We start from the raw sequence: 138,591 nt of genomic DNA, 5'->3' as shown, positions 1-138,591 counted from the left end.
AGCTGGCTGGGTATTGCTAATTCACCCCTCCCCCATCCCTGTGCCAACCCAGCCTCAGAACATCTGTGGTATGGAATAGGTGTTCTGGGCCACTCACCTGACCTGGGGTCTAGCAACTAGTTAAGTATAGGGGCTGGTTGACAACTTCCTTGACAGCAAGCAGAAGTATCTGTTCTACAGCCTGAGCCCCAGACCAGCATCTCCCATGTGAAGGCCTGGTTGGAGAGAACCCAGATGATATCCACCAAATGGAGACAGGTAAGCAGAGAGGCTCTCTCAAGCTAAAGCGGCTGGAGCTAATTCCATAAGCTTGTCAATCCTAGCTTGACAGTTGCTGCAGACATGGTCTTAAGTTACTAGGCCTCTCTAGGCCTCTGCTTCCACAACTATAAGCTGCATGATTTGTGCTGGCCTCTGTAGAGAATCCACAAAAAACACCCATAGCAGCACATGTTCGGTCACCTATATCATACAGAGATGAGAAAATCCTGGGGCTTGTGGGATGGCGAGAAGGACCGATGACCTGTCTGCCTCTGTGCCAAAAGGTTCACATGCATTTATGTGCACTGACCCATTCCATTCCCACAGCAGTGCCATGAGACAGACATTACCACAGCCCGTGTTTCACAGCTGATAATGCTGAGGCATGGCAGTTTCTAACTTCCTCCAAAGCCATGCTGCTGCTGCTGACTGAATGTTCTGCAAGGACACAGCCCTGTGCCTAGCTCCTCCATCATGCATTTGATGGTGGATACTTCTGGCCCTTCATTCCTGCATCTACACTTCTCTTGCAGGGACTTCCACTGAGAACCGGTAGCAGAACGCTCTCCCCTTGAATGCTGAGGAAGAAACAATGCCTCATCACTGCCAGCATTCCATGGTCTTTGCAGGCATGGCCTCACATCTAGGGATCCTTACCTTCCCACACCCTGGATGTCCAAGCAAAGATGCCTCAGTTCAGGCTTGCATTCAGGTGACTAGTGGGCAAGTTACTTTGTCCTTGTCTCTTTCCCTTCATTCTTCCCACCTGACCACCCTGAGCGTCCCTGGAGAGTCACAAAATCTCCAGAGTCAGCATCCACTCAGGCTCACGGACAGGCGTTTGTGCCCGGATCACCTTGATATTTCCTGCCTTCTCTGAGATGCAGGAGCGAGGAAATGGGTTTAGAGGCAAATCAAGAGTAGAAGACACTGAGAGTGGGCAGGGTGCAGAGTTAGCAGATAGCCCTGCCCTGCCCTGCCCCTGAACCTCCCGTGTGACACCTTCCCCTCTTGCCTTACTGCTATTTTTGGTGCCCTTAGATCACACCCTTGGCTGTGTTAAGGCAGAGTGTGCCCCAATGTTACCTACTCACAAAAACACAAGGGCCACAAAGGCCGGCCTCCCTCAATGGAGATGGCACAGCCATTTCTCTTCTGATCTTCCCCAAGAGCACCCCCCCCCCCCCAATTCAGGAAAGCCAGAGACTGTCCCAGGAATCCACTGTGGGCCCCGAGCTCCCAGTCACCAGAAAACTTCAGGGTTTGGGGGCATAGGGACCAGAAAGGTGTCTCAGAGTCCTTAAGCTCTTTGTTCAGGGTTGTTTTTTTGTTTGTTTGTTTTTGTTTTTTTTTAAATTTTAAAATTTTTATTCTGTTTGTTTTGTTTTGAGAAAAGTGGGGCTGGGTGTGGAGGCACACTCCTTTAGTCCCAGCACAAAGGAGGCAAAGGCAGGCAGATCTCGGCAAGTTCAAGGCCAGCCAGAGCGACATACTGACCCTGTTTCAAAAGGGAGGGTGGAGAGATGCCTCAGAAGCTGGGAGCACTTGCTGTCCTTCCAGAGGATCTGAGTTCAATACCCAGCATGCACACAGACAGCTCACAATCACCTGTAACTCCAGCTCTGAGAAATCCTGCTAAGTGTGGTATACACTCACATCTATATATACATTAAATAAAAATAAAAAAAAACCTTTTAACACGCACAGAGTAATAATATATATATATATATATAATATATATATATATATTATATATATATATATCCATCTCCATCCCAGCTTCAACAATTATCAACTCCTGCCCAATCTCTTCCTCTTTATCCTTTCCAGGTTCCATCTTCCATTTAATTTTATCTGTCAGTATCTCAGTGCATCTCTTTTAAAGATAATGACTCTTTATCTTTAAACAGAATCGCAAGGGATTATCATTATCAAGTTTCCAGTGTTTGAATTTCCAGTCTCTTGTAAATTTAGTTTTTCTTCATTCTGTGAGACACTGGGCCTTATCCCACCCACATTAACCTCAAACTCTTGGGTTTAAGGGAGTCTTCTGCCTCAGTTTCCCAAATACCTGGGACTGTGGGCTCGTGCCTTGGTCCTTGCCAAATTTCAGCGTTTTGCTTTTGCTTTCTTTTTTCTCTTTGAGACAGGGTCTAACTACGTAGCTCAGGCTGGTCTGATATTCAGGACCCTTCTACCTCGGTCTCCTTAGTAATGGGATTACTACAGGTGGTGTATCACAACACCCCACACATATTTCACAGGTTTGTTTTGGAGTGTGTGTGTGTTTGTTTTTGGTTTTGTTTTGTTTTTTAACAATGTATTTGTTTGAATCAGGATCCAAATAGTGGAGACACTGTAACTGGTTAGTTGACATAAAGATTTACATTGTTTTAGATTTTCTGCCTCTTTTACACCCTGGCATCCCTCCATTCTCTCCTCCCTCCCTTCCTTTCTCTTCCCCTCTCTCCTGTGAAGAAGCCAGATCAGTTCTGCGATTGTCCACACTCTGGATTTGCTGACAGCCTCTCTCCAGTGTTCTACGATGTCCTTGTCACCTTCGCATCCTCCTAGAATGGAATTCTCTGGACACTGTTATCTCTGTAGAGTACAGTTGGATCTAGAGGTCGGGTCGTATTTAGGTTCTTTCTTCTGCAAGCCCACTTTATAGATGGGGCTAGGCTCTTTCTCTGGAGGCGCAGTGTGTACAATCAGTCTTTACAGCTTCTGCCTTGCAAAATGGTGATACTCAAATCCTGCCACTCTCTCTCTCAGCAGTTGGAATACAGCCAGACAGAAAAATTGCCCTCATAATTTGCTTTCCAGGTGGCACAGTTCATATAGGAAAAGGGTGTAAATGCTCAATTCTTTTTATATCTAAATATACTGGTTTCAAAATAATGGGTTGGTTTCTCAGCATCCTCTAAACTGTACCAATTAGCATCTTTGTTTTTGGTAGTAATATAATCATTACGGTTTAAACATATCTGATTGCTTCGATCCATCTCAAATAGCATCCCTCCTGGTGTTCAGGGTGTCCCATTTTTAATTCTTTATTTATTTAGTCCTCATCAGTCAGAGCATGTGGTCGGGGATAGGTCGGGTCTCTGTGTCTCTCAGCTTTATCCTAGTAAGCTCAGTTGGAGCTCCCCCTCCGCTCCCCTCCCCCTGACCCCCCTCCCCCCGCCCCCTGCCGCCACTCTTTGCTAGCAGGGTCTTTTTCCTCATCGCCCCGCTCATCAGCGACCAGCTTCCTATCCCATCTGTGCACCCCAGAGAATGTTTGTTGAATGAATGAATGAATGCATCATGCATGAATGAAAACATCATCTCTACAGTCTCATTCTATTCTAGTCTCCCTTTTGATCTCTAAGGAGCATATTTCTTCATCTACATCCGAAACGCAAAGGGACAAAGGAACGGCATTCTCATCATTGTGATCTGATTCTGGCTTCTGCCTCCCAAACTCCACCCACATCTTTCTCCCTCCTCTTCCCCACCCCCAGAGCAACAACAAAGACTGCAACGGGGTCAGTCCACCACGAGAGGGCGCCTTCACAGGCTTCTGCCGTCCCTGCGCTTGCGCAACCTTGGGGCTAATGGCGAGTGAAGAGCTGGGAGGAGCGAGGCCTGCGCAGCGACCACATCCAGGCTGAGAAAGTACGACCAAGGGGCATGCGTGCTAGACCTCTCTGTTAGCCGAGCGGCACAGGAGGACACTCAAGAGCCACAAGCCTATCGCGCATGTCATACATTTCCCTAACCAGAAAATGTACTTTTTTCTTTTCTTTTTTTTTTAAACAGGGAGAAGGACTCCCTGTAGGGGGTAGGTGGTTGGAAATAATAATTACTTTCTTCACCCACCTGTCATCTGTCAGCACTCTGGTATCCAAGGGCATCTCCTGTTCTCCCAATCAACCTCACAGATATTTTGAGGACACCAGCCTGGAGACCTAGTACGTCTTCCTGAACCCCTTGTTCAGTTTTTGTTCTGTCTTATTTTTGAAAAGAGGTGTCATAGAGCCCAGGCTGGCTATATAGTTAAGGCTGACCTTGAAGTCCTGCTCCTCCTGCCTGCGGTGGTGGGGCAGTGCGCTGTGATTCCAGGCCTGCACCTCACACTCAGGACTTCGGGCACACTAGGCAAGCACTCCACTGGCTGAGTTGCATCTCCTTTCCATAGGTTGAGCTTCAGGTCCTCTAAGGGCTGACCACCCAAGAACATCAAAACCAGAGTGCCAGAGTGTTCTTGGCCAAACTTCTAGTCATGAAGAAGCAGAGAAGGGAAGGGGACTGTTCTGGGTGCCCCAGCCATTGCCACTGAGATATTCCCTCTCTAAAGTGGAGGCAAGAAAGACCAATGAGCTAAGAATGGTGGGCAAAGTACTTCGTAAGCTGTAAAGTTCAGGAGAGTGTATGGCATCTTTTACTTCTTTATAACCGACAGTGCATAGCAATATGCAGGGCCAGTGCAGCCCACCAGCAAGATCTGAGACCCACAGGAAGGTCAGCCTTAAAAGCTACCACTGAATGATAAAACAGGGGAAAGGCTGGGACAAGGCCACCAACTCCAGCAAGATGTCCGTTGACCTCCAAGTGTGCACACACACACACACTCACACACTCACAATAAATAAACTCAAAATAGTATTTTAGCTAGTTATGATGGCACATCTTGAATCCTAGCATGCGTGAGTCAGAGGCAAGAGGATCCATGTAAGTTCGAGGTCGGCCTGGTCTACGTAGCAAGTTGCAGGTCAGGCTGGAGAGATGGCTCAGTGGTTAAGAGCCAGTTGCAGGTCAGCCAGGGGTGCATAGTGTGAGACTGTCACAACATATCCCTCCACCCCTGCACACACATATATGCATATAAGTTTTTTTTTTAAATAAGATAGTTTTAAAAGGTTAAGGATAATAAAAGAGACAGCGCAAGTGTGCTTGCTTCCGCATACTCCTGTGGAGGATAAAGGTGTAGTTTAGGAACCTTCTACTTAGCCGGGCAATGGTGGCGCACACCTTTAATCCCAACACTTGGGAGGTAGAGGCAGGTGGATTTCTGAGTTCGTAGGCCAGCCTGGTCTACAGAGCGAGTTCCAGGACAGCCAGGACTACACAGAGAAACCCTGTCTCAAAAAGCCAAAAAAAAAAAAAAAAAAGGAATCTTCCACTTTTATCACCACCTTGTGCTTTGAAACAGGATCTCTTGCTAAAGAGAGAGCTTTGCTGCTGCAATTACAGGGCCAGCCAGCAAAGCCTCTGAAAGCTGCCGGTCACCGCCTAGGATCATGCTGCTGCACCCAGCTTGCACTGGGGATCCAGTCTCAGACAAGTCCTTATGTTCTCACCGCTCGGATGTTACCCACTAAGCCACCTGTCCAGCCTCCAAATTCCTGGAATTATTTATTATAAGAGACACTGGCTAGGTAACTGGATAAAGATCAGCATCCAAATACAAATGAAATAGAAAATTTTCACTGTTTCTACACATTAACAATCACTCATTACAAATGTTTGCTCTTTTAACCTGGTTGTGGCACTCAGGACGCAGAAGCAGGTGGATCTCTGTGAGTTCAAGGCCAGCCCGTCGTCTACAAAACGAGTTCCAGGACAGCCAGGACTACACAGAGAAACCCAGTCTCAAAATAAATAAATAAATAAATAAATAGATAAATAAATAAATAAATAAATAAATCACCCACTTAAGCATAACCACTCAGGAAGCTAAGGCAAAAGAATCACAAATTCAAGGGCAGCCTGAGCTACATTGAGAGGTGAAGGCCAGCCTGTTCTACATATCAAGACCCTGTCTGAGCCGGGGCAGTGGTGGCACACGCCTTTAATTCCAGCACTTGGGAGGCAGAGGCAGGCGGATTTCTGAGTTCAAAGCCAGCCTGGTCTACAGAGTGAGTTCCAGGACAGCCTGGTCTACAGAGTGAGTTCCAGGACAGCCAGGGCTATACAGAGAAACCCTGTCTCGAAAAACCACAAAAAAAAAAAAACAAAACAAAAAAACCCGTCTTAAAATAAAATGAAATTTTAAGAAGCACATACACAGAGGTGTTGGGGGAGCAAGAAAGGACAGACAGACAGACTGACTGACTAAGGGATGGCCCAGAGGCTAAGAGCACTCACTACTGTTATAAAGGATCTGGGTTTGGTTACCAGCATCCATATGGCCGGTCACAATCATCTGCAGCTCTAGTCCCAAGGGATCTGATGTTCTCTTCTGGCCTCTGAGGGCACCCACAGACAAAACAGTCATACACAAAAAATTCTTTTTTTAAAAATCAAGACAAAAGATATGTAAATGTTACAATCTTTAAGATTTCATTAAAAATGTTACATTTTTCTTACTGTTGTTGCTGCAGCTGCTGTTGTTGTCTTGAGGCAAGATCTCTCTGCATAGCCCTGGATGTCCCAGAACTCACTACCTAGACCAGGCTAACCAGAGATCAGTCTAACTTTCAACCTCCTGAGTGCTGGGACTAAAAGCGTGCCCAGCTTACAAGATAGTTCTGAATAAAGCACTATACCATATTCTAAAAGGACTAACTAGAGAGATGTAGACATGGGACCAGTTAAGCTTGAAAATTCTCCCCCTCATTCTCAATGACAATTCCCCCCACATTTTTATCAATTGATTCCATGCATACCCAGTAAAGATCTCAATGAAAGCTTCAGAGTGAGACTGGTTCTAAGCCTCATACAGAACAGCATAAGGCCAAGAAAGCAGTAGACCATTCTGGAGAAGAAAGTAAGCCTGCCCCAAAGAGATACCAAGACTTTCTTTGAAAGTGATAATAATTAAAACAATGTGGTCTTGGTGCCGGGCTGGACAAAGAGATCAATAGAACAGAGTGGCCAGAAACGGAGCCAAGTGTATGTGGGGATTTGATTTATGATGAGGGGGGTGCCAAGGCACTCAGCGAGAGAGAACTGTCTATTCAATTAAAACTGTTGGGACAATCGGCTTTTCACATGCAGCCTCTATACGCCATCCGTAAATATTAATTCCAGATGGATTAGAGATCTAAAAGTGAAAAACAGAACTTTAAAATAATTAGGAAGCAACGCAGGCAAGCTGAGGGTAGGCAAACAGTTCTGACGTAAGGAACGCAATTCAGAAAAGATCGATTTTTATTATATTACTGACCCCCCCCCAAGCCCTCTATTATAAAAATGGCATTCTGAATGAAGTGAAGAAACAAGTGACAGCCTGGGTGGCACTTTTGGAGACACATAAAACAGATAAAGGTTAGTATTCAGAATATGGACGGACCTCCCAGAAGTCAGCCCTCTGGATGCTGAAGCAGGATCAGGAATTCTAAGACAACCTTGGCTACACAGTGAGGCCCCATCTCAAAACGGATGTGTGTAGCTCAGTGTTAGAATACTTGCCTAGCATGTGCCAGGTCATCCTCAGCACTAAAAGTCATTTTAAAAGAACAGACCCGCCGGGCGGTGGTGACGCACGCCTTTAATCCCAGCACTTGGGAGGCAGAGGCAGGCGGATTTCTGAGTTCAAGGCCAGCCTGGTCTACAGAGTTAGTTCCAGGACAGCCAGGGCTACACAGAGAAACCCTGTCTCGAAAAACCAAAAAAAATAAAAAAATAAAAAAAAAATAAAAGAACAGACCCAGGGTTAGGCACACCTTTAATCTCAGAGCTCAGAAGGCAGCAATAGCTGATCTCTGAGTTTGAGGCCAGCCTGGTCTACATAGTGAGTTTGAGGCCAGCTAGAGATAAACACACAGGAAAGTCCTATCTTTAAAATAAAATAAAATAAAAAAGGCAGACATGAGTGCATTCTAAATGGCATCATTTCTCTGTCTCCATCATAGAACACTGGACTGGGTCAGACTGTCAGGCTTTGGGGAAAGATGACCCTTCCCTAGCTCCGTCCATGAGCTATGATTGGTTGAAACATACCAATGATTTTGTTCCTCTGTCCCATGATTGGTTTAGGCATGAACATGTATAGAATTTTGTCACCAAGCAAGAAAGGAAGATTATCTGATTGGGAGAGGGAGGGACTCCCGTGGGAGGCAGTGGGTCTGGGGGTGGGGGGACTCAAGGATGAAAAGCATCTACTAGTTTCTTCTGTTTCTTCTCTGGGTAGCTCTACATTGGTGCCTGTGTGAAACACCTGGAGTTGAGGCAGCAATCTTGGAACTGTGTGTGTGGGGGGTGGGGGGGTGTCAACAAATGAGTGACACTTACCCTCTGGAAAGGAACATGGGAAAAAAGATGGCGGAACCTGATTCCCAGTGCCCAGCTGAGTCTCTGAATTAACCAACTCTAGAGTTTCTTCCTTCCCTTCTTCCTGCCTCTTTCTTTCTGTTTTGTTTTTTGTTTGTTTGTTTGTTTGTTTATTTTATTTGGTTGTTGGGGTTTTTTTTGGGGGGGGGACAGGGTCTCACTATGTAGCTCTATGTGTAGACCAGGCTGGCCTCAAACTCAGAGATCCGCCTAACTCTGTCTCCTGAGTGTTAGGAATAAAGGCTGCAACACCACTGCTAGGTTTCTTTCTTTCTTTCTTTTTTTTTTTTTTTTGGTTTTTCAAGACAGGGTTTCTCTGTGTAGTCCTGGCTGTCCTGGAACTCACTCTGTAGACCAGGCTGGCCTCAAACTCAGAAATCCACCTGCCTCTGCCTCCCAAGTGCTGGGATTAAAGGCGTGCGCCACCACCGCCCAGCCACTGCTAGGTTTCAACTCCAGGATTTTTTGATATGAAAGATAAGCCCTTTTGCTCAAATCACTTTCTGTCCTCTCTCCTTCCTTCCCTCTCTCTGTTCCTCCTTCCGAGAGAGAGAGAGAGAGAGAGAGAGAGAGAGAGAGAGAGAGAGAGAGAATGTGTGTGTGTGTGTGTGTGTGTGTGTTGTGTATACCTCTATCAGAGGTCAACCTTGGGTTTTTGTTCCTCAAGAGTCGTTTTTTCTCACTTTCTTAGAATTATTTACTTAATTTCATGTGGATAAATGTTGTACTTGCAAGTATATGCACTATGTGTGTGCCTCATGCCCTCAGAGGTCAGAATAGGGCTTTGAAACCGGAGTTATGGATGGTTGTGAGCCACCATGTGGGTGCTGGGAATTGAACCCAGGTCCTCTGGAAGAGCAGCAAGTACTCTTAACCACTGAACCATCTATCTCCTTTCTTGAGACAGCGTCTCTCTCACTGCCACCTGGGCTTTATTGATTAGGCCAGGCTGGCTGGCAAGTCCCTGAGGGTCTGCCTGTCTCTACCTCTGCAGCACCAGGGTTAAAAGCATGTGGTGTCACTCCAGCTTTTGACACAGGTGCCCTTACATGGCCTTTTTATAGCATTCATCAAAAGCAACCATAGGATAGCTAAGGATGCCAATCAAAGCGATTTATCAAGAGGAAACCCAAGTGGACAATGAGCCCAGTAAACATGCTTTACTTCAGTCAGGGCATCCCATTAAAGTACATACTGCTTCACACAGCAAAAATAAGAAATCCCAGGTAGGGATAGCGCTCTGTGGTAAAGCACCTACCTACCATTCATAAGATCCTGGGTTTGATGTCCAACATTGAAAAAGACAAGAAAAAAGCCCCCAACAGGAGAGACTGGTTCAGTCAATAAAGTGCTTCCCTTGCAAGTATGAAGACCTGAGTTCAATCCCCAGAACTCACACTTAAAGGGGGTGGTGGTGGTGGCTCATGCTTGTAATCCAAACTGGGGAAGTGGAGACTTCCTGGGGGTTCAGTGACCAGTTAGTCTAGCCCAACCAATGAGCTTCAGGCCAATGAGAGGTACTATCGCAAAAAAAGCAGACAGCCTTGGTGGGGATAACACTGAGCTGGCCTCTAGACTCTACATGAGTACACGAACCCATGAAGCACACACACATACACACAAATAAAAGGAAGGATAGGAGCTGGACATAGTGATCCACCCTTTAATCCTAGCCTAAGAGGAAAGTATAGGCAAAGCTCTGAGTTTTGGGCCAACCTAGTCTAGATAGTGAGTTCCAGGTGAGCCAGGGCTACTGAGTGAGACCTTGCCTCAAAAAAAGAGGGGGGGGGGGTGGGTGGGATAGCAAATGTTGGCCAGATGTGGCCTTGTACAGTGACTGCTGGTAACTGTAGGAAGGACGGAGACTCAGCAGCTTTAGAGAACATCTTGGCAGTTACAGCCAAGTTCAAAAGTTCAGTCATTCAATACCTGAATTTCTGCTTCTGGGTAGACATCCTGAATGCGTTCAGATAAAAACCCAGGGTATTCTCTGCACCCCTGCCTAGAACAGCAAAAACCAAACCAACCAACCAAACAAACAAAAAAAAACAGGTGCAACCCAAACACTGCCAGTAGGTGAACTGGCAACAACTACATTGCGGTTTATTCAGATGATAAATAGAAAATAAAATGAGCAAACCACAAAGGGACTGTGATGGTTCATATATTCTCAGCCCAGGGACTGGCAGGATTAGAAGGTGTGGCCCTGTTGGAGTAGGTGTGTCACTGTGGGTGTGGGCTATAAGACCCTTATTCTAGCTGCCTGAAAGTCAGTCTTCTGCTAGCAGCCTTCAGATGAAGATGTAGAGCTCTCAGCTCCCTCTGTACCATGCCTGCCTGGATGCTGCCATGTTCCTGCCTTGTTGATAATGGATAGAACCTCTGAACCTATAAGCCAGCCCCAATTAAATATTGTCCTTATAGCGTTGCCTTGGTCGTGGTGTCTGTTCACAGCTGTAAAACCTTGACTAAGACAGGGACACACTGTCAAAATCTTGAGTGGGGAAGGTACAAATGGTGTATATAGTATTGCTATTGCTACCATAGGCTGTAAAGACTCAGAAAACACTAGTGTTCCGTGGACATGTAAATGCATGGGAAAGAGATAAAATTATGGGCTGATACTTGCCACAGTTTATGTAAACCCAAGCGAAGCAAGCCAGCCACAAAAGGACAAATTCTGTATGATGCTTACATAAGGTACCTAGAGGAGTCAAGTTCACACAGATACAAGTGGTTGCCAGGGGCAGCAATGGGAGGGGCCAGGAGAGTGCTGTGCTGGGAGATAGTTTTCACTGGAGAAGATAGGAAACATCTTTGCAGTTTGATTTGGGCTCTCTCTCTCTCTCTCTCTCTCTCTCTCTCTCTCTCTCTCTCTGGCCTGGAGTTAGGCAAGTAGGCAAAGCCAGCTGGCCTCTAAGCCCCAAGCCCTGCCTCCTCAGCCCTGGGATCACAAGTATGAGCCACCACTCTTGGAATGATTTTCTCTTGGATTCTGGGGATGGGACTCAGGCTCTCACACTAGTACAGCAAGTACTTTATTGACCAAGTCATTTCTCCAGCCTCCCATATTAATATCATTTATATGGACAAACCTGAAGGAAACAAAATGGCCTAATGCTGGCATCTGTAAATTCTGCTGTGATGCAATTCTCTGAACTTTCCTTATTTTCTATGAAATTTTTCAAAGTAAAAGTAAAAGAAAAGAAAAGAAAAGAAAGATTTAAAAAATAAGGGTTCAGGCAAGGAGAATCGCCCCAAAATAACAAGATTGATTATGTTCCCACTCTCTGCCCCGCCCCCCTTCCCGAGGCTACCTGAAGAGCAAGGGGCTAAGACAGAAGAGCAGAAGCAGCATTCTGGAGACTGAACCAGTGCCAGGTCCTGGAGGACCAGGAGAGCCTGCTGGAGCCAGTCAGGCGGGAGATGGCGGGCAAAGGCCTATGGGAGAAAGTGATTCTGAAAGTTGTCTCTTCCTTGCACACAGTCCAGAAAGCAGATGAAAAAAAAAAAAAAAAAAAAAAAAGTTGGCCACCAGAAAACACAGAAATGTGAGTTCTTAGGAGTTGGAGCTCCTTGGATTTGCTGATGACAAAACACATTGCCTAATCTTTCCTGTTCCTTCTTTCTTCTCCTTTGACCTTTCTGCCTGTCTGTAGAGCTCCCATGGCTACAACTGCGACGTGGCAGAATACATATTTGCAGGCTAAGCCAGCTAAATATAGGCTTTCCTTTAAAGCACCTGAGGATTTGGAGATATCTTTGCTATGTCCCACCCCATCCCCACAACACACACACACACACACACACACACACACACACACACACAACACACACACACACACACACACACACACAGAGAGAGAGAGAGAGAGAGAGAGAGAGAGAGAGAGAGAGAGATGCCTCCCTAGTCTCCAAGAAGCATGTGGTCTTTACACGGTTACACAGGGTGCTAGAGTACAGTGTGAGACTGATAGAAAGCCAGTAGCCAGAAAAGTAAAACAAAACAAAGCAAAACAAAACAAAACAGGCAGTAGCTATCTCCCAGCTGGGGGAAGAAGGGACCCACAGTTCCTCTCTCTGCAGGTGCACTGATAGACTTTAGGAATAAAAGACCCTTTGGGAAGTTTAGAAGAAAGGTCACCTTCAAAAATTATCTCAGGGCAGGGGTGTAGTTAAGAGAGGTAACTTTCCTAGCATGCTTGAGGCCCTGGGTTCGGTCTCTACCAGGGCAACAGGAAATGGTTCAGGATTTGAAGGAGCCATGAGCAGGAATGCTTACATAGCAGAATTTCATAAACTGGACCTTGAAAAGAAGCAGAGGCCCAGTGTCTCATGAAAATAGACTCAAGAGCTGTAGACACCGGAGCTCATTCTCAGCCACGTACCTGCGCACACTCTTGTATGCACACCCCCTGATACATGCTCCAATACACGTGCCTTCAGTGGCAGTGGCAGTGGCAGCCCACACTCTGAGCGCCAGCCCCGGTGCTTTCTGCATTCAGGATCTCTTTAGTGCCCTCCGCAACTCGTTGAGGTTGGGATATTGTCTCCGGCTTACAAATGAAGAGATCTGGCAAAGTCCTTGAGCCTGGAAGTGGCAGCTTGGTGGGGGGTGCAGTCTAACAAAAATGGCCTGATTTCAAAGCCCTGTTCCAGCCTGTGCCTCCCAGGAAGTAGGAGACACCCAGGGTCATCCATGGTCAGAAGATTTCAGACATTCAGGTTGAGCGTGTTAGGAACTGAGGAATCCAAAATAACTAGCCCAAGGTCACTGAACAAATGGGAGGGGCTAGTACTCAACTTAGACCTGCAGAACCCTAGCTGGGACTCTTACCTGTGTGAATCATCACTCACTCTTTCCTGTTCCCAGGAACCCCCTAGGACTCTAACTCCTCACCACCATCCCATGCAGGCACTGCCACGCTGGGTGAGCTCTCTTATTTGGAAATGTAGGTACACAAGCATTATCTTCCTTGGATCCCAGAACTAGCTCAAGGCTCTGGCCCAACAAAGGAGAGGAAACTGGGGTGAACATTATTGAACGGATAGAACATACAAAGGGCAGGGTCTAGATCAGCTTCTTCAATGATGACAGTGGCCAGGAAACAAACAAACAAACAAACAAACAAACAAACAAAAACTGCTTTCAGAAGTTGTCTCAAAGGCCCTGGGCTGGCAAGAGCAGCCAGCCTTGGCACCCAGCCCATGCCTGAGCTCAGGGAGCCTGAAGGCTGGGACTTATCGCACATCAGACTTTTCCCCACCCTTCTTCTTCACCTTCTTTGCTATTACACCTGTCATTTAAAGCCAGCAAGCCTCCAGGCATATCATCAAAGAGCACCTTCCGAGAGGGGAGAGGGCCCTTGTGAGAACCAAGGGCGTTGGGGCCAGGAGAGAGGGAGGATTATCATTGCCTGTTGCAGTTTCTATCATTTAGCCATTGCTGGGGAGGCTTCTCCTTCCCCTACACAGGGTCATAAGTTTCTGAGCTGCTGGCACCTCCTCCCAGGCCTCAGTTCATCCCCTGGGAGCACAGAGGAGATAGGTGACTTCTGCAAGGTCACCCAGACAATAAGGGGTATAGCCAAGACCTAAATCCAGGATCCTGGCTGGAGTTTGGGAACTACTCCATTCTCCTCTCTATACAGGAAAAACTGAACGAAAGAAACAACCATCCCAAGACAACCAGGTACTCTGACGATGGCGTCAACAGTTTCTTCTACATGGGCCCCGGGGAGACCAAAAGTTTCAAATTATCCTCGGATGCTAAACCGGCGAGATCTGTGAACATTACAGCCGGAGGAATGAAAGTTTACCTCAGACAGGTAGGGACAGGATGGAGGTGACACCCCATGCCACACCCATCTCTTAGGCAGTTTGTGTCGTGCCTGATTCCAAGGAAACAGTGATGGTAAAGCAGTTACTACTCACTACCTTAAAGCTGCTTCAGAAATTCCATCTAGGAGCCTATGAGATAGTCACCTCTATTCACTAGTGCCAGTCACCCAAGCTCCATGCTCGCTGTACCTTCTCACGTCCCAAAGCCCTTAAAGGAGTTTGACTTTGAGAAATCACCAGACAAGGGAGACCCGTGGCTATCCATAAATCCAGTTCATCCAAAATTTCTGCCAAGGGTGTTGTAACCAGCTGGTTCTTAACCCTTCCTCCCACCTGGCCAGGAGTGTGGGTACAGACCCCTTGGGCTGGGGCCAGTTAAAAATGACTCACCACAAAGGGTGTGGGAGATTCTGGGCAGAACACCCAGGGCCCTGGGCCCTCCCTCCCCCAGTCCACGAACTCTAAGAACACTGCTCAGATTCCCAATTGGCAATGGGGTGAGTAGAAGGGCATTGCCCAACCTCCACAGTGGGAGCTGGGATGCAACACAGTTGCTAAAATGCTTTGCCTAGCAGGTAGGAAGTCCTGGGTTAGAGTAACTGGGCAAGCCTGTAATTCCAGCACTCAGGAGGTGGCGGCAGTTGGATCAGAAAAGTTCAAGGTCATCCTTGGTTGAATGTTTAGTTCGAAGCCAGCACAGGATACTACAGATCCTTTCTCAAACAAGCAACCAACTGCCATAGTTGGGTAGGTTAGGGTGGAGGGCTCAAGCCCCTTGAATTTGAGAACAAGTCCTAACACTTGTTCAGGAAAGAGGGCTTCTAAGATGGGTCAGGAGGGGAGAAAGAACCCGGATGGCTTCTTTACCCTACACAGATCCCCAAATGCAGAACTGGGGAGGGAATAGTCTCCTGTCCACCGTGCAAAAAATGTCGAGGGCATCCGAAAGCCTGAGTGAGATCTGGGTTCATCTCCGGCTCCAGATGAGAGCCAAAAATCTTCCCTCTCCTGGCACACTACTCTAGGGAGCCAGTCCAGTGGTTCTTGGCTCCTCCCCATCCCAATCTTCAGGGTTCCCAGGCGGTTTCCCCACGTCCCATCCCCCACGCACGGAGCTCTTTCGCACGTGCCAAGGGTTAGTGTCCCACAAAACACACACACTGAGAACGGAAAGGGGGGGTGGGTCCCTCCATGAGCTCGGCCAGGCCAACCGGAGAGAGTGAGAAAACGGGAAGAGGAGGAAGAGGATGGAGGGGAAGAGGGCGGGGGAGGAGGCAGAGGCCGCAGGAAGGCCTGAGATGCAGGAAGCAGCTGGGGAGAGGGGGGAGGCTTTGTGCCTGAGTTGTTTTCTGGGTCCTAGTGTCCACCCTGTTCAGTTCCTGGGAATCAACCGAGACTGGGGCTACATATCTAGACCTGAATATGAATGGATCCTCACTGCTAGGTTTCAGACTATTGGGGAAGAATAAAGGGTATAACAAGGCCCCTTGCTGTGTATGTGAGGAATGAAGGAGCTCTAAAGAAGCTGAGTTTTCAAGATGGGATTTGTAGGACACACACACACACACACACACACACACACGCACACAAAAACACACTTGCATACAAGTGACCAGAATCCTTTAAGTCTGAGACCCAGCGTAGAACTCTCATAGGGAAACTTTAGCCCTAAGCCTCTAGAATCATTCCTTCAAACCTCCCACAACACCTTCCAAACCTTCCTGTCTCAGAGGTAGTTCTCTTCTGGCAGGTTATGAAGGCCAGGGTTCTATACCTCTCCCCAAGTGGGTAGGCTTCACCAACTTTGGGAAAGAGCTAGAAATATGTGCTTTGATCTAGCATCCAAAAGTTTTGATGCTGGCATTAAGAATGGCATCTTAAGACTTTCAAAGGCAAAAGGCAGCTTTGGGAATCTCCTGCCATATGGGTAATGTACCCCCCACCCCCCAACCCCGTCCCCTTCTTCATTTCTCCTCTCCACAGAGCACCACAAAGATTGCCGGGCCCAAATTTTACATCCTGAAAGATGGGGGAAAAAATCCCTATGGGGAGTTGTTAAAATGAAGAATCCCAGGTCCCGCCCCTGAGATTGCCCTTCACCAACTTTGGGAAAGAGCTAGAAATACGTGCTTTGATCTAGCACCCAAAAGTTTTGATGCTGGTAGCCCGGAACACTCTAAGGATCTTTAGGGAAATGATTAAGGGCCCTCCCCACAGAACTCCTTCACTTTGTGGGAGGAGAAGGCCAGCTTGGAGACTGCTGTGGCTAGATGGCTCCCCGCCCCCAGGGTTAAATAAGGGGACGCCTATGTGGCTTGTGAAAAGTCTCCGAGTTTGGGAAGGGAGGGTTGAAGAAGAATAGCCAAGGTCCGAGAAGCTGCGGAAGGCTGTCCGCCAACTATGAGTAGGAGAGACCAGGCGACAGGGTGGAAGGGAAGGGGAGGGCTCACAGGCTCCGGCCCCGGAAATCCGATCCCTTTAGGACCCAGTGGTACCAGTCCCCCAGCGGCGGCGGCGAGAAGGGCAGCCGCTCGGTCTCCGGCAGCCGCGGTTCGGGCAGAGCTAGAGAAAGACCGAGGCTCGGGGCGCGGGGGGGAGGGAGGGAGGGAGGGAGGCGCGGCGGAGCGGCCCGGGTCAGCGGAGCAGCCACGGGCGCGGGGATGCCGGGCACCCCGAGAGCCAAGGCCCCCGGCCGGAGTAGGGGGCGCCTGCGCCGCCAGCGCCGCTGACACCGCCTCGGAGGATGTGAGCCGGTGCCGCGGCCGCTGCTTCGCGGGCTGGGCTCGCGGTCCCAGCGGCTCCAGCCAGCCTCCGCTTCTTCAATTTGGGTGGGGGCGACCGCACCAGGCCGCTAGAGCTTTCGAAGGGGGCTGGCTGTCTTTGGCAGCTTGGTTGGGGGAGGCGACCCACACAGGGCGCTCGGAGATTTTTTTTTTTTTTTTTTTTTTTTAAAGCAGGGTTAACTGTTTTTTGGCAGCTTGGTTTCTGGGGGACTCTATAGAAGGCCTTTCGGGATTTCTTTCTTTGGGGGGAGGGGACGGTGGTCCCGACTTGGCCAGCCGCCTGCTGGAGGGGGTCAGCGGGGAGCGGGGGGATGCGAACCCGGCTCCCCCAACCATGATGAAGACGGAGCCTCGGGGGCCCGGGGGTCCCCTCCGGAGCGCCTCCCCGCACCGCAGCGCCTACGAAGCGGGCATTCAGGCACTAAAGCCTCCCGATGCGCCCGGGCCCGATGAGACACCCAAGGCGGCCCACCATAAGAAATATGGCTCCAACGTCCACCGCATCAAAAGTATGTTCCTGCAGATGGGCACCACCGCGGGGCCGGCGGGTGAGGCAGGCGGCGGCGCAGGCATGGCCGAGGCCCCACGGGCGTCGGATCGCGGCGTGCGCCTGTCCCTGCCGCGGGCCAGCAGCCTGAACGAGAACGTGGACCACAGTGCCCTGCTCAAGCTGGGCACCAGTGTGTCGGAGCGCGTGAGCCGCTTCGACTCCAAGCCCGCGCCCTCGGCGCAGCCCACTCCGCCGCCGCACCCGCCGTCCCGGCTGCAGGAGACGCGGAAGCTGTTCGAACGGAGCGTCCCCGCGGCCTCGGGTGGCGACAAGGAGGCCGTGGCGCGGCGGCTGCTGAGGCAGGAGCGCGCCGGCCTGCAGGACCGGAAGCTGGACGTCGTGGTGCGCTTTAACGGCAGCACCGAGGCGCTGGACAAGCTGGATGCTGATGCCGTGTCGCCGACGGTCAGCCAGCTCAGTGCGGTCTTCGAGAAAGCCGACTCGAGGACCGGCCTTCACCGTGCACCCGGCCCCCCTCGGGCCGCGGGGGCGCCCCAGGTCAACTCGAAGCTGGTCACTAAGCGGTCCCGGGTATTCCAGCCGCCGCCGCCGCCTCCCGCCCCGTCGGGGGATGCCGCGACCGAGAAGGAGCGTGGCCCGGGAGGGCAGCAGCCTCCACAGCACCGGGTGGCCCCTGCCCGACCTCCGCCTAAGCCGCGGGAGGTGCGCAAGATCAAGCCGGTGGAGGTTGAGGAAAGTGGGGAGTCTGAAGCTGAGTCGGCACCCGGGGAAGTGATCCAGGCCGAGGTGACCGTCCATGCAGCCTTGGAGAATGGCAGCACCACGGCCACCACAGCCAGCCCTGCACCCGAGGAACCCAAGGCCGAAGCGGTCCCCGAGGAGGAGGCGGTGTCGGCGTCAGTATCGACGCTAGAGAGGGGGGTGGACAATGGCCGGGCCCCGGACATGGCACCTGAGGAGGTGGATGAATCCAAGAAGGAGGACTTCTCGGAAGCGGACTTGGTAGACGTGAGCGCCTACAGTGGACTCGGGGAGGACTCTGGGGGCAGTGCCCTGGAGGAGGACGATGAAGAAGACGAGGAGGACGGGGAGCCCCCCTACGAGCCGGAGTCAGGGTGTGTGGAGATTCCCGGGCTCTCAGAGGAGGAGGACCCGGCCCCGAGCCGGAAGATCCATTTCAGCACTGCACCGATCCAAGTGAGTGATCCCCCTTGGGCCCCCAGAGCTGCCCCTGCCACGTGCATGTGGTCTCTCCCGCCCAGACATCCGTGTTTGGCAGGCTGAGTCAGCCCCTGCCACCCAGCCGGGTTCCCAGAAGTTTCCACAATGAGGGAGGCGTGGGGAAACTTCCAGCTGTTTGTCAGAGTGGGAAGGTTTTCAGGTCTGTGATTGTGAAGGTGGCCTGCTGCGACCTGCCCTCAGGTTCTTAACCCCGCCCAGCATCCCTCCCTGCTCCACGCCTACTCTGGGACACCTGCTCTCCCTTCCTCCCCCAGACATTCTTTCTTGCAGAAGCTGCCAGAGGCTGGGACTTGGCTGGCTTGAAGGGGTGTGGGACACGTCCTGGGGATACTGTTCCTACACATGCCCCGCTGTCAGGAAGAGAAAGGTGGGGAGCTTAGGGACACTTCCTGCTTCTGGATGTGTGAGGTTGTCTCTATAAGGGGTGAGAGAGAGGGGAGCTAGGAACTTCCCCAAACAAAGATACAGAGGAAGGCTGCTCTTCTTCCCCGCCAGTACCCCAACTCCAGCTTTGCAGAAGTGAAAGAAGGAAGTAGACTTCATGGATGAGCTGGTCCATGGATGGCCATGTGCCTGGGGCTGGGGGAGAGACCCTACACCTTAGGGTCTGTGCTGGGCCAGCTTCCCATATCCAGGGTTGCACAGGAAAGGGGCATCTTATGTGGTCCTTGAAGGAGCAGGCCCTACAGGAAGAGGGTGGTGAGTCTGGAAGTTCCCCTAAGGTGCCTGGCAGACTTTCCTAGCCTTGGGAATCCTTCCTCTTTCCATATTCTCTGTGTACTTTAAAAAAGGCTGGGGGCTTGCTTGGGGGGGGGGTAGTAGAGCCCCCTTTCTCTAAGACCACTATTGGTGATTGGTTTGTGAACTGTGCCAGTCAGTGCTTTGAGATCCTTTGAGTAGTGGTGGTAGAGAGAAGGTGTCCCCTGGGGAGAATTAAGAACAGGAGACCACTCCCATTCCCCCCTCCCCTGTGAGCTCAGCTGGCACATCCAGCTTTGATGGTCTGTTCTTCCCTACCCAAGTTCTGAGCCTAGCACCTGGCCTGCCCCAGTGGGAGTATATAGCACCAAGGACTTTTCCTTGGCCTAGACCCTGTTCCTCCTTGCCCTCTGAAGCCAAAACCCCTGTGTTTGCTTGCAGTTTCCATAGCTACTCCTGGACACCAAAGCTGCCCAAGTTTCTCTCACTCTCCGCCTCCTCCTTTCCCCCAGGCCAGCAGAGGTCCAGAAGGTTAAGGGTGGCCAGCCTCTCGCCCCTCCCTGCCCAGGGGTTTGGAAGACTTCCCTGTGAAGGCGGTGGGATCCAGGAAGGAGTGGAAGCTGTTGGGAGGATGTGAGAAGCAGTTGTCGCATGCCCATGGGGTTTTTGAGCCGCCCCATGCCCTCATAGAGAGGGAATGTGGTCTGGGCCTCTGTCTATATCTGACGCCTTACCCTGATTTTTTGGTAAAAAATAGCACATGATTTGGAGCAGTGCTCCGGACTCCCTGGTGACTCTGAAGCAAGCTGGCCACTAGCGTGAGAGCCAAGGCGGTGCAGAGGCTCCACGTGTCTGACTTTTGGCCTCATGGGGGCTTTTGTCCTCCCCAGCCTGGCCAGGGCTCCAGGCTTTTCTCCTCTGCCACCACCACCACACAGTTTCTGAAACCAGGGTTCTTGGCCCCTCCCTGACCCAGTTGTCACCATTATGGAGGTTGGGGTATCTGCTAGGACAGAGGATATGATTCCAAACTGTCAGCCAAGGAGATAGCTGAACCCAGGGCCTTGTGATAGGAAGAGTGACTGGGGCCTCTGAGCCTGAGGCCTGCCTGGGATTCCCACAGTGGGGAGAATGCAAAAGGTCAACAGGTTGTGGATGAGGCCTAGGTCAGGCCTCCAGAGCGTTTTGGGAGTCAGAGTGGAGTGTGTGTTGGGAAGTGGAGATGGGTTGGTTGACTAGGAGAGGGCTGGGGGACACTGTCTCTGGGCACAGGGTAAAGGCCAAAGGCCTTAGGTGAAGAGATGGGACAAGGACAGTTTGCTGACTCAGGCTTATGCATTCTTTGTCCTAAAGCTTGGAACACCTTTGCAATAGGGAACTAAGTCACTAGTGACCCACCTACCACAGCCCATCTAGAATCCGGTGCTGCCCTGCTACTGGATAAGCAAGCCTTGTGACCTTGGGTAATAGATTACATGTGAATTGGGAGTCTGTTGCTTCAAGGCTGGGACTGCTGGCCAGATGTTGGGGAACAGTCCGTTGGCCACTGCACAGTAGCTGGACGAGCATGAAAGTGCCCGATACAGTAGAGTCAAGGGCATTAGCCAGGTAAGCATGGAAACCCCAGCTGTGCTGCTGGCTGGTCCTCTCTACCTGCCACCATGGCAGCGTACCTCTGTGATGAGACTGGAGGTTTGGATTCAGTCAGCCCCAACAAAGGAGTAACCTGCCTACAGGTTGCCCATGAGCTGCTCCTAGAGCGGAGGAGGCACTGGCACAGATTTTGCTGGAGACAGTGTCTTCCTCTAATCCTTCTGGCCCATCCAGCTGATAAGAGCTGCCTCTACCTCTCCTGCCTCCAACTTGACTTCAAACGATGCCAACCTAGCTAGCAGTAAAGCCACAAAAAAACAAAAAACAAAACAAAAAAAACCCCACCACCATGGTTCCTCCAAATGAGCATGAGGTACCCACAAAGCCCTGACTCCCTGACTCCTTTTTGCTGATCCTATAAAGAGGTCAGAGTTAGACACCTAGAAGGAGAAAAGCAGAGGGGCACAGGGAGCACTGCAAGGCCAGACATACTGCCACTGAACATGATCCTTGGTCCCTTTAGGGCCCCAGTCTTGGGGCCTGTGCCTCACTCTTCCATTACCTGTGGACAGGGGTACTGTTCTTCCGGGACATAGTTCTGGCGTGTGGGAGGGCCATAGGGGCTCCACTTTCTCCCCAACGCTTGCTCTCTGAGGCCTACCTGGGATTTAACGGCCTTCCCTTCTCCATGGAAGTAGAAGGCGCCTCTCTGCTTCCCCCCTCCCCAACCTCTCTCTGGCCATTCACTTCAGCATCTGAGCAGGGAAGGGTCCTGGTGCCTTTGCCTCTTTTCCTTCTTCCCTCTTGCACCCCTCCCCCTCCCCATCTGGCATCCTCCAGTGTCTTCTCCATCCTTCCTCCCCTCCTCCTCTTCCTGTCTTCTGTTCAGCCTGTTCCTCCGATGTCTTTATGTCCACCCTCAGCTGTCTGGCTCTTAGGTCTTGTCTCTTCCTTTCTCCCTGCCCTGGTATTGGAGATTCCCAGCCAGACCTTGCAGTCTCCCCGGAGTGTCCTTGTGGTCCTCCCCAGACTGTACCATGTGGAAAGGATCTTTTGCGCTCTTGCTCCTGGGGCTCTAGAACTAGGAAGCCCTTTTGCTGGGAGCTGGATTCCTTGTGAGATCAGTGTAAGAGAAGGGCCTCTGGACGGACATGGGGATTCAGGTGACTCAGCTGGCCCAAGGGCCTTCTCCTGCCAGTGTGCTCTTGCACTCCTGTGGAACTCTAAGGGCTGCTCCTCCCCAGGTATTTAGCACCTACTCCAACGAGGACTATGACCGACGCAATGAGGATGTGGATCCCATGGCGGCCTCTGCGGAATACGAACTAGAGAAGCGAGTGGAGAGGTTGGAGCTGTTCCCTGTGGAGCTGGAGAAGGGTGAGAGACCAGGCCAATCTGAGGCACACACTGGGGTCTTCCTTGGTGCTAGCCTCTGCCCTGATACCTCTGTGGGTAACCATATGCTAGACTTCTTGACTCCAGCACCTAGACTTGCCTTTCTTGGCATTCCTTGTCCGCACCAATAGCCACTGGTGTCCCCAGTGTACTGCCAAGGGATGATACTTGGTGGGCATATCTCCTAAGTACTGTATCCTAAGATCCTGGGCTCTGTTGGAGGCACAGAGACAGGTAAAAGCAGGCTCCCAGGGAGATGGCTCCTCTAACTTTAGCCGTGTGTGCCGTCATATGTGCTGGGAAGAAAGGGAGGCTGTGTTGATAGAGCCTCGCCAAGGGAGTCCGCTCTAAAGTGAGCTCTTCAGAGCTGAGCTCTAAAGAGGAGCCATTTGGAAAGTGGGGTTGAACAGAGAGGTACACTCAGCATAGGATGCGTGCATGTGCGGGTGGCGTGGAGCGTGGCGAGATCATGGTCACTTCTGAGACAGATTGGGAGCTATTGTAGGGTCGGGGAAAGCTATTCTACAAAGTTCCACAGTGTCTGGGCAGTGGTGGCTCATGCCTTTGGGAGGCAGAGGCAGGCAGATCTCTTGAGTTCTAGGTCAGACTGGTCTACAGAGTGAGTTCCAGGACAGCCAAGGCTACAGAGAAGCCTTATCTTGGGCGTGGGGAAAGAAAAAGAAAAGAAGGAAGAAAAAAAAAAGATAGATCACTGTGGCATAGGTACAGGGGTCACCGTGGACGATGGACTTCCATAGTGGGGTCAGCAATCGTTAGTGGAAATGGATGCACTCACTGGACAGGAACAATGAATAGTGCCTGGTGGGCACTTGACTTAACAGAGCCCGGAACTGGAAGAGAGGAGTCTGGCTGCTTCCCAGGCCTGGCATCTCATGGATAGAGGTGCCTGTCCTCAGGGAGTGTTTGTGGGGAAGGTCATATAATTGAATGCTGGAGGTCCGTGGGTCAGGCAGTGCAGGTGTAGCTAGGCAATGGGTATCCATGTTTGCTCAGTAAAACTCTGGGCTTAGAAGAGAATAATTGGAGACCAAAGGCTAAGGGCTAAGTCCTGGCTCAGTCCCTATCCCAGCCACACAGCCTTATCTGTATTCACAATAGTCTGCCGCACCCCAGCCACCCCTCACACGCCCTGCTGCCTGTCAGCTCGTTGGATAGGCCAAAGGGCAGGAAGTAACCCATAGGACTTAGCCTGGCAAAAGGGAGGTGGGTGGAACCATAGTTCTTTCCCATCATGAGGTGACTCCTAAGCTTGGGGAGTACTTATGAAAAGCAGTGGGTATATGGTAGAGGATCCCTGCCAGCCATGGTTTTCCCCCTTCTGCCTTACAGACTCTGAGGGCCTGGGCATCAGCATCATTGGCATGGGTGCGGGAGCCGACATGGGCCTGGAGAAGCTGGGCATCTTCGTCAAGACTGTGACTGAGGGTGGTGCAGCCCATCGGGATGGCAGGTACCACCCTCCTTCCACTCTCTTCCCCCCTCCTTCATCATCTGGGGTGGGGGGCAACAGCCTCTGGGAGGCCTGTGTGTGTTGTGTGTGTCTTTGGATGTTCACAGAGCACCGCTGTGCAGGTGCTGTGCCAGGCTTTGGGGTGACAGCCATGAACAGATGGAAGCCCTCCCCAGGGCCCCACACATTCTGTGGGGGAGGGGTGCGAAGCTCGGCTGTACCTAGTACGGTGTGTACTGGCTTAGGGGGTGTGTTGGCCCTAGTAGGGAGAACACAGGCTGCGTGTCTGGAATAAGGCTTCGAATTTCTTTCCCTTAACAAATACTGAGGGCCTAACTCGCACTGGGTTGGTACCAGGCCCTGGCAGTCAGTGTAGAGGGCCTTACCCTCAGAAAACAAGCAGTGTAGTAAAGTAGACAGATAACAGACAGAACAAACAAACCGGATGAATGGGGAGGAATATATGAAGGCCCAAAGTAGGAGGGCCTAGCCGGGAGTGGTGGCGCATGCCTTTAATGCCAGCACTTGGGAAGCAGAGGCAGGCAGATTTCTGTGAGTTCGAGGCCAGCCTAGTCTACAAAGAGAGTTCTAAGACAGCCAGGGCTGTTACGCAGAGAAACCCTGTCTCAAAAAAACAAAACAAACAAACTAGTAGGAGGGCCTGGTCACTCTGAAGAGGGGCCCTTCTTGGGGGAAGTGATACTGAAAAGACCTGAAGGCCAGGCAGGAACTAACAAGGCCAGGTGAGTATGTAAAAGGTTCCTTGTAGGTGTAGTGTAATCCCAGCACTGCGGAGGGAGAGGCTGGCGGATCTCTGAGTTTTGGGCAGTTTGGTCCAGATAGCCAGGACTGCATAGTGAGATCCTGTCTTGGGGGAAAAAAAAACAAAAAAACAACCAAAAATAAATAGATAAATAGAGATAAAAGGTTCCTTGTGAACACAGGGCCTCATACATGTATCACTAGCATTCGGCCAACTGAGCGGTATGTCCCCAGCCTGAGTGGAAGGGGCTCCAAGGGGAAACCAATGGGGCAGGAGTGTAGAGAGCCAGGCATCCAGGAATGGACAGGATTGGGCTAGTTGTGGCCGTGTTCTGGAGCCAAGGTTGCTCGTTATATGTGCACAGGTGTGGCGTGCCTGTGCGGAACATCTATGACCAGAGGCCTGGGCTTCTGTAAGTCAGAAGGCTCCTCTCTGCCAGATTTTCTCTTGCGTGTGTAGCCGGGGAGGAAGGTGGGACCAGCTATAAGGCTTTCCCTCAGGAAAGCTGTGAAGGGTTGATACCCACACCCCCTCCTCGTGACAGGGACGAGTGGTAAGGGCTGGGTTACTGTAGGGTCATGTTGTTAGAGGCATGGGTGTCCAATTCAGAGGGCTTTTGCTTGCTGTGGCGTAGGTGGCACGAAATCAGCAGGGACAGAAAGGATGGCATCCTTCCTGGCACTTCCCTGCCCTTCCAGAGCTTGGCCACTGCCGTCTGTTTGCTAGCAAAGCAGGTACGTGAGCGTCACGGGCGAGTGCCCACGTGAGAACGTGGCCTGTAAGGGAGAAAACAGCTTGTCTCAGGCATTCTCTCCATTTCCACTTGAAGCCCCGAGAGGCTCGAAACCTCCCAGGAAGTGCCAAGTCAAGGAAGAAGGCATCCAAATCTTCCCCATCTTCTGCATCCCCTCACAGGCTAGGCTGCCACTCCATCTTCTGCTCCTGGGGGGCAGGACACCCCCACAGCTAGATTGTGTTGGGGGTGTGCAACTTTGCGGATGTGGATTGGTGTGTGAGTAGGAGAGGAGCATGCTTGGGTCCAAGGCATCTGGGTGGACATTGGGGTGGTGACATATGTCATGTATAAAAATGAGCTCCGAGCAGGCCACAATCACCTGGTTGAATATGACTGGAGTCAAGAGTGTGGTTGTCGCAGGAAGTGTACCTGCCACCTTTCCTGGTCCTGGATAACTGTATCTGTGTTGCCTGGCTCTCTATTCTCACATGCCTTTTCCGGGAACCTTGTGGGGACTGAGCCTTGAGTTTCCAGTGGGAAGAGTCCACCTTTAACCCAGCTCCTGTTCCTTTCATGGCCCTATAGCAAATGTCTCTTTCCCTAGGATCCAGGTGAACGATCTGCTGGTGGAGGTGGATGGAACGAGCCTCGTGGGAGTGACCCAGAGCTTTGCAGCCTCTGTGCTTAGGAACACCAAAGGCCGAGTGCGGTGAGTCAAAGGAACAGTCAGAAAGTAGTCTTCTCAGCACCAGGTCCCTGCCCGGGGAATTGTGCCTGTAGCCCCTGCCAGGCCTGCCTTCCCATCCCTGGTTCCCTGGCTGCTGTTCACCACAGGGACTCCTGTTCCTCCATGTTCTCTTGGCTTTTCTCCTTCCCTGCTTCTGCCTCTGGCTCACCTATTGAAAACCAAACTTGCTTCTCCCACCTAGAGCTTCATCGCAGGCCCACCCCATATCCTGTTGGTTAGGCTGTTCCACTAAATGAAGCAGAAGTCTGTGTACACCTCCAGCAGGACACCTGGGGACCGCTGCCTGCCCCACTTCTAGAGGAGTGCTGCCCCCCAGGAAAGGGTGTTGGAGAGAAACAGGATGTGGGTGGCTGGGGGAGGAGGAGCTGGTGCCTGGAAGTCCCACTGTTTCCTCCCCATACTAATCTGCAGTTGCCATCACCCTGCCCCTTCCTGACCAGGGGCTTGGAGCGCACCCAAGACACACCTCTACGGTCTATTCCCCATCCCCTAGGATGGGCCATTTTGTCTCCCCCTGTGCTTTTGGTTTGATTTGGTTTTGTGGTTGTTGTTTTCTCGTTGGTGGAAACAGCTTCTGTGCTGGGAGCCCCTGAGCCCATGTTCCCTGTAGCCCAGCCCAAAGTGTGGTTGGCAATCCCCTTCCCACAGCAAAGAAGCAAGGAAGGCTAGCAGGTCTGCCTGCTTCTCCTGGTAGGCAGCCCTGGGAGAGCCCCAGCTCCCCTATTCATTATTAATTCTGCAGCTTCTGGACTCAGGCTCTCAGTTCACCTCCCCTGGGAAGGCCTAGGTTTGGAGGGAGGGCCCCACACAAGGAGGGTAGTGGCATTCCCAGCTGTAGACAGGCTGGGATGACGCCAGAATGACAGATGACTCTGGTGCCCCTGCAGGTTCATGATTGGCCGGGAGCGGCCTGGAGAACAGAGTGAAGTGGCCCAGCTAATTCAGCAGACCTTGGAGCAGGAGAGATGGCAGCGGGAGATGATGGAGCAGAGATACGCCCAGTATGGAGAGGATGATGAGGAGGTAGGGCCATGACTGCCCTCTGGTGGTTAGATGAAACAGCACAGTCATTTGCCTCTACTTTTTCCAGGCTTGATAAAACAAAAAGCAAAAACAAAACAACAACAACAAACCACCCCCTCCAAGCCCCAGGGAAGCTTATGGTCTGAGAGAGAAGTAGACTCTCCCTTCAGAGAATTTCTGGTCAAATGGAAGAATCCTACTCTTCTGTCTCTCTGTAACTAGAAGGAAATCTAGTAGAAGGATATCTATTCTGAGTCCTTACTCTGAGGGCAGGGTAGACCCCCAAATCTAGGGAACCTGATTAGGAGAAGGATGGATCCCCAAGGAAGCCAAGTTATGGAGAAAACAGTATGGAAAGGTCCTGCAGGTTGCCAGTGTCTAGCCATGGAGACTCACTGATTGGTTCCTGTCCGACATGAGCGTCCTGCTGCCGGCCTCTGGCCTGGCAGCCGGGTTGCTGAGGGAAGTGGATTAGATGGACCTACATTGCCTGCATCCCTCCACAGACAGGAGAGTAGGATTAGATGGACCTACATTGCCTGCATCCCTCCACAGACAGGAGAGTATGCCACTGACGAAGATGAAGAACTGAGCCCAACGTTCCCAGGGGGCGAAATGGCCATCGAGGTGTTTGAACTAGCAGAGAATGAGGATGCGCTGTCCCCCGTGGAGATGGAGCCCGAAAAGCTGGTGCACAAGTTCAAGGAGGTTGGAAGAGGGGCCCTGGGCAGTGGGTGAAGGCAGGTGGGTAGCTGGCCCTCGGAGCTGAGTGCCACCCTCTGTCTGCAGCTCCAGATCAAGCATGCTGTCACAGAAGCGGAAATCCAGCAGCTGAAACGGAAGGTGAGGGTGTGTGTGTGTGTGTGTGTGTGTGTGTGTGTGTGTGCGCGCGCGCATGCTGAAGAGCTGGGCTAAGGGCTGGAGGAAGGAGCTCTGGCACCCCCTTACATATGACAGTTCACCATGGGCTACTGTGAGACCCGGGATATCAGGATTAAGAGCCCAAGAGCTCTGGCCCATCTGCTACCCTATTCATTCACTGGGTCTCTTTCTCCTCATGCATAAGGTGTGGTATAACAGCATAGAGCTGTGTAGATTAGAAGCCACTGTGCCAATACATGGAAATCTGCAGCAGATACAGGAAATCTGCATCCTGCTTCAGGGTCGGTGCTCAGTCAGAAGTTAGTATCAACAAATCCATGTTGATGAACCAAGTCTTAGTCTTGATGTCTGTGTTACTCAGCACACGTCCACTCTGCCCAGGCCCTGAGATAAGATCGAAGTTTTTTGACTCCCTCGAGTACACAGCGGTGCACATAGTGACACATGCCAGCCTGAATCCTCAGCCCCATTCACTCAGACACCTACACACTCCATCTGCACAGATAGGATTTCCAGATACCCGTGGTTGATTCTATCAGAGGTGCTGGCCTGAGAAGGTAGACCCACTCTGCCCTTGAGGTCACAGAAGCATACAAACATGACCACCATTCAGGCCACCTGGCTTAGGAATAGTGTCCAAGGACATGCACATTTTTACCTGGGCCAGCATCACACATTGCTGGTTCTAACAGCACCAGCTGGTAACACGCATGGCTACTGTACATGCATACCAGATGCTTACAAGCACATTGGGTACCCACACGCTCCCAGGCATTGTAGACACACAGATTTTCTATATATTGAAGGAGTCCCAACTCCCACGGGGTTTCCGGGATAGTAGGAGAAACCAATCTCCAGGGGCCATGAAGATGCAGTGCAACAGGAATACGTGTCTTCTCCATAGGTGGAGGAGGGCATCCAGGCAGAGCAGGAGTGTCTGGGTGGGAGCTTGCAGGCTGACTTTGGGAGGAGGCCTGGCAGGGGATGGTAGCTGTTCCTGCTGGGAGAGGTGAAGAGGCAGCTGGCTGGTGGGAAAGCTAGGAAATGACATCGTGTAGACGTTGCCCTTCAAGAACTGTAGCCTCGGCTCTATAGGCACGGAGCTGTGGACCCTAGAATATTTTTGGAAGTTCACCACCTAGGAAATGGAGGCAGGTGTGGGAAGGGTAAGAAAGACTTGAATAGACAAACTAGTTAGAGGCCCTGGCAGAGCCTGTCAGGATGAGTCAGAGTACAGGCCAGGGACGGGAAGGAAGGGCAAGTGAGACTGCATTTTGGGGGTCTTCTCAGGGCATGAAGCAGATGGTGGGTCACAGGTGGTTTCAGGCTCAGAAAGCAGAGAGGCATTCAATTGACAGACATCTAAGGTAACTTCTAGACAGCTAATACCATGTCAGGCACAGTAATAAGCAAAGGCAGAATTGATCCTTGTCCTTGTGTGTCTTACGAGTCTGTATATTGTTAACGGTTGTAACTACCTGAAGAGTCACTGAGCCTGTAGATCAGGAAGAACCCCATCCGCTTGCAGCGCAGGGGATGCTGCCCTACTGAAGTCCCAGCGTCTCTGGGAAACTGATAACACCACAGGTGTACAAGGAAGGGTAGATGGGCCATTCCTAGCAGAAGGAACAGTCCTTGCAAAGGCCCTGTGGCAAGTGTGGGGGTCTGCAGGAAGGCCTGAGGTGTCTAGGCTTAGAAAGCGCAAGGTGTTTGCAGCAAGTAAGACAGAAGGACAACCAGGACCTGGAGACTGAGTGTTGGGACTGCAATGGGACAGCAGCACCTTCCACCAGGCAAGTGAAGAGAGGAGATTCCAGACCAGGGAAGAGTGCGGTTTGGGACATGGTGCCTCTGAAAGGCTTCGAGGTAGGGCTAGATTAGGTGCAGGGTGTGGCAGGAGTTCAGAATTTGGAGCTCTGCATGGAGGTCCTGTGGGAGGTGGTGCTGTGTCTTGAGACAGAAGAATGCAGACTGAGCTATGAGGAATACAGTCTCCTGGGAGCTGGAAAAAAGCTGGATTGGTGAAGAATCTTCAGGGATAAGGACTGGTCAGCACACCAGGGCTGCAGAGGGCGCAGAGCTGGTGGTGACCGTCTTCAATATCTACCATCTCACTAGCCCTGAGGCACTCCTGTCCTCTCAGTTGCTAATTGGTGGTGACTCGTGGCCTGCTGCTGCCTCTAGCAGAACTCTAAGGTCAGCCTCAGAGAACTAGTAGTTGGGGGCCAGTTGGCTCCACACCCAGGTGGAGGACTCCTTAGAGGTTGTGGTCTCCGAGGGGCTTACTCTGGTCCCCTCCAACCCAGGGCTGCTCTTTTCTAACAGTTGCAGAGTCTGGAGCAGGAGAAAGGGCGCTGGCGGGTAGAGAAGGCCCAGCTGGAGCAGAGCGTGGAGGAGAATAAGGAACGGATGGAGAAGCTGGAGGGCTACTGGGGTGAGGCCCAGAGCCTGTGCCAGGCTGTGGACGAGCACCTGCGGGAGACTCAGGCCCAGTATCAGGCCCTGGAGCGCAAGTACAGCAAGGCCAAACGGCTCATCAAGGACTACCAGCAAAAGTATGTGTCAAGAGCTTTGGGTCTGGGCCCAGGCAGGTGGAGAGGCCTTTAGTGGTAGTCCCCATCCCAGCCTTCCTCCAACTGAGGAGGGAGACAGTGAACACAGAGTTAGAGGGCACAGTGATGGGGTACCAGACACTGGCTCTGAGGCCTTGAAAAACCTCCTTCATCCTGGACCAAAGCCACACCATACACCCTAACCCACCATCTGTTCCTTGCCTGTCTTCAGGGAGATCGAGTTTTTGAAAAAAGAGACCGCCCAGCGTCGGGTACTGGAAGAGTCGGAGCTAGCCAGGAAGGAGGAAATGGACAAACTTCTGGACAAGGTAGAGCCCTGGGCAGCCTACAGAGGAAGTGGCACGGAAACTGGAATCCAGTACTCACTCAGTCGATGATGTTTGGGAGGGATTGTGGTGCTGGCTAGGAGCTCAGGTCATAGCCTGGGGTGGGGGTGAAGGTGTAGGATCTCTGCTCAGTGGTCAGGCCTGATGCCTCCTCTCTTTGTTCTTTAGATCTCAGAACTGGAAGGAAACCTGCAAACACTGAGGAATTCCAATTCTACTTAACAGGAATAACTCCTTGACCGGACAATAATAATCCCCTCCCACTATCCTCAACCCCTGTCCTCAATCCCTGCCCCACCCCTACCAGCCTGGGGACAGGTGCCCCGACTTCCCCTACACCTCCACCCCACCTCCCCCAGCTTCAGGGACCAGAGGGCCCATATTACAGGCCCCTTTAGGGTGGCCAGGGCAGACAATGCTGGCTGGAAGAGTGGCCTTGCCCTGTGTGGGGTTGAGGCACAGAGGCCGAGAGAAGCTAAGAGCTGGCCTGGGTGGTGGATGGACACAAGGACCTGCAGACCAAACTGCCAGACTTTATAACCTCCAGCCTGTGTCTCTGGACCAGAGTGGAACTGGGGCTCTCCCAGCATCTCACCACTTGGAGGCTGCTCCCTGCCCACAGGGTCCGTATGGCTCCTGGGCCTCTTGACTTGAGATTTCTCCGTTCTTGGCCCTTTCCTCTTCCCCATCCTTGTGCTGTCTGTTGCATTCTGGCCTCCTGCTTGGAGGGGTTGCCTCAAAATCTCTCACCCCTGCTCCCTGTCCCAGAAGGGATAGAGCCCACCCTTGAGCTGGAGGCTGGGCCTGGGCCTGCACTGATATCTCTTGTATCCTTCAGGGGGAGGTGAGTGGGATTAGGGGAAAAGGGTAAGTCCAGAACACCTGGAACCCAGCTCCCCTTTCCTAAGAAGGGCAACAACCCTCAACTTCTCCTTGTGCCTCCCCTCTCCCAGGTGCCAAACAGCCATAGGCCTCCTCCTGGAACTGCCCTGAGGCCACTCCAGGGGCAGGGGGGATTTCCTTGGTCAAGCCTAGGAATGTCAGGAGGGAAGGAGGTCAGCTTAGGTGTTGTGCCTGCAGAGGTCTCCCTGGGGAGCTAGGCCCTGCTTTGGGCCACACCTGGAAGCCTTGTATTAACATCAACGGGACTCAGCTTCCCCTCCTCCACACCCCCACTGTTTTCCAATGTTTTCACTGAAGGGGAAAATTTTACTACTCATATTTTTGGAGAACAGGGCTGCTTGCTGTCAGCCAGCTTTCTAAGTGAAATTGACTCAGTTTCCCCACTTTAACCCCAAATTGGGGCTTGGACCAAGGGAGGTGAGACCCCCTCAGGTACCCTCCCCTTTCAGAATCCATCTCTTGCCACTTCCACATACCACCCCTGCCCAAAGCCTAAGTTTCTGTTGCCTTTTTTTTTTTCTTCTTTTTAACAATTCAGTTCTATCCTTTTCGGTTTCTCCTAGTCCCCTGTAAATAGACCATACCATCAATCAGTATTTCTTGCCCCTCTCTTCCGCCCCTAGACGTGCCCCGACTCCCTGGAAAGAGCTGGCTGTTATAGTGCCCGGCCCCTGCACTTCACCTAGGCAGATGGAGGGGGCGGAGCCGGGTGGGCGGGCCCTCGATGTACTTCCGGCTTTGACCGGCAGCGCTCCTGCCCCGCCCTTGGAGGACCCCCGTCTCTGTATATAATATATATATGTATGTATTGTTCCTGGTTTTGTACGGACCATGCCCTCTGTCAGGTCGTCCCCATAAAAGCAGCCCCCAGAGCCTCGCCTCCTGGTTTCTTGATGCGCTGTTGTGGGAACGGGAAGGGATGCCAGAAGGTCCTCTCCTATTCCTAATTTTGCAAAAATTAGGATCTAGAGAGGATCTTAATGCTAGTTCAGTTCTCTAACCCCTGCAAACTGCCATCATTCCCCAGTTTTCTTGAGCTCTCTAGATGGTGTCTCTAGTTTTTTTTTTTTTTTTTTTTTTTTTTTTTTTTTTTTTCACGAGGTCTTTAGAGTAAACCAGAGGATGGGCTGGATACAACAAAAGCAACTCCCCCTCCCTGAGAACCAAGCAATCTGCAAGACCCCAGAGGCCTCCTATGAAGTATATGGAGGACCAAAGATTTCCTAGAAGATAACTTGTCAAGAGCATTGTCCTTAAGGTCAAAGAGAATGTTCTTTGGCCCTCCTGAGCTGGCCTGAGAGGTCCCATATAGTCCTAGCTGTCCCCTTAGCTAGCTTTCCGTTCCAGGGACAAGTTTTGGTGAAGTGAAGTGTAATGAGACTTCTGCAGTACACAGCACAGCCTTTTCTTGTATGGATCCTGGGAGGCAAATACTATGTTCAGTAGCTTGGGGTGAGGTTGGGGGATGATTCTCATCTTGCTTCTCCTCTGATAAGAAAAGTCCCAGTCTCCAGGCTCTTTGGTCTGGTTAGCCCCTGACACCATCAGAGATGAGTGGTCTCTATAAGAATGACACTAGCAGCCCCCGGGGGAGCCATTCCCTAGTTCCATTGCAGAACTTCCATTCCTGCCAGGCCAAATAATGGCTTCCTGTTAACTACCCTCAAAACTGGTTCTGCACCTCAGGGCCATGGAGCACCTGTCCAGCTCTGACACCTACTTTAGAGTCATCAGAAAACTAACAATGGTGGTAGTCTCTCAGTGCGTTTCTTCTCATCAGATCATCCTTTGAACATTGGGAGTCTAGGGAATATAGGTAGATCCAGGTGTTGCTGAATCCCATAACAGCTTTGGAAAACATGAAGACTCAGGTCAGCATGCCTAGATGAGAAGTCCTTGCTCAGGAATCCTTGCCAAGAAATGAAGCGGCTGGCCCTTCCCTGGTGGGGAGACAAATGTGGGGTTCCTGGTACCTGTACCTATCTCAACTAAGGAACCTTCGTAGATATTCCAAGGAATGGTTGGATGGTGGTCCTGTTTAAATATTGATTATGTTGTATGGCTGGGCACCTTGTGCATGTCTTTTCTGGGAGTTTCTCCAGCCTGAGCTGTGGCTTACCCATGAAATATGTCCATTCGGGGGTCTGTCAAGTGGTTTGGAGAGATTGTGGTCATATCAATTCCATCAACCAAAGTAGATAATCCATTACCATCATCTACTGAGCCCTGGGAGCTTGGTTAGATCTGCCATAACCCAGGCATTTGCTGCAGGGGAGAAGATGAGGTAGGTTTTCCCCCATGTTTCAGCACCTTAGGTCTAACTAGGAAAAGGGTTCCATTCTCACATTGGAAGGCACATGCACACACGAACACGCACACACGCCTCCTATAATGCCCCTAGAGCTGCAGTTCTCAACTGTGGATCATGACTCCCTTCCCAGGGATCACTAAGACCATCCAAAAACTCAGATGTTTACATTATGATTCATAACAGTAGCAAAACTATAATTATGAAGTAGCAACAAAAGTAATTTCATGGTTGGTGCCACCACATCATGAGGAACTGTATTAAAAGGTTGCAGCATCAGGAAGAGTGAGAACCACTGCCCTAGAGAGTGGTCGCCAGAGACATCATCTCCTCCATGTGAACCTACAGTCTACCCAGACTTTCAGTAGGTTCTCTATCTATCCAGAGGTCCCCCAGCTCTGGGATGCTCTGAGCCTCATTGATGCTGTTCCCACTCACAGTTCTTGGGAACTCTTGGCTCCACATGCTGCTTCCCACGGGCCTTTGGCAGTGGCCCGTTCCCACAAGCCATCAGGAGTACTCTAACTCTCCAGACTCTACTACACTAAGTCCTGGACTTTCTCCAAGGTCACTACCTACTCCTAAACAAGTCATTTTCTTACTGTGAGTGTGTGGCCTGTGCACCTTAGAGGACAAGAGAAACACCTAACTTGGAGGTTTATTGGGAAGGTGACGTTAAAGAATCTGAGAGGTACCTGACACACCACAAGCCTTGCTGCATGGTAGCTAGCTGATGATCACATCCACCACCGCTGACCTGCCATCATCTCTGACTGGCCAGGTCCAAGTCTGAGCTAATCCACTCCACGTCCCAACCTTAGCATCAGAACTGCCAGGCCCCCATCCAAGACCCACAGCCAACCTAAACTCCTCCTTCTCTCTCAATTCTTTGTCCAGCCGGCTCCAAATCCTGTTTGTGTCTTCAATTCTATAGCCAGAATAGCTCTCAGCCTGATCTTTAATCTTCATGCCCACTGCTGTCATCGTTCAACAATCCCTTGAGGCCAGCGCCCAGATTTCCGGCTGCCCTCTGCAGTCCGTTCTCCACTGGGGTGCCCAACGAGTCTTCCTAAAATCGTGATGGAACACCTCCCTCCTCGGTTAACGGTTAACCTTTTTTTTTTTTTTTTTTTTTTTTTTTTTTTTTTTTAATGGAGGGGCCAGGAAGTAATAGAACAAAGTGTCAACCTTCCAACCTCAATTTTCCCTGCTGGTCCATCCACCCTGCAATGCCCAGGAGTAAGTCTCCAATAGCTTGGCCAGCAGGAGTAGCCACACTTCTCTAGGAATCCTCCAGTGACCTACTCCAGTGCCTGGGTGCACGCCCCCTCCAGAATTTAAAATGTCTTTCCCGCTCCTGGACCCACAGCTCTCAGGCTTGAGAAGTCCCACTTGGCTGAATCCTGACTGTACTGGACCACGTCTGTTCTGTTAACCGCGGTCCCCTTCTGCTTCAGCGCCCCAGGCTGGCCGCTCCGCAGATGCTTGTTGAATAAAAGAGAATCAGAAGCCCTCACAGACCCTGCAGAGGAGGCGGAAAGCCCCGTGCGTCCTAAGGCAGGACCGCCTCCCTGATTGCTTCCCTGCCACTCGCGCGCAGACTCCCTAGCGTCGCGACTCCCGCGGTCCGAGAAGTAGCGGCAATTGGGATCCCGGGCCCGGCCGCGGGCACCCGCCGCCTCCTCCCCTCGGTCCTTGCTGCCTCCGCCCCGCCCGCCCTCCTCTTCCCTCCTTTCCTACCGCTCTTTGTCTCCGGGGCGCCTGGCCTCCCCACAAGCGCCCCCCCCACCCCCCATCGCCTTATCCCGGGCGACCTCCCACAGACCTAGCCACTGCGACGCTGCACAAATCGGCCGGTGGCGCGAGGGTCCGCGACCCCCGGGGCTTGGCGGGGGCGGGGCGGGAGGAGGTTCTCAGGCTCTCTCTCTCTCTCTCTCTCTCTCTCTCTCTCTCTCTCTCTCTCTCTCTCTCTCTCTCTCTCACACACACACACACACACACACACACACACACACGTACACTCACGCACACACGGAGCATCCTCCCGTCAGGTTTCCCGGTCCAGCCCCGCCCGCGCCTCCTGCTTCCCGCAGACCTTCTCCCTGCATCCCTACACACCTCGCCTCTCCATTCTTTCCGGCTCCGGGACTCTCCCAGCCGATCCCCCACAACACCCTGGGATGGAGCGACTCCAGCCAGCCCGGAGCCCCCCGCGACCGGGGTGAAAGTCCTTCACCCCTCTCCTGCCCGGCACTCGCCCCGCACAACCATGGGCCTGAGGGGTTCCTGGGGCGCCGGACGCTGAAAATGACGGATGCTAGAGGTGAGGGGCCGGATCCCCTAGGGTGGAAGGGGAAGCGTGGCCAGAGACTATAGGACTCAAGGTGGGACCCTCAGTAGGGCTAAATGAATCTAAGCCACAAGGGCCCCTTTTCCTCTGTCCCTGGGGAGACCTCACTGGACTGGGAAGCTGGGCTGTCGGGTGGGGACAGAAATAGGGTTTGTGTCCCTAATCTCCTTTCTCCAGCCTGAGGAAATTAATTTGAATTAATTTGAGAGAGAGAGAGAGAGAGAGAGAGAGAGAATATGAAGAAAAAAGAAAGAAGAAAAACTGGTGTGGGGGCAGGGGGAGAGGCCTTAACTCCTTCCTATCCGGCAGTTAGACTTGTGGGTTAAAGAAACTGTTCTACCTCTGAGATTAGAGAGGTGACTCTATGATAGGAGTAGGTGCCCTGTCCACCAACCCCATCTTCTAGGATGCTTGAACCAGCTGTCAAACTCCTGCGGACCGCTCCAAGCCTGGGGCTGGCTGAAGACTGAGGGCATGGGAGGGGCTCTGCTCCTTAGCTCAACAACTGCCCCCCCCACTAGCCTGTATGTCAACCACTTCTGGGACTTCAGCTCTCTCTCTCTCTCTCTCTCTCTCTCTCTCTCTCTCTCTCTCTCTCTCTCTCTCCTACTTCCCTCTCTCCTACTTGGGCCCCTTTCTCCCCTCTTGCTTGTGGGGCAGGCGCAGGTGTTCTGTTCTGCTCTCTCACCCCATGGTGGGGCATCAGGGCTCCCCAGCTGCTTTCCCTGAGCCTCCCGAGTCTATTCTGTCTTGATCTTTCTTCTCAGCTCCCTGTGGACACACTACTAATCTCTACCTCTGAATCTGCTAGTTCCTCCTTCTGTTCCATCCCTAGGTTGTATACCGTTTGTTTTGCTTTCTCCTTCCCTTGGGCTCCAAGTAGCTTGGAACTCACCTGCCTTTCCTTTTCCCAGAGAAAGGTCAGAGGTCATTAATGGTCCTCCAGGAATTGGTAGCTGTTAGGGGAAGGGAGAAGTCTGGTGACAAGGGAGCCCAAAGGTTGTCCAAGGAAACAGGTTCATTTGTATCCTCATGTAGTTGAACACCCAAGAGTAAAAGATTGTGAGCAGAGGTGGGAAGAAGGGTGAAGTTGGATATCTAATTTTTCTAGGCTGTGTTTTAGGGAGGAGAGAGTTGGGTGACAGGGGCAGGTGACCTGAATATTATGCATCCATGGAGTTTTACATGGGATAGTGCGGGAACATACCACCACCACCACCACAGTTACGGGAGCAGGCTGTTAAAGACAGGGATGAAGAAAACAGTTTGTGCTGAATCAGGACAGGCTGAGAGTCTGAGCTGGAGGCCCCAGTCTACCCAAGGGGGCTAAAATAGACCTTAGTGCATAACAGGCCCTCACCCCTGGACTGACATCAGGAAAGAACATGGGCTGGCCTGCTCTGTTTAAGAGAGAAGGTGTCACCACTGTCTGCAGAGAGCAGCCATTCTGATGGGAGGAGCAGCTACTATCCCGAGTCTCCAGTTGAAGGGAGAGCACATGGCTCATCTATCAAGGAGAGATAAGACCCACATAGGAAACCAGGAAAGTATGAAAAGCTCTCCATTTCTCAGGGATCAGAGACTTAGCTTTAGACAAATAGGGGTGGCATCCTAGGACAGAGATCTGGAGAAGGGACGGCTGGATCCTAATCAGAGAAAGCTTTGCAATCCAATGAGATACAGCTGTCCAGGACCAACCTACCTTAATGTGGCCTCTCAGGCCTGGAGAGAATATTCTAGACATTCAGGGGGCTGTTAGTCCCCAGATTTCAAAAACAGCAAAGGGGTCCCTTGCTGAGACATCCTTGACCTCTCCCATATGGCATTGTTTGGCTCAGCTCCAAGCACCCCTCTAGCCTGGTGGAGGTGGTTTTAATGCTTGCCTTAATCCTAGCCAGTGCAGACCGGCTCCCTCTCCCTTTACCCCAGCCCTCCCCTGAGAGTACAGGATACAGCCGAGAAACAGGAGACAGGGGTCAACATCTACCTGTAAGCCCTTGCATATTAATGTTCATATCTGTAAAGTGGGGCTATCGAGATGCCAAGCCTAGCAGCTCACGGAGAAATCTCTGTGCGATGACAGGAGAACTAGAGAGGGCATGTGGTCTGGTCCAATGCCCTACCCTTCTCCCAGGGACCAGAGTATTAGAAGTAACTGGAGATTATGTCTCAGCTGTTCAGTGACTCCCTACCCTGAGCCATCCCTCTGTTCTTATCCCATGTCTTCTATACCTGTTAGGAAGCCTGTCCACGGTGTTTCTGATGCATGCGTTTCCCCTGCTTCCCTTCCTTACCTGCCTTCTCTTCTTGCTTCTGACCACAAACCAAACCAAATACCAAAACCTAAACAGTTCAACTCTGTTCATCCACACTCCTTCCCAGAATGTTCTGAACACTTTAGAGATGTTCTTCTGTGAAAACTTAATGTCTCGATCCCATCTGCAAGTCAACAACTATGGGGAGTGTGGGTCTGTCTGAAACAGTGAGTGGCCCTGCTGGTGGCACCGGCTTCCTGAATAGTTCAAAACGGCAGGTGGTGAGGGCCTTGGTGACTGGTGACAGAGGAAGAACTGATAGATTCGAAGATGGGTAGAGGCGTGGACAGAATAGATGCTTGGATGCATAGGGTACACAGTGGATGGGAAGGAGGGAGCAGGGAGAGCAAGCAGACAGATAAAAGGGTAGGTAGGTAAATGGATGGAAGAACCTGGGGTTTAGGTCTGGAGTTGCCATTAATTGCCACGAGATCTTGGGCCGGCCACCCCCGCTTCTGTTTCTCTGTAAAACGATTTAATCATTTGTATGACTTCTAGATTTGATGTTGGACACTTGATGATGATGGAGCCTTTTAGGGGATGCTGGGGACGCAATGCAGGGACTGATTTACCTGGTCCCAGCTCACAGAAGCTGCCTATGCCTAGATTGGCTTTGCTGTGGCTTTCCTGGTGCTGTCTCCTGCCTCTCCACAGGCTTCTCTTCCAAGGGCCAGAGGAAGAACGCTAAGGAAAGGAAGTGGGTGGGCAGGACGCTAAAAGCTAGTGACTCTTTACTGTCACAGCCATCTGGAGCCATTTATCCACAACAATCAATTTCTCTCTCTCTCTCTCTCTCTCTCTCTCTCTCTCTCTCTCTCTCTCTCTCTCTCGTCCCTCCCAGCTCTCTTGAGTCATGGCTTCCTCAAAGCTCCGAGAACCTGTGGATGAAGTTTTTGGTAAGTTCTGTGTGGCTCGGTGTCTAGCAATAGACTTAGCCATGGATCCCTTCCTTCAAGTCTAGGAGGCCGTGAGTGGGAGAAGGGCAGACGGGGCGCTTAGGGTTCTTCAGTACATGGAGAATGAGTGATCTCACTTGCAGTATATCATTTAATTCTCAAAATAATGTTAGGTGCACAGACAAGGGGTGTAAGGTGCAGATGCTGACGGGACATGCTTTGAAGATCACGGGGAGAGAAGTGAAGTGGCGCAGCCGTTAGAGGCATTAGCTGTGCGCCCTGAGTTCCACTCACATAAAGGTGGAAGGAGAGACAGCTCCACAAAGTTATCCTCTGACCTCCACGTGTGTGCTCTGACGTGCACACCCATATTCACACTTCATGCTCACACTCGAACATGCGCACGCATGCGCTAATTATAATAATACTTTTTAGGAAATAGCATGAAAGCCTGAAGACTTGAGTTCAATCCCAAACACCCACGTGAAAACTGGGCACAAGGCGGGCGTGGTGGCACACGCCTTTAATTTCCGTACTTGAGAAGCAGAAGCAGGCAGATGTCTGTGAATTTGAAGCCAGCCTGATCTACATAGAGAGTTCCCAGACAGCCAGGGCTACATAGGAAAATCCTGTGCACCCCTTACCCCCAAAAAAGGCTGAGCAGTGCACACCTCTAACCCTAGTGCTGGAGAGAGAGAGAAAGAAAGGATTCCCTTTATGGCCAGCCAGTTTAGCCAAATCAGTTAGCTCTAGGTTCAGTGAGAGGCCCCGTCTCAAAAACTCAGGTGGAGAGGGATTGAGGACACCAACCTCTGGCTTCTATGCACACATGCATATCTATGCATAAGTAAATATGAATGAATAAATAAAGCACATGGCAAATTAGTGTCAGAGTCGGGAACCTTAGAGAGCCTGGCTCCTAGCCCTTCATCACTGCGCTAAACTTCTGTATACTCCAGTTCAGACGCCACACGTTTTCTCCAAGTCACATATATAAAGTGCCTGAGATCTCATCCTACACACACACACACACACACACACACACACACACACACACACGCCTTGATGCCTTCAGCATCCTCTGGTGTGTGTACACACTGCCATTTTGAGAGATCACCCCACCGGGGCAGAGCTGTCTGCAGGCTGTGTGTCTGTATTGTGGAAAAGCTGTCCCCCAGCTTGATTTGAGTGGGTGATTCCTGGGGATAACTCCAAAGGGCTCCTACTCACGGGATCCCACAGGGCTCCGGCTTCTTCTGCCTTCTCCCATTTCTGCCTTTCCCTCTTCTCTTCCCTCCTGTTGTCACCACAAGTCCTGGTCCCTGCCAGTATTGTTACCTCAGTCCCTTTGGGAACATCCCCACAACAGCCTCTTACCCCCCCCCCCCCGCTCCCCAACACACACACACTACCTTATCTCTGAGGCTGGCTCTACATGGGTCCAGCCTAACCTTGGCAGGTCCATAGAGGTGAACTTCCCTTGGTGGGGGAGGGATTTTCTTTCTCCTCTGTCCCCACCTACCCCAGGCTCCTCACCAATCCTTGCTTGTTTTCCTCCTGTCTGCTGAGGTAGCTGGGCGCTGCCTGGAGTGCTTCCTCATATGAAGACAATTAAATATTCATCTCTCCCACTGCCCAGAACCCAGAGCTGGAGGCAGGGAAGGGAAGAGATGGAAAAAGGGTTTAAGGGGCCCTGGTGAGACTGGCCCCACCTTGCCTTGTACCCCCAAGCCCTCAGGAGACCCTTTGCTCTCCACACTGTGGGTGATACCCATTTGGCCATGTGAAGCAAAGACCCATCACCCTGGTGCACACGGCTGAATACTAGCTGGGTGCCAGGAGCGGAGAGGCGTTCAGAGCACTGGCCCAGGGGCCAGGAGTCCTGGATACTACCTTGACTGTCTCCACACAGCTGACCAAACCTCTCTTGTCTGAGTTCAGTTTCTCCACCCAGTAAATGACGGCTTAGATTCAATGTTGCCTCCTTCTCTGTTCAGAAAGGTCACAGCTGATCTGTCTGCTGCCTCCAAACAAGTCAGACTGCCTGTCTTTGACACTACCTAGCTCTTGCCAGCTCTATGCTCTTGGGCAAATTAAGGCTGCCCTGGGGATCCTAAGTCCTGTCTTCCAAGATTGTAGGAGGTTTCAATGACCGGTAATTGTAAGGCACTTAGAGCGGTGTGAGCTATTACTGGCTCCTGGCTGCTTCCAGGGGCACTAGGAAGTTCTTCATCAGAACTGAATTCAGAAAGTCGCCTGTAGATCCAAAGGAGACATCTTGACAGTAGCTGTGTCTTCCCAGTCCCTCACCACACCCTTGGACAGTTGCCATGGCCTCTGAGCCTACTTCCATCTTCAATCAGGCTGTTCCTTAACACCTCAGGCCCAGCACTGTACCTTTCCTCTCCTTGGAAAATCTCCTTCTGGCTCTGTTTACAACCAAAGCTTTGTATGGCGGGCCATCCAGACCTCAGCCTGGCTAACCAGATCGGAGGCAGTAGGCCTGGTCGATATCCTTTCCTTGTCCATTCAGGATAGTTCATTATGTACTCTTCCTTTTTCTCTTTCATTCTGTTTGTCTGGTTTCGATGTTTTTGTTGTTGGGTTTTGTTTCTTTGTGTTTTTGAGACAGGGTTTTTCTCTGTAGCCTGGCTTTCCTGGAACTCATTCCATAGACCAGGCTGGCTTCAAACTTAGGGATCCTCTGCCTGCCTGTCTTTGCCTCCTGAGTGCTGGGATTAAAGGTGTGCGCCACCATCACCAGCCCTCCCCTTCTTCTTTTAGAAGAGTATTGATTCACTAGGCACCTGTTACGCACCAGTCATAAACAGAAAGCCCGACAGCTTAACGAATGGAAAGAAGCAAAAAGCATAAATGACAAAGTCATTCAGGATGCCAGAGAGTGACACATGATATAGGAAACAACAGGAATCGTCCTTTGGAGTATATTGGGGGTGTCATATGGGCAAAGGCTTTGAGGTGCAGGCTGGGTCCCTGTGAGGAAGTCTGGGAAGAGGGGACGGAGGCAGATGCACAGAGATGTAAGTGGGGCACAGACTGAACCTAGAAGGCCACTGGGGGAACCCTGGCTCTGATTCTGCATGAGATGGTTCTGAGCAGGGGACTGACAGAGCTGACACATCAAATCAGGATCACTCTGGCTGCTGTGTTGAAAATCCGCTAAGTGGGAAAGGAGAGAGGAGGCAGGAGATGACAGAGACCTAGACCTCGCTCCTCCCCTCCCCCTCCTATGTATGTGTGCACAGGTACTCATGTGTATACTCACTCATAAACAATATTTCGCTGACAAAGCCTAAGAGCTTGGGCTGTAGGGCGGGCACTTTACAGCAGGTGATGTACAGGACCTCTTGTACAGGACCCAAATTCAGTTCCTAGTATCCACCATCAGGCAACTCAAAACAGCCTGTAACTCCACCTCCAGGGGATCCGACACCCTCTTCTGAACTGTGAGGCTATGTGCATCCTAATGTATACATGTCATCCCCTCCCCCATGTGTACACATAGCTAAATAATAGTAAAAATGAAACCCTCAGACATCCTCAGAAATAGAGAGAAAAGCACAATGCACCTTATGACCTGCTCAGTAATCAGGATTTAGGAAGGCTGAGGAGAGAAGTGTAGCTCAGAGCTGTCTAACCTGGGTGACTTGGGCAGATAGATCTAGGTGTCTAGGGGGCAGGATGCCTGATTAAAGCATGCCAATGAGGGAAGGAGGGGTCAAGGGAGGGAGGAAGAGAAAGAGAGAGAGAGACAGAGAGAGAGAGAGAGACAGAGAGAGAGAGAGAGAGAGAGACAGAGAGAGAGAGACAGAGAGAGAGAGAAAGAGAGAGAGAGAGAGAGAGAGAGAGAGAGAGAGAGAGAGAGAGAGAATGAATATATCCTGGCTGTCCTAGAACTTGCTCTGTAGAGCAGGCTGAATTTGAACTCAGAGATCTACCTGCTTCTGTCTTACTGGGATTAAAGGCATGCACTAGCATGTAGGGCTCTGATGGGTGGTGTTTGGCTGAGGCACTAGGGGGCTCTGTTTTGCGGGTTTCCTGGCGGGTGCTTCTGTGCTTAGACTTGTCATTTAGTGGAGGAGTCTGGGCTGGGAATAGACAACGTGACCATTGAGTAGGGGTCTGTTTGGGATGTCTCCAGACAAGAGAGGAGCAGGCAGGACAGAGGGTGTGAAGGATGGAGTGGGGTCCCAGAGGTATTGAGAGAGGAAGGAACAGGAACATCTTGACCCACCCTGAAGCCTGGGGAGACCCCAGCACCGATGTCAGGGCCAGACCAAGAATAATGCTGCCCAGTAAAGAAGGACGTGCTTTCCTCCCGCCCAGCAGGGTGCCTACTCTTCCTCTCAGTCCTAGCAGGGCTGCAGAGCCCAGGACCCAAGAAACAAGCTTTAGGGGAACTTTGCTCCTGAGTCTGACACTGGTGTATGGTCATGAATAACACCGCTGTCCTTAAATACAGCCTTGACAGTGTCACCAGGAAGGACTGTTCCTAGAGCCAAACTCCAGACAGTGTCACCAGGAGGGACCATCCCTAGAGCCATACTCCAGATGCCACCATGCTACTAGGCAATGGCTCCAGTCCTGACTTGCCTTCTTTGATCCCACTTGGCTCAGTTGTAAACGGGGCCCAGATGTTGTAACCCTCTCTTCCAGGTGCTGTAACTGCCCCCTCCAGATGCTATGACCCTCACCCCCAACCCAGGTAGCTCTAAGGAGGAGAGTGAGGTGAATAGCATTGGGTACATGGCAGATGCCTCTTCATCCCCCTGGTCTCCACTGACTTTCCCCCAGTACTTATTCCCGCAGAGCTACTTCCTGCCACCCAGAGGTTCCATCTCTTCTTCCTGCTTTTCACCCATACCAATGCTTGCCAACTCTTACTCAAACTTTAGGATTCAGGTGGGTGTGCCTCCTCTCACCCCTGTCTGTGAGTGTCTGCACATAGGCCAGCCATGCCCACAGGAGGACCGGGCATGCTGTGCTATGTGCTGGTGCTAGCAGGTGGGGTTAGGAGCCCAGCCCAAATGTGGTAGAGCCGAATTTCAACCTACGGGCACAGTGGGAGGTACTCCCAAGCACCAATTAAATGTCTGGGATGCTGAGTCAGGGTGGCCCATCTGAGGTGGCTCTGGTCTCCGTTTGCAGACCTGGACTTGGCTGTACCAGAGACCACCAGACTGGACAGCAGCTTACACAAAGCCAGGGCTCAGCTGCTGGCCAAGGGCCGGAGACACCGGCCTTCCCGCTCCAGGCTACGCGACAGTGCCAGCTCTGCTGAGGACGGTGAAGGCTCTGATGGGCCCGGAGGCAAGGTTGGGGTAACATACACACACCCACATCATAGCCCTGGATCATACTCCCTCCCTCACGCTTCCAGGGAAGTGTGCCCTTGGAGATCTGACAGTCATGCTCCCCCAAAGGTCAGTTAGCAATTCACTTCTGGCTCCTGTACCTCTCTGTGCAGGAAAAGGTGTTAGCCCATTTGACAGATGAAGCTGAAACCAGAAGGGTTCGGGAAGTCCCATTAACTGTGGGATGTGCAAATGAAGCAGGATGTCTTCACTTCATGTGATCATCTATTTCTCCAACCCCGGGTCCGAGGAAACTCGCTCTCCTGACCCCAAGAAACAGAGCTTCCTTAGTGCTCCCCATACAGCCGACGGGGAAACTGGCCCCCATCCTCTGGGAAGTAAGTGGGGGTGGGGGGGAGGACGCTGAACAGCTGCCCCTCTTCCAGGTGACCGACGGCTGCGGTAGCCCACTGCACCGGCTGCGCTCGCCTCTACACTCGGGTCCAGGCTCCCCAGCCGGTGGCTCTTTCTGCCTGGAGCCCCCGGGCTTGAGGCGCAGTCTGGATGAGGACGAGCCGCCGCCCTCGCCACTCGCTCGATACCGGCCCCTGCACAACGCCGCCTCGCATGAGGGCCTGGCTGCCACCTCCAGCTCGCCACCGCGCTCTGCACCCTCCTCCGACAGCTCCCCCAGCTTCGTGCGTCGCTACCCTCGAGCAGAGCCGCACAGCGAAGGTGAGCCCGGTAGGCGCGGCGTCCCCTGCCGACGAGCATTGGAACCGCAATCAGGCCAGCGGTTGGGTGGTTGCAGGGGAGATGGAAGGCTGGCTATCATGTTTCTTTCTTCATTTACAGAAGCTTACTATATGTCAGACATCGCTGGACCCAAACAGAGCATAGAGACAGCCCTTGCCTCTGGGAACATGTAGCTTAGGAAAGAAACAATCAAACCACCCCGTAATTACTGTATAGGTACAAGCTGTAATAAAAGCTATGCAGGAAATATGCACAGTTGCTAAGTGTCCTCATCTGACTGGAAACGCTTCCCTGAGGAGGTAACATTTGAGCCAAGAGTGAAAGGCTGGTTAGAAAACGGCCAAGATAAAGTCAGTAGTATGACAGGAAGCATGACAGAATACCAGATACGGTCATGTACCCTGGTTTTCCAGTACTCAGGAGGTGAAGACGGGAGAATCAGAAGCCACGGCCACATAGGGAGCTCCAGGACACCCTGGGTTTCATTGAGACCCTGTCTCAAAAAAAGAACTAATTGCCGGGCAGTGGTGGCGCACTCCTCTAATCCCAGCACTTGGGAGGCAGAGGCAGGCAGATTTCTGAGTTCGAGGCCAGCCTGGTCTACCGAGTGAGTTCCAGGACAGCCAAGGCTATACAGAGAAACCCTGTCTCAAAAAACAAAAACAAAATTAATATTAATAGCTCCACCTCTGACTAGGTGGTGGTGGTACACATCTTTTGTTTTGTTTTGTTTTGGTTTTGGTTTTTCGAGACAGGGTTTCTCTGTGTAGCCCTGGCTGTCCTGGAACTCACTCTGTAGACCAGGCTGACCTCAGAAATCCGCCTGCCTCTGCCTCCCAAGTGCTGGGACTAAAGGTGTGCGTCACCACCGCCCAGCTGGTGGTGCACATCTTTAATCCCTGTACTTAGGAGGCAAGACGCGGGTGAATCTCTGAGTTTGAAGACAGTCTGGTCTACAGAGTGAGCTCCAGGGCAACTAAAGTAACACAGAGAAAACCCCATCTCAAAACAACAACAACAATGAAATCAAACAAAAAGTCCTACCTTCTCAGATGTAAAGTGCTGTTAAGAGTTTATGAAAGGCATAAGCCTGAGCTCCCATTAGGTACTGTAAAAATTAGGCGCATGTCTGCTTGAACTAAGACACACAGACAGTGTCTTATCCTGGGTCACACAGCTAACGAAGAACCCTAGAGCCAAATGGCCTAATTCTAAGTCAAGAAATGTCTACCACCCCACACAGGCAGCAGCAGGAGGCCATTGAGTTACCTGTTTTCCTCCCCTTCTCTTTCTAAAGATGACAGCCGGGATGCCAGCCCCCCTGAGCCTGCCAGCCCCACCATTGGCTTAGATAAGAAGACTCGCAGGAAATTCCTGGACCTGGGGTGAGTATTGCAAGTGTCCTTGAAACTGATGGGGTCAGAGCATCATGGTGGGCAGGCATGCCCTACTTACTCCCCCTGCCTCCTTACAGGGTCACTCTCCGCCGAGCATCCACTGGCAAGAGCCGGAAGGAGAAGGGTAGCAACCGCTTGTCCATGGGCAGCAGGTGAGAGGTACCCATGGCACCCACCCACAGCTCCCTTCCCCTCTTGGATACCCACACCATGCTGGATGCTTTCTCCACAGGGAGTCTGTAGAAGGCTCTGGGAGGACAGGGAGCTCCCCATTCCTGCCCTTTTCCTGGTTCACAGACAGCGGCAAGGGCTCTGCTTCCTCGGGGAGCACCACCTCCCCAACCTGTTCCCCCAAACACGAGGGCTTCAGCCCCAAGAAGTCAGCTTCCCAGGTAAGCCCAGGTCTTTATTCCCTCTTTTTCTCCTTCCTTCTTCTCATCCATCTCTTTTTCCCTTTTCCTTGCTGAGGCAGTCTTACTCTGTAGCCCAGGCTAGCCTGGAGCTATACATCCTCTTGCCGTAGCCTTCTTAGTGCTGGGACTACAAGAGTATGCCATCCCTCCCAGTGTAACTCCAGGACGACCTTGCCTACACTGGCTTCTAGGCTCATGACAAGGACATATCATGGCTTGGACTGGGACCTGGGTTTTTCTGGGACCCATAGTGTCCCTCCACAGAGCTGCCCAGTGACCCATGACTTACATCTACTCTCTGGCTTCATTCATTCATGGCTCATGCATTCATACCCGTTCGTATTTCATGCATTTATACTGCTTCCTACACTTCCTGTGGGAACACTGAGCCCCTCACTGCTCACTCAGTCTGAGGGACCCTTGCTTCTTAGTGTTCTGCCTGAGGCAGGTCTGGATTGCACCATCAAGAGCAGGCCATCTGCATGGTGGGAAGTCTTGGAGATAAGCAGGACCTCTACCTTGAAAGCTCCAGACCCTAGGAAATAAGAACCATCAACACAACCAATACCAAAGTCTCCTTATGTTCGCAGAGACCACTGTGCATTATAAAGCCTAGGAAATAAGAACCATCAACACAACCAATACCAAAGTCTCCTTATGTTCGCAGAGACCACTGTGCATTACAAAGCCCACTACAGATGGCTTTAACTGTGATATAGGCAAGGCAGTCATTATTATTAACATTGTACAGATGAGCAAATGAGGTTCGGGGAAAAGGGACTCGCCCACAGATGTGAACAGCTGTGTATGGTGCTAGGGATAAGGAGAATCAGAAACCGTGGGGTTCAGGGGAGAGGCCCTTCTGATGTGCAGCTTTATTCTCTAACCGCTTGATATTCTTCAGTCCCTTTGTGCTGGTCCCAGGGGACATCGTGCTGAGCGAGACACAGCCCAAGTCTTCACAGGGATCCAAAGCCACTGGGTGTACCCACTAGCCAGATGCAAGAGGCCTAGGAGAAGAATTTTTTTTTTTTAAGATTTATTTATTTATTATGTATACAGTGTTCTGCCTGCATGTATGCCTGCAGGCCAGAAGAGGGCACCAGATCCCATTACAGAGGATTGTGAGCCACCATGTGGTGGCTGGGAATTGAACTCAGGACCTCTGGAAAATCAGCCTGTGAGAGGTTAAGAGGAGAAGGATTTTATATAGCAGGGACATATGACCCAGCCTGGGGGAGGGATCCTGGTAGGTTGCCTACAGGCAGCACCTAGCCCCCCCCCCCCTCCCCATTCCTAATAATTCATCTGTCTAACTTAATGCTAGGACCATGTTCTCTGGGTAGCCAGCTTCCTCCTAGAGAGCTCAGGTTCTGATATGTCACTTCAGTCATCACAGTCTGTGTCTTCTCTAGTTCTGAGTCCCTGGTCCTGGAGCATTGAACAGCTGCTGGTACCTAGTGTAGTATTTCAGCCCCATCTGGTCAGGGGATGGGCTTGGAGGTGGGAGGTGACCTTACTCCTTGGCACACATCCCTTTCTGTGTAGGAATCTACCCTGAGCGATGACTCCACACCTCCCAGCAGTAGCCCCAAGATCCCCGGTGGTCCTCGACAGGAGACCAAGTGCTCCTATCCCTACCACACGCTGTCCCAATCTTCAGATGAGGTGAGTGGGGCTAGCCTTTGTACCTGCTGGGGGGATCCAGCCACAGGCTGGGCTCCCTTTACTCTCTCCATCTCTACCACAGTTCCTGGATGAGTCCCTCCCTGCCGTACAACACTGGACCAGCCAACAGGTCGGCCAGTGGCTGCACAGCCTCAACCTGGAACAGTATGCTGCTGAGTTTGCTGCCCGCCAGGTGGATGGGCCGCAGCTCCTGCAGCTGGACGGAAGCAAACTGAAGGTGGGTCAGAGTGCAGAGGTGACAATCAGCCAGACTGAGATAGCCTTCAAGGATAGGGACCACCCTTGGCCTTGACTTTTGACCCTGACTTACCTCCTGGACTGACCTGGGATTTCTTCTCCCTGTCTAGCCTCTGACCTGGTGTCTGACCTCTATGCAAGTCTCTCCTTTTGCGGTGTTGTACAACACCTCAGTCTGACTTGAAACTCAAGCCCACCACTTCCATCTGACCTAGCTCCAGCCCAGGCTGACCTTGACCTTTGGGCTACCATCCAATGTTGGGAGGCCAGGCCTCTTTCTTGGCCAGCTCCATCCCATATTCATACTCAGATCCTGGTTACCACCTGGTGTGCTAAGTGGACAGTGTAGAGAGGTGGCCACCAACATCTGCAGGTTCCTGGACTGAAGGAGAGCCCCATAGGAAATCTTGAAGTGGGGAAGGACCTCACTGATTAGCCGAGTGACCTTGAGCAAGTCACTCTCCACTCTGAGGACCTCAGAAGTTATGCAGGGTCATGCTAAGGCTGCAATCCTAGGTTGAGGATCTGGAGCCAAGGACGGGGTCGCAAATAACCCAGTGTCAGGAGTTGTCATCTCTGGCCACTTGCATGCCGTTCCTTCTACCTTGGGGCCCTAGGCAAAGGCCCTAGGCAAAGGCCCTAGGCAAAGGCCATACTTCAGAGCAGACTCCAGCAGGTCTGCAGGGCAGTGTTCTGGGCCTCTTTCCTTCATTTTGGATTTCTTCCCAGAGCCTGGGGCTTAGCAATTCACATGACCGGGCCCTGGTGAAGCGGAAGTTGAAGGAGCTGGCAGCGGCTGCCGAGAAGGAACGGAAGGCGCAGGAGAAGACTGCACGGCAGCGGGAGAAGCTTCGGCGCCGCGAGCACGAGGCCAAGAAGAGCTAGGGATGGCTGGATGGCTGGATGGCGGGGCTGGCACCCCGGGGCACTTGAAGCCACCTGCATGGGCCTCACCAGGGAGGCAGGGTCTAAGCACCAGGCTCTTGGAGCACAATGGCCCCCTCTCACCCAGTTTGGACTGAGACCTCTGGAGGGAGACCCCAGGGGGAGGGCCCAGTAATAAACCCAATTTCCAGGACTTGTTTGGCGCAGACTTCCAGGGGGAAGCAGGTGGCAGACGAAGAGGGCAGAGGCCAGGAATGCAGCTAACGTGTAGCCCAGAGGAGCCTGGTTCAGGATGAACCTCCGCCCTCTGACTAGAGTGGTACTGAGCAGGAAGTGATCTAGCAGGAGAGGCCCTACCATAGCCAGGATTCCTATGCTTAGAGAGTAGCCTGGGCAACCCGACTGGAGACAGGAGACAGCTGTGTCTCCTCAGCTCTTGAAGGTGGCTGTGTGGTGGGAGAACAGTTCTCCCCGGAGTGGCCAGTGGGCACTGCCAGTAGCACTCAGGGTGGATTCCCAGACACCTCAGAGGAGAGAAGAGTGAGCAGGGCAGAGTAAGCTGGCCTCTGTAAGGACAGAGGGGGAGAAGGAAGCTCTCTTTCTCTCTTTCCTTCCCCTTCCCTACCCTGCAGGCTCCAGCTCACAGGTCCACTCCTCTCCCATTGGGTCAGGTCTCTGGCCCTTTTGCAGAGCTAGAATCTACTTCTTCAGAGGGTACTTGAGCCTTCTTTGAGGACAGGTAACATTGAGAGCTGTTGGGGACACAGGACATCCCCCCACTAGTGCCTAGATGGTGAAGAGGCACGATCTAAGGTGGCCTGCATGTTGCTGGATTGAAAGGGTCTGTCAGCTTCCCAGGTGCTTGGGTGTGTCAATGCCTCAGTGAGCCCAGAGTGGACAAACACTGCTGGCTTAGGTTTGCTAGGCTACAGAGGGGGACTGGGCCAGCCCCTGGTGGGACTGGCACATGTCCTTTGTAGGACATTTTTCAGAGATAGAGGGTCCAGGTGACACGCTGACCCAGCTTCTTGGGTGCTGGTCAGTTACTACTGGGCCCGGGTTTCTGATGAGAAACCCCCACCCCTCTCAGTTTCCTGGAGGGGTGAACAGGACCTGCATGCTAACTCCCTCTCTCCTGCCTGGGAAAGTGGCTGAAGGCCAGCGCCCTGTGTTTGGGCTCAGTCATCTTCACTGGGAGTGGGGACCTCAGAGGGAAACTAAGGTATAGGGGCACTGGCACTTCCTAGACTGGGTGGGGAGGGTGGAGGCTCTACTGTCCCTGAAGCCCTGAGGAGCCAAGTGTGCCCACCTGCATGTGAAGGAGGAGGATGGTTATCTACTTCTTTCAATAAATACTTACCACACACCAGTGATCTTTCTGTCTGGGACAAGGGACTAAGCTATGCCTTGAGTACCACTGGGCAGTGAGGTGCCAGGTCTTGTGAGTGAAGTAGATGGCCCTGCCTGGTGGCATGCTCAGTTTGCCAGCTAGGTCAGGTCCTGAGTAGTTATCCCTAGAGGACCAATCTTCACAGGTGCTGCTTGTATGGACTCACCCTCCCCCAGCAAGGAAGCCAGGCACCAGTCACTTTTCATCTATTTACTGTGGATGTCACTGTCACCATCCCAGCCACTGGGAGGGGGCACACGGCTTTAACCCCTGTGTGCGGAGGGGAAGGGCGAGGCTTCTGAGATTACAAAACTGGCTATGTACATAGGATGGGATGAGTCACCTGTGCACACATAGTGGGCACAGGGGCCGGTTGGGGTCTGAAGCTCAGGCAGGGTAGGGTGGGCATAGACTGGGTGGGGGAGGTATGCATGTGAGGACATGCTGGGCAAGGATTTAAGAAGCAGCTAAACATAAACAATTGCTAAGATCACCTTGGGGCAAGTTACTCCTAGGCCTTCTTGGTGGACCCTGGGAAAGGACCGCTACCCACTCTCAAGTTCCCAGTTGCAATTTTAGTGTCCAGAGTAGAGACAGAGAAAGGCTGCAGAATCAGAGTCAAGGGTGGACCCCATCTCCCCCAGTCTCTCTCCAGACTTGAGGGCACTCTATCCTTCTTAATATTGACAAAGAACCCAGCTCAATGTGCCTGTACAGGGAAGCGGGCAGCCACTTGGAAGGCCGGGACTATGCAGGCTGTGAGGGGGACCCAGGGTTTCTGGTAGAAAATGAACAGTTCTGGTCTTGGGAGAAGTGTCTCTGGGTACCCGATCAGGTAGAGCCATCCCCAACCCTTAAGCATCACCATGGAGACCAGGCTCCAGGGAACCCCCCAGGATTCTCCATAGAGACATATTGGCACTTAGGGACCACCACAGTTGGGCCACTGAGATTTCTACAAAGACAGATCTGGCCATCAGGGAGACCCAGTTTCACCCCTGTACCCTAGGGGATAGATAGGGAAGATCCCTGTGGTGGCTGGATTCAGAGGTGGCAGCATCCTCCCAGGTGCCAGGGAGAGAAGGCCCCTAGCTGACCCGATATGTCGATGTGTTCTTGGGCTCTGTGCTGGGCACACACCAGTCACCGGCCTCCTGGATGGTCTGGTAGTGACGCCAGGCAGACTTGTTGTAGACAGGCAGGCGTTCCACTGAGTCCGTGGACAGGGCCTAGGGAGTATTGCCATCAGCCTCCTGCTTGCCCATGCCCCAGCTTACTGCCCTTTCCTACCCAGTCTCCATCCCTGGAGTCCTAACCCAGGTCTAAGTCAGCCCCATAACCAGACATTAGCTGAAACACTACCCCAGGCCTGGTAAAGACCCTAAAAGGTTCTGAGCCTCCTGTGTCTTGCCCTGGCCCATTCCATGAAGCTGTCCCCTCAAAGGTCAGGAGGGGGAAAGGATGAAGAGGGAGGAGGCTGGGCTGTGTGATCCCTGTTAACCCCCAAGGTACATTCCTATCAACTGAAGTTCAAGACCTGTAAGGTCCCCTTCCTTCCAACCTAAGGTTCCTCAGAAGAGGGGCCTTACTTACAGACCTTGGACCCCCTAAAGTTGCCTATCACGTTAGTTTAAAGTTACAGCACTTGAGCCAAGGCTCAGCTCTGAGTCTGGAGCCAGGAAGGACGAGGGATGGGTAGAAACCTGCTAGCAGCAAGCTTGCCCCAGGCGGGGCCTCACCTTCAGATAGATGACAGCATCTGTTCCAAAGCCCTCCATAGAGAAGAGCTGCAAGTCCCCCTGGAAGTACTTGGCGTAGAGGCGGGAAATGGGGAGTCCATACCCAAAGCCAGCCTACAGAGGAGCCACAGGTCATAAAAGTGAGTCAGAGATGCTGGACTAGGGACAGGCAGGAGTGCTGGAGCAGGGGTAGAGAAGGGGCATTTCTGAAGCAGATGGGAGTGGGTGGTAGGCAGGGGAACTGCAGGAGAAGCAAAGAGAGATGCTGGACAGGAGAGTTCTACCAAGAGGCCTGGGTGGTTAAAAGCTCCTTAGAATCTATTCCCTCAGCCCAAGACTGCCTGTTCCACAGGAGCAGGGACAGAGGTGACAGCAATTAGCAATTCTGTAGAGAAAGAAAAGAGAGAAGACTGAAGAGAAGTGACAGCTAAGCAGATGGGTGGATGACCAGCAGGCAGGGGACGAGATGGGAGGCCCTGGAGTCACAACAGGAGTCTGTCGTCACACAGCCATGGGGGGGAGGGAGGAGAGGTGGAGTGTGGCTGGGAGTTTAAGAAGCAGGAGCCAGGGGACTGGTACCCCTCTCACCAGCGGGGTACCCCCAGTGCCAGGCTGGGGTGTGGGGGCTGTAGAGTACATGTAGCTGAAGAGCCTCTCGATCTTCCTCAAGGGGACACCCCCACCTCGGTCACTCATCTGGGAGACAAGGGGCACGTGAGACACCCTCCAAGGTTATCTGCTCCACCCCTCGCTCTACCCACCCACCCCACCCCACCCCACTCCATAACCTCCCATGGCCCAGTCAAGGGTCACATACTTTGATGGACAGATCTTCTTCACCCAGGGCCACCATAATCTTGATGGGGGGGAGAGTGAGGCTGGACTCGTGGCTTTCTACTGTGGCCCGCATGGCATTCTGGGAAGGGAAGGAAGGATGTCCCAAAGGTGCTGCTGAAGCTGAGGGCCAAGGGCAGCCCCCGCCCAGCCTCCCCTGAGAAGGGTGGCCTTCTTACCTTGAAGAGTTCAAAGAGCATGTGGTAGAGGTGGGAGGGGACGTAGACCATGTGAATAGGCTGGGTGGCATTGGCGGCTGTGGGAATCCAGACCAGGGGCAGGAGTCACATGGCAAGGCCACCTTCCACAATCTCATCTACAGTGCGACCCCATGGCTCTTATTCCTTCAAAGCAGACCTGCTTCCCTGTCTCCACAGCTGCACCTAGCCTAGGCGACTGAATGGCTGTGCCCTTTCCAAGCTGCCAGAGGCCCTTGAAAGGCCCAAGTTCAACCCTGCTTCTTCCCTCCAGCTGCATGGGAGGCCTGGGAGTGGGTGCCGGCTCTGACCACCCAGAAGCATCTCTGGATGACGCTGCTGGCTCTTGGGTTGGGGAGGTAATCCCACCACACATCACTCTCCACAATCCCGGCCCTGTCACCCCACATCCTGTCCCTCCTGTCACTCATCAAGTTTTCAAATTACCTGGTGTATCTGCATGTTCAGTGGTCACCTATCACAGGTCCCAACCCAACCTCCCTAGCACAAGAACGTATGCTCTGCGAGGACAGGGCCCTTGCCTGTCTTCTCCACGTGATGCATGTGCCAACAAATTTATAACACAGAGAGCTCCTCTCTAGGGGAGTCTGACCCCCAGCTCCCCTACTCTGGCCGGCATGCAGGCACACATGCACGCACATGCATGCACACACACACTCATTTGCTTACCATTGACTTCCTGGATCTCCAGGTCAGGGGAAGCCATGTAATACTTGTCACACAGGAGCTTAGCCATGTCATAGGCATCTGAGAGGAGACAGGACCACTCAGGTTATGGGTGGCTGACCGACCCAGCAGCAGTCCCTTTGGCAATGACATTGGGTATCACCAACATGAAACCCATGGGGACACGGCCCCCCACCCACTGGGAATGGATCACCCTCTGACCTGGTTATCTAGGAGGGGTCCCTGGAGCTCCTTTATGGGCCGGGCCTATGGTGGGGGGGCTCACCTTTCACCACATCAGACACGCTGCAGTTGGGATCGATGCTGCCGATGTGCTTGGGGTGGGCTGGGTTGGTGCTGCCATCAAAGATGAGGGCTGTGGGCAGAGGGCAGGGCGCTGCTGGCTGCTTCACAGGAGCTAGTCCTCACTCTTCCTAAACATCCCACCCTTCACCTCATCCGTAGGCCTCTGTATGTTCCATGCCAACCATGCCCCCCAAGTCTTGTTTCCCCCTAGTTCAGGCCTTCAGAGCCTCTGCACCCGACAGCAGTCCTTCCACAGGCCTCTGCACATCACACCCTGTTAAGCGTATGTATATGCATGTATATATGTATGTGTGTATGTATGTGTGTATGCATGTATACATGTGTGTATGCATGTATACATACATGTGTTTATGAATATATGTGTGTATATATGTATATATGTGTATGTACTTATGTGTGTATGTATGTATATGTGTATATGTATATATGTATGTATAAATGTATGTGTATATGTGTGTATGTATATATATGCATGTATGTATACATGTGTATGTATATGTATGTGCATGCATGTATATGTGTATACATGTGTGTATGTATATATGTATGTATCTATGCATATGTATGTGTGTATATATGTATTTATATATGCATATGTATGTGTGTATGTGTGTATGTATGTATATATGTATGTATATATGCGTATGTATATGTGTGTGTGTGTGTGTATGTATGTATTTTCATGATGGGGTTTCTCTGTATATCAGTCCTGGCTGTGCTGGAACTCTGTGGACTAGGCTGGCCTTGAACTTACAGAGATCCAATTTCTTCTCCCTCCCAAGTACTGGGATGTAAGGCGTGGATTACCAAGCCCAGCTTTAAACGTATGCTTTGCTTTCATATCTTCACACAATACTGTAAGATAGCTTCCACCAGCTTGCTTTTCTTTGAACATAAAGAACTCACTTAATTTATGATGGCTCTGCTTTGTCAACCAGCATAGGAAGCTGAACAGGAAAGGGTAAACCATAAACTGTTTCTTAATACAATGGAGTTTTTAATGTATTGGGTGTGGGTGGGTGGGTGGGTGGGGGATAGCATTTATAAATGGCTGACAAGATGGCTCAATGGGTAAAGGTGCTTGCAGCCAAGCCTGACAACCTGAGTTTAATTCCTGATGATGGAAGGAGAGAGTGAAATACAGGATGTTCTCTGACTACCACATGTACATAAATAAATAAATAAATACATACATACATACATACATACAATAATAAAGCTGTTTTCAGAACACATAGCATGTTTTACACTTACAAATATTTACAACAATATATTTCAATTCAGTGTTGCACTTTTACTTTACTTTGAGAGCCAATTACTTTTTAAAATTTTTATTTACTTATTTTTTTGAGGTTGGCCTCAAATATATGATCCTCCTGCCTCAGCTTCCCAAGTGCAAGGATTCTAGGTACATGCTACCACATCTGACTTAAGCCACATTCTTCAGGTCCCGACTGCCACTCGGGCCTCTGGGCACAGTGGCTGAAGTGGGGACCCCTGCTTTCTTGTCAGGAGGCGGTGCCCTTCTTGGCACGCCCTGCCCAGCCCCTTGCCCTCTCTGAAGCAGCCAGAACTCACTGTGCTGGTTGATGAGCATACGGATGGAGATGCGGCTGAGGTAGAAGCGGTCCAGGAAGTACTGGATGTTCTGGTTGGAGACGGGGTCATCGCCATAGGTGTCCTTGTACTCCAGCACTCCCTGTGCCATGGTGGGCACCACGTCGTTGTGCCGGTTCCGGATGGTGACCAGGGCATCTGTGAACCTTCAGAGAAGGCAGACATTTGCCTCTAGCCAGTCTCAGGCTCGGGGACACCCCGGCTCTCAATGGCCTATCCGTTCCTTCATTTTCCCTTCCCAGCCCTACAGACACATGGTGCTCACCCACCTGAAGCCCACCCTACTCTCCCAGCTGTCCATCCATCTTCCTGTTTACAGCTAAAGCTCTCAGGTCCTTTGATGGTTTGTTCCTGAGGGCAGGGTTCCCCTACATCCTCTTGGCATACTGATAATTAGCGTCTTTATCTCTCCCAGCAGACCTGGATTCCCAGAAGTAGCCTGTCCCCCACTTTCTTGGCATACCCCTGAAGGCAGGGCTTTTCCCTGCACCCAGCTGGCATTCTGTCCTTGGGGCCCGAACCAAGATGTCCTTGCCTGCACTTGCTTTCTTGTCCCTAAAGAGGGTGCTCACTCACTGGCTTAGGGTCCGGTGGTCCTCAGGATCCTTGTCCAGGAATTCCATGATGTCCAGCAGACTCTGGACATACCTGTGTGAAATCGGAGAGGTTTGTGAGCTCAGCTGAGACTACGCGATGCTCCCTCTCAGCCCCTCAGATGCTATAGTAGGTAGCACACAGAGCTGAACTGGCTGACAATCAACGCCCCATTTCATCTGCTCTGGGTCTCCCTGATAACCTAGTAAGTTATACAAGGAAACCTTGAATTTGCTAGTTCCCTTAACAGTACATGTCTTTGCTTCAGAACCCTATTAACAGCAACTTTAGGAGGGACCAGAAATCACCCCCTCCTACAGGCTGGAGAGAACAGGGATCTGAGGCCCAACTGTCCTAAAGGCCACAGTAACTAACAGAGGGCTCAGACATCTACCTGCTTTTCTGAGCCCCTTTACTGACAAAGATCCTGATATCTCCCATAGGGGGGCTTCTAGTGGATAATGGGTGGCACCAGCAGGCTAGCTGCTGGCACAGGACCTCTCCCAGAGTGATCTGGAACCTGCCTAGGGAACCCCAGTTCCCTAGATGTGGCTAGCTCTGTCCTCAGGTAGGACCAGGAAGGCTCATTCTGCCCTGCAAAGCTAATGAGCAGGGTGGGTATGGGTGAGCCCTGCTGTCTAGTCCACCTCTAGGCCTGGTGGGAGGGGCAGGTCTCCTCTCCAATTAGGAAAGGTTAATGAATAAAGAACATGGGGCTTGTGCATTGAGCTTCTGCATGTGAGGTAGGTCTGCCTGAGGCAGTAGACGGTGCCAATCTGGTGTCATTGTCTCCTTGCCTGACTGAGCCAAGACCTTAGCTTTCCCTACAGACATGCCCAGCCTGTATCTTGTTCTGGGATTATTAAAGTACCAGCCTCCCTCTGTTCCCTAGGGCAGAAACACTTCTGGCCTGAGGACTGTAAGGGCTAACTGGAGTCCTGTCATGGAGAGCTCCTGAGGCCCAGCGATGTCTCTAGCAGAGATACTAGGTTAGGACCTATTCCAAGGAGCCTTCTTTCTGGGTGGGAGTACAGCAAAGCCCTGTGGATCTCCAGAACTCCTGCCACCGACAGGGCTGTCACTGCTCTGGATCTCACCACAGCCTCCCCTTCCGTGTAGAAAGCCTTTCTCTTTGCACTTCACAACTGCTCTTTGCTGGTTCTGCTGGGTTCCAGTGTGGCCCTGGGTTAGCTATAGGAGCTTCTCAGGGCTTGTTTTCTCACTAGGAAAGGTGGGAGTTGTTATCCTGACCTCTCACTGCACAGTGAACACTCTGAGCCTGGTCACTCAAAACCTGTCTCCAGCTGAGCACACCCACTTAGCTCCACTACTGCCTTGCTTTACGCCAGTCCACACCGGGAGCAGGAACAGGCTTGGTCTGGGGCTCCGTCCTGTTCTTCCCAGCCAGAACCTAACACAATATCTACAGTTGTTGCTCTTCTTGCTGAGTAGCTGTGGGTAGGATTAATGAAGAGACTAGCTTCCTGACAGACTGCCTTCATCCCTGCCCAGATATCTGCATCAGGACATCTCTTAGTCTCCTTAGAGAGGCAAGACAGCTGACATTCACTGAGCTCCTTCTAAGGCCTGATCACTGCTGCCTACCTGGGCTCAGAGGCCCACACAGGGCCTTAAATCACTAATAGGCCAGGGGGCTTTGAGGGAGAGGGGACTTGGGAGAGAAGCTACAAGTGTGAATGTCAGGGGAGGCACAGGGGAAAGGAGGGTGGGCCACGTGACCCCTCTCAAGATTCATGGCGGTAGTGGGGGGGGGCAGATGGGTCAGAAGCAGGAGGCTCTATACTTGCCCAGAGGTGGTGGGTATGGGTGAGCCTCTGGGCCTGGTGGGAGAGGCAGGTCTCCTCTTCAACTAGGAAAGGTTCTCAGAATTAGGAGGCTCCATGCATGCCCAGAGGAAGCAGGGTTCCAGGTTCTAAGCCCCGGCAGGGCTGTACAGTGAACTTTCAGGAGAAATAGATGGTTACATGGCCACTGACATGGAACAAGGGACACCCGTATACACTGACAAAAGTAGTACTGTCAGGGTTGCTGTGGGGACACTGGAGACTTACATCCCTGCCTGCCCCTCAAGGGGCCATTTTCCATAGGGAAGTCATGCTGGGTGTGTTCCTGGTTCTCCAGGGAAGAACATAGAAGGTTCTTGCTCAGGAGCTCTAGCCCTGCGGTGCCCATGGGCCTGGCCTTCCATGTCACCCTGAGATACAGCTGGATCCTCCAGAGAGAGACACTGGAGTGGTGTTATGTTGGCTCTTAGATAGCCCCTCTCCAGAGCCAGGGAAAGGGTCAGGCTAAGGGCACGGTATGTGTCCAGGTTGAGAGGGGGAGGCCTAGGATCTAACCTACTCCCCTCCTCCTTGGTAAAATCTAGTGTTTCCAACGCCCCAAGATTACAGAGACACACACCCACTGCCTAGCCAATACCCTCCAGGAAGTGGAGTGCAGGCCTGAGGGGAGAGGCAGGCAGAACTAGGAGAGGGAGGAGGGCACTCACCACCTGCAAGCATTGTGTGGGAGTGGAGAGACGGCTGAGCCCCGAGAGTAAGTGTGTAAATGTAGAGTGTGCGCCTGTGGGTGTGTACCAGCACCAACAGCTGCTGCGGACAATGGTGTGAACCAGACGGCAGTCACAGAAGGAGGGTGGCTACTCGCATGATGGGAGAGGGCAGACATATCTCACATCTGGAGTCACTCTGTGAATGGGCAGCGGGCTTGGGTTTGGACACTGGCTGTTCACTGAAGGTCACTGGGATTGCGCCAGCCTAACTGCCAAACGAGGCTCACAGCCAGAAGCTCAGGGTTGGGTAGGGCTTAGCTTTAAAATCGCCTTGGGGACCACTCCCTGTGAGACTACCGGGCCAGGTGTGCTGGTGGACAGAGGGACAGGCTAGTTTAACGCACCCCTTGTCTGTGGACCTTCTGCCTCACATTCTGCTCAAGACAAGGGCTAGCTGGCTTTTGTGGGGTGGGAGTGGGACTCTTCATAGGCAGGTCTTGGGGTCCACATATCTTGTGGACAAGCCCGGGAGAAGGATGTCCACCGTTGCACACATACATACATACCCACTAAATCATCTGCTCCCACACACCCCTTACAACTCTACAAAACCCAGTGACAGCAGTGGCTCACTGGCTGTGTTTTAGGGAGACACCCCCCCCCCACCTGCCCATGCCTCTTCAGGTGGTCTACCTCCTGACTTCCTCCTGAGAGGGTCCACTGGATAACCCTGTGCACCCTGGCAGGAGTAGGAGACATTCCATTCTGTAAGCGTGCCTACTTACCCACAGGCTTGCGTGGGAACGTGGAAATCATTGCCCTGCAGTATGACTCATACAAAACCTTCCTCCTGTCCCTCAAATGCAGCCTCCAGAACCCGTGGCCTGGACCTGAATCTCAGATCCACCAGGACCCTCTAACCAACCTTAGCCAAGACACCCCACTTCCTGAGCCTCCGTCTCTCCTCTGGAGATAAGGAGGAGACTCACTTGGAAGGAAGTCATTACAGATTACAGGACCATCTGAGTTAGCAAACAGAGCGGCCCCTGACACTCCACAAGCCCTCGGGTGTGTTAGTCTTTGGTGGTGGTGGGGTGTTTACCCTGTTTTCTCATTGCTGTATTGCCTCTGAAACCTCTGACGTAATTGTGTCACCTTTGACCTGCAAGTATGGCTGCCCAAAAGCATGGGACTATGGCTGGAACCGCTCTTGACATGTGTACTGGCTAGTTTTGTCAGCTTGACACAAATGAGGGTCATCAAAGAGGAGGGAGCCTCAAGTGAGAAAATGCCCCCGGAGCACAGGGCTGTAGGGAAGTGTGTGGAACATTTTCTTAACTAGTGGTTGATGCAGGAGAGCTTAGCCCATTTGGGTGGAGCCAGCTTGGGCTAGTGGTCCTGGGTCCTATAAGAAAGCAAGCTGAGCATGCCACAGGAAGCAATCCATTACTGACTTCCTTCAGTGACAGACTATGATGTGGAAGTATACACTGAACAAACCCTTTCCTCTTCGTGCTTTTGGTCATGGCCGCAGCAACCGTTACCCTAACAGAGACAATGTGTTTCACACTCAGTAATACAGGACCCTGAGAAACAAATGAGTGACACTCTACAGGCCAGGAAGCTGAGCCCAGGAAAGGCCTATTGCTGTGTGGGGGTTCCTATCAAGACCCTATGTCACATATGTCACACATGCCAAGTCTAGGGGCAGCCCCACCTTCCAGTAACCTCCCAAATATGGCCCCATTACTCCATGTCTGAGCACCTAAGAGTTGATCCAGTTTATTTTGAACTGGGAAGTCATCATTTCTAACGCCAGCCCAGGTCTTTAATGCTCCATTAACTATGACTGTGTATTAACTACTGTGGGCCAACAACTCCCTCCCTCTGCATACCCCTCACCCACACCCCCAAGGGGAGGTTCTGCTCTCTACTCATCAGACTCAGGCTAGTGGCCCTCTTCCCAGGCTCCCTGTGGAGTCAAGCGGTCCTCTCATGAAGGCCCTAACCACTTCTACTGCCCCGCCATCCCAAACGCCTTGACTTTATCCTAGAAGACAACTGTACTCTCTCATATAGAGCAAGTCTTTCCTGCTCGGCCATTTTCGCTTCTCTTGCTGTGGCTGAGGCCCACTGGCTCTGCAGACCCCCTCAGCGGTTCTCTTTAGTGTATCAGGATGACTGACCACCCCCTTGGCATGCTCTCCCGCACACTGAATCATGCGTTGGAGAACTGTTTGCTCTGACTCCACCCCTCCCTGCTGTGCCCTGGCATTCCTTCCAAGCTTTGAGGGGAGAACAAGTCAAGCTATGCCTCCCTGCACAGAAGGGGAGTCCAGCAACCCCCCCCTCCTCTGGCCCTCCATTTGTCGACCTTCCTGGCTGCCTCAGAACAGTTTCTTGGGAGGGGTCTGAGAAATCTTGTCATGAAGTCAGGGACCAGCTGGTGAGTCAGCCAAACCAGTCAGCCGGACAGACTGGAGGAGGGCTGCGAGAACAGATGGTACCTTCTGTTTCCTCCCCACAGCCCTGCCACCCTGTGGGAAGACACGCAGGGTGGCTCAGAGGTCTTGGACGTCCTAGTGCAGGGCTCAGTGACAGGTAACTTAGTTGGGCCACCTGAAATGCAAACCCTGCCCTCCACCCACCCCTCACCTTCTGGGGTCTACTCACAGCCCCTCCTTTCTAGCTTTGAGTAGCCAAGCCCTTCCCTGTATTCTTTTCCATTTTTCCATGTGTTTTGTCTTCAAACACAATTCACTATGTTGCCTAGGCTGGTCTTGAACCCCTGCTTATTACCCTCCGGCTTCAACCTCCTAACCACTAAGAAGACAGGAACGGCCTCCACCCTGCTCAGTTTTCTTCATGATGTCAGTCAGCATGCATGACATACCCCACGAGGTCCCTGGCCTGGTGTACAACCCTATCCCTTACTGGAGCCTGTCTCTCTAGAATCGACCAGGGAGAGACATATCCATGCACAGACACAATGCTAGAAGGACATGCAAAAACCACAGGATACCCTAGCAGGGGCTGGTATGAAGGAGAGAAACAGTAGACATGTTCTATCTACACTTTTGTAGTTTTCAAGTGTCAAAATGAACACGTTTCGCTTCTGTAAGTGGGAGACATCATAATCAACGTCATTTCATTAAAAAAAAAAAAAAATCAAACCTTCCCTGATCATGACTCCTCCACGTGTTTGCATTGCTTTTTTTTTTTTTTTTTTTTTTGCCTGTCTTGGCAGTTTCCCAGGAATGCCTTGGGCTTCTGTAGGAAGCTACTGTGGTCTTTGTGTGTGTTTGTGTGTGTGATATTGAGACTTAAACACAGAGCTTCATCTATACCAGGCAACTGCTTCACCACTGAGCTACAGTCAACCCTTTGTTTATTTTGAGACAGGGTCTAAGTTCCCCCAGGCTGGCCTTACAAGCATGATTGTCCAACCTCAGCCTCTAAGCCTGCACCACCAGTATGGCCTGATCTATTGTTTCAGCTGCTGAGGGACAGCCCAGGGCAAAGACAGCTTTTATCATTGAGCTGCACTGTCAGCTACTGCCACCTGCTTAGACACAGGACAGTGTCTAAGCCCACAGGTATGACACAAGCTCCCAAGCCTCAGGAAATCCTCAGTCATTCCACGTTGCAAATCCTGATGATTAGATTGCTGCCCAGTTGTTACAAAAGTCTACCTGATGATCAGCCAGGGACAGGCCCAGTGACAGACACGCCTTTGTTTATGTTTCTTGTGAGGCTATCTATCAGCTAGTGGCCTCCAGTTATCCAGCTCTGTGCCTACGGGCTACCTGTAATAGACTTTTGATCCTTGCCCTCTGAACTCTTTGGAAAGGGACTGTACTGTCTGTGTTTAACTGAGTGTTTCGTCAACATCCAAGACAGTTAGATTTGCCACTTGGATAACTGACACTTCACCTTTTTTTTTTTTTTTTTTCTTGTTTTCCCAAGTTACTTTGGCACACAGGAGCTTGGGCTCCAGGAGCAGGCCATGGATTCCTGCTGATGTTAGCATGACTTCTGCTCTTGACTATGAAAGCTGCGCTTTCTTGGATGGACCCTAAGTTTCTAGAGAAAGTAGGATGGTGAGACACAGACTGAACTTGACCTTTGTCCCTGCTCAGGCTGAGGATTTCCATGTGATCCTAGCTAACTCTCCAGCTATTTGGATCCCCTGTGCCTTGCCTCTGTCCTCACTTCTGACACAAGAACTGAGGAACACGGTGAGGATGGAGGGGTGGCAGGATGTCAGGGGCCTCACCAGCTCTGCACCAGCTGCACAGAGGGGGTGCTCAGCACTCGGTCGGGAAGCAGGTTGATCTCTTTCATGATGTTGGCCAGGCGCACGGGCAGCTCCTGCCTGAGGAAAGTGAATGAAGTTTTCTCGCAGGCATTGCTGGATCCTGAGGGTGACAGAGGGGTCGATCAATAGCTGCAGACCACGGAAACAGTCACGCGTTTAGAGACTGGGCAGGCTGAAATGACCACGTGACCCATCTGTGGCACACAGCAAGCTAACCCTCCGAGCCTTACAGTGCTTGAGCCTTCCCCAGACATCCTACCACCCGGATGACACTTCAGGAACAGAATGTATCACCCACTGACCCTCAGTTAAAATTCTGTTTGTTCTTAACCAGGGAAACAAGACATTCCTGGGGCTCACTCAGAACTGTTCTGGCCTAACTCACCTTACTTTCCATCCCTCTAGGTAGGCACTCATCCCAGGGGACTAGCCCAGGGCGCAGAGGTACCTAAGAAATCCTTCCCTCCTTGGGGTGCTAGGACTAGATTCTCAGGACTGTAGGAACTCGGCATTATCCTTGAGGCAGGCTGAGGAAACAGATGAATGCCAATGTAGAATTGGCCATGTTAATGACCATCTGTGAGGCAAATGGGAACCTTGGTCCAGGGTCAAGATTATTAGGCAGTAGAAGAATGAGCAGTGTCAGCCTAGAGACAGGGAGATGTAGGATCAAAACCAGGCATTGCTTCTGTAACCTAGTATATCATCATCAGTTTTCCCCATATAGGTGGACCAGACTACTGCAAGTCCCTTCTAGCTGTGGCACTTTGCTGGGACTTGGTTGGAGTGGGCCCTGGAGGATTTCCTGTACCAGCAAAGCTCACAACTCCAACTGAACAGGGAGTAACAAAGGCACATCCTGGAAAACAGGTGCCCAAGTCTTGTCTGCCATCTCCCTGTCCCCATGCCTGTGACACAGCCAACTCTTGAAAGACCTGGGCCAACTCCTGATCACCAGCTGGCACCACGGGAATGCCATGTAAACAGACAGGGCCACACAATGTCCCCATCCACCACTTGGCACAGCTTTCTCCTGCCCCCAAAGCCACCTCAACCCTCAGAACACTGAGTGGGTGATCATCAGAAACCCAGGGATAGCCATGGGAGGGTGCAAGCCACCTGACTACCTCATGGTAAGTTGGGCTCTGCTCAGCTAGGAAATGCTGCCAGGCCAGAACCAATTTGATCTTCAAGTGTCCTTGCCCAGTGGGCAGCTGCAGTGAGTGGAAGCTCACCAGTCAGGGGAGCTCCTCTTGTTAGCACCTCCTACTCAAGGGGCCCCCTTCCCACCTGCCCCAGGATTTCTCCCTTGCTCTGTTTAGAAGTACCCCCACCCTTCGTGCACAGCACAGGTCTTCCAGATGGCTGAATCTCCTTAGCACCCCCAGCAGCATGGTCCCTGTTTACTCCTGGCCGCCCACTCTCAGCGTCCGGGATCCCCCACTAACCCTATCAGGTCTGGATGGGGTCCTATACCCTCACTGCCTCTTCCTCTCCACAGTCCCTCGCAACGCTTCCTCCGCGCCCCCATTCTGAGTTAACTGTGAAGAGGGAACTCTTAACTCTTTGTGGGCAGCCAGGCTGGCCTCGCCGTTTACCCATTCCTGTCCACACTCTTCCAAGCCAACTCTCCTGTCACCGAGGACCTCTTCCTCGGACGTTAACCTCTCATTGCCAGGGTCTCCTTCCCCGCGCCCACCGCCCCCGGTGCCCACCTACGCCGACTCCGTACCGAAGTCTAGAAACTGCTTCATGGACAGCGGGGACGGGGAGAACTTGCTGAAGTGCTCGATGTACTTGGGCGCCCCTGCCAGGGACGCATTCTTCAACAGCGCCCGGACCCAGCGCATGGCGACGGCGCCTGCGGCTCGGGCTTAGCTCCCGCTGCTGTCCCGGGGCTGGAGGTGCTGGCACCAGCCCTCCGCTCGGCCCAGCTCAGCCCAGAGACCAGCTCCGGCCGCCTCCTCCCTACCCTTGCCCTGGCGGTGCCTCCAACGCCCTAGCCAATCGGCTTGTCCCGGCGCCCCGACGTCGCCAATGGTCGCGCACAAACAACTCTAGAAGAACCAATAGCCTTGCGCTTCGACACGTGGCTCTCCTCGGGGCCCACCCCCTTAACCGTGAAGGTGCTGGAGACGGCCTGTTGTTTTCCTGGGCTGTGCTCAAGTCCCGCCTCCGGTCGCCAACTACCTTAGACTTCTTAGGGGCGAGCCCTAGGTTAACCCCTTGTTTTCCAGAGTCCCGGTAAGCTTAGTTCGTTTGACCTTCTACTTTTCCCTGGCTCATCCCCCTGTCTCCTTCTTTAACCCTCCATTCCCTGCCTTGTCCCTTTCCTAAAGGCACCTGTTTGACCTGACAACCTGCTTACCTGTTCTGCCATAGGGGCTCATAATGGTTTCTCACTCCTATGATGGACCCTGAATGAACACTTGCAAAATCCCGAACCAGGCTGCACGCTTATACTAACTAAGCTATCCTATATGCGTGCAACCCGCTGACTTCCATAAATATCCAAGAGGCCCAGGAAAAGGTGCCGCTTTCGCTTCCTTTCTTTTCTTTTCTTTTCTTTCTTTCTTTCTTTCTTTCTTTTTTTTTTTTCTCGTGAAAAACATCCAAAATTAGGGTAGGAGTGTAGCTCAGAGGGCATGGCATTTGTTCAGCATGCATGAAGCCCTGTATTGATCTCTGGCACTTGGAAAAACAACAACACAAACAGTCGGAGCCAAACCCCTCAGGACTGACAGAGGCGAGGCGGGGGCAGGAGCAACCGTCAGTGCTAATTTTAGGAAGTTCCATTTGATTATTACCTATCGCGTTTAACTGAGCATAAAATCTTGCGTGTCTTGCACGACCACCTGAGAAAGCAACCTTCTGTGCACCTAACCTGAGTCGGCAACTGTCTGTGCCGCTGGCTTCCTCATTGCAAGTCCCCGGGAGCTAAGGCATTTTATGGGCTTGGGAGCCCAGCCCAATCTGCCTAGCAGTTCCCTGCCTCTTTCCTGTGAAATGTCATGCGCCCTCTTTTGGTAAAACTTGGTATGTTCCCTACTCTCTGGGCCTTCATGGGTTTCTTAGTTCTTTACTATTGGTTATTCAGTGGTTTACCCGCCTTTACAACAAACACCCCTGCGAAGCACAGGCAGGATCAAGGCTTGACCTTTAGTAGGGCCTGGTGCTGCTCTTGGAGGCTGAGGCAGGAAGGGTTCTGTTCAAGGCCCACCTGAGGTACTGTGAGTTCAAGTACAGCCTGGGTAATTTAATAAGATCTTTTCTCATAAAGGGAGAGGAGGTTGGGTTAAACTGGTAGTATCAAAGTGGTAGAGTGTTTTCCTAGAATGTGCAAGACTATGGGTTTTTATCCCCAATCTCTCTTCTCTCTCTCTCTCTCTCTCTCTCTCTCTCTCTCTCTCTCTCTCTCACACACACACACACACACACACACACACACACACAGAGTAAGTTATAACAGAATATATATAGCCAACACAAAACAAGAATTCACCATGGAGAACATAATGTACCAGGCACTGTTTGCCTGGATTTTTATATCATTTTCTCCATTTCATAGACAGGAAAACAGAATCGGCAAGCATTCTCAAGCATTCTCAACTACAAATCTGACCTTGTTGGTTCCCTACTCAGAGCCTTTTCACTTAAAAAAAAAAAAATATCAGTGTATACCTTTAATCCCAGGCAGAGGCAGGATGATCTCAGAGTTCGAGGCCAGCCTGGTCTACAGAGTGAGTTCCAGGAACAGCCAGGGATACGCAGAGAAACCCCGTCTTAAGAAACAAAAACCAACAACAACAGCAAAAAAATCAACAATAACAACAAATAATAATTTTTAAAGAAGGATCTGTAATCTGTATGTATGTGTACCTGAGTTTTTGCATTACCACAAGCATGCAGGTGCCTGGAAGGCATCTGATTGCCTGGAATTGAAGTTACAGGTAGTTATGAGCTGCCTGACGGTAGACGCTGGGAACACAGCCCAGGTCCTGTGCAAGAGCACAGTAAGGACTCTTAGCTGCTGAGCCATTTCTCCGGTCCCGCCTTTCCACCTCTTACTGGAGCCTTTCCAGTTGTCCCAGTATCCGCTTTGGCACCATTCCTTAGCTTCATCTTTTGACATTCCCAGGCTCAACTCCCAACACTATAAACTTCCCGTCTTGCCCCAGCCTCTAAGCTTTAATCCATTGACAATGCTCTCTCCTTTACTTGGAGGTGTGTGTGTGTGTGTGTGTGTGTGTGTGTGTGTGTGTGTGTGTGTGTTATTCTTCTCAACCTCCTGTACCTATTCTTCAGATCTTGGCTGCTTAGTCATCGCCTCCTCCCGGAAACCTTTGCAGAGCTCCTGTGCTGGGCTAGGCTCCCTGCATGCCTCTCCTGAGAATGAGAGCTTCTCACCAAATGGCCTAACTGCTGATTCATGGGTCTTCCCCACTGGACTTTAGCTTAAGATTATGTTTGACCTGGTCATTGCTTTATCTGCAGTGCTGGACATAGAGCCTGGCATGTAGTAAAGTAGGCAGACTGAAGAAAGGAGGTGAGGTTGGCGGAGGGGTGTCTTGGCCCGAGCAAAATGTTGAGGCCCGGGCTGCCCCGCGTTTGGCGGCCACTGTGTCCCAGCCCAAGCTGCTGCTCCGGTCCAAGGGTCGGGGTTCAGCAAGAGAGAGGGTGAGGGCGGACTTGAAGAATGGAGACCAGACAGAGTGTGTTTCAATCCCGTTTATTCTTCAGTCTCTCTTCCTCTAAGTGTCTCCTAAAAGTGTCTCCTCTGTCTGATTCTCTCTCTCCTGTCCGATTCTCTCTCTCCTGTCTGATTCACTCTTACTCCAAATTGTTCTCCTGTACTGTCCTAATTGTTCTGACTAGAGCCAAGTGTCTTCTACCTAATGTCAAGTAATCTGTTACTTTGTCTGTCTGCCTCTAGCCTTTTATATGTCTCACTTCTAAGCCACTTCAGGTCACGCCTTTAATCATGCCCTTAGGTCTTGTCTCTAAATCTGATCTCTAGGTCACACTCTTAAGTCACACACCTTTAATCTCACACACCTTTAATCTCAAGGCATCTAAACCAAGATTATCAGAGTGTGCTCAGCTGTTGTAGGCTATTGTAATCCAAGTCTCATGTCAGGGTATATGGCTCAAGATGGCTGCAAAGCTGATAGCCGCTTTCTGCTAAAAGTCGGCCCCCAACAGAGGGGCTTCAGGGCTGTGAGCGAGGCTCCCTAGACCAGCCTAACAATTAGAGGTGGCAGATGGCACAGGTGGTGTACATTCAAGGGCCAGGCAAAGTGTATGAATGGGACTTCTGTCTCTCCCCTTGCCCCCTCTCTCCCTTCCCAAAGTCAGCTTGGGTCAAACCTGATACCCTGGCACTGGAGAGGCTGAGTTCAAGACCATCCTGATCTACATAGTTTGAGATCAGCTGGGGATGCATTAGGTCCTTTCTCAATTCCCCTCCCCTCGCCAAATCCAAGCCAGGAGCCTAGCAATAAATGAAAGTGTTTGATGTCAAAAATGAACACAGCAGGAACAGGCCACGGGAACGAAAACATCCTCCATGGTACTCTCCCTAAAACTGGATTTCCGAGAACTCTGCTTGAATCAAAATCTCTCATGCATGGCTTGATGCTAGGTCCATCATCAAGGGACCAGCTAGGGAAGGTCATCACCCCTCCAGACTGAACTGAGATTGGTCAGGTCTGGGGGGGTGGGGTTGGGGTGGGGGCAGAAGGTCATCGCCCCTCCAGATTGAACCCTGATTGGTCAGGACTGGGGAGTGGGGGTTGGGGTGGAGTGGGGGCGGCTAGGAGCAGACACAGCAGTACAAACTGGGAACTGTTTTATTTATTTTAGTGAGAAGCCCATATACAAAGAAGGCACAGGATGGGGGAAGTTGTAGTACCGTGGGGTGGCGGGGACAGAGCAGGGGAGTGGGCCTGCCTGTGGGCAGGGATGGGGAGAGGACCTGCGAAATCAGCCTCCAGCCTCGCTGCTAGTATGGGGATGCAGCTCCTAGGGGAGGGGAAGGGCTAGGTTTCTCAGAAAGCCACAAGCAGCTTAGAATATATCTCTGTGCTCAAGGGAGCAGAGTTAAGTCTAGCCAACTGGGGCAGGGGCCGGGCCCTCCCCTGCCCTACATTCAAGTATCACACCCCACGTGGTCTTGTGGGGATCTCCAGGCCTTGCCCAGGCAGAGGTGGTCAGGATGAATCAGAAGTCTCTCCTCTTCATCCTCCCAATGTCTGCTACGCCACGACCCTGCTCTCTGGAGGGTGCCACCATGCTCCAGGTCAGTCCCAGCACAGTGTGTCCCAGGCTGCCCACGGTTTCTCATTGTTCCTTTGGGCTGTGTTTCTTGCCAACTCTATCTGTAGCCACAATTTTAGAGAGCCATTCATAATGCCCATTCTGGGGACCTGCTTTTTAGTTCATTGCTCTTAGGTCCGAGCACGCAAGTCATAAGAACATCCCCTGGGTAGCCTTTAGTGTGGCCCTGCGCTCCAGTGCGTGCCAGGAATTGCAGCTGGGCCTGACTGTCTCCTCCTCGTCAGTAGTTTTATTCTGGACAGTAAACTGTGTCCAGTGACAATGGCTCAAGGGGGATCCAGTGCGGAGGAGAGGTGTCACCACATCAGGGACCTTTTCCTCCTGTCTCCCAGTGGGGTCGCTTTGGTTTGGTTTTGGCACAGACAGAGACTTGGACATGGCACCCTCCTCAGTCTATCAAAATAGGCCATTAGCAGTAGTCCCTGTGTGTGTGTGTGTGTGTGTGTGTGTGTGTGTGTGTGTGTGTCCAATGTGCAGGGCTGGGCTGGGCTCAGCATTGCAAGGTCTTGAAGGAAATTCCAGGGCCCAGAAAACATGCCCGCACTGAAGAGGGATAGATGCCTGAGCCTGCTGGTGCCAGCCAAGTGCATGGCCCCTTTTGGACTGTCGGAGTCATTGTTTATGATAAATAGGAAGGAAGGGAGTGCTGAGAGGTTTGTCAGGGAAGGCAATCAGTAGTATCGGTCCCGGATCTGCCAGCTGGTGACCCAGTGCTTCTTGGTGGGTAGCGTGCTCCCTGGAGGTGGGTAGCGGTCCTCCTCCCGGATACGCACTGCGTGGTACTTGGGCATAATCCGGTAATAGCGGGTCGGCTTAAAGAAGTCACACTGGAGTTTAGGCAGAAGAGAAATTGTGTCAGTAGCCAGGATTCGAGGAGAAGATGTGCACCTCCCCCGCCCCCACGCCTATGGTCCTTAGAGCAGGCCACAACTCAAATATCCCAATTTCAGTATGAGATGGGCAGATGAACATCCCCACCCCAGGCCCAGAGGAAGGAGGGGCTGAGGAAGACACAGAGGAGAGCAGAGGCAGGTGGAGATAAAGCGGCTGCAGAGATTGTGGGCCAGGAAGATGGGGGTGGTCTCAATGGCCAGTACTAGAGGTAAGTAAGACGGTTATCCTAGGGAGATGGTGGGACTCAAGACAAAAGAGATTGACCTCTCTTGGTCCCTTCCTTCTCTGTGGGAGGAGAGAGGACTTAGAGTTACTGTGGACATGCCTGGTGATCAGACAGAGACAGGGTCTAGCCCTGTTTCTCTTTTCCAGTCCTCCAGGTAGTAGCACACACATTGGAAGGATTTCCCAGCACACTCTTGGGATTTTAAGCTCCTGTGAGCCAGGTGGAGGTCGGAGTACCAGGGATGGTAGACAAATGAGATCCAAGCAGACCCCAAGACAAGAGGAGCAGACAGGACAGAATCAGAAGCCCCAGCCAGCTGGGGATTTGGAGAGGAGATTCATAGGCCGTGTTACCCGGGTGGGCCGGGGCAGGGGGGGATGCCCCCTCAGTAGTCGTCGGTCAGCCTTTCTGTCTCTGATGGCTGGCTCTTCATCTCAGCCTTCTGCCTCTTAGCTTCATACAGGGCACGAGTGCGGGCTCGCTTGAAGAAGCCGCACTGGAGGGAGGAGGTGGGGACGGCCATCAGGGGTGCTGGTAGACCTGGCCATCAGCACTTGGGGAGCTGGGGCTTAGAGCTGAGGAACCTGGAAAGCTAAGTCCTGAGCCCAGCTTGGTGGGTAGTCAGATACCAGAGCTCCTGTTCCCCTTTGCAGCCTGCAGCTCCCCAGGCATGGGTGGGACTGGAAGCTAGGGGGAGGGGCAGGGAGTATCTGGGAAAGGGCAGCTGAGATGGAGGTGAGGAATGGGATGCAGAGCCACGGGATGGAGGGAGGACGGATGAGCTGTGCTGGCACTGGCAGGGTGTCTGAAGTGGGGAGCCCCAGTAGGCTGGGAGTCTCTACCTTCCACAGCAAGAGGATGATGAGGCCCAGCAACAGCAACCCAGCGCCCACGGCCACAAGCACCAACCACAGCTCGATCTCAGCAGGCAGCTCCTCCACCAGCTCTGAGTCAATGTCCACTGAGAACTGCAGAGGAGAGAGAAGAGATTCAGCCTGGGTTGGCCTGCTGAGACCCCACATTTGGTCATCTGTGTCAGCCCGCCCTGTGTCCCTGTTGTTTGACCTGCAACCACTAGGGGGCAGTCAAAGAGTTTAAAAAAAAAAAAAGCCCCCATAGGACTCATTGACACTGGTAGGTTGCTGTGGGGTTTTTTTGTTTTTGTTTTGTCTTGTTTTGTTTTGTTTTGTTTTGTTTTGTTTTGTTTTGTGAGACAGGGTTTCTCTGTGTAGCCCTAGCTGTCCTGGAACTCACTCTGTAGACCAGGCTGGCTTCAAACTCAGAAATCCGCCTGCCTCTGCCTCCCAAGTGCTGGGACTAAAGGCGTGTGCCACCACTGCGTGGCTGCTGAGTTGTTTCTTAGACGCAGATTTGGCCACAGGGGCAAGCTTAGATCTGGTAGGTAGCCTGGCGTCTGAGTTTATGACACATACATCTGGACTTGCATATCAACTCTGTTTCTGATACGTTGTGTGACCTTGGGCTAGTATAGTACTTTCATCTCTCTCTAGATCTTTCATGTGTTCTGTAGCGATTATCTGTGGCTACTTTACAGTATAGCCATGGCCAAAAGCTTCATTCGGGAGTTGGGCTACTTGAGCTCGAGTCCAGCGTTGCTATTCGCTGGCTGTGTAGCCTTGAACAAGTCCCTCAACATCTCTGTTACTGTCTGTAATCTGAGAAGGATAATTCCCTACCTCAAGGGCTGTTGGACAGGGTTAAAAATGGTTAGCATGGGTAGACTGCTCCAAGTGACACCCGCTGCATGGCAAGCTCTTCATGATCATTAAAGACACAGGCAATGCATACGTAGCAATCAGCATGGATTTTTTCCCCATCTACTATGGCATGTATTCATTATGTGTTCATTATGTTCCTGTGTGCATGTGTATGTACAGGTTAAACCGCCAGCACCAGGGATGCTTGGGACCAGAAGTGTTTCAAATTTGGGATTTTGTTTTATTTGTGACTCAAAATGTTTCCAATCTGGAGTGTTTGCAACCCCAGTTTTTGGAGTAGAACTTCTCTATATGACTATGCTTGATTTTCACTTCTTTTAAAATAAGTTTGATTAAAAACAAAACCAAAAACAGGTAATGGAGAAAATGAAAGGTTTCCAGTAATTCCATGCTCTGGCAAAGACTAGTTTCCACAGTGACCAGTGGCTAGTGCTTGTTGGTGATCCCAGCAGGAGGCAAGGGGATCCGGAGTTCAAGACCAGCCTGCACTACAGGAGGCCCTACCTCCAAAGAACAAACAATCAAATAAACAAACAAGCCGGCATGGCCTTTGATCCTAGCATTGGGAGGCAGGGGCAGGTGGATCTCCATGAGTTAGAGGCCAACCTGGTCTACTTAGTGAGTCTCAGGAAAGCCTGAGCTACACAGAGTAAGCCTATCTCACAAATGAATGAACAAATGAACGAACAAATAACAGAAGTGCATAGTAAATTTCTAAACAACTTTTCTGTTTTGGGGAGAGGGTCTTGTTATGTTAGCTCAGGTTGACCTCAAACTTTTAATCTTGTCTCAGCCTCCCACGTGCTGAGATTATAGGCATGCACCCATGTGCCCTCCTGAGCGATCTCCATATTTTTAATACACCTGGCCCACACTGAAGAAATCACACTACATGCACACTTCTGCAAGCTTTGTCTACCCCATTTTTTATGAATAACATCATCTTTCTGTCTCGATTGATAAAGGCCAACCTGATCTCTTCTGAGGACCGCATATGCACAGTCACTGTAGAAATGGACCACATTTTATCGAGCCAGTCTCCTACTGACAGTCATTTCGATCCTTTCCAATTCTCTGCTCTTATTAACAATGCTCTAAAATACCCCTACGTTTTTATTTATCTTTGCATACTTGTCCTGTTAGCTCCTTGAAATATATGAGCATGTGCTAGATCAAAGGGAATGGGTGCTTTAAATTTTAATGAATATTGACAAACTCATCTCCACAAAGGAGCCACCAATTTATACTCCCGACAGCAGGGCTTCCCGCCGCCAAGCATCGTGGGATGGCATTTCTCTTTTTAGTATTTTCCAATCAGATGGGCAGACAGCTCTTCTTTGTTGCTTTTATTTCTTTTGTTTTTAAGTTTTCTTTTTTTTTTTTTTTTTTAGTTTAATTTGATTTGTTTGTTTGTTTTTTCAGATAGGATCTCACTATTATGTGGCCTTGATTGGCCTGGAACTCACCATGTAGACCTGGCTGGCCTTGAACGCAGTGATCCTTCTGCCTCAGCCTCCAGAGTGCTACGGTTAGGTTAAAGGCATTCACCAGCATACCCAGATAAAGGGTTTTGTTTTTGTTTTAGACAGGGTTTCTTTGTGTAACCACCCTGGCTGTCCTGGACTTTGCTTTGTAGACCAGGCTGGCCACAAAGTCACAGAGATTCACCTGCTTCTGCCTCCAGAGCACTGGGACTAAAGGCGTGTGCCACCATGCTCAGCAGGTTTTACGTTTTAAATATTAAATTTTAATATTAAATTGTGTATATGCAAGCGTGTGCATTTTGTGGGGATATGTGTATATTAGTGCAGACTCCCATGGAGGCCAGGAGAGGTTGTCTGATCACCTGGAGGTAGAGTTGTAGGCAGTCGTGAGCTGCTGTGTGTGCTGGGAACTGAACTCATGTTTCCTGCAAGAGCTCTTAACTTTAGAGCCATCTCTCCAGCTTTATGTGTAAGTTAAATACTTATATTTCATCTCATAAACATTGCCTTTTTAATATTATCTTCCATATTGAATTCTTACAATATATTCACATTTCATCATATTCCTTTGGAATGCATCCTTTTAACTTAACATCTTGTGTTATGTATGGATTTCATATAGTCTAAGTTCCTCTTTTGTGACTTTGGGCTTGTGATAAAGTAAAAGCCACTCCTGGTGGCTCACACCTTTAATACCAGCACTTGGGAGGCTAAAACAGGAGGATTGTTCGAAACCTTTCTGACTATTCTGGGATAACTAGTGAGATCTTAGGTCCCCCAAACAAATAAATAGAGCCGGTGAGATGGCTCAGAGGGTTAGGACACTTGTTACCAGGCCTGACAACCTGGGTGTGAGTATTCAGACACGCGTGGTGCCAGAAGGGAAGCAATTCCTGCGAGTTCTCTTTTGACTTGTGCACACACACTGCAGTGCACACAAACTTTCTCCCCAGAAAAAATATCGTAAAACTTTAAATTAAAAAAAAAAAAAAAAAAAAAAAAAAAAAAAAAAAAAAAAAGGGGCCTTTCTTGCAGAGGGCCTGGGTTTGATTCTCAGCACCCACATGGCTGTCTGTTAACTCCAGTTCCAGGGGTCACACCCTCTCCTTTTCTCTGAAGGCATTGCACAGACACACATGCAAGTAGAATATGCACACTTATGAAAATGATAACTAAATTTTAAAATCAAAGCTAAATAAATAACTTGCTCTCCCAATGAGTAAGTGTTACTCTTAAATTATTCTTTTATTTTGGCCTATATTTAATTCATATATTTAAGTATTTCATTTAACACCAAGGTGTTTTGTTGGTGGTGTGAGGTAACTTATCTTTCTTTCTCAAATGTGTTCTTCTAGCACTGCCTAATAATATCTCAAGCCCTTGATCCTCTTGCCTCCACCTGGGTCCTGGAATGACAGATATTCACCAACGTGACCTTTCTTCTCTACTCATTAAGAATGCAGCCCAGAGCCAGAGAAAGGGTAAAAATGTTTTCCTCACAGGCCCAGTGGATGAACTCCACATGGGCACCATAGCGTGCATGCCTGGACTCTCGCCTACACAGCATCATAATAAATTATTTGTTTTTAAAACCCAGGCATGAGCCAGAAGGTGGTGGCACACCTTTAATCCCAGCATTTGGAAGGCAGAGGCAGGCGGATCTCTGTGAGTTTGAGGCCAGCCCGATCTACAAATTAAACTCTAAGCCAGCCGGGGATACATTGTGAGGCCCTCCTTCAAAAGAAGGAGGATGATGAAAAGGAGGAGGAGGAGGAGGAGAAGGAAGGGGAAGAGAAGGGAGAGGGGGAAGAGGAAGAGGAGAGGGAGAGGGAGGAGGAGGGGGAGGGAAAGAAGAGGAGGGGAGGAGAAGGGGAGGTGGAGGAAGAGGGAGAGGAGAAGGAGGAAGAGGAGAGGAGGATGAAAGGAGAGGAGGAAGAGGAGGGGGAGGGGGAGGCAGAGGAGGAGGGAGAGGAGAAAGAGGAGAGGAGGAGGGGAGGGGAGGCAGAGGAGGGGGGAGAGGAGAGGAGGAGGAAGGAGAGGAGGAGGAGGGGAGGGGGAAGGGGAGGAGAAGGAAGAGGAAGGAAAGGATGAGGAAGAGGAGGGGGAGGAGGAAGAGGTCTGTAATGTGTCTACATTTCCAGTGTCCAACCCTTTCCCCACCCTTCTCCATCCCATCGACTTACTTTAGGAAGTGCACCCCAGAGTGCTTCCCCCACCTCCCATTCACCCCTGTGTACTTCCACTTACATCCTCTTCACAACAAGTCATTAACAATCTGTCATAATTTCTCTTCCAATTTAGAACATCTCCGCCCCCTGGAATTTCCTGAATCTCACCTGGACTGGGGGTAGGGGGTGGGGGCTAGTTCTTTGAGAGAGGATCTTTCTATGTAGTCCTAGCTGTCCTGGGACTCACTATGTAGACCAAGCCAGCCTTTAATTCACAGAGATCCACCTGCCTCAGTTTCCCAAGTGCTGAGATTACAGGCATGTGTCACCATGTCTTCTCCCCTCCCCTACCTTTAAAGCTGTGTGTGTGTGGTGGGGGTTCTGTGTGCCCTTTTGGAGGCCAGAGATCAATGTTATATGTCTTTCCCTATCATTCATTTTCTACCTTTTTAAAAGATGTAATCTCTCAAAATGAACTAGTAGCTATTCTGTATAAACCGGCCAGCCAGCAACTCCCAGCATCTTCCTGCCTTCGCTGAACTATAGCTGAAGTTATAGGCATGGTCCAACTCGTCCAGCTTTTAACTGGGTGCTTGGGTGCTGAGGATCCAAATTTGGGTTTTCACATTTGCTGAGCAAGGTCTTTGCCTGCTGAGCCATCTTCCCAGCCCCTTGATTTTAGTTTTGAGGCAGAATAACAGTAAGTTGCCCAGGTTGGTCTTGAATTCACTATAGCCTAGGCTTAAGAATTAAGACCTGGGACTTAATGATTCTCTTATTCTGGCTCCCAAGAAACTAAGGTGGCAGGCCTCCAGCATCAGGACCAGCATTATTGTCCTATTAGAGATGTTCTGTGCTATGTGGCCTGGCCTGAGGCTGCTGCCCTTGTTAACACACCTACTCACCCATGTGGTCTTGTTCTCCATGTTGATGGAAGGGATGCTGGTTCTCAGGAACAGGGTAGCCCAGCCATCTACCCTGACTCTGTCAAAGTCTTTGTAGTCCTACCAAGAAGATAGAGGGGTCAGAACGAGCAGCTGAAGTCTCTCTTGGCCTCCCTCTTAACTCTACACTCTCTTCCCACTTCAGTGTTCCACCAGACAGCACCCTCAAAGGATCCGTCATCCAGCCTCTCCTGCACACACAAATGGATGCCATTCACTCCTCTGTGCACTGGGCCCTGTGCCAATGCCAGGACAGCAGAGACCAGGGAAGGTCACAGTTTAATAAGTTAGGCTCATGGACTAAGTCTACCCAGCACTGTGGGACCGTGAAAGGATAGCATGGTTTCTGGTTGAGCACTGGCTAGAGATGGCTGGAGACCCAACAGGTATCCCTGCAAGGAATGGCATGCATTTCGCCAGCCAGGAACCCAGACTCCAGGCTCCTGCCAGGAGGCTTAAGACCTCCATTGATCTGCATGCTTATAGGCCGAAGAGCCTCAAGAGATCTCCATATTAATGAGATACCTAAAGGCCAGAGGGGATAGCCAATTAAGCATTCCTTCCCAGACCCTCCTCCTTGCAAAAGATATTTAACCTCAGGCCTGCCCTGAGAACGGGGTGGTGGGTGGGGGGGTTGTACAGCTTCATCCACTTTCCACCATGACAATAAATGTTTTAAAACCATGGACTCCCTCTCATCTTTGGTGCCCCGCTGTGGAGAACTGTGGAGGAGGCCTTCAACTAATGAGCTGCTGCCTAATCTCCCATGGAGGACTTCTCTGCAAGCCACAGAGGCCTGACAACTCAAGCGAGCTAGCCAAGCCAGCCATGACCCAGCCAAGCGAGTGGCAGTAACCCATAGTCTTCACCCCGTGGGGTGCTGCTCTCCCTCTCGCCCCTCTCGGCTGTGGGTTGGTCTAGCCCATATGCCCCCTCTGTCTCAGTTCTTCTGTGGTCCTCAACAGTGTCTGGGTGCCCAAAGGCTGAGACCACCGTTCTCCTTGGGTACTATTTTCTTCATAAGTAATGTCCTCTATCTTAATGTGGTCTCTTACTGGTTGGGTGTTAAGAACCACATCTAAGGCTTATAAAATATCTCTCCCTAAAAGATTGATGGCTACTTGAGCCATCAGGGAGCATATGAGGCTGGTAGCTCCATCTGGGTCTTCCCACCTATAGGTCTGTTTGGTGATGAATGTGTGAGAGGTACCTGCTATGCCTAGGAGCTGGGGCCCAGGGACCTAGTCTTGTGGGACCTCTTGCTGTCTTAAAATTGTCCTATCTGCCCCAGTATCAATAAGACACTTGAATGATTTATCATCTATTTTAATGGTTAACTTTGGGTGGGAGCCTTCTGAGATGCTGGATACCCATAAGACTTCTATGGGAGTAGTTGTCCCTCTTACTGTCGGGGCTGAGGGTTTCCCCATTTGAAGTTTAAAGGCTCTAGTGGCTTACCATCCTTATCATATAGAGCGGTTCAGTGTCTCCTCCAGTGGAAACCTTTTCTGCAGTGGGGATATTGCCTTCTCCCCAAGAACACGGTCCCCAGAAGCAGTCCAAGCCCTAAATTCTGTCAATTCAGCCCTAAAAGATATGGCTCTTGCTAGGTATGACCCAACCATACCTGTACATCTCCTTATCTTTAACTCCTCCCCTACACTTGTAGGAGCCCTTTACCAACATCAGGGGTGCTAGAATGGCTGCATACCAATGGGTGGTGCACCCCAAATTTATGAAGTGGATGCACTTGCTAACATGATTAAAAATGGCAGGGATAGAGCCCTACAAACCCTAGGAAAACTTGATGTTCTTGTCACCTCCTTCTCCCTCTCCAACGTTCAGTGGCTAATCAAAAATCATTCCCACTTTGCTGTCAGCTTAATAGGATTCCCAGGAAAAATTGACAACCATTATCCTGATGAAAAATGGGCCTCTGCCCTCCCTCTGTTGTGATGGCTACCCCCCCCCCAAACTATTCTCAAGACAGCCCATAGCAGGAGCCCCCTCAATATTTACTGATGGGAGAAAGAGGGGAGCTGCAACAGTAATATACTACTTCCCTGAGGATGAACCCTCTATCCTTCCAATTCAAAGAGATCCCCCACCAATCCCCCCAATATAAAGAACAATATACCATTTACCTAGCCCTAAAAGAAGCCAAGAGCCCCCGTAACCTCTTTTCAGACAGTGTGTATGTTGTCAATTTGCTCCCTTGGCTGTCAAGATCATTCGTCAAACTAGATGCCAAGCCACTCTCCCATCTACTCATACAGGTCTCTGCCCTCCTACAGGAGAGAGCCTCCCTCATCTATATCCAGCACATCCAATCTCACAGTCACCTCTCAGGTCCTACATCTGAGGGAAATGCACTCACTGAGCAAAAGGCCTCAACAGGGACATTCATAGCCTCCACTGAGCAAGCAGACCAATTTCATTCACGCACACACACAAATATAAAGGGGATTCATGCTCGCTTCTCCCACATCCCCCTTGCTCAGCTCCAAAGGATAATAAAACATGCTCCTCCATGCTTCCCTCATTACCATCCCCACTTTACAAACCATGCTATCCTTTCATGGTCCCCCGTCCCACACAGCACCTGTTTCAGGTACATAGCCACACCCCTTCATTTACCTAAGGTGACTTCTGTGGTCCAGTGTTGGAAACTGAGTAGATATGACAGAAACCAATCACATAGGCCAGAAAGATTGACAGTCTAGTCTTAAGAAAAGGTTAGACTAGATTAACAAGAGAAGGCTGGTATAAGGGTAACCATAACCTATCCAAGCAGGACAGGTGACCCCGGTAACTTCCAGGAAAGACATGTTATTCTTTCTGGAGGAGAGGACTCCAGCTGAGAACTTAGCTAGGATCTCAATGATGAGAAGCAAAGGTTGCTGGAGACTTTGATGGCCGAATAGGGAATTCACACACAGAGACAGGAAAAAAGAAGCTGGCATTCCAGTGGGCATGGGGGAGCCAAGGGCAAAGGCACAGAGATAAAATGTAAAAGATACATAAAAGGTCATTTTAGAAGTACCACAGATTCACATACAAGCAACCATAACACTGATGTGGCCATAGTAACAGACACACAACTGTACAGAACATGATACTGTTACACACACACACACACACACACACACACACACCACACCCTGGCTTCCATCCCTCCCTATCACTCTCCTTACCCAAGTGGATAACAATAAAGGCCTCCACACCCAGCACTAACCTCAATGAAGGTGCTGTTCCACACCCGCGCCTTCACGGTCACATTGGTAACATTGGAGGAATCGGGAAGGGGACACTCCAGCCACACACAGCGGGCGCGGCCATTGGAACAGGTCTGAGGTGGGCAGGAGGACAGACGGAAGATAGCCTGAATCTCTAGACCTGATGCTGGCTCCTTACCTTCTACCCTCCCAGACTTCGTCCCACCCTGGAGTGACAAGGGTTCACTGTTTTGTTTGTTCACATTCCTCTACTTCAGGAACATTCGAGATGCACTCTGGGGCCAAGCCCATCTGACTCAGGGAACACAAACATGAAGCATAGTCCCTGCTCAGGCTGGCAAGGTGCAGCCTCAGAAACCTCTCCCAGGCCAAGCACGGTGAGTGTTGTCTGTTGTCTTAGGATACCCCTGCAACCTCTCTAGCCAGTTAGGCTTCCCCTGGGTCTCTCAACCTCTTCCTGCATAGACCACTCTGCTCTACACATCCTCCCCACAACAAATGCCCAAGCTACACCCAACAGGGTGTGAAGCCTTGGAATCTGCCAGCATTTCCTCTTTGGGACCTCTGTGTTCGATGTGCTCTAGGATAGGACATAAGTCTGTTTTTCTGTCAAGAGGTTCTTGAGGCCCGGGTCTACAGCATCTCTCTAGACTGGTGTCTCTGTGTGAGTGGTCTCTATCACCCTTGCCTGTGGGCCCTTGATGCCCATGTGCCTTGTGACAGGCTGTGCAGTCCACTGGCCACTCACTCACCAACACGGTCTCAGACTTGGCTTTTTTGGTAGCAGCTAGCGTGACAGGCGCGGAACCCTGGTCTCCCCCTGGGTCCAGTTGCCTTCGTCTGCGCTGTGGGGACAGTGGCTTGACTCCAGCGTCCTGAAGAGGGCAGAGATATGTTGGGAAGACAGAGAGAGATAGAATAGCTGATGGGAGACAGGACAGGGACAGGGAATAGTCAGGCTCCCGAAGACCACTGAGGCGGCAAGGGAAGACTCTGGCTTTTCTGCCCTCCGGGATGCAAACAAGATGCACACGAACCATTCCTGCTGATGGACTTACAGAGAGAGTAAGGTTGAGAGGGTTGACAAGGTTTCCAGATGGCCGGCAGGGCCAGGACCCATTGCTATGGATGGTGATCTCCGTGGGATACAGCAGCCACTTGCCATTGCTAACTTCATAGGGCCACTCCAGACCTAGAACCAGTGTGCCCAAGGCTGCCAGCCCATCTCCCACTGGGCTCACCTGTGGGCACACATGAGCCGTGTGTCATGGTTACCATCCTTTGGAAAACCACCCACAACTCAACAACCCTAAATCCTTCCACTTTTGAGCCCCCAGACTACGAACAGTCTCCCTGCTGTCTTTCAGAAGAGCCGCCAGCCAGGACCCCAGAGGTGCCCTCACCTGGAATTCATATTTCAGGGGGCTTCCCACATCCTTCACAGTTTTCATGGCAGCCTCACCCATCACTGTCCCACCAAAGAAGCTCTGCAGCCGATGGTTCATCCTGGGTGAGAAGACACCCGAGTCAAAGCGGACAGGAGGCCAGAGCCCTGCAAGAGGGGACTATAGTGCCGAGGTGGGTCGCCTACAATGCCCCTGGCACATAAACCCCAGTTCTACCATGCTCAGCTGTGCGGCCTCACACAGACTACAGATCCTTCCTGAGCCTCAGGTTCCTACAAGGTGGGGTTAGTAACAGTTGGTGCAGTACGGGACAGTGACACAAAATAATCACTAAGATGTCTTTGACATGCTTGCACAGTAGGCTTTCCAAGAACGTGGGGGAGGGGCTGAAGAGATGGCCCAGAGGTTAAGAGCACTTGTTGCTCTTCCAGAGAACTTGGATTCAGTTTTCAGCACCATTTGTAACTCCAGTTTCAGGGGACCTGACGCCCTCTCCTAACCTTCATGGGCACCAGGCATGTACATGCTGCACAGACATATATGCAGTCAAAACACTCTGTATATATGAAATAAAATAAATCTAAGAAAAAAATTTAAATTGGGGGTGACTGGGGAGGTGGCTCAGTGGGTAAAGCACTCGCTATGAAAGACTGAGGTTCTGAGTTTAAATCCCCTCAGAACCCATTAAGTGGTACTGAGTGCAGTACCACACATCTGTGATCCAAGTGCTCCTAATGTGAGGTGGGCGGGGGGGGGGGGATCCCTAAGACAGGAGGATCCCTAAGGAAGCCCATGGACCAGCTAGCCTGCAAATGCATTCTCATGAATGCAATGGCCAACAGCAGAGAAACCCCCTGCCCCACACAAGATGTAGGGGAGATGCAACACCTCATATTGTCCTCTGACCTCCACATGTGTAGTGTATCATGCACACATCTGCACTCTCACACATGCACGTGCTAACACACATCACACACACACACACAAAGGTAAATATCATCAAGAAAACAAAGTGGAAAAAAATGAAAGAAAGGGAAGAGACCATAACCTTAGCCCCAAGTGCTAATGCTGCCCCTCCTATCTGTGTTACATACAGGGAATAATAATGCAACCATCATAGCGACCATGGCTATCAGGAAAGGATGACCCAGGGGGACCTCAGACCAAGAGAGGTGTCAGGGGAGCTTAGGAGGCTCCTTGAGGGTAGGGAAGCCCTGGCTCAGGCACAAAGGACCGGGAACAGAGCGATACCCACAAGCTGAGCGAGGCCTGGAGGGTGTAGTCCACCTGCAAAGTCAGGAGCACGGGCTGCAAGTTGTCCTGGTGACTTGACCTGAGGAGAAAATGCAGGTGGTAAGAAGGAGACCCAGGATAGGGGCTCAGCCCTGACCAGACTACCTCCACTGGGTCACTCACGTGGATAGCTGTAGACGAGCCTGAAGGTCCCTCGTGTGCAAGGTCACCCCGATGACCTCAAAGGCAATGAGCAGCTCCATCTAGCACAAGGGTCAAGGAAACAGAAAGGAGCATTGAAACGGAGCAGGGGGGCTGTGGCCTGGGGAGATCCCCTTCCCTCCTCCGTGTCCATCTCTGCTTCCTATCTCAGTGATAAGATCGTTGGACGTCACTGCTGCTTTGGGGATCCTCTGCCACCTTTTTGAAACCTTAAAGCAAGTTTCTGAGACTCTCTACGCCTGCGTTTCCTATTCCGTGAAATAGCTATCGTATTAGGGAAAGCTGAGATAGTACATCAGATAAAAGACGTGGCGTTAGCTGTAGGGTGAGCACAGCATCAGGGCTCAGCCCAAGTGGTCTCCTTGTTTGCGCCTTCCCTAGAATCATACATGGATCCCTAGTGGCTCCATAGTTTAGTCTCTGGGCCTCTTCTCACCCCCTGTTGTGCCTTCCCCTCCTCCACTCTGGTTCTTTGCTTCAAGAAATCCCATGAATTGGGCAGGTAAGATGGCTAGAAGCTCGCCAGGAGAGGAGGATGTGGCCAGGTCTCACCCTCTGGTTCCGTTTGAAGGGATTTCCTAGCTCACACAAGATGGTCTCATTGCCTTGGCAGGTCCCAGCCTGAGGAAAGAAAGGAAATAAGGTCAGAGTTATACTTGTCTTCCGTCTGGGGGGGGGGGAGGGGGAGAGCACACTAGAAGGCCTGAAGGCTTGTCTACCGAGTAGCAGGGTTACCCCAGTTCTAAACATGGTCAGCACAGCACAGCAAATGATAATTCAAATAAAGGTCATATACAGTGGGGTGCAAATAGCCTGGACAGTGGGCACTCACTGGGCGCACTGAGGACCGTAGCAGAATGGGTGGCACCTCTAAGCTGAGTAGCGCCTCATGAGCGTCTTCCCCAGCCCGTTGGCGGCTCGGCGAATTGGTCACATTGATGCTCAAGAAGAGTTTCTTAGTGTCTCTGCTGTACTGGAGCCTGAAGAGAGGAGTCTGGGACTCAGTCAAAAGCCTCAGCTCCACTAGGCTCCGCCCCTCAGGCCTCCAGGCTCCGCCCCTCGGGCCTTCAGGGCTAGGAAAGTCATGGGGTGGGGGTGGGTAACCAAGTCATACTAGGCTAATTAAAGCACCTCTGCTCATATCCACCCTACCCCTGCCCAGTGAGACCTTGCCCCAATTCTGTCAGCCAGTAGGGCCCCGCCTAGCCCTTGACCAATCAGGGTCACCCAAATACCACCTGCTTAGAGGCTGCAGTTGCTCAGACACGAAGGCTGCTTGCATCTGCAGGTTGCTGTCACACTTGTTGTCTGGCCCGCATTCTTTCTGGAAGTGGACCTAGGGACAGTGGAAGCCTTGAGGGGCTGCAACCCACACATCACCTTCTGACCCTACAGCCCTCCTGGCCCGGAGAGGGCCTGCTCACCTCAGTGTGATTCTCCATAGCCTGTGCCTGGTTGAGGACTGGGTAGGCATCCAGAGACCGCAAGCCCAGCTTGAGACGATCGGGCATGCGCAAAGGTAAGGAATAGTTCATGGCAATGACGATAGGACGGAGTTTATCACGAACATTGTCCTGGGGAAGAGGGTGCCATGAACAGAGTCCCCAAGCTGAATCCTCATTAAACCCTAGCTAGACTAAGACCCAGGTAGAGGCTGGGCTTCTCTCTACCCTAACCCCCTAGTTAAGCTGAACCCCCACTAATCCAATCACCAAATCGAGTCCTACTATCTTGCAGTGCCCTGTCTCGATGGGACAGGGATTCCCCTTTACTTTATGGATCTCCATCCAGGTCTACTTCCTATAACACCATGATGCCCCAAAGAGGAACTGAGCTTGTCCTGAATCGGGGACCCATTCTTTCCAGACTGGGCCAGAGGCAACACCTCTTTTCTAAGGTGATAAGCCCCTTGGCCCCATCTTGGGGCTTATCTTCCTCCAAACATGGACGATCTGCTGTGTGCAGCCACCATCATCCGCCCAATCCATATTTACCAGACTGACTTCCCCAAACTCTGTTTTTTGGGGATACCCCTGTCTGTGAGCTTTGACTTAAAGGGACACTGGCCACCTCTCCCAGAGATCTCAGGGCCCCCATCCTCCTCCACAACGCCTCTCTCACCATCAGCAGTAGCTCCAATGTCTGGCAATGTGTCTCTGGCATGGAGAAGAAGCCATGGAAAACAGAAGACTGGCTACGGGCAAATCGGAGCCTGGGCGGGCGTCGGTCCCTGTCAGCCTCCAGTGTGTAAGCCAGGGCTGTGGACAGACAGGGCAGTCAGCAGGTGGCCAGGTGAACACACCCCCATCTCTCTCCCACCTGAGCATGCTGGGGCCAGCACTCACTGATGTTCCGCCTGTAGTTGGGGTTCCCAGCGCTTTGGTTGTAGGCAAAGCACAGCTCCACCTGAACACTGTTGGGGGTGAGGGAATACACAGCAGGGCCTGGTCACAGTGGGAAGGACAGTCATGTCCTGCTTTTAACTCTTGTGGTAGGCAAATAACTCAGGACCCTTGTGGAGGAAAGTGGGGAGTCCACAAAGCTGAGGTGACTTCTCACGGCTTCTAGAGGTCACCAGCAGGGAAACTGAGGTCCAGGGAACAGCAGGGTTTGTTTGATGTTAGCAGGTGACTGATGGCCCAGTCCAGGTCTTGGGATCTCCAGATCCTACTTTTGTCTCCGATCCCCTGATATTCAGCTCTGCCTGCCCCCGACCCTTTTGCTACCAGATTGATATCCACAAAAAGCCCTCAGGGTGACTACTGATGTAAGCTCTATCAGCAACTGGGTTTTGGGGTGGTGGTGATGTTTTGTTTGTTTGTTTGCTTGCTTGTTTGTTTTACACCTAAGGTATAGACTACTGTGCTTAGCATTTTTTTTATATAGCATCTCATTTAATTGTCTCAAGAACCCTGTTATTTGGTTATTACCTTTTCTAGGTTACCTGAGACTCAGATGAATAATTTGCCCAGAGAGACTCTCCCTCCCCACACCCAACCACCTAAGAGCATTTCTTTTCCCTTTCTCTCTCTCTTTTTTTTTTTTTTTTTATTTTTGGTTTTTGTTGTGTTTTTTTTTTTGTTTGTTTGTTTTGTTTTTCGAGACAGGGTTTCTCTGTGTAGCCCTGGCTGTCCTGGAACTCACTCTGTAGACCAGGCTGGCCTTGAACTCAGAAATCCACCTGCCTCTGCCTCCCAAGTGCTGGGATTAAAGACGTGTGCCATGACTGCCCAGCCCTTTTCCCTTTCCTTCCATCTCTCACTCTTCAGAGTTCCCCCTGCTCTCTCCTGGCAGTCGGTGGCTGGGCTTTGAGCTCGATGGTCCAGAGCTGTCCCTCAGCTTGTGCTCACGCATTAGCTCCTGCAAGGAACTTTGACTTTAAGTGAGATTGGATAGGAAAGATGCTACTGACCCTAGAGCCCAGCTGCTGATGGTGGGACATCAGGCATGTCTAGGGGAAGGGCTTAGTGCCTGAGGTCTAAGGAGTGGGTAGGAAGAGCTGGGCTGACAATCTCACCAGGAAGTAGCTGTACAAAGTGAGGGGTCCAACACAGCTGGCCTGGCCACCAAGGTCCTATGGAGGATATTGATGACAGGTCGGGCCCTATAGTAACAAGAAAGCAGGCAGAATCAGTATTTTCTGCTATCCCAAGCCAGGGCTAGGGTTCAGGTTTCTGGGGATCACTGACGAAGGTGGGCAGAGCGGAGGAGGGACATGACCCTGCCCAGTCTCCTAGCTCACCGCAGCAGCACAATGTGGTCCGACAGGCTCCCTACTAGCAGGTCTGGGTAAAAGTTTTCATCCACATCCATCTTCCCACTCAGAGAGTAGCCGAAGGTGGCCAAGCCCGGCAGTCCTAGTTTCTCTCCATGAATTATCTAAAGCCAGGAGAACGTGGTAGGGACAGGCTCGGAGACGTGCCTGGAGGAGGGGGCCCAGGAGGATGGGGGTCTCGGACTTATCCCCACCCGTTCATACCTGCTGGGGCTGCCTGAGGAGCCCCCCGGAGCTGCTGTGGTAGATGTATACTTTGCCCAAGCCCTCAAATGGAGCTCCTACAGCAATGTCTGAGAAGGAGAGACGGGGCAGAGTCACTAGGCATACCAGGCTCCATAGCCCTTTCACTCTCTGCTCCAGGCCACTGAGCCCAGCGTGGCGGTCACCTCACCCTGGCACAAGAGTTCAGAGCAGCAGAGAAGGAACCTCAGAGCTCCAGAGCTCTGGTGGCAATGGAGGCTTAGGAAAGGGGAAGAAACTTCCTCAAAGTCACACGGCCAAGTGAGCGCCACAGACAGAGCCATGCGTCACATTCCCCAGCAGAACCTAGCGTGTCCCACTTTCCATATCCCCAACCCCAACAACCACCTCTCTGGATCTCTGGATACCTTGGTTCTACATCTACGATCAAGACCAGAAAGGAAAAGCCATTCCCTGTGGATAACCACCAGCTCGTGTGTGTGTGTGTGTGTGTGTGTGTGTGTGTGTGTGTGTGTGTATGTGTTGGGGTGGTGTGCTATCATGTACTATTATTTACTCCCTTTATAGATGAGCAGGGTCAAATCACAAGGTCACAAGGTCACACAGCCAGGAAACTGGATTATATGTATACCACACTGCAGTGGATTTTGCTCTAGCATGATGGAACTTCACATGTCAAGACTTTTAAAATGCTAAGCTAGGGCCTCGTCAAGTAAACTCAACACGTTTGATGATCTCAGTCTTTGCTGGACTCATCGGCTACGTTTGATCTGAGGCCGGGGTGACTAGAAAGGATGCCAAGGACAGTGAGCAGACCCTAGGCTGAAAACAACTGAGCCCTCTGTGGGACGCTCCTAGGCCTGTGAGCTGACCTCCCAGTATCCATGTCTACCTCCTGAGAAACTTTGCCTTCCCTCCTTTGGCTCTCGGCTGTGTTGTGGGAAACTGAGATTGTCAGAGAACTGACTTTTTGGTAAGCTAAGTGCTTCCACAGTAATTGGACTCATATTGTAACATGCCCTCCCTGTGACTTCTCCCTGGGTCTGACTGACTGTATTGTGCCCCGGGTCCCACAGAACACTAGCAAGGGAATGGCACTATACCTAGGGCTCCCTCATTGTGCCAGCCCTTTCTTATCACCTGATATAGTACATTTTTGACCCTACCTCCCCCAGATTCCTACCTGCTTCCGCCCCATAGCCCCCCCCCCCCAACACCACCAAGAATCACCCTCCAAAGTACCAAGCTATACCTCCCACCTTACTCTCACTATGACCCAAACAGAAAACGCCGTTTCCTCTGCCTGGCTTCCAGAGCACTCACTTCACCAGCTTGTCCCCTGGGTACACTTCGGTAGTATACATGACATCGCTCCTGTGTTCACGCTGTATGCTCTCTGAACCCCTCTTCTGTGCACTCTCAACCCAACCCACTCAGCACCCTCTACGCATCCTCTCTTTTACATCTTTGAGCTGTGAGTCCTGTCAAGCAGTGCAGCTGGTGCTCAGTCAGTGAGGGTTCTGAAGGAGAGATGCTGGCTCCTACCCTGGAATCCATCCTGGTTGATGTCACCAATGCTGGCGACAGAGACGCCAAAGGCAGAGCGACTGGGGCCATGAAGCAGGAGGGAAGGTTGATCAGGGAAGGATGTGCCGGCCTGGTTCATGAAGACATAGACGGCACCCCCTACCTCCTCTTTCCGTTCAAAGTAGTAGGGAGCACCCACCAGGAGGTCCTGCCACCTGCACAGGGCAAGAGTGGGAATGGAAGCGTGAAGTCGTCCCCTGATAGACGTTGCAAACGTCATCTAATGAGCATGATGTTGCCAAGGGCCATGCAACTGAGCAAATGACACCAGGTCTGACCACAGTCCCTGAGAAGGCCAGCAAGACCCACCAAACATGTCACAGAGAAATCATGCAGGCAAAGACCACACCCCCCCAAAAATGCCCCTACCCCATTGGCACCTTATGAATGAATGACAGGTACAGACAAGCAAGCACAGGTGTCATGCAAATGACATGCAAATTTCCAGACTCCCATAAGGTGTGATTGAGACCTTGAAAACAGTGAATGCAAACGTGAGAAGGAGAACGCAAAGCTTCTACTTCCCTGATCTAGCTTGAGCAAGCCTGCCACCACCACCCTCCTTTCCCCCTAGCCCCAGAGGGTGCCCCGTGTCCCTGGATTCTCACCCATCATTGTTCAGGTCTGCCAGGGCAATGGCACTGCCAAAATAAGAGCCCACCTGCGTGCCCTTCAGCACCTGCTTCCTCTGCAGGTCTCCACCTGACTCTTGTTTCAGCAAGAAGACAGCGCCCATATGCCGGTGCCGTGGAGCGCCCGTCACAACAGTGATTTCCGTGGGATGTAGGATGGCACTGCCTACCTGCACCGTGTACCCTGGGATGGGGGGGCGGGTGTTCAATCAAAGCCCCCAGGGAATCTGTCCCCTTCAATACTGAGCCTATCCTTGTTGCCCACCCTCTATTCCTCTGGGCCAAGCTGAGTAATTCAGTGGGCCTCAGAGCTGGTCGGAGCCGGAGCCTTCTGGGTTTTGAGTTTCATCACAGAACCGACTTTGCATCTGAAAGCTTAAACCATGTGCAGAGTCTTGCATGCAGGCTCAATGAGGCTGTGCTAACTGAACTACATGCCTCCAGGCACATCTGCACAGTAGTGTCACCCCACAGCACACCAGGAGTAAGAGGGCCAGTGTGTTAGCAATCAAGGTAGCTCCTCCCATCCTGCAACAGACCACCAGCATTGGGCTTACCAATATAGAGGTTTCCCTGGTCCTCTGAGCCCCTGTAGCTATATTCAGATAAATCCCAGTCCTTCCGCTGAATCATGTAGCTGTTTCCTGCAAAAAGATGGGGCAAGGGGAGCGGGAAGAATTAGCCACAGCCTTTTCCTCTACCAAGCCCACCTCCCCACAACAACAACAACACCGTGTGTGAGCACTACACTGATAAATCACTTCCTGGTTTTTGTTGTTGTTGTTGTTGTTCTTTGTTTTGTTTTGTCTTTTCTTGTTCACCAAGACAAGGTTTCTTTTGGTAGCCCTAGCTGTCTTGGAACTCGCTCCCTAGACCAGGCTAGCCTTGAATTCTCAGAGATCTGTTTGCCTCTGCCTCCTGAACTCTGGGACTAAAAGTGTGCGCCACCATTGCCTGGCTGATAAATCACTTCCTCTTTAAGAATGTTTTTGATGTAGGGGGGTTTGTGTGTGTGTGGGGGGGGAATGGGGCTAGAGAGATGGCTCAGGGGACAAGAACACTGGCCGCTGCTCTTCTAGGAGACCCAGGTTTGATTCCCAACACCAACGGTAAAGCACAGTGGTCTGTAACTCCAGTCCCAGGGGATCAGACAGGGCCTGAGCTCATGATCGGCAGGCCCCAGCCTCCCAGCTGCTGGCATGTAGCACTACATGGGGTTTCTGTGATTATAGGTATGGGTGTTTTGCTGCATGTATGTCTGTGCACCACCTGCATGCAGTGCCTGTAGAGGCCAGAAGAGGGCGTTGGGTCCCCTGGAGTTAGAGTTATAGACAGCTGTGAGCTGTGGGTGCTGAGCCATCTCTCCAGCTCTTAAAGGAAGGATTCCGAGACAATGAAATATTCTGTAACCTCAAAAGCACAGTCCTGTAAGTATTGACCAAGACACTGCTTTTAGCTTATGAGGCATGCAAAGAGAATGTGGAAGGCCAAAGAGATCCTGTTTGCTTTTAAGAAGATACCCATAAATACTAAAACAAGGGACTGGAGAGATGGCTCAGTAGTTACGAGCACTGGCTGCTCTTCCAGAGGACCTGGGTTCTGTTCCCAAAGGCAGCTCACTACTGTCTGTAATTCCAGTTCCACGGGATCTGACACCTTCACACAGACACACATCCCAGCAAAACACCAATGCACAAGTCAGTGTGGAAGGAGTCCTAAGACACTGAATGCTGAAAAAGGGATGAGGGAGGTGGAGGGACAGGAGGGACTTTTTTTTTCTCTCTCTCTCTCTCTCTCCTTAGTTTGAGGTACTGAAGGTTGAATTTAAAAAAAAAAATCTTAAAACAGGGTCTTGCTAAATTACTCATGTTGGACCTGAACTCACTGTATATCCCATGCAGGATTACGGAATCCTCCTGCCTCAGCCTCCAAATAGCTGGGATCACAGGACAGTGCCACTGAACTGACCATTTTTGCTCTTGCTTCTAACAAATCCTTAGCTAAGATTTTAGTGCTGCACCAGAAGCATGCTTGTGAAAGTTCCCAGAGGTTGAGCTGACATCAGATGGGTCGCAATCCAATCTAGGTTTCCTAATTTAGGCTTTCTCTAAGACAAAGTTTTTAATTAAGTAAATGGGTATAAAATGCTGTGTCACCCAAGGACTTTAGAAATGCGCTCTCTCTCTCTCTCTCTCTCTCTCTCTCTCTCTCTATATATATATATATATATATATATATGTGTGTGTGTGTGTGTGTGTGTGTGTGTGTGAGAGAGAGAGAGAGAGAGAGAGTGTGTGTGTGTTATATAATACATAACATATATTACATAGTGTTTAGTTTTATATTATATATTTTATATATAATTTCAGCACTCAGGAAATAGAGACAGGAGAATTGCTATGAGTCTAAAAATAGCCTAGGCTACATAGAAAGTTCATAGTGTGATCTACCACCTCTCTCTCTCTCTCTCTCTCTCTCTCTCTCTCTCTCTCTCTCACACACACACACACACACACACACACACACGTGTGTTTTTCAGATTGTCTAAGATATGTGTAGGGAACTGGGGATTCAGAGAAGTCTTTGCCATGGAAGCATGAGACCCTGGATTCAGATTCCCAGCATCCATACAAAAGGTCAGGTGCAGCATCACGTGTCTATAATCCCAGCTCTGCCAGGGTGAAAACAGACAAATCCACGGAGCTCACTGGCCAGCCACTCCCCTCCCGCTGCAACGGTGCACTCCAGGTGTACCGAGAGACCATGGGAGCAACTGAGGAACAGATGTCAACCTCTGGCCTCTACAGCCATATGTGCACATGTGTACATACACAGAAGATTTAAAGATGGCACATGTAAAACTGTCAGCACACAGTGAGTGCTTTAATACTGCCGTTGGCCTGCGACCCTGTCTCTTGTGACCCTGACCCTGGATGGTCTCGACTGGCTGTGGCTTGCTGACGGATCGTCTCTGTTGCATCCCCTTCTCCCACCCCCTACCTTTCCAGTTGTAGGCACCAGGGGCACCGAAGTATACAGTGTTCTGGGTAAAGCCGCCGCTGGTGCCCAGCTGGCACATGCCAGTCTGCAGGTAGTCAGTGTTGCTGTTACACATCTCATTGTGGTATGTCTGCCAGTCATCGCCAGGGTCGAGCTGGAGGTCGTTGCCACGCACATAGCACTTGCCTACCATGCGCCTCTGGTCTTCGAGCCCAGACCACAGCACCTTGGTGTATCGATGGGCACAGACCTAGGGACCAGCAAACACACACACACACATGGGGTTAGCCAAGATCAGGGAACCATGGCAAGCTATAGCTCTCACCCTGAGCACTGCCAGCTTTGTGGGTCAAGGCCCAAGTGGAAGTCTGGCTTCTGTTTCATCCTGTGTGTACACTGAGACCTACCTACCCATTATACTGGACTCAAGGGTCGGGAGCAGATCTGGGGAAGCCAGAAGGCATGAATTTGAGAGCAGCTTAGAGATCTTGGTGAAAGGAATTGAGGATGAGGGAACATGGGACACTTAGGCTCCTGGGGACACTTAGGCTCCTGGGTCTAAAAGGAGCTATTTACAGAGAGATTAGGGGACTTGTTTCTCTTGTTCCCAGATAACCCTGTTGTTTAATGAAAGGGTCATTTAAAGTTAGTAATAATAATAGCATTAATAAGTATACTGAACACTTTCTGTTTTGTTTTGTTTTGTTTTGTTTTGAGACAGGGTTTCTCTGTATAGCCCTGGCTGACCTGGAACTCACTATGTAGAACAGGCTGGCCTTGAACTCAGTGATCCACCTGCCTCTGTGCTACCACCACTCGGCTCAGCTAACACTTACTGAGCACTTACTATACACCAAGCAAAAGCACAAGCTCTTCTCGTATAGCAACTTTCAGGGTTTTTTTTTTTTTTTTTTAATTTTATTTTATTTTTTTTGTGTATAGGTATTTTGCCTGAATGTATGTCTGTGTGCCATGCCCATGTTTGGTGCCTGCAGAGGACAGAAGAAGGCATCAGATTCCCAGAAACTGGAGTCAAATCCAGCATTGGGAGGCAAAGGCAGGTAGATCTCTGGATTTGAAACTAACGTGGTCTACAGAGTTGAGTTCCAGGCAAACATGGCTACACAAAAAGTGCTCTGAATTAGCCTCTGGGCTCTACAGTGTCTAGAAACAGGAGGTGCTCTTGCTTGCTCACTTTTTCTGTCACATCCCAGCTGTGAGCACCACCAGCATTTCACAGGAGCTTATCCTTAGGCACTTTTAAACTTCTGGTGCTGGGAACACAGTAGGTGCTCACTAAATATTTTTTGACTGAGTAAGGGTGGTTAAGGAGCTGATCCTAGAGTCTACAATCACTTAAACAAACGTCTAGACACACACACCCACAAACAACAGGGGGTACAAAAGGGTGGTCTAATGAACTGATTGACAACCTAAAGCTTACAATAGTGTTCTTGGGACAGAAGTGACAGCTGTGATGATTATAGGAGTGCTGACTGCTCGGAGGTGGTGCAGAGAACTTTCTGGAGTGATGTAAGTAAGCTCTGTTTCATGGGCGTTACTGCTGACACAGGCTTATCATTGGTCACAGAAAGTTAAGATCTGCCCTTTTTGCTATGTGTAAATTTTATATAAACCTAAATAATGTCTGTCCGGGACACAGAAATCTCAATCCCAAGGGCTGACATTGAAGAACTGTCAGCAGCAGAAGGTGACAATTGACAGCAGGGAGTGGCACTCAAATCAGTGCCAGGGTGAGCCAGGGCCATCAGGGCTGTGCCTCTTCCGGCAGCCAGCCTCCCAGGAAGGAACGCCTGCCAACTGCCTGGGGCACTCTCTGCCCTTTCCCCCTTCAAGTTCTCTCTGCTCTTTCCCACGGATGGTGAGCGTCCATGCAGGTCACACAGGATCCACACCATGAGCAGCCTTGAGGGAGTGCCAGCCAACTCTCTCCCCAGAGGGCAGGGATCAGGGAACACATAGGCCCATAAAGACAGGAGGCCACAGAAGCGGACATTTGCAAAGGTCCCAGCCACCACAGAGGATCCCCTACCACCTTCTGCCATCCTCCCTGGCTCAGGGAAGATGCTGCTACTTACCAGGACTCTACCTGCAGGGCCCTGGCTGGCCACGGTCACTCCAAGCCACATGTCCTCAATAATGTGATGGTCAGGGTCACCTGCAAGAATGGGAGGGATCATGAGCTCGGGTCCCTCATCCCATATTCCAGCATCCAAAGCATCCTGAGGGTGGCAGCTCGCTCTCCTCTCTCTTCTGTCTGTCATTGCTCTGAGCTCACACGGTATGACAGTGTGACAAGAAACAGGTGGAAAAGAAACAAATCAGTTTTGCTTTTTGTTTTGTTTTTGAGCTAGGGTCCCCATTATACATCTTAAGTTATTCTGGAACTCACTATGTAGCCCAGGCTAGCCTTGATCTTGCTGTCTTTTTGCCTTAGCTTCAAGTGTTAGAAAAACAGGCATGAGCCACCATGCCTCACTGACAGGTATCTCGTATCTCCTCTTTGGGCTTCCTCTGCCAGGCTCCTGACTTAGCTCTGCCCCCAAGCTTTTCTTACTTCTCTCTGAAATGTCCATCCGTTCACAATCATTCTTGAGGGCAGTGAGGGGACACAGGTACACAGCACCAGTCCGGTTGGTATAGCTGTCATCCACAGCAAGGTCTCGGGGAGCACCGGCCAGAAGGCTGGGAAAGGAAGGCAGGTGGGTCAGCCTGATTTTACAAGCCTCCCTTCAGCCACTTTGCAAATCAACAATATCTAGGCATGGACTCCGTACCATGTTCTGGGGATAGGACATCAATACACCTTGGTTCTATCTTCCAGAAGAGCCCACCACAGAGGAAGGCGAGCCAGGAAACACTCGGTAAGGATCTCACGAGGAAAGCAAGGAAGTCGGTACACAAGTGCCCTGGCCTCAGTGTAAGGACAATGGCCAGAGTCACCCAATGAAAAAGGGGAGGAAGGGCACCAGAGACAATGTGTACATTGTGTACAAAGGGTACAATATGTATAAGGGCCAGGAAGCATGAGCAAGCCAGTGATGCAGGCACCAGCCCTCTGGACAACCAGAACCCAGGAAGAATATTGGGGGAGGCACACAAGCCAGGACAAAGGCCTTAGAGGAACCAGAGAGGGACACCAGGCAAGGCAGGGACAAGATCAGATCCCTTGTTTGTTTGTTTGTTTGTTTTCCTTTATTTCATTTTCTTTTTGAGATAGGATCTCATGTAGCCCAGGCTAGGATACTCCCTATTCAACCAAAGATGATCTCGGACTTCTGATCCTCCTGTTTCCACCTTTCACAAGTTGGATGTTCAGGTATGTACTGCCGTGCCCAGTTTTATGTAGTGCTAGGAATTTAATCCGGAGTTTCCAGAATAAGCACTAGATAAACATTCTGCCAGCTGAGGTACCTTCTCAGCCCCAGATTTGGGTTCTTGAAGGAATCCTTTGGCCTCAGAAGTAAAGGTAGTTGTGAAGGAAGGGCAGTTATGGGTTCGAGGGCTGGGGGCATCAGAGAAGGCAGCAGACAGAATCTGTGTAAGGATGGGTAGGTTGTCGGAAGCCTGGATCTCTCCTCTTGAAACTATCAAGCACATAGCTCTGGGAGGCACAGATTTCCAGGTGAGTGAGCGATGCCTCCACTCGCCCCACCCCCACATTGAGACAAGCACCTGGGTATGGGGTGGGGATGGATACCAGTGTGACCCAAGAACTGACTTCTAATGGTGGGAGTGGACAAGAGCTATCTGTCACCTTGCCCTCATAATCCATCTTTAGGGACACCAAGAAATTCCCACAAGGGGGCTAGGACTCTGGAGCCCCATCTCACACCAAAGGGTGACTTAGGCAGGGCAGACAGGGGATCGGTCCTGAAATCCTATCTCAGACAATCCCTGGGTATTTATAAAAGAAAATCTCCAACTACCACAGGCTATAGTATCTGGGGCAGTCCAGCTTGAGAACCAAGTTTTTCCTTGTATCTTCTCCCTATCAATATTCTTCTTAGAACATACCCTCTGCACCTTCCGGCCAATTCAGATTCCTGGGTAGCAGCACTTCCCAGGTGCCCCTCTGTTTAGCCCTGCAACACTGTGGCCCAGAGTCTTCCAGGCTCCAGGCCGCTGGCCAGTCTGGAAGGGCTAAGCAATGGCTGTACCTACAGCCCTGCTTTGGACCTGGGAGTGAAGGCTGCAGGGAGTAGGCAGGGCGGGGCCCAGGCATGCTGGGGCTTGGGGTGCCTCCACCTAGGAATGCATCGCCTGGAGGTACTAGGAAGTGGGTGGACCTGTATCTCACAGGCAGCTCAGACATCACCCTTAGCGGCTGCTGTTCCTCAGGGCAGGGACAAAGCTTCCCCAATCACAGTATCATTCTGAGCACCCTAGGGAGGGGTAAGGGAAGAGATATAACAGCCAGACTATTAGCCAACTTCTGTTCAGGCTAGGGAGGGTACCTGCCTGACCACCCAGGCTCACCACAGGTACACACCCACCCTCTGGCGTGCTTGACAAAGGAGAGAACAGGCCTGTGGGAAAGGAACACCTCAGCCAGAGCTAGGGCCCTGCTTCTGGAGTGATTTCCTTTCCCTGTGAGACTGAGTGTCTTATCTGTAAAATGGGAATGCCGGATGAACTTTCTATTCCAGGATTTGGGGGGAACAAACTGGTTCCCGCAAAAGGACTCTCTGGCTAAGGAGACACTGGTGGGCACATGAACACTGTTGCTCTGGATTTTTGTGGTACCAGCACTGATCAGAGCTTGACTCCAGACTCTCTCCAGGGACCCAGGAATTCCAATACTGCAGGTTAGGGAACCTGACACAGAGAAAAGAACAGACTACTTCATTGTTTAGAAGGAATGAGGGCTGAACAGAAGTAGAACTTCCACATCCTGAGGAAAGCAGGCAACTGGTCACTGGGGGAGGGGAGAGATAGGCCAGTGTCTGAAAGGAGCTCAGAGTTGGCTGGAGATGGGGTCTCCTACAATGAGCCGTAGGCTTCAGTGGATAAAAGGGGGCTCTGGGGAGCATACAATGTAATGTATGCTCTACCATCATGGCTGCCACTGTCCTGCCTAACTTGTCTAGCTGGAAGTGTCTGAGGAGCAGGGTCTCCATGCCTCCCAAGTCTGTCTCCATAGGAGGGACCCCCCCCCTCCTCTTAGCTGCCTGAGGTACAGAACAGGCAGAGCCAAGCACAAACCATGGCTGGATTAGAATAAGACTCCATACAATCTTCAAATTCCTGTTCTTGTGCAGTGCCAGCCTTGTGCCCACTGGTGGGGACTGGGGAGGGGCCAATTCCCTAATCTCTAGGCTCCTCCCTCCTGAGAGATTCCTATGGGAGCTCCCCCACACCCTTTGGAGTATTTTTAGCTCCTACTTGGCCCACTCAGAGGCCCTTTAAGGCCCTCTGGCTCCCAGCCCGGGATGCAGTGGTCTACAGCCAGAGGCCTGCACACAGATGGAGGAAGGGGGTTCAAAGGGTAGGGGTTCACATTCCTCCTACCAAAGCCAGGTGTGTGTAAGGTCAGGGTTAGGGAATCCCTAGACTGAAGCAAACCCTCGTGGTATGTAAATTATGTAAATTAAAATGTAAAGTACTATGTACTGCTATTGGGTCTAGATCAAAAAAAAAAAAAAAAATCTAAAAACGGACCTCCTCCAGACCACCACCTCCCATTTACAGCCAGAGGGGTCAAAGACAAGTAGAGATGCCTAGACAGAGTTCTTGGGAGATAGGACCTCCCTCTCCTGGAGTCAAGCTGGTCTGCCGGGAGCAGCGAGCACCCCAGGAAGAAATGGGTGGATGAAATGGAAGAGCAAGAGCTCTCAACAGCGGCCTGCTCACCCTTCCATTTGGCTCCAACTAGAAAGCCCTTCCTGGCCTCTGGGGAGCCCCTGAACTCCAAACGCAAGGAGTGGGGCTCTCACACTGCCCAGCCCTCTACGCCTCCGTTCCTCCCAAGCAGTTCAAAACTAATAGAATAACTGCACAGAAAATGCCATTATCTGAGAAGGCTGGAGAATGGGACCCAAGAGAGCTCAGGGCACCGGGCTGGCTCACCCCGAAGAAGGGGCCCTCGGGATTCTGGGAGTGAGATGGCCCTCAAAGAAAGTCTATCCGATTCAACTTCCTCTCAGGGAGGAGTGGGGTGGCGCCTATCGGGAGATCTGGGGGAGCCCCCAGGGACTTCTCTGGGGTCTTGGTTACTGTTCATCTCTGATGCAGGCGTGGGAGTAGGAGGCAAGGAGAAAGCTGCTCCAGCCTGGGCAGGAGGGAAGTCCACTCGTGAATGCCAGCTCTAAGCCAGGCTGCCTGATTTAGCCACCTCCCCAGAGGCTCTCCTATGGCGGCTGAAGCTGCTGCCCTCGCCACCCTCCCCTCCCCCTCCTCATGCTGCCCACCCAGCCCCCTCTCCCCTGGTGACTCAGCCCTAGAACCAGAGCAATGAGCTGGGGGGTGGGGGGTGGGGAAGGAGAGAATGAGAAAGATGGAAAAAGGAATGTCTTGGTGGGACCTCAGGTGGAAAAGGATAAAGCTGATTTTCTCATTTCTCCTCTTTCCAGGCTTTTCAGTAGGTATTCCATATTTGACCCTTTGAATTGTCTAACCTCAGTCAGTCCCTTTACCGCAATGGACAGGGTCTTACTATGTAACCTGGACTATCAGCAAGCTGCCGACCCTTCTGCCTTCCTCTCTGAGTTGTGGTGTACCCCACCGTACCCCTCGGGATGTCAATCCCTCATCACTGCTTCTTTTTCTGCCTTCCTCTACCTTCTTCCCATCTTACAATCCTTTGACCTAGAGTGGCCACTGGAGAAAGCCAGAAGATAAGGATTAACCACACTCAGGCCTTGTGCCCATTGCCACAGCTGCCGTGCCATTTCTACTGGCACGAGCCGAGAAGGCTGCCAGGCACCCGCCCTCCCCAGGGAGCATGTTTCAAGAGAGCACAGCAGGTGAGCCAGGCTCCAGCCTACCTCAGGTATGACCTCATTTCCAGGAGCCGCTCCCTCCCAGGTTTCCCAGACACCCTCACTCCCAATAGTGAAAGGGAGGGGAGCGCAGAAGAATCTCCACATCCAGCCAATGGGGTCAGGCCAGAGCAAGAGGGAATAACAGAGCAGGTGCAGGAAGGGTCAGTTACGCCTCCCAGATGAACAGCTCCTCTCCCTCTGAGGGGGGCTTATGTAACAATAGTGAGCCAGATAGGGTGGCACAAGCTTTTAATGGTAGCTTGGGAGCCAGAGGAAGGTCAATAGATCTCTTTGAGTTTGAGGCCAGTTTGGTCTACAAATCGAGTTCTAGGACAGCCAGAGCTACATAAGAGACAATGTCTCAGATAGATAGATAGATAGATAGATAGATAGATAGATAGATAGATAGATAGATAGACAGACCTGAAGTGAGTGGTCTATCAACTGGGGGAGGGTGTTGTTGCCTTTTATTTTTTGTTTGAGGGGGGCTTTGGCTTTGTGGATTTTTGTTTTTTGTTTTCTTCAAGACAAGATTTCTCTGTGTAGCCCTGGTTGTCCCGGAACTCACTCTATAGACCAGAATGATCTCAAAGTCACAGAGATCCACCTGCCTCTACCTCCTGAGTGTTGGGATTGATGTCACTCACTACCACCACCTGACTGCCCCAGATTCTAACTATCAGATATTGAGTTCGGTGAACCTGGGTTATGGGTGGGGTACCCCAGGATAGAGATAAAAGAGTCTATCTTGGATTTTTAACCATTGCTGGGCCGAAATCTTTAAGAACATAGAAGCTATGCTTTCCCTTCCTCATCTCCCAGGGACTATATACAATCCTATGATTGTGCATATACTGTCCAGGCTCTCTGAACAGCTAGCAGAGCCCAAAGGCTGTGAGCCACCCCGACTCTTCCAAGGACACTTTGAGACTGAGAGGATCTGAGGCTGCAGTTTGATATACTGGTTCCCTAGAACACTTGGGCAGCTGTTCACATCTGGCTACGCAGCTGGCTATAGTAAATCCCAGCTGCTTCTCCCAAAAGGATGGGGAGCTGAACTCAGTAAGATGAAGACAGAGCCAAGACACAGAAGCAGCTCTGGACAAGACAGAGAAGACCCATCTGGCCAGAACCACCTGCTCTCAGAGGTCGGTGAGTTTCAGCGTTCTCTGAAGCTGCCCGGAGAGAAAAGCAGAAGCCTTTCTTTCATGTGGCCAACTTGGGTAGAACCCATAGGTGAAAGAAGTACACTCCATCCAGTCTTAGCCCCAGAGCCTTCTGGTGTCCACTGGAGGAGTGGACATGCCAGGACCATTCTAGACACACTATCACACTAAAGTACTAACTCTAAAAAGGTGTGTTCTCCACAACTGGGGAAACTAAGGCTCAGGTGTTAGAGCCAGAGCCAGACACCGCAGCAGTTCTGAAACACTCGGCTTCGCTCTCTATAATGCCAAGGTGCCTCTCACAGGTCAGCAGAGATATGACGGAGCATACAGATCCAGGTATAACCTCATCCAGGGGGGACCTCACCCCTGAGAGGGTAATATTAAAGTCACAGAACAGAGGGGGAGGGGTTGCAGATTCTCTTCTGCTGTGTTAGTTCCTCCGGCCATGCCCATTCAACATGAGAACATCTGAAAACTCTGTGCTGGGCTGGGGGAGGCAACGGCACTGCTGTAGCAACTATTATCAGAGGGCCTCGGGAAGGTAGAAGGTTAAATCTGTCCGGCCAGGGCAGGAAGGGTGTGGTGGATCCACCTTATTCTGCAGGGGCCAGGTAGGGTAGAGACTAAGTCCAGGTGGGCAGTCCGGACAGGGGTTGGGCCAGCAGGGCAGAGGCAAAGACTGAAGTTGAGTTGGACTTTGAACATTCCAAACTTCCTCAAGTTTCTACAGGCCCCAGTCAGAGCAGGGAGAGGTTTCAACACTTCTACCTTGACTGTGTCTTCTGATTTAGTAATTGTCAGAGGCCAGGTGGGAGTAAATGCCTGGCAGGCCACCCAGCTCAAAAAAGTAGGAGGGGCTTATATGATCGATCATCACTGTCCCTCCCTGGGCAGTTTCACCTCCTCTGGTCACCCTCTTCCCTCAGCTAGCCAACCTCAGCACACAGAACCCATGCAGAGAAACCTCAGACACCTGGACATGACTAGTTGGGTATGAGTGTGCCTAGGGAGGGGCAGGTGGCTGGATGGATCTCCTCCCCTCCTCCCCTCTGCTGGGCTCTTCCCGCTTCTTGCAGCTGTTGCAAAGAAGAGCAGAAGAAAAGAGAAAACACCATTTCCCTCTTCAAACCAAAACAAACACACACTCAGGGATGCTGATTCAACATGAATCTGTGGAATGCAGGGAGATGTGGTGGGAGTACCCCCCACTGCTTCCGGGTGGGCTCAGGCCTCGGAGGCTTAAGACAGCGCCTCCTCTGTCTTCTACCGTCCGTTCCTCTAGGGGTCAGAGGGAGCCTCTGGACAGCTCCGAACGGAATGCCCAGCCTCTTCATCACCTCACTCGGCAATGGCAAGCCCTTGAGAAGTGTGATCCAGCCTGGTTCTGCAGAGGGCATGGCTGCTCTGGCCACAGGCTAAATGAGAGGACTAATAGGAGCTTAAACGCATATATTCTCGGGTTCTCACTGGGAGGAGGGGAAGAGGGATGTAATAGGTGTTTAATGTACAGAGTTCTCCTAGCCCGGGAAAGAGGCTAATGTTAGGTACTGGATTCTCAGGGTGCTGGGCAACAAAGACCCTACTTCCGAAGATGTCTGAAGCGTGGAGCGGCTGCGTCTAGACAGGTTCTGGCCAGGTCAGCACTTGCCAAGATTACTGCCCCTCCTCCCCATCCTCCACTTGCCGCCAAGCCCCACAATCTGAAGGCTGCCGTCGTACCCGCCCTCTTAATCCTGCCTCACAGGGAAAGGCCAGCAGCAGCAGGCCTGGAAGTCAGCGGGCCTGGGGCTCCAGTTTAGCTTAGGTCAGGTATCCGCGCACATATCCCTCTTGCACCCCACCTCACCGCCGCCAGGCTGACTTACAGGTAGCGCTGCTGTCGCTCAGTCTGCCGATGGAGGGCGACCGAGTAGCCGAAGAGGCTACCGGGGTTCACCGCCTCCTTCACCACCAGGAATCGGGTGTCCAGGTTGAAGGCAAAGGCGACCCGGCCGATAGCCGCCACCATCAAGGCCAGGGCGCGGAGCATCCAGCCAGGGTCGCGGGGCGCGCGGCGGGGGCCGGTGCCCATGGCTGCCGGCCGGGCCGGACCGGGCCGGGAGAAATCTCTAGAGGGCTCGGCACCGGAGTGATGAACCGTTCACCTGCTCCAGGCGCCGCCAGAGGACACCCGAGCCCGCAGAGCCGCTGCACCGGGAGTCAGGCAATTTTTTGCCCTAGTCTGGGTCAGTTTCAGGTCTGCTGCGGGTGCTTCTCCAATCCTTTTTCCAGATCCGTGGATCTACTCTCCCGTTGGTCCCGTGGACCGGTCACCGTTCCGGGCTCCGGGCACCCCGCACCCTAGATGGTCCCGGCCGCGCCCCCTTGGAGGTGTTAGCTCTTTGGATCTCGGCTAGGTGGAGGATCTAGAAAGGCAAGCCCTAGATCGCCAGGAGGGTAGGAGGGAGGGATCCTCCCCGGCGCGCGTCCCGCCTCCCCACCGCCCAGCCCCGCACCTCCCCACCTTGCGCGCCCAGTCCCGGCTCCGCTTTCCTTCCGGGGAAAGAGAAAAGGTCCCCGCTCGGCCGCCGCCTCTTAAAGGGGCAGCGCCGCCCCTCCCTCTTCATCATTCCTATCGCGACTCCGCCCTCTCTCTCAGACACCTGTCGGGAACCCTTAAAGCCTGGATTTCCCCTTGCAGCCGCGAGCTTCTTCTTAAGAGAATTGCCTTCGGTACAAGACGTATTGGACGGGCGGGGCTGGAGGTGGGATTTGCCTGGCGCTTCGCAGCGGTTGCAACTGGAAAGGCCGTTCAGGGCACAGCCAGCACCGCGATCCCCCGCTGGACAAACCAGGCGTTGGCTCTTCGGGGAACGGTCGTTTGTGTTCGGCTCCCTGGAATGCGGACCTCCGTAGCGCTGCGAGTCTCTTAAAAGGTGACCGCGGGTCTCCGGACTTAACTTCTTCGTGCTAAGTGCCCTCAATGTTATGTATGAAGGAATATTTCTCCTGCCCACCCGCCTCCTCTCATCCTGATCCCAGCTGGAAGCGGCTCCTCCGCAAAGCCAGACAGATATTTAGCGGTAGTGATGCCAACCCATCAGAAATTGTAATTAGCAGAGGGCAGCCTTTGTCTCTAAGAACAGTGAATGGGACCTCAACCTCCACAGTTGTGATGCCCAGTGGAGACAGGTGAGCTAGGCTCAAAGATCTTACTGTCCCGGAATGAATCAAACTGAAAGGGAACTCCAAGAGATCATTATGGAATTTTTTTAAAAGTCTAACTCAGATTTCCCTTAATGCAGAACAAAGACTCATTTTCCCTGAGCATCGTTTTCTATATGTTTTTATAATTAAATTAGAACAGCACATGTATCAGGCACTATGCTAACTGCTTTACAAATACTTTTTCAAGGCAATATACATTATACAAGTGTGTGTGTGTGTGTGTGTGTGTGTGTGTGTGTGTGTGTGTGTAAGTATCACTAGTCAGGTAAAAAAGGGGAAAGCAGAAAATGGACCCATCCAATGGAATTCTGCTCTGGTGTTTGAGAAGCCGGTGCATTCTGGGTCTGATTCCTTATATGTACAGTGTGACCTTAGAAGGCACTATCATTTCCACACAAATGACCTTATCCCTTGCACTCAAATGTCCAGCCCTTAGAGACCATGCTGTCCTTTTGCTAATGACAATTACTGGCAGCTTGTCATTGCCACCACTGTGTAAATCCAGGTCTGTACCTGTCACTCTATTTACATATGGGAGCAGGGCTGTCCCTCCATCAGACACAGCCCTGGAGGGACCAGGAGGAGCAGCTCTTCCTGTAAGTTTGAAATCTTTGCAGCCCCATGTGGCCACATTGGTGCAGGAGCAGCACCAGATGAGTGCAGATGAGTCTGGAGTTAAAAAGAAAGATGGGAAAGCAGAGGTGAGCTGCTGGAAGGTGTTCTATGATTATTAAATCCTTACACCAGTCGTAAAGTGCTAACTCTGCTTTAAGATGAGAACACCAAGGCTCAGTGAAGTTACGATATTTGGCTAAGGCCACACAGCTAGGATTTTAATAGCATAACATCTAACCCCAGAACCTTTCTTAACCCATTATGCTAACGATTAACACTTAGGACAAATCAGATTTTGTTGAGACTCGGTGTGACAGAGTCCCTCTTTCAGGAGTGTCCTCGGCCATTACTTACTGCTTCCCTCCTGGCATAGTGAATCCTAACTAGATGGCCCGCCTAAATGGTTTAAAATGGTAACTGCTAAACAATCTATCCTCCTTCAGCCTTGCAGATACCAGAAGATCCCACTACCTTTGTAATCCTGTTCCCTTGTCTTTGCATACAAACTAACGCATATTCTCTACTGGGCTGTTTAACTCCTGATAAGACACACACATCTGTTTTAGTAACATACAGGAACCAGTCCCAGGAGATAAAGTGGATTGCAGTGTTCTGGGCAGAGGGGGAAAAACTAAACAAACACACCAAAAAATCCCAGAGATGTAAGCCCTAGGTGGCAAAGACCACTCACTCAGAATATAGAGCATGCTTCAGTCTGCGTACGGAAGTCAGGACAACCTCATGGGATAGGCCATTCTTCCTTCCACTTTTACATGAGTTCTGAGGTCAAACTCAGGTCATCAGCCTTCATCTTGCCAGCCTGGCATGACTTCTGCCATGTAGCTCAGGCTAGCCTCAGAATACTGGCTTTTGAGCAGCGAGCATCCTTAACCAGGTGCAGTTAGGAGCGTGACATGAGGATTGGAGCCTGGGGAGTGGCCTCTGAAGCTTCACATCTTACAAATCATTTAATGTGCAGACCCACTTCATCTTTCCAGGCGCCCTCTGAAAGTCAGGGCTGTCGTCCTTGTTTGCCTCGTGAGGGAGCAACACTTCAGGGGTGGGCCTGGATGTCCAAAGTCGTACAGCTCATGGGAAGGGAGTAAGGCAGAGCAGGGACTGGAGCCGCTGACCACAGCTGTGTCTTTAAGAGACAAACTCCAGGCAGATGTTGTTCAGACAGTCAGACATACCTAAACAAGAGCAGCTGCGATAACAATTTTCTCTGTGGCATTTGGGAGCAGACACTTGTCCCTGGCTGCCCTCGGAACAGTATTAGTCTGAGCTATGACTTCCAGGGCCACTCAGTCTCTCTCATGGGTTGACTTGTGGGCTAGAGCTACCAAAGACATCTGGGGTCAAGGAACAGGAAGCTAGATGGATGTTGAGCCATTGCATTTGCCCTTCTGGATAGCTCTCTCGGTTCTTGGCCCTATTCCTGGGGCCAAGATTGTTGATAGCCAGGGCCAGGAGGGCCAGGGTGGACACTCGGTATAGGCAAGGGTCCTGCCCAAAATAGCTTTGAGTCATGTGATGATGACAGATGGGCTCCATGCCAGGCCTTATCTAGTAAGCCATCCCAAACAGGAAGGACCAGCATGTCCGATCTGGGGACCAGGAGCAGGAAAGGGATGAGGGATGGCATTTCCAGTCTAAAGGAGTGTCCAGAGGGAATGTGGGAGCAGGAGCTGGGAGAGCGGTAGAAGACAGACCCAGCTGAGGAATGTGGGAAGTGTCTGGCAGACCTATGGGGGATGGAGACATGAGCTGCCTAAGTCAAGGCTGGAGATCTGGAGAGAGAACTTCCAGTTCTGTGCCGTAGGGCTGAAACTCTTTGTTCCTGAGCACTTTATCTGAAGGGCTTCATCTCATCCCTCCAGTTGCCTCAACATTTTCAGCTCTTCCTCATGGAGAATGGATCGGCCTAGAAACACAGGATGTGTGTAAAAGGGTGGACCTCGGCTCAGCTTTTGATGTGTTCCTGCAGCCTTTAAGCCCCTCCCTGTTCTCGTCCCTAATGGCTCACACCTGGACAAGCTCACCACAATGGACAGGGCTTCTCTTTCATTGTCTGAGGGAAGGAGAGTCACAGAGCTCCTCCCTCCCTGAGTGAACCTTCATCATCACCCCCAACCACAGTGAAAATCCACCTTAGTCTCCTTCCTGGCTCTCAAGCCATTTGGGAGCTGCTGACCTCAGAGACTGACATTATGTAAACAATTAAACCTTTCATGCTTTCTTGGTTTGTTCATGAGTGGTGCCATCCATCCTGACGTTTGAATGCAACCTTCAATGAGATCCCTTTCAGCCTTTGCAGGTGACTGCACCAATATGCAAGCTGTGTGTTCTGTGTAGGAGTCAGGGAGACTTCCAGGAGAAGAGGAGCTCAAAGGAGAGACGGGCCTGGGAGACCTCAAAAGAAGAGATGTAGAAGTTGGCCTAAGTTGGGGTAAAGTTTTCCCAGCTGGAGCAGTGACAATGTCAATATTCTCAGAAGGCGGCTTCCGTTCTTCTTGGAGCACCGGCTGTGTTCGCACCAGCGTGAGTACACAGCCTCCATCAGCTGCTGAAGGATTACAAGGCCACATAGTGGCCTGTTGCTAGGCTGAGCGCTTACTAATCTGTCTTCTTACCTGAACAAAGAAAGGCACCTCCCTACTCCAGGCCTTGGAATCCCATCCAGTAAGCAAAAAGGCTAAACAAACGTCTTCTCAGCATTCTCTGTCAGCATCTAGCGTGTCTCGAGGCTCCTCGGATCTGTAGAACTAAATGGACCAGCTCAGCTACTGAACATAAACTCAGGTCACTCCCTGACTCAGACTGAAGAAACAAATTACTTGAGAGGGAGAGAGAGAGGGAGCGGAGAGGGAGGGAGGGAAGGAGTGGCCGAGCCTGAATAAGTTTATCAGATTTCCTTTTCCACTGACCCAGATTCGGCCCTCTCTACCTCAAACCTCCAGGCAAAATCTCTCTCTATATCAGCTCAGACCTGAGTCCCCCCCACTGGGACTAGCAAAGGTGAAGATTTCTGCAAGGAAGCCAGGGCTTCCTCTGGTCCCCTTCTCTGTCTTTTTGCTTTTGAACCTAGTGTTTAACAGCTGAGCCATCTTTCCAGCCTCCCCCGAGGAGCATTCTGGGAACTCAATATTAAATAGGCTAAACGGACAGTGACTTGTGTTATAGGGTTGGTGTGTGTGAGTGAGGAAAGAGAGGCTATTAGAAACAGCACGCTTACTGTATGTGATAAAAAAAACAATGAGAGAGAAAGAGAGAGAGAGAGAGAGAGAGAGAGAGAGAGAGAATATACTGGTTACAACATGAGGTTGACTTGGCCAGCACAGACTTAGAGGGGCCAGTGTGTAACGGTAGAGACAACGGAAAACAGATGTAATGGCACACACCTAGATTTTCAGCACTGAAAGGTAGGAAGATTGAGAGCTTGAGGCTGGCCTGGTCTAACTGATAAGTTTCAGGCCAGCCTGGGCTACATAGGGGAGACCCTGTCTCAAGTAGAAGAAAATGATGGAGGAAGATGTAAAACTGACTGAAGGGGAACAGGGGTAGGGGAAGATGGAGGGCGAAGAGTTTGTGAGTGAGAAAATGGATGTCAGGCACAGGAGGTGGGGGTACCGACGGAGGAGAGCCAAGAAGCAAGGGGGCTCAGCAATATTGCACAGTGGCCCTCATGGGGACTAGTGAGATACTCAGAAACAAAGGACACTTCCCTGACAGCTGGCCACGGCTCAGTTTTCCAGCCTCTTCCAGCAGGGTCTCCTCCTATTGCCTAAGGCATAGCCTCGTGTCCACATTGGCTTGGCCCCAAGGTCCCTCTCCTTTCTTGTCTGGCTCCTAACTCTAATGGGCTCTGCTCTAGAGTCAGGATGGCCCCTTTGAGGAGAGACTGTTGGGCCCTCAAGCTGAGTCCTTCCTGTGTGTGCGTGTGTGCATGTGTGCATGCGTGCATGCTTGGGTCCTGCGCGCGCGCGCGCGCACTCGTGTGTGTGTGTGTGTGTGTGTGTGTGTGTGTGTGTGTGTGTGTACTGGGGTGTGGGACTGACTTTCCTTGGTTTTCATTGGCCAGATTCTAAGCTCAGGTAGAAAATTTGGGCGGGTGTGGACTTTATTCACACACTCCCACTCTTTTTCACTAGGGGTGGAAAGTCCCTATAGAATTGTTTATTAGGCCGGGCAGTGGTGGCACATGCCTTTAATCCCAGCACTTGGGAGGCAGAGGCAGGCGGATTTCTGAGTTTGAGGCCAGTCTGGTCTACAGAGTGAGTTCTAGGACAGCCAGGTTTGTCCCAAAAAAAAAATTTGTTTATTAGGATACCTCTCTGCAAATGTTCCCTTGTATGCAATAATATATTAGCACCAGTTTGTCCGTGTGCCTGCATTCCTGCATCTTTTATGTACGTGTGGAAGGGGATCTGATATTTATTGAGCACCTATTATGACCTGGCTCTTTATATGTGGTCTCTTCTAAGAGCCCTGTGACAGAAGTATCAACCAGTTTTCAGTTGAACTCACCAAGATTGCCAAGGCGCAACAGTTGTAAACACTCTCTGATATGACTGGAGCCAGCCACCTCTGGAGCTTTCTGACTAGACAGACACACAGGTCCTTTTCTCCACAGTAAATTCCTCAGGAAGAGGGTATGTGTCGTTTACATGCCTATGTCTTGCTCTCTGCCAGTGGCTGACTGGGACAATGGGAGAGAGCCCTAGCAAGTCGCTTTGGTGAAGATAATGGTGGCATGTATCCAGCTTGCACAAATACATCCTCCTGGTCCAGCAATCCACCTAACTAGTGCACCTGGGCTTACCCTAGGAGAAGCTGAGGTCCTCATGGCTTAGGAGTTACGTAATTGTCTTTGTGGGATTCTCTGTGTTTTACTGTTACGGTTTTGATATGAAGTGTCACCACAGGCTCTGGTTTGAGAACTGGTCTCCAGCTTGAGCTGTCAATCTGGAAGGTGATGCAAACTTTAGGAGGTGGACCCAGCTGGTGGAAGTAAGTCACCGAGTGCGTCATCTTGGGGCTATGTCCAGCCCTAGCCCCTTCCTGCCTCTCTGTTTCCTCTCTGTGATGAGGTAAACCGCCTGGCTCTACCGAATGTGCCACAGAATACACAGAATACTGTGATGTTCTTCCTCCCACAGCCCAGCAGCAACAGAGCCAAGTGACCAGGAACTGAAACTCTTGAGACTGAATGGATAAACCCTTCTTTTAAACTGTTTCTCTCAGATATTTGTCACAGTAACAAAACAAAAATAAAATAAAACAAACAAGCAAACAAAAAGGACCACAAGCAGCCAGTAAAGAAATACAATTATATGTTCAGGCAGGGATATAGATTACAAAACCACTGGGCATGGTCAGGCCCTCCTGGATCTCAGTGCTTGGGAAGTGGAGGCAGGAAGGTTGTGAGTTTGAAGCCGGACTGTGCTGCATGGCAAGACCTTGTCTCAACACCAAAAGTGGGGCTCTAGGTAGATGCCTGGCAGGCTTGTGGCCTCCAGTTCCATCTCAAGCATGACAAAAACAAATGCCACCAAAATGGGGAAAACCTATTTCCATGGTTTCTTCTTTCGGGTTTTATTTTGTTTTTGAGACAGGGTCTCACTATGTAGATCAGGCTAGCCTCAGAGTTTCATCTGCCTGCCTCGGACTCCCAAGTTCTGGGATTAAAGGTGTGTGCCACTCCAACCAACCGTTGTGTCTCCTCAGCAATTAGGTAAAAGTTGTTCCAATGGCTCTTCATTTTCCAAGTATGTATGCATACATGTATGTATGTATGCACATATGTATGTGTGTGTGTGTAGTGTGCACATGACATGTAAGTATCTGTGATCATGCTGACCCCTCCACTGGCTTACTTTTGAGGCAGCGTCTCCCTGTGCTGCCCGAGCTATGTTGGAACCCACAATCCTCTTTGCCTTAGTCCCCCCAAGTACTGAAATTACAGTCATGTGCTGCCATGCCTGGCTCTCTGGCTCTTACTACCTGAGACCCCCAAGGCCGTTAGTCCTCAGTCAGCATCCACCCCAAGCTCTAGTAGGTTAGTTACAGTTGCTGAATCTAAGTCTGATGGGAAGGCAGTGAGAAGCAGATCTCAAACCCTTGGCATCTCCCAGATCTCTTGCTTCACAGGTCTCCCAGCTGGATGCCTGGAGCCTGCTCCTTCCCCTCAGTGGCACATTGAGACAATGACTGCACCCCATGACCTCACCTTGTGTGTTCTTCACACTTTCACTTCCACTCTGGAGTCCCTCCCAGATCCCCAGGGAACCTCCAGCTTCCTGCCATTCCCTGCTCTCAGCCACCAGTCCTCTTAGCTACCTGTGTCTTTTCAAGGGTCACAGCTTAGAATTCACAGCGTCTGAGTTACCTGTCCGCTCAGTTCTGGAGCAGGGACCTTGGGGTATCATGACCCTCTCTTACCACTCCAACATGGCTTCAGTCCCTCTGTTTCTTGGAAGGCTCTTCTCGCCCTCCAGATGAAGCTTTCTCAGGGGGACAGAGTCCCTGTCAGCTTTGGTCCACAGCTCTGACCTGTTCAGGGTGGTGGCCCTAACCTGTTGAGCTGGCCCTCCATGCTTCACTCAAACCCCTCCTCTCCTGGGCTCTCCCTCACTGACTCCTCCCACCGTTCTTCCAGTGCTGGTCACCTTCACATGACCCCTATGGGCTACTGTTCTACCTGCTGATGACCCCTGCAGAGTTCCCCCAGGCTCCAGCCTCAGATTCTACACATCCCTCTCCATTCACAGCCGGCTTCTCCCATCCCCCACTATCCCCACATGTCTCTGTATCTCATTCCACTCCCAAGGGAATATTCCTCAAACAAGACAGGCCAGGCCACCACCCTTCACATGTGGCTACTCTGCCTGAACCGCCCTCTGCCTGCTGGAGCACTTGGAAAATGTCCGCTTGTTTGTTCTTCAAAATCTTTTGTGAGTTTCCACTCTCAGCGACTCTATCCCTCACAGGCACACACTCACTGGAAACTTCCAGGCCTTGCACTCACTGACTTCGAGCCTGAGATGGCAGTGTGTTTATTAAGTGATGGGATTGAGACTTTAAACAAGTCTCTTTCCTCCCGTTAGCCTCAACTCCCTTATCTGTATATTGGGAACAAAGATACCAAACTCACAGGTTTGTTAAAGCAGCAAACCTAGGGTCCAGTCATTAACACCCTAGGGGCAGCTGTCATATTCCCTGTGATGACACCTGGATCTCCCAGACCTGTGATATCCCTTGACAGTCAACGGGTCTTTGACTTCCCCTATGTCTAGCTGGCCTCAGTCAGCCATGTGCTCTTATAACCTTTCACCCTCAAAAAAATAAAACTCAATGGAACCAATTGAGAGAGGCTCTGCCTCTTTAATATCCGTCAGGGCCAGCCCCTCCCCCACCCCAAGATCCTGTTGGGACAAACATTTTGGCTCAGTGGGTTGAAAAGGAAAGTCAGAATTTTGAGGCATGAACTGCTGTGCCCACTGACTCACTTCCTTCTCCGGGCCAACTCTGCATAACCTAGGGCCTGAGTAATACAGGTAGACACGTCCTCCTCCTCCCCCTCCTCCCATCCTGGGGTCACCTGGCAGAAAGGCAGTGGATGTACTAAGGACCTGAAAACTCCTTGCAAGTGGGTACAGAGCTGAGAAGGCAGCCATCCTAGGTCAAGGCTGACTGGCCCCACATGGGTTTGGAGCTGGGAGCCAGTCTCAGCTCGCCCCTCTCGTCCATGCTCTCTCCTGTTAGAACCACAGAAAGGCTCATCAGTAGGGCCCTCTGGATAGGTGAAGGCCTGGCCTCCTGAGGGCTCCTATTAAGATGCAGGGAGTCCCACCTGACGTGGGTAGCCCTCCTCCTCCCAGGCAGGGAGGGGGCAGGATATGACGGTATCACCAGAGATGAGGGCCTAGGGCACAGATGAGTCAGACCACTGAGAAGGGGGAGAGAGGAAGGACCAGAGCCTGGGAGTGGGTGGAGGCAGGGAAAGATTTAGTGGGGCCAGTGGGGGCAGTCCATGGGGATTGAGATGAAAATCTTACTTTCTGGCTCTTTCCCTCTTACCCATCCCCCACCCCCACCCACTCCAACCCTCCGGTGTGCCCTCCGGTTGGAAGGCATCGAGCTACGACCTCAGGGCAGAACTGCTGTAGGTTGCATTCTTGGGGTGCAGCCCAGAGACAGAGCAGAGCTCGCCGCCATTACAGTGAAAAGGACCAGGGGTTAAGAAAGGCAGATTCGGTGGAAGAGATGAGGAGACCAGAAGAGCAAGAGTATACAGTGAAAATCAGAAGCACAGGTACTCCTGGGGGCCATGTTCAAGAAGCCCTAGGTGCTTCAAGGAGAGTAGGGCTGCATCAGCCTATACCCAAAGGGAATTTTATCTGGTCCCTCCAGGCAACAAGCTGACAACCTGGAGATTATTAGAGCATCAGGGAGACCGGGTGTGGGTGGATGGCGGTAAGAGAGGGTGAGAGGCTGTAGAGCTGTGGATGGATTCAAGAGATGTCTAGGGTGTGTGAGCAGGAGCTAGTACCTAGAAGGATGCGGAGGAGACAGAGTGAGGGCTGAGACAGGGCAAAGCAACTGGGTTGTGAGTGTGAGACCAAGAGGGCCTTCTAGATGGAAACACAAGTTGGCAACCTGACCAAGGTCCAGGATGGGGATGAAGACTAGGAGTCCAGAGCCCAGAGGGACCTTATGGCAGTCTAGATCCACACACCAACAAAAAAAAACCCCTTTCCTTGTGATGCTGAGCAGGCTAGGCTGGCCTGGCTTCCACCGGAAGCTCAGCCAAGATAGTCCCCTGGGGGGTGCCGATTCCAGCAGGCCTTTAAATGCTGCCCTGAATCCCTCAGTCCTGTGTAGCTCTCTAGGTGGCCTGGCTGCAGCCTGGCTGCCTCCACTTTATTCATTTATGATAATCTTGTTTTCCTGTCCACAAATGGCATCCACATTACCTACCAGTGTGCAAAGAGGGCCAAGGCCCTGGCCAGATGCCAGCAGGGTGGGGGCGGGGGGATAGGATGGGATAGGACAGATTTGGGGTGGGGGATTTTAGAGGAGAATGACTCAGCCCAGTGCACACTCTCGACTCTAACCCATCCAGAGCTCCAGCCCCTTCCTTTGCTTGGAATGACAACCATGCCAGAGTCTCAGGACTCAGAGGACTGGCTCTGGTTGAACTAGGGAAGCCCCTGGCATCTGGCCCAAGGCCTTCACTTCTCTTCTCTTCTGTTGGAGACTTCTCACCTGGGCTCTGGGGGACCAGTCTGTTCCCCACCTCCCAAACCCCAGATTCAATGACATAGGGAGCAATCCCTTCCCAGACAACATGGGTTCCTCCCCATGTCACCCTATCGCCCTCCCCACAAAGCCCAGGCAGCAAGCAGGTGGCACCTCATTCTCTCATGTCTGCTCCTTGCTTTCTCTCTCTCTTTTTTTTTTTAAAGATTTATTTATTATATATGGGTACACACACCAGAAGAGAGCATCAGATCTCATTACAGATGGTTGTGAGCCACCATGTGGTTGCTGGGATTTGAACTCAGGACCTCTGGAACCTCTTAACCACTGAGCCATCTCTCCAGCCCTGCTCCTTGCTTTCTCAAGACCCGTAGCTTGGCTGCTGTCTGCCTTCAAGGCCCCAGTCCTCTCCTGCCTAGTAGAAACTCACCGTCCCCCCAGGCTTCTTGCATGCCCGCCCTACCATGGATTCTACTCTGAGAAGCATTTGCCATATTTGGTCACCTGTTAGCTTTGGGCATTGTGTGTGTGTGTGTTCTCTGTGCTTCACTTTTTGGAAATAAACCATCGTGCCTTAGTTATAGATTCACTGAGGTGTATTAGAAATTGCACAGTGCCTTGCACTAAGTAGTCACTCAACAAATGGCATTTTTATGGGAGGTGATAACGGTAACGTTAGAGTGAGGTAGGCAGTAGTGGATTTGCTTCTAAGAGCCAAGATCTCCAGAAAAGCAAACTCAGACCCTAGGCACCAAGCCTGGAGCTCTGATCACAGTGCTTTGCCTGAATTAGAGAGAATCTTCTCTGCCCCGTTGAAAACTACACTCCCTGCAGGCCCCCCACAGGCTTAAGGAAGTTTATACTCAATAGCTAAGAGCCTCATAGGCTGCTGAGGTGCCCCGCCCCCATCACAGAGGCGCCCAGAAAGTTTACCCAGGAACTCAGATTAAGACCCCTTTGTGGTGACAGGGAGTCATGAAAGGCATTCTGAAAGACTGTAAAGGAAGAAAATGATGCAGAGAGGCTGGCTGGGAAAGAGGGATGACGAGCTTTAAGTGCATGGCTCCTTGCGTCAGCCCTTTGAGCGTCTGTGTATCCTTTACGGTGTACAAAGCCTGGGAGGTGAGCCATGTTGATTCCCATTCCCAAAAAGGTTGCCAACGCCCTGACTGGGTAAGTGAATGCCCAAGTTCAGGAGGTACATTCTCACAGGAGTCTAGGGACCTCTGGGCTTTGAGGTAAGGACCCAAGGGTGGAAGGATTCCAGTTCCAGGCCAGCTGCCCACTCAGACAGGGAGGCTGTGGGCGGGGCGGAAACAGCCACCAGAAGTCAGGGGCACGCGGCAAACAAGGGTGCCAGGAAATGACCCGGACCTGGGCCTTTCCTCTCGGCCCGCCCTGTGCCCCTGGCTGCCTGCCGCCCGCCTCACATTCCCAGTGCTCCAGCAAAGGGAATAGAGAAGGCTGGGCTGGAGCCAAGGGATGACCCTACATGGAGGGGGTGCTCGGGAAAGGGAGGTTCTAGAAGCCCAAGATAGCTCTGCCAGGCTTAGCCCCCGCCCTAGGTCCCTAGAGGAGAGGCATAAGGGCAAGGTTCCAGGGATCTTCAGATGATCCTGCCTGACACAGGGGATCTACTCAATGAATAGACGTTGCCTGCCTAGGGGTGCAGCCAGCATGGGGTCAAACACATTGAGTAGGGAGTAATTAGACCACCTGGCCCTGTGCCACCTGGTGACCCCGGGTGAGTCTTAGAGGCTTCAAACTTTCAAAGCAAGTTACTGTCCTGGAACACACCCCACCACTTGGGTCCCTTCCAGTTCTGACAAAGCGGCCCCATTATTTTACACAGTCCCTAACTTGTTATTTCAGCCAAATACACGGCAGTGCTCAGTAAATACATTTTGGTACAAATGAGGTGAGCGGAGTCATGGTGATAAGCAAAGTGGATGGGAGAACAGCATTGTGTCCAGGGCAGCCACCCTCTCAGGTCACGTGGCCTGAGGTCTTGGTAGGTTGGCATTTCCCAGCTGGCATTTCCTGGGGCATTAGAGTCCCCTGGGTTTTGTAAACATACAAGGGGAGGACTGAATGACCACACAGAAAAGAATGCTGCCAAACCCCCACTGCACATCTTGCAAAAAAAAAAGTCAGAGCAAAGAAACGGATCAAAGCCATAAATATGAGGTCTAAACCTATAAAACAAGATCTTAAAATGTGGGAGTGGATCTTTGTGATCTTGGATTTGGTAATAGTCCTTAGCTATCACACCAAAAGCACAAGGAACAAAAGAAAAACTCAACTGAACGAGACGGAAGTGTAGTGCTGGAACTCTCTCTGTGGACCAGACTGGCCTTAAACTCACAGAGATTTGCCTGCCTCCGCCTCCCTAGTGCTGGGATTAAAGGTGTGCACCACCACCAGCCCTGGTCTGCACTTTCTGTTCTTATACAGGACCCAGGTTCGGTTCCCTGCACCCAACTGGTGCTCACAGCCACCTGGAAGTCTCGTTCCAAGGGATCTGACACCTTCTTCTGTCCTCTACAGGTTTCTGCATGTCCACATAACTCATACACACACACACACATACACACAGATATACACACACATACATAGACACACATAGACACACACACACACACACACACACACACACACACATATATATATATGTGATCCAGGTGGTGTAGTGGCTCATACTTTTGATTCCAACACTGAGGAAACAGAGGGATGAAGATTTCTGTGAGTTCCAGGCTAGTCAGGACTACATGGTGAGACCTTGTCTATAAACAAATAAATATTAAAAATAAAACCACACAGGACATTTTTCCAGGCTTAGTGGCAAACACAACTAATATCAGCACTTGGTATGCTGAGGCAGGACGAGCTCTGTCTCAAGGCCTGTGTGGGTACAGGGAAAGACTTTGTCTAATAAAGAAAAAAAAAAAAAAGCAAAATGTAAGCCTTTGTGCTTTGAGAAAACATTATCAAGAAAAGAAAATATAAAGGACACGAGAGGAATAAGAATACTTATTTTGCTGGGTAGTGGTGCATGCCTTGATCTTGGGAGGCAGAGGCAAGTGGATCTCTGTGAGTTCGAGGCCAGCCTGGTCTACAGAGTGAGTTCCAGGACAGCCAGGGCTACACAGAGAAACCCTGTCTCAAAAAAAAAAAAAAAAAAAGAATATTTATTCCAGGGTCTAAATAGATGGCTCAGGGGTTAAAAACACTGGTTGCGGCCGGGCTGTGGTGGCACACGCCTTTAATCCCAGCACTTGGGAGGCAGAGGCAGGCGGATTTCTGAGTTCGAGGCCAGCCTGGTCTACCGAGTGAGTTCCAGGACAGCCAGGGCTACACAGAGAAACCCTGTCTCGAAAAACCAAAAAAAAAAAAAAAAAAAAAAAACCACTGGTTGCTCTTCCAGATGAGTGGGGTTCACTTCCCAACACCCATATGGCAGCTCACAACTGTCTGTAACTCAAAGATCTGACTGACACCTTCACACAGACATACATGCAGGCAAAACACCAATGCACATAAAAATATTTTTAAATGAAAGAAAAAATTTAAAGATTATTTATTTCATGAATCCTATAGAGATTTGTAGGTAGAATAGGGTTTTTATTTTAAAGCAATTCAACAATAAAAACACAAACAGCCTGATTTAGAATCGCTCAGCCTGGGGACCTGGAGAAATGGCACAGTGGTTAAGAATACTGGTGTCCCCTGGCAATGGGCAGAGAGATTCCTTGTGGGTGTTGGCGTTCTCATATCAGTCAGGGGCAGAGCAGATGGCAGTCCTGTATTCATCCTAGCCTGATGCCTGGCTATGTGGACAAAGCTGTTTTATGCGTAAGACTCATAAAAATCAAATCAAATCCAGGCAGCACAGAAAGAGGAAGACAGACAGAGACCTGTGGACCACCATGCCACTCCAGACCTGCCCTCCAGTGCACGGCACGGCACCTGCTTGCTGATGTGTCATGTAGCGTGGGTGGAGGATGTCATCCAGGGGCCCGCCATCTGTGTGGCCAGCCTGCAGACAGAGCCACCACAGTGTGGGAGTCTGTGGTGGCAGAGGGGAGAGAAAGAGAAGTGGAGCAGCAGCCTGAGCATTGTGAAGAGAGATGGAACTGGAGACTCTGGAGAGGAGGAGCCTGTTGTGACTGGCCAGCCCTGCTACCTGGGGCCATGATGAGGTCGAGCTGTTGCTGAGGGCCATGTCTAAGTCTGTGTAGCAGGAGCTGGTGTCAATGTCTGTGGCTCATATTACCACTAGAGAGCATGGGGATGTCCCTGGTCAGGGCAGCCACCAGCGACCACCTGGATGTCCGAAGGCTGTGCAGAACTAACCCCACCCCTCACTGGATGCTGTACTCTGGAGAGTTGACCCCATCTCTATCGCTGGCAGCACATGGGAGAATGAACCCTACCCTACACCTCATCCAGGCAGCACAAAGGTGTTGGCCCTGATAGTGGGGGTGGGGATGGGGGTGAAGAAGGGGTGAGAGGCAAAGGGTCAGGGGAGAGCCACCCCAAGGAAATGAGTGTGAGAGAGCTGGCCCTGTCACTTGTCTGACACGGGGTGGCATGGGCGCAGAAATGATGCCCCTACCATCCCTCACCGCCTCTGCCAGTTGAGAAAGCTATTCAAAAGGTCATGAGCTCAGGAGAGCTATCCTTGCCCCTCGGGCCCTGAATCTCACCTGGGTAGCAAACCAAAGTCCACTCTGGTAGTGGGGGTGCAAGTGAACCAGCCCCAAGGGCAAGAGTGTGAGAGAGCTGCCCCTCCCCTAGTCTGCCATGAGGGGCATGGGTGCAGGGGTGATGCCTTCTCTCCCTTAACCCTCGACACCTGGACAGTGGAGCCGGCCCTGATGGTGAAAGCACAGGTGAGCCAGCCCCAAGGTGTGAGAGTGGGGCCCACACCTTGACTGGGCAACACAGTGGAGCTGGCTCTGGAGGCATGGGTGTGAGTAGGCCTGCCCGAGGGCATGAGAGCAAGAGGGCTAACCTTGCCTCCTGTCAATGGTCATTGGGTGGCCTAGCCAGAGCAGTGCTGGAGAGCTTGCCCTGGTGGTATGGATAAAGGAGAGCTGGCCAGCTCAGCTACCACCCAGGCCCAGATCCAGGGCTCTAAATTGGCCCACCTCAAAATCGATACCATCTGCTAATGGCTGAGATGTGTGAAAGGACCAGTCCTGCTGTTCCAAAGCTGCAGGATCTTCATACACAAGGTAGCAACTGGATAACAGGGAGGAGGTCAATATTGATGTCACAGAAGCCAGATATCTCGAACCAGACCAATGACTCATTGCAATGAACCTTTGCAAGATGTGTGGACAAAGGGAAATGCCGTGGGACACACTGTGACACACTACAGCTTCCATAATGAGATACTGTCTATGCTGTTTTTGTTGTTTGTTTGCATGTGCGTTTTGAGGAGAGGAGGTTGCAAGGGCAAAGGGCAGATATGAGGGGATGGGGAGATGAGTGGGATTGGGGTGTGTGATGTGAAACATGCAAAGAATCAACAAAAGGTTAAAACAATCTTCCAAATATTTTATTTACTTATTTATTTTTTATAAAGATCGGTTTATTTTATGCATGTGAGTGTTTTGTCTGAATGTGTGTCTGTGCACCTTCTGTGTGCCTTGTGTCCAAGGAGGTCAGAAGATAGCATCAGATTTCCTGGAACTGGAGTTACAGACAGCTACAAGCCACTGTGTGGTGCTGGAAACTGAGTACAGTTTCTGTCTATGTGAGAGCATCAGGTGCTCTGAACCACCGAGCCAGCTCTCTGGCTCTACTTATTTTATATCTTATTTATTATGTGTATACATAATGTATATGAAACCAATACTTCCTCCGTTCTCAGCCCCCACACAGTGGCTCACAAACATCTATTACACCAGTTCCAAGGGACCTGATGCTCTCTTCTGACCTCCATGGGCACCAGGTATGCACATGGTACACATACGTACATATTTACATACATAATACATATATAATACATACATACATTCATTCATACATACATACATACAGGCAAAACACTTGTATAGATTAAATAAAATAAATTCTTTAAAAACTTAGGGCTGCCGAGATGCTCAGAGGTAAGTGCATGTGGTGTAAGCTTGATGACCCAAATGTGATCCCAGAATCCCACGTAAATGTGGAAGGAGAGAATCAACTCTCACTTCACAAAATTGTTCTCTTACCTTCACTCATGTGCGGGGCTATTCATGTGTCTGTACGTGTATCCCAGGCACACACACCACCGCCACCACCACCAATAATAATAAATAATAGTAATACATTTTAAAAGAGTGGGCACCAAGTCTGAATAACCTTTCCTCCAGATAAGACACAGAAGAGGCCAGTAAGCGCATAAAATGATGTCACTGGAAAATCTGACTCAAAACTACAATTAGATACCACTCCCCACTCCTGGAGATGGGTAGGAGAGAAGAGATGGCTAGTGTCCGTACACAGAGAGAGCCTGAGTGTAGCTCAGTTGGTAGAGTGCTTGCCTAACATGCATGAAGCCCTGGGGTTGATCCTTGGCACCATATAAAATGGCATGGTGGTGCATACCTGTAATCCCAGCACTTGGGAAATAAGGTAGGAGGATCAGAAATGTATAATCACTGTCTTCATTAGGGTTTTACTGCTGTGAACAGGCACCATGACCAAGGCAACTCTTATAAGGACGACATTTAACTGGGGATGGCTTATAGGTTCCATCCATTATCATCAAGGCAAGCACATGGCAGCATCCGGACAGGCATGGTACAGGGGAAGCTAAGAGTTCTACATCTTCCTCTGAAGGCTGCTAGTAGAAGACTGACTCCCAGGCAGCGAGGACAAGGGTATTAAGGCCCACACCCACAACTCCAACAAGGCCGCACCTCCCAACAGTACCACTCCGTGAGCCAAGAATATACAATCACAATCATCTTCAGCCATATGGTGAGTTGGAGGCCTGAGGTACATGGGACTTTATCTTAAAAAAAAAAAAAAAAAAAAAAAAAAAAGCTGGGCAGTGTTGGCGCACGCCTTTAATCCCAGCACTTGGGAGGCAGAGGCAGGCGGATTTCTGAGTTCGAAGCCAGCCTGGTCTACAGAGTGAGTTCCAGGACAGCCAGGGCTACACAGAGAAACCCTGACTCAAAAAACCAAAATAAATAAATAAACAAATAAACAAATAAAAATAGAAGGAAGGCAGGAGGTGGGAAGAAGTCAGGACTTCAAATTCTAATAGTAAGAATAAAAAAATATATCCTGACATTTCTTCAAAGGGTTAGGTAGAGAGATTCCATTCGACTCAGCCTTTCTGTAAGTCTATACCCAAGGAAAACAGAAAAAGTCTACACAGAATCCTGGACATGAATATTCATAGCAACAATATTCATAATAGCCAAAATATGGAAACAACCCAAGTATCTATTGATGAAGAGATAAGCAAAATGTGGCACACCCACACATGAAACTTTCTTTGGCATAAAATTTGATGCATGGAGCTGTATGGGCAAACCTTGAAAACACAGTGTCTCAGTGTTCTATTGCTGTGTAGAGACACCATGATGAAGGCGACTCTTTTTTTGTTTGTTTGTTTTTGTTTTGTTTTGTTTTGTTTTGACAGGGATTCTCCACAAAGCCCTGACTGTCCTGAAACTCGTTCTGTAGACCAGGCTGGCCTAGAACTCAGAGATCCAACTGTCTCTGCCTCTGAGCACTGGGCTTAAAGGTGTGCACCACTGCTACCACCACCCAGCAACCAAAGCTACTCTTATAAAAGAAAGCATTTAATTGTGGAACTTGCTTACAGGTTCAGAGGTTTGGTCTGTTAGCATCATGGAAGGGAACATGGCAGCAGGCATGACAGGGGTGGTGCTGGAGAAGAAGCTGAGAGCTACATCCTGATCTGCGGACACAGAGAGACTGAGCCTGGCATGAGCTTTTGAAACCTCAAAGCCCCACTCCCAGTGGCACACTTCCTCCAACAAGGCCACACCTCCTAATCCTTCTAATCCTTTCAAACAGCTCCACTTTCTGGTAACTAAACATTCAAATATGACTATGAGAGCCATCCTCATTCAAACCACCACACACTGAATGAAAGAAGCCAGACATCAAAGGCTGCTTATGCTGTGGTCCATTTACAGGGACCACAAGGCAGACTAGTAGCTGTCTAGGGTTGAGAGTGGAAAAGCGACAGAGCAACACAGTGGTGACTTTGAAAGATACGAGGTATTATTTTATTATTTTAGATGGGGATCTCACTACATTGCCCAAATTTGTCTCAATCTCTTGAGCTCAAGTGATTCTCCTGCCTCTACCATTCAAGTGCTAGGATTTCAGGCACATCAGGGGCTATTATCTCCATTTTACAGATCAGGAAACTGAGCCTTGGTTTACCGTATCTACATAATGAGATAGGGTCTCACCATGCACCCCCAGGCTAGACGCAAATGTACTATCCTCTTCTGGGTGATGGGATTACAGGCATTTGCCACTGGGCCTGGCTCAGATTTTCCCAATATTACAACACAAGAAAGTTACTGACTGCTCTCCCAGAGGTCTGAGTTCAATTACCCAGCAACCACTCGGTGGCTCACAGCCATCTATAATGGGATCTGATTCCCTCTTCTGGTGAGCGTGAAGACAAAGCACTCATATACATAAAATACAGATGGTGGAGGCACAATGCCTTTGATCCCAGCACTCCGGAGGCAGGTGGATCTCTGTGAATTCCAGGCCAGCCTGGTCTACAGAGTGAATTCCAGGACAGCCAGGGCTACACAGAGAAACCCTGTCTGGGGGGTGGGGTGGGGGATGTGCCCTGCCATTGGGTTAGGGATGGCTTTGTACATGAGGGGGCAAACCTGGAGAAACATTCACTGTTGTCATCCTTGGCTCCCATGCCCCCAGTCACCCCAGGCAATGCCCTCAGAGGCAGCTTCTTTAAATTCCCTGATAGTCCTTCCGGGGAACACACTAGGACTTCCTCGGTGTAGCAGGTAGCTGGAGGCTCCTTTGCATTCTTAGCTACTTGCTGTGCAAAATGTCAGGCACTTCCTTTGAAGACATGCTTGTTGCCTTGATCTCAGGCCAGTAAAAAGAGGGAAGGGTCAGAGACAGATGAGAGCTGTATCCTCCTCCCTGTTCCTGATGGACCAGCAGGAAACCCCACATAGCTTAGGGGCGTCCACTCAGGCCCAAGGCCTTTCAGTTAGGTGGCAGTGGACACATGGTATGAGGGTGGGGCAGAAGGTGGGGGGGTGTCACAGAGCAGTTGGAGTTCAGAGCTTCTGGGAGGGCAAAAGTTAAGGGTTCAGAAAGAATACTCATCTTTAAAAAGTCTGTGCTTCCTTGAGATGGTCTGGAGTTTCCAGACTGGAACAAACACAGATCAGCTGTCTTAGTCCCCTGCACTGTCCCCCTTTTTAAAATATTTATTTATTTATTTATTTATTTATTTATTTATTTTAAAGTGTGCATTGGTGTTTTGTGTGCATGTATGTCTGTGTGAGGGTGTTAGATCCCCTGGAACTGGAGTTAGAGTCAGTTGTGAGCTGTCAGGTGAATGCTGGGAATTGTACCCCGGTCCACTGGAAGAGCAGCTAGTGTCATTTACTACTGAGCCATCCTTAATCACTTTTCTATAGTGGCCAAGAGGCAGGGAGGTGACTGAGATGGAGCTGCCCCTTGGGCTCCTCTCTACAGCTAAACTGGTCTTACCGAAGGTCCCACTACCTTCAGAGAAAAGGCAAAGGGATGGCCACCAAGTCACAAGAAGGGTTTCTGGTTGTAGGAAAGACTTGGCTGTTGATGGGGAGGGGTGGGCAGTATTCACTCCCCAAATATTTACTGACAGAGTTCCTAGTGCTGGGCCTGCAGCCAAGGACCTGGGGTCAGGCCCTGCGTTCCATCCATTACTCTTGTCTCACTTAAGGAGTCCTAGGCACAGGGGAGGGACAGAGGGAGACAGGAGCCCTGGGGTGGAGGTTGGGGGAGGGGGGGAGATTTAAGGAATAGTAGCTTCTGCAGGGCCCACCCGCCTTGAAGGAATCTGGCTGCATCCCAAGGCTCAAGCCAGCTCCCTGGAGAGGTGGGGGAGTTGGACAGGGAGGGGGCCTCATGGGCTAGGGGAGAAAGAGGCAAGCACTCTTGCTAACTCTGTACCTTACCCAGCTCCCAAGAAGGGACTCCTCCAGGGCCAGGTGGGGTCAGACAAGCCTCTGCCTGCCTCACGTCCTGGGCAGGAGACAGTCCCTAGAGGCAGAGCAACAGGAACAAATAGTCAAGAATCTTGACAGGAGTGGAGTTGTTGTTGATGTAACAACCTAACGACAGGCATTACTCCTCGAGGCACGGGTTACACCACCCATGGCAGGCCACACGTGGCAGGCCTGTGACACACCAGAACTGCCTGCTAGTGGGAGTCTGCGGTGACCCCCAAGAAAGTTGAAGATCCTTGGCTGCGTGTTCCAGAGCTTCTTCTCACTCTGGTCCAGGCTCCTCTGAGTATCTGACCCAATCCCCCAGGGCCCTGCCCAAGGCTTCCTTCTGTGTCCTTCTTTCCCATCTTTTCTCGGCCCCATGACCTGCTTCCACTCCCCTTTTCCTGTCTTCCTTAGTCCATGTCTCTTCCAAAATCTCATGTCTGCAGACAGGCTGGGACAGGAATCCAGGTGTTACCCACCCAAAAGAGGCTTGGTAGGAAGAGAGAAAGAGGGTCAGAAGTGGCCATGGATTCTGAGTCTACAGAGCCTGCAACCTCAGCCGTTCCTTTCTGTTCCCTGCAGTACTGGGGATGGGGTCTGTATAGACAAGAACACTTTTCTTCTTTGGTGTGGTTCATGCTGCTAGACTTGGATTTCAAGTAAGCCATTCCTGTCAAGGCAGAAGGGGGATCACTTTCCCCCATAGAGCCCTAAGAACCATGGGAAACCAGACCCACCCCATCTGCCCACTAGCTTCCATTTTTAAATATGTATTTCTTTATACACACACACACACACACACGCACACGCACACGCACACGCACACACACACACACGGTAGATAGATGGGGGAGGGGAGAACCCCACAGTATGCATGTGACAGTCAGTGGACACCTTGCCAGAGTCAACTCTTTTCCTTCCACCATCTGTGTAACAAGGATTTACCCACTGAGCCATCCTACTAGCCTGAGCAAGCCTTTAAAAGCTGCAGTATTCTTCAAGGGAGCCTGCGCTGGCACCTTTTACTGATATTTCATGGTTTCAGATGAGTGTCCTCCTTGAATCTTCTCGGTCCTTCTGGACTCAGAGCTCTGAGAGGGTAAGATCAATACCTCTTTATCCTTTTTAGTGCCCAGTGCCCAGTTTAGAATAGAAACTCAGTAAAGATGCCAGCGCTCCCATCCATCACAATCCAGGGAAGGTCTGTCAGGGGACAGAGTCCCTTGACTCTATAGCTCCCCTATAGAATAGGACCTGTGAGCTCCTTTCCTGCCTCCGTTCTCCCCAAACTGGCTGGAACTAGATGTAGGCAAAGGTGGATCTGGAGATGGAGACGTGCTGAACCCATTCAGCTGTGCCAGGGACAGCTAGTTACAGTTTTTACAGCTTTTGCGGTCCCAAGACAGCATAGCAAGAATAGGCCCTGAGATCAGACTGAGAAATGGGGCTATCACAGGAGATCTGAGCCCCCTTCTCTAGCCACAGATGCTTCTTCTGCTTCTCTGGCTTCTGGAACATTCCTGTTTTATGACTACCACTCTCTGCCAACCCACCCCCCACCCCCTTCAGAGCCAATTCCTCTCTGGTTAACTAAGAAAGTCCTGGAAGGATTGGTGGCTTAGCTCAGAAGTAGCTTCCTTGACCAGCATGCAAGAAGCCCTGGATTCCACCCCTAGCATTGCATAAACTATCCATGGTGGTATGCATCCTCAAGATGAGGAGGCAGGAGGATCAGAAGTTCAAAGTCACACATGCTCAGCTATATAACCAACTTGAGGGCAGCCTGGGATACATAAGACTCTGTCAGAGAAAGAAAGCAAGAAAGGAAAGCAAAGGAAAGAAATGAAGAGGGTAGGAAGGAAGAAAAAGGGGGTATAGTCCTGGAGGGGCTGGAGTCCCACCCTCTGGGATTATGTGATTGACCCTGGGCTCACTCCAACACTTCCAGAACAAAGTCCCCACTAATGCGTTGAAGAGAATTCTAAGCCCCTTTTTCCAGTTTATGACAGTCATCAATGAAGAGGCACCCCCAAACGAGGCATATCTGGATGTGGGTGCTATGAGTAGTTAGGGCTATAAGGTAAAGGTGGCATAGCCCATCCAATGAAGACAATTGAAGATGAGTCCTGAAGAAGAGGATTGCATCGCCCGGACTTCCATCTCTCTAGCAGCCACGCCTGCCACATCCTGTGACCCCTGACTGGGGCAGTGTCTTAGGGTTTTACTGCTGTGAACAGACACCATGACCTAGGAAACTCTTATAAGGACAACATTTAATTGGGGCTGGCTTACAGGTTCAGAGGTTCAGTCCATTATCACCAAGGCAGGAACATGGCAGCATCCAGACAGGCATAGTGCAGGAGCTGAGAGCTCTACATCTTCATCTGAAGGCTGCTAGCAGAATAATCATTTCCAGGCAGCTAGGACTAAGGTATTAAAGCCCATGCCCACAGAGACACACCTACTCCAATATGGCTACACCTCCTAATAGTGCCACTTCCTGGGCCAAGAAATATACAAACCATCACAGACAGTGAGGGAACAAAGACACACAGACATACAGAAAGACATACAGAAAGGCTAGGATCAGGTGGGCTAGCTGTGGTGGAACATATCTGCTACACAACTGCCCAGTACCTCAGGGTATTCGTTACAGCCAGCACGGGGGGGGGGCACCCCAAGCTTCAGTCACCCAGAAGTTGGCAGCTCCAGTTGCTGGTTTCTTGTACACACTGGTAGATTACTTGCACTTGTCAATGTTCACACTCAGACTAGAGCTTTGTCATTCATCTAATCCTTACCCCAGGATTAGGTGGGACACCATCCCCAGGGGTCTGAGGCAGTGGGTTCCTGACATGGCTCTGCCCGTGTCAAGAACACACATTCATGGAGAGCCTCTTTCCCTCCACACACATGCCTATCCCTTAGTTCCTCAGCTCACACCAACTGAAGCCTCCTTGACCATAGCAAGCAGAGTGCTCTCAGTGCTGTTACTGGCTCACGTTCACTGCTTGCCTCCACCCCCACGGTGTGGTCCCCCAGCCTGTGCTTCAGCTCCTCCATAGCTGCATCACGATATAAAACGTGGTTCCTTGTACTTTTTGTACTGATGGTACTGGTTACCATTCCATGAGAACCGTGATCCTTGGAGAAGCATCACAGTGTGAGAATGCGGACAAGTCCCCCTCACGGGACAGATGTATGTGGTGGGTGCAGCTCCTTCACCCACCTCCCTGGCTTTCAGCTCCTCTAAGCTACTCTTGAGTTGCTGTGAGCAGCTAGAACCTTGCTCCTTACTGCTTAGGGTCAGCTGACTCTCCTGGAAGTCTGGGACCTACATTAATTGATCCCTTGCTTTGGGGACAGCTGGTCTGGTTGGCATTAGAGGTGGGGCTGTCTTTGAGCTTCTGGATGTCATAACAGGCAAGTGTGGCTTGTGTGTGCGTGTGTGTGCGTGTGTGTGTGTGCATGTGTGTGTCTGTGTGTGTGCGTGTGTGTGCATGTGTGTGTCTGTGTGTGTGTGCGTGTGTGTGTGTGCATGTGTGTCTGTGTGCGTGTGTCTGTGTGCGTGTGTGCCTGTGCGTGTATGTGTGTTCCTGTCAGAGGTGCTGACCCACAGCCCTCTGCAGTTCGAGAAGGAGCATGGGAAAAATTCCTGGCCTGTGTGGGCTCAGGACCACATCTAATCTACCTACTATTTCTTTTTCCCTGTAACACAATGGCCTGTCACCATGGCCCTTGATTCTTCACATTCCTAGGCTCACCTGCCTCACTTAGGTTGGAAAAGCACATCAGAGCCTGAGCTTGCCCAGAAGTCTTCGGATCCTCCCTTCTGGCTGGCCTGCTTCTCAGCACCCTCTACCTCTCATCTGCTGAATAAGCCAGTGGCTCTGAATTGTCAGGCCAGCTGTGGAATGCAACCGAACCCCTGCCCTTTCATTTTTCCCAAAACACTGGGTCATTTCACCCAAGGCACTGGGGGGCCTGCCACATTCCAGAGGACTGGTAGTGGGGAGGTGGGAAGGAGTAAGATCCTGATGGCCATGTTCCCCCAGCTTTGAGCCAGTGCGGACTCTGGCGGCCATGTTTCTGTGTGCTCTTGGATTATGCTTTAAAAAAAAAAAAAAAGACAGGGTTTCTCTGTGTAGTCCTGGCTTTCCTGGAAGTCACTCTGTAGACCAGGTAGACCTGCTTCTCTTGTACTCTTCACATCTGGAAGGCTCAGCCAGATGTTTCCCAACAGAGATGTCTTCCTCAGAGGAATCCTCTTGGATAGCCAGTGCCCGAGTGGTTTTCTTCCTTCCTGGTTAATAAAGATAAGGGAAAGCGAGCTGCAGAAGGGAAGTGACACGTGCAGAGTCACGCACAGTGAGGAGAAAATCCAAGTGAGAAGCTGGCACTTTGAACTTCCCAACTCAGAGCTGAGTGACTCTGGACAGATGAAAAAAAAATCTCTTCGGGTCACTTCCATTTAAATGGAAATGTTTTTTATTTAGTAGGGGTGGGGTGGGTAGGTGGGGTGTTCCCGTTCATACATGAACGTGGAGAGGAGCATACCACAGTGTGTTGTGGAGGTCAGAGGGCGACTTCTGGTGTTGGTCTTCACATTCCACTTTGTTTGAGACATAGTTTCTTTTAAGTTGCTAGCATCTGAGCCCACACAAGGCTGGCTGGCCCTAGAGCTTCCAGGATTCATGCTCCTGTCTCCACCTCCTACCTCACAGTAGGTGCGCCAGGATTAGAGATGAGCTGCAGTGCCCAGCTTTATGAGGGTTCTGTGGATTCGAACTCAAGTCCTCATGCTTACTGGGCAAGCGCTTTACCCACTAGACCATTTCCCCACTCCACGGTGGAAATGCTTTATTGAGATGTAAATCAAGACAGGGAATGGCGTGGGTTTTCACAAAAAAGATCACCTGTGAGCAACCAGAACTCAGGTTTTGAAATAGAATATCCCAGCATCTCCCAAGCTTCCTGTGTTACTTGCCAGTCTCTCTTTCTTGCATGTCACTGTCCCCTTCATTCTGTCACCACAGATTAGTCACGCCTGTTTTGAGCTATCAACAAAATCAGTGTCTAGATTTTTTTGTTTGTTTGTTTGTTTGTTTTTCAAGACAGGGTTTCTCTGTGTAGCCCTGGCTGTTCTGGAACTCACTCTGTAGACCAGGCTGGCCTCGAACTCAGAAATCCGCCTGTCTCTGCCTCCCAAGTGCTGGGATTAAAGCAGATTTTTTTTTTTTTGCCTTATGCATATGGATGTTTTGCTTGAAGGTATATGTGTGTACCATGTGCGTGCCTGTTGCCCAGAGGCCAGAAGACAGCGTTAAATCTAGAACTGGAGATTCAGATGTTTGTGAGCCACCATGTGGGTGCAAGGAATCGACCAGGAGTCCTCTGCAAGAGCAGCCAGTGTCATAGATCACTGAGTCCTCTCTCAGCCCGTGTGTGGATTTTTGTCACTGGTGTGGTGGTAATAGATTCTTTTCATTTTTTTTTTTCAACATTACACTTGTAGAACTGGTACAGGTGCTTCTTGTTGGAGTTGTCTCTTCCTGTGCACTGTTGTAGAGTGTGCCATTATAGACCTGTGACACCATTCCCGCACTTGCCATTGATGGACATCTGAGTTTTATTTGTTTGTTTCTTTTCAGTGTGGACTGTTGACCACGGCGCTGTGGTGGATGGTGTGGTGGACATTCTTGCGTGTCTTCCAGAACACTGTGGGTGCTTCTCTGTTGGATACATGCCCAGAAGTGGAGTTGATGGGCCACAGGGGACCGGTTGCTGCCAAAGTGAGGTGTGTACTCTGGTAGCTGCTACCAGGATTCAGATCACTTCCCCACCTGAGGCCCTGTGGCGTCTTTTCATTTTCACTCATTCTTGCCTTGCATGTCCCTGGCCTCGCCCCTTCTCTTCTTTGTAAGTGCTGAAGAGGAACCCGGCCATGTGAGCCCCTGCTCAGCCCCTTCTGCATCCCCAGTTCCCCTGTGACACCTGCTAACAGTGGCTCTTCTTCCTCCCTTTGAAACACACACTCACTAGGTAGTCTCAAACTTGTGATCTGGGCTGGAGAGATGCTCAGTGGTTAAGAGCACCCTCTACTCTTTCAGAGGTCCTGAGTTCAATTCCCAGCAACCACATGGTGGCTTACAACCATCTGTAATGGGATCCGATGCCCTCTTCTGGTGTGTCTGAAGACAGTGACAGTGTACTCATTCATAAAATAAATAAATCCTTAAAAAAACAAAAACAAACAAACAAACAAAAAAACAAACTTGTGATCCTCCTGCCTCTGTCTCCCTAAAGGTCACTTAACCCCAATTTTAGTGAATAATAATTTCTCAAATTTTGCCTTTATACTTAAATACTTTTGGTGTCCTAGTTAAGAAATTTGTAAGTTAGGTAGAATATTATACACCTAAAGTCTCAGTAGGTAGCAGGCTAAGGCAGATGGATTCCAGCTTCAAAGCCAGCTTGGGCCACACAGTGAGACCCTTTCTTCAACTAAAACAAAAGCCAAGGGGCTGGAGAGATGGCTTGGCAGTTAAGAGCACTGGATGCTCTTCCAGAGGTTCTGAGTTCAATTCCCAGCAACAATATGGTGGCTCACAACCATCTGTAATGGGATATGGTGCCCTCTTCTGGCCTGTAGACATACATGCAGGCAGAACACTATATATGAGTAAGTAAATCTTTCAAAATAAAAACAAAAAAAACAAAAACAAAACAAAACAAACAAACAAAAAAACAATAACCCAAAGGGCTAAGGGCTGGTAAGGACAGCTGCCACTGTTCTAGGTTACTCTGTGTTGGGCCAGTGTCAACCTGTAGGTTGTGCCTAACCTAACATGACTCCGTTTTTTTAAATCGGTTAAGAACACTGACTGCTCTAACCTTGGCCTGAGCTACTTCATTTTGAGTAGAAATGAAAAGAAACAATGATTCTGTGTCCTTTTTTTCTTTTGACATGGTCTCTCCATGTCACCTTGGGTTGGTCTGAAACTCTATGTGTTTACCAGACTGTCTTCAAACTCACAGAGTTTGCCTGCCTCTGGCCTGACCGCTAAGACTAAATGTGTACACCACACCACACCACTTTATCTGTGTAAAACCCAGGGCTGGAACTCACACTATCAGGTTCAAGTGCCTTCCAGCCTGAACTACCTTTATTTTTTTTTTTAGGTTTATTTATTTATTTTATGTATAAGAGTACAATTATAGCTGTCTTCAGACACACACCAGAAGAGGGCGTCAGATCCCATTATAGATGGTTATGAGCCACCATGTGGTTGCTGGGAATTGAACTCAGGACCTCTGGAAGAGCAGTCAGTGCTCTTAACCGTTGAGCCATCTCTCCAGCCCAACTCTCTCATTACACAAATAAACAGGCACCAACACACCAGGAGACACAATAACTCAATTATGCTAAGAAATAGTGACATCTGAGCATAGGTCAAACCATCACAAACATCAGAGCATCCATCACAAACATCAGAGCATCCATCACAAACATCAGAGCATCCATCACAAACATCAGAGCTTACCAATCACCTCCTGACAGGACCCTCCACCTGGGAAGAAGGAGCACCCAAGACCAAAACATGTCAGGTACACTGACTAGTCACCTGGTCACTTGTCACAAACTCTGTCCAGGAAGATTATCATATCATAGGACTCCTGCCTCTGTCTCTATGCTTCAGCTTCTACTGTCTCTCCTGCTCATGACATGCATCTCGTTTCGAACTGACCCTCAAATGGCCTGTCACCTGGACTCGAGTTTGACAGCTGTGTGCCTGAGTAGCTCTGGGCCTTCGGTTCATAAAAACTTCTTATCTGGTTTCCTTCCTGTAGTAGGGCTCCTTATCTGGTCCTTCACAGACTTCCTCGAACTTCAGGTCAGCTTTGCCTCCCACAGGACAGTCGGTCTGTAACCTGTGTATCTGTGTGTTATTGTAAGAAGTGTTAGTGTGTGATCTGACAGCTAATATTAGCAGCTGAGATTAAAATCAAAGAAACTGTGTTAGCACCCGCAGGACAAATCAGAACAACTGGCAAATCTCTGCCAACTGAACCAAGGCAGCTTGGGAATGTACTGGCTTTTCAATAAACTCTGATATTGTGGAAAACACAAGCCTCTATGTTTCTGACCTAAGATGCTGAGGATAACTGGGGATGTGGTTCATTGGTTGGATGCTTGGCTACCGTACCCAATTTTAGGATTAGGACAACTCTGTTGGAGTACCGACCCAATCTATACCTAGATGCTCTGGGAGGGTTGGCAGGCATCTTGGCTGGAGAGGAAGTGACTGGGTGCAGGTGGGAGGCAGCAAGGCTGGCCTTCACATTAGCTTTGTAAAGACTGGAAGGAAGCTCTGAAAAGAAATCTCTCCAAGATAGAGAGCCAGAGGAAAAAGAGAAGGAGGAAGAGGGGGAGGAAGAGGAAAAGAAGGAAGAGGAGGAGAAGAAGGAGTAGAGGTAGGGGCTAGAGACCAGGGTTGAAAACCCAGAACATGGTGTTCCCCAGGGTGGAAGGGATCATGGTCAGAGAGGGCGAGGCCTAGATCCGAGACACATGGAAGATGGGGCAGAGCAGAAGGAGCCTGCATGGAACTCTACTCGCCTGTCTCTCAACTCACCAGCATTCAGGGATGGCAGAGAGAAGGGGGGATTGGGGTGGGGAACAGAACAAAAACCAAAAACCGAGGGGAACAGAGCAAGAAGAGAAAGACAGCCACTGAGAGGTGACTTTGGAGCAGGGCACAGTGTGGAGGAAGGCCTGTGAGGGGTGCAGGGAGGGAGCGACCAGGGGCAGCCCCACAGACCCAGACCAAGGGCTTTAAGGCCCCCAGGCATTCTTCCTTCCGGCTGACCTCCCCCACTCAGCCCGGAGGGAATGCGCGGAATGTGATGAGTTGATAAGAACGGAACTCCGGCTCCACCTGGCACAGGAGCCCCTGGCGCGCCAGGCCTTGCCCACCTCTTAGATGTACTTGCGGGGAATCGGTGAACACAACGCTAATGGGGAAGAGGACGGCTAGGAAGGTCTCAGGAGAGCGCCTCGGATGTGGGGCCAGCAGCCAGATGCCAGAGCTGTGGGCACAGCCAGATGCCTCCCAGCTGAGCGGTGCAGTGAGTCACCAGACCCGGGACCCTGGATAAGGGAGGAGGATCTCGAAGTGAGCTGGAGCACAAGTGGCAGATCTCTTCCGGAAGCAGAGACCTATTCAAAGAATAGTTTCCAAGACAATCCCTGCCTCTCTCGGCTCAGGGCCCTTAGGGAGTAAACCCTTGAAGCCCCGTGGTTCTTACTAGGTGGGAAGCAGGATCCTCCACCTTAGATCAGGGCAACTCTTTGGGCAAAGGGTGCCATGTCCTAGGTGAGTTCTTCAGTGCTGCCTCCTTCACACCACGCTGCTTGGCACAGGTGGGTCTCGGTGTTGTCCAGGCCAGCTGGACCATCAAGTGGGACCCTTAGGCCCTGTGGAGAGGACTGAGATAAGTGAGAAAATAAGGAGGCACAGCAAGTGAAGAAGTCTGATCAAGCTGGCAAAATTGTTATTGTTCACACAGGTTATATAGTCTGAAAACAGGATATGGGGAGGGGGAGGGGTAGGAAAGGGAAGAGGGCTTTGCAGGTGGAGGAAGCTAGCTGCAGCTGTGGGGTCTAACTAAGTTGTTCTTACAAAGCCTTTCTGTTACCAGGGGTTCTAAAAACATCTATCTAGCAGGGTGTTGGCTAAATCTATAGATCAGGAGGAAGGGTTACTAAGGTGGGTTGCTAAGAGGCCTTGTTTGACGTTCTGAGAACTGACAAGTGAATCATGGAAGGTAAGCAGAAAGAAGAATAGTAGATAGGAGAGCCAAGGGTGAGTGTTTGCCAGGAGTAAGGCCTTGCCATAGCTTCCCACACTGTGTCCTCCTTCTACACATAGCTGTGTGCAGCTAACTTCATAGAGGAATGCAGACCACCTTCATCTGGACCGTGCATGCAGGGCTCTGTGCGAGGAACCTGGACAGTGTACAACCCAAAGGTCTCTGGTCTTTAGCAGATGTCCTTAGGAGGGGACCCTGCCAACAGCCAAAGGGTGGATGTTCCCAACACACCGGAAACTAGTGACAGGGGGCTCAAAGGGGGACGGGGTGGGGTGGGGTGGGGGCGGAGATTCAAAGAAAACAGATGAATTCCCAGGCATCCCAGGCCCAGGTAGGCCTCTCTAGTACCCATCCTCAGCTCCCTGGATGCTTCTGAGAAAAGCTGCTGAAGAGATCAGAAGGAAGCAGCAGGAGAGGGGGCTGGGATTGGCGGTTTGAGGTTGAGCTTGTTTAGAGGAAGATGAGAGCAGGATAAAACCTCAGCCCCAGGGACCACTGTGTGGCTACACCTGAGACCCGCTGCGGGCGACCTGATATGGGGAAGCGATCCAAACTTTGTGCAGGGCCCACTGCCCGCTGGCTCTCTTACAGAACGAAAGGATAGGAGCACCATCCCAAGTGACTGCAGTGGGAAGAAACCCAGGCAATCTGCCATGTGGCTTAAGACCTGGCCCACAGACACCTGCCGCCATCGTCATCATAAGGCCTGGCCAGGGACAGCCTGGACTGCCCGCTGAGCAGAGAGGGAGGGTGAAGTGCCTAGAACATCCACCTCGTTCTGGCCACACCCAAAACAGTGCCTCCTGGCACATGTGAGGAATCAAATGTGCTTGGGGAATAGAAACCATGAATGAATGATAATTCAATAAATGAACGAAGGATGAATAAGCAAAATTATCACTCATCCGAGTTATCCTAATTCCCAGCCGCTAGTCCTTTGGAAGTGGGCGGGCCTGCCACCTGGTGGTGATTAGGGTAACTGCAGCCCCTTTAAGCGCCTGCCCTAAGTGCAGGTAGGATCTGGAATTGGCTATTCCTCAGGCTAGCCTTGAATTCACAATCCTCTTATCTTGAGATTGTAAGCTTATGAGTTCTTACTTTTCTTCGTAGAAAGAGACTCCAAATGCTTGGAAGAGTCTGCCTGCAATATGATTTTTTTTTCCGTCTCTCTAGTCCACTGGAGAGGTTGGGCTCTCCACAAGAAACAGAAGGGGTGTGATGAACTCTGGCTGTTGTCATCTGCCTTTTTTACCAACATCTGAATTTACAAAGTCAGTCGATGTCTCTCAACTCAAGTGAAGAAACTGCCTGGCTTCTCTTCTTGAGAGGGCAGGTCCAGCCAGCCCAGAGGCAGATGGCCCTATTTCCTAGGATGGAGATGAGAACCACCAGAGTCAGCTACAAGCTCAGAGGCTCCAACTGGATGAGATGCCTCTGCTCTGAAGACAGAAGGCATCACTGTGTGGCTTTGGGCAGGTCTCTCTCCCTCTCTGAGCTCCATTTTCTCCATTGGTGAAATTGGGGCTCTGACACGCTGTGGCTTCGTCTGTCTGTGCTGGATAACAGCCCCAGCATCTCTCTCTCCAACCCTCTACCCTTTATCCTGCATCTTAGCCTCCAGGGCCAGCTGCAGGGACACTCAACTGTATTATTTGATTTCTGTCCTTGGAAGGACATGCCCAGATATGATGAAATTAGTGATATTTACTCTGGCATCCCCGTTAGGTTTTACTCTGGCATCCCCGTTAGGTATAGAAGCCCAATTTGACTGGGACAAATCAAGTCTCACAGGCCCTCTGAGGATGGGGTCTTAGAAGGCAAAGCCTGTTTGACAGCAACAGGTGGAAGTATCCATGTGACTCCTTGTCCCTGTCCCAATCCTGGTTAAGGTGAAGCCTCCATGGTGTCTGTCCCAAAGAGGCAGTCCCCGTTCTGGAGAGCTTTCTCTCAATGCTTCAAACCTGCTTCTTTGTGCTGTAGACTTGGTGTTCAACTCAGGCAGGGCCCAGGCCACCAAGCTGCCTCATACACTGGTCTAACTACTGGGATTTCCTACCAAGCTCACAGGGATAAGAAGGTATCTTGGCTGTTGTTTTTGTTGTTTCTCTCCCTGTGTTAAGATAAAATCTGAGGCTGGAAGGATAGTTCAGCGGTGCACTGGCTTCCAGAGGTCATGAGTTCAACTGCCAGCAGCCACATGGTGTTTTACAACCATCTATAATGGGATCTGATGCCCTCTTCTGGCACATAGGTGTACATGCAGATAGAGCACTCGTATACATAAAATACATAAATAAATCGTTTTTAAAAAAATCCTGGGGTTTTTCTCTACTGGCTCCTCCCAGATGTTCTGGGAGAGGCACCTGTATTCATCTCCAGGGAAGCAGAGTTTGTGTGAGCCCTAGGAGGTTCAATATAAGGAATTGGATTACGTGACTGCAGAGGCTGACATGTTCCAGGATCTGTCCAAGGACTCAGCTGCATGTGAAATTAGCCATCCATGGAGCCTAACACCCTCTATGTACCCATCTTTTTGGAAACAGAGGCTGCTGATAGACACTGTGTAGCAGCTGGAGACCATCAGGATTGAACCTAGATAGAGGAAAGCCCAAAGAACCTAGCAAGTGGCTAGTGAGATGGGCTGAAAGGAGAGTGGACTCCCATGAATCATTGTGCTTCCAAACCAGGAAGTAAAGTATCCCTGCTCAGCTCCCCAGAGTGACTGTCCACAGGGCCCACAGTCATGTCCAGGTGACTGGACTAAAGGAATCCAGAGAGAGAAGGAGGGGAATTTTTTATTGTGTTGAGACAGGATTTATCCTACAGCCCAGGCTGATCTGAACTCTATGGAGTGTCAGCACAGAGCAGGCTGCTGTAAGATCCCATGGGCAGCCTGTAGCTGTTGTCTATGTCTTGGCTGAGTGCAAGATGAAGAGGACAGGGTGGGAAGCAAACGTGACCGTCCCTGAGAGCTTGCTGCCCAACGAGAGACACATCGATAGGTCATTTCAACATAATACGGGAAGTGATCAAATGGAGACGTGTTTGGCTCTGGGGATCCAGCCCAAAATGATTTAACGGAAAGCACTTTGGCTCCCTGCCAAGGGGGTAATGGCCAGCCTGGATGCTTCTGCCTGCGCACCATCTAGACCCTCTTCTGGGAAGGGCCCTCACTCCCCTGGAGTGGGTAGGGCTGTTCTCTCAGACGGAGAGTGAGTGCAGGACCCAGACATGCCACTCCCTTAGGAGAGACTAACTGGTTTGGGGATAGGTGTATGACCGGTGTCTAATGAGACTCAATCCCTGGTCCATGTAGTAGAAGTACCGCTCCCACCAGGACTTCTGGGAGATGGAAATGC

At 51.0% G+C, this 138,591-nt stretch overlaps 5 protein-coding genes, 1 long non-coding RNA gene and 1 other non-coding gene across 14 annotated transcripts in view; 4 read left to right on the top strand and 3 right to left on the bottom strand.

The window, feature by feature from the left end:
• The window catches only part of Sgca (sarcoglycan alpha), a 12,894-nt gene extending 11,734 nt beyond the window's left edge, over positions 1-1,160 (bottom strand). The window contains exon 1 of the mRNA XM_076935946.1: positions 919-1,160. The gene's annotated coding sequence lies outside the window, so the exon portion shown is untranslated. The remainder of the gene's footprint in view (positions 1-918) is intronic.
• A 15,815-nt stretch (positions 1,161-16,975) lies between these two features.
• On the top strand, positions 16,976-32,881 carry Ppp1r9b (protein phosphatase 1 regulatory subunit 9B). The gene is made up of 10 exons (XM_034505610.2): positions 16,976-18,852; positions 22,434-22,566; positions 23,935-24,055; positions 26,159-26,263; positions 27,190-27,325; positions 27,881-28,033; positions 28,115-28,168; positions 30,533-30,762; positions 30,992-31,088; positions 31,275-32,881. Exons 1-10 carry the CDS (start codon positions 17,479-17,481, stop codon positions 31,326-31,328), a joined length of 2,457 nt encoding a protein of 818 aa, XP_034361501.1. The 5' UTR covers positions 16,976-17,478; the 3' UTR covers positions 31,329-32,881.
• Positions 32,882-35,955: 3,074 nt separating this feature from the next.
• On the top strand, positions 35,956-51,936 carry Samd14 (sterile alpha motif domain containing 14). 2 transcript variants are annotated; one of them, XM_076935943.1, is made up of 10 exons: positions 35,956-36,640; positions 39,824-39,878; positions 45,048-45,185; positions 45,640-45,928; positions 47,247-47,334; positions 47,424-47,498; positions 47,579-47,738; positions 49,308-49,427; positions 49,510-49,665; positions 50,415-51,936. In XM_076935943.1, the coding sequence occupies exons 2-10, from the start codon at positions 39,867-39,869 to the stop codon at positions 50,568-50,570; spliced, it is 1,194 nt and encodes a 397-aa protein (XP_076792058.1). In that variant the 5' UTR covers positions 35,956-36,640; positions 39,824-39,866; the 3' UTR covers positions 50,571-51,936. The 2 variants fall into 2 exon arrangements, with proteins under 2 accessions (XP_076792058.1, XP_034361502.1); XM_034505611.2 differs by having other exon boundaries at positions 35,957-36,640; positions 45,048-45,214.
• A 219-nt stretch (positions 51,937-52,155) lies between these two features.
• Pdk2 (pyruvate dehydrogenase kinase 2) lies at positions 52,156-66,826 on the bottom strand. 3 transcript variants are annotated; one of them, XM_034505613.2, is made up of 11 exons: positions 66,521-66,826; positions 64,747-64,888; positions 57,938-58,009; positions 57,323-57,507; positions 55,704-55,793; positions 55,421-55,498; positions 54,713-54,789; positions 54,517-54,615; positions 54,288-54,395; positions 53,700-53,813; positions 52,156-53,189 (listed from the first exon to the last, which is right to left on the bottom strand). In XM_034505613.2, the coding sequence occupies exons 1-11, from the start codon at positions 66,636-66,638 to the stop codon at positions 53,049-53,051; spliced, it is 1,224 nt and encodes a 407-aa protein (XP_034361504.1). In that variant the 5' UTR covers positions 66,639-66,826; the 3' UTR covers positions 52,156-53,048. The 3 variants fall into 3 exon arrangements, with proteins under 3 accessions (XP_034361504.1, XP_076792059.1, XP_076792060.1); XM_076935944.1 differs by having other exon boundaries at positions 66,504-66,788; XM_076935945.1 differs by having other exon boundaries at positions 64,747-64,845; positions 66,521-66,742.
• A 3,793-nt stretch (positions 66,827-70,619) lies between these two features.
• On the bottom strand, positions 70,620-104,118 carry Itga3 (integrin subunit alpha 3). 3 transcript variants are annotated; one of them, XM_034506156.2, is made up of 25 exons: positions 103,913-104,118; positions 96,453-96,580; positions 95,974-96,053; positions 93,875-94,124; positions 91,432-91,518; positions 90,851-91,058; positions 90,201-90,397; positions 88,656-88,744; positions 88,419-88,555; positions 88,194-88,280; positions 87,022-87,089; positions 86,798-86,934; positions 86,101-86,250; positions 85,915-86,012; positions 85,509-85,656; positions 85,229-85,297; positions 84,638-84,717; positions 84,477-84,554; positions 83,219-83,321; positions 82,874-83,056; positions 82,568-82,690; positions 81,815-81,928; positions 78,541-78,639; positions 73,087-73,212; positions 70,620-71,951 (listed from the first exon to the last, which is right to left on the bottom strand). In XM_034506156.2, the coding sequence occupies exons 1-25, from the start codon at positions 104,116-104,118 to the stop codon at positions 71,796-71,798; spliced, it is 3,201 nt and encodes a 1,066-aa protein (XP_034362047.1). In that variant the 3' UTR covers positions 70,620-71,795. The 3 variants fall into 3 exon arrangements, with proteins under 3 accessions (XP_034362047.1, XP_076792057.1, XP_034362048.1); XM_034506157.2 differs by lacking the exon at positions 70,620-71,951 and adding an exon at positions 72,598-72,740; XM_076935942.1 differs by lacking the exon at positions 96,453-96,580 and having other exon boundaries at positions 103,913-104,048.
• Positions 96,603-108,107, top strand: LOC143442693 (uncharacterized). Of its 3 annotated transcripts, none has more exons than XR_013111086.1 (5): positions 96,603-97,214; positions 100,707-100,860; positions 101,701-102,026; positions 103,607-104,460; positions 104,728-108,107. It is a non-coding gene; the product is annotated as an uncharacterized LOC143442693 (long non-coding RNA). The 3 variants fall into 3 exon arrangements; XR_013111085.1 differs by having other exon boundaries at positions 101,701-102,030; XR_013111087.1 differs by having other exon boundaries at positions 96,607-97,214; positions 101,923-102,030.
• Positions 108,108-118,850: 10,743 nt separating this feature from the next.
• LOC117712176 (small nucleolar RNA SNORA48) lies at positions 118,851-118,995 on the top strand. Its single transcript, XR_004607244.1, has one exon. It is a non-coding gene; the product is annotated as a small nucleolar RNA SNORA48 (small nucleolar RNA).
• Positions 118,996-138,591: the final 19,596 nt, after the last annotated feature.

This window comes from Arvicanthis niloticus, chromosome 6 (assembly GCF_011762505.2).
Source record: "Arvicanthis niloticus isolate mArvNil1 chromosome 6, mArvNil1.pat.X, whole genome shotgun sequence".
NCBI lineage: Eukaryota > Metazoa > Chordata > Mammalia > Rodentia > Muridae > Arvicanthis > Arvicanthis niloticus.
Note: the sequence above shows the minus strand (reverse complement) of the source record. Positions and strands in the feature narration are given on the sequence as shown.

What these genes read in the sequence shown, in the direction of transcription:
- Ppp1r9b (XM_034505610.2), top strand. Translation starts at nt 17,479, where the DNA reads ATGATGAAGACGGAGCCTCGGGGGCCCGGGGGTCCCCTCCGGAGCGCC. An exon ending in TCCAGCAGCTGAAACGGAAG is followed by an intron (nt 28,169 to 30,532) that starts GTGAGGGTGTGT and finishes CTTTTCTAACAG; the next exon opens with TTGCAGAGTCTGGAGCAGGA. An exon ending in ATCAAGGACTACCAGCAAAA is followed by an intron (nt 30,763 to 30,991) that starts GTATGTGTCAAG and finishes GCCTGTCTTCAG; the next exon opens with GGAGATCGAGTTTTTGAAAA.
- Samd14 (XM_034505611.2), top strand. Translation starts at nt 39,836, where the DNA reads ATGGCTTCCTCAAAGCTCCGAGAACCTGTGGATGAAGTTTTTG. An exon ending in AGCAGAGCCGCACAGCGAAG is followed by an intron (nt 45,929 to 47,246) that starts GTGAGCCCGGTA and finishes CTCTTTCTAAAG; the next exon opens with ATGACAGCCGGGATGCCAGC. An exon ending in TGGACGGAAGCAAACTGAAG is followed by an intron (nt 49,666 to 50,414) that starts GTGGGTCAGAGT and finishes ATTTCTTCCCAG; the next exon opens with AGCCTGGGGCTTAGCAATTC.
- Pdk2 (XM_034505613.2), bottom strand. Translation starts at nt 66,638, where the DNA reads ATGCGCTGGGTCCGGGCGCTGTTGAAGAATGCGTCCCTGGCAGGGGCG. An exon ending in CGTGTCTGATGTGGTGAAAG is followed by an intron (nt 55,499 to 55,703) that starts GTGAGCCCCCCC and finishes GTCTCCTCTCAG; the next exon opens with ATGCCTATGACATGGCTAAG. An exon ending in AAGAAGATCTGTCCATCAAA is followed by an intron (nt 54,396 to 54,516) that starts GTATGTGACCCT and finishes CTTGTCTCCCAG; the next exon opens with ATGAGTGACCGAGGTGGGGG.
- Itga3 (XM_034506156.2), bottom strand. Translation starts at nt 104,118, where the DNA reads ATGGGCACCGGCCCCCGCCGCGCGCCCCGCGACCCTGGCTGGATGCTC. An exon ending in TGGTGCCTACAACTGGAAAG is followed by an intron (nt 91,519 to 93,874) that starts GTAGGGGGTGGG and finishes ATCTTTTTGCAG; the next exon opens with GAAACAGCTACATGATTCAG. An exon ending in CCTTCAAACGGAACCAGAGG is followed by an intron (nt 84,718 to 85,228) that starts GTGAGACCTGGC and finishes CCCTTGTGCTAG; the next exon opens with ATGGAGCTGCTCATTGCCTT.